This window comes from Erinaceus europaeus, chromosome 12 (genome assembly GCF_950295315.1).
Source record: "Erinaceus europaeus chromosome 12, mEriEur2.1, whole genome shotgun sequence".
NCBI lineage: Eukaryota > Metazoa > Chordata > Mammalia > Eulipotyphla > Erinaceidae > Erinaceus > Erinaceus europaeus.
This window is the reverse complement of record NC_080173.1, coordinates 97,511,625-97,633,520: the sequence shown is the minus strand read 5'-3', so window position 1 is coordinate 97,633,520 and position 121,896 is coordinate 97,511,625. Positions and strand designations below refer to the sequence as shown.

The 121,896-nt window shown below is 47.1% G+C and overlaps 6 protein-coding genes and 1 non-coding gene across 9 annotated transcripts in view; 3 read left to right on the top strand and 4 right to left on the bottom strand.

The window, feature by feature from the left end:
• Positions 1 to 17,486: 17,486 nt before the first annotated feature.
• Positions 17,487 to 18,529, bottom strand: GPX1 (glutathione peroxidase 1). Its single transcript, XM_060204747.1, has 2 exons — positions 18,251 to 18,529; positions 17,487 to 18,003 (listed from the first exon to the last, which is right to left on the bottom strand). The coding sequence occupies exons 1-2, from the start codon at positions 18,476 to 18,478 to the stop codon at positions 17,644 to 17,646; spliced, it is 588 nt and encodes a 195-aa protein (XP_060060730.1). The 5' UTR covers positions 18,479 to 18,529; the 3' UTR covers positions 17,487 to 17,643.
• A 1,083-nt stretch (positions 18,530 to 19,612) lies between these two features.
• On the bottom strand, positions 19,613 to 59,945 carry RHOA (ras homolog family member A). Of its 2 annotated transcripts, XM_060204748.1 has the most exons (6): positions 59,632 to 59,940; positions 46,502 to 46,579; positions 27,701 to 27,858; positions 24,420 to 24,540; positions 21,453 to 21,583; positions 19,613 to 20,877 (listed from the first exon to the last, which is right to left on the bottom strand). In XM_060204748.1, the coding sequence occupies exons 3-6, from the start codon at positions 27,854 to 27,856 to the stop codon at positions 20,704 to 20,706; spliced, it is 582 nt and encodes a 193-aa protein (XP_060060731.1). In that variant the 5' UTR covers positions 27,857 to 27,858; positions 46,502 to 46,579; positions 59,632 to 59,940; the 3' UTR covers positions 19,613 to 20,703. The 2 variants fall into 2 exon arrangements, with proteins under 2 accessions (XP_060060731.1, XP_060060732.1); XM_060204749.1 differs by lacking the exon at positions 46,502 to 46,579 and having other exon boundaries at positions 59,632 to 59,945.
• Positions 59,946 to 60,164: 219 nt separating this feature from the next.
• Positions 60,165 to 62,473, top strand: TCTA (T cell leukemia translocation altered). Its single transcript, XM_007533556.3, has 3 exons — positions 60,165 to 60,459; positions 60,751 to 60,805; positions 62,230 to 62,473. The coding sequence occupies exons 1-3, from the start codon at positions 60,237 to 60,239 to the stop codon at positions 62,270 to 62,272; spliced, it is 321 nt and encodes a 106-aa protein (XP_007533618.1). The 5' UTR covers positions 60,165 to 60,236; the 3' UTR covers positions 62,273 to 62,473.
• Positions 62,474 to 65,690: 3,217 nt separating this feature from the next.
• Positions 65,691 to 75,586, bottom strand: AMT (aminomethyltransferase). 2 transcript variants are annotated; one of them, XM_016192741.2, is made up of 9 exons: positions 75,338 to 75,586; positions 75,079 to 75,246; positions 74,508 to 74,588; positions 71,231 to 71,362; positions 70,423 to 70,501; positions 67,275 to 67,432; positions 67,022 to 67,202; positions 66,534 to 66,689; positions 65,691 to 66,446 (listed from the first exon to the last, which is right to left on the bottom strand). In XM_016192741.2, exons 1-9 carry the CDS (start codon positions 75,425 to 75,427, stop codon positions 66,268 to 66,270), a joined length of 1,224 nt encoding a protein of 407 aa, XP_016048227.1. In that variant the 5' UTR covers positions 75,428 to 75,586; the 3' UTR covers positions 65,691 to 66,267. The 2 variants fall into 2 exon arrangements, with proteins under 2 accessions (XP_016048227.1, XP_007533615.1); XM_007533553.3 differs by having other exon boundaries at positions 65,693 to 66,446; positions 67,287 to 67,432; positions 75,338 to 75,570.
• Positions 75,587 to 79,249: 3,663 nt separating this feature from the next.
• NICN1 (nicolin 1, tubulin polyglutamylase complex subunit) lies at positions 79,250 to 87,796 on the bottom strand. Its single transcript, XM_007533552.3, has 6 exons — positions 87,557 to 87,796; positions 82,416 to 82,592; positions 82,056 to 82,169; positions 80,268 to 80,339; positions 79,854 to 79,958; positions 79,250 to 79,777 (listed from the first exon to the last, which is right to left on the bottom strand). The coding sequence occupies exons 1-6, from the start codon at positions 87,686 to 87,688 to the stop codon at positions 79,736 to 79,738; spliced, it is 642 nt and encodes a 213-aa protein (XP_007533614.1). The 5' UTR covers positions 87,689 to 87,796; the 3' UTR covers positions 79,250 to 79,735.
• A 1,049-nt stretch (positions 87,797 to 88,845) lies between these two features.
• LOC132542143 (U1 spliceosomal RNA) lies at positions 88,846 to 89,009 on the top strand. Its single transcript, XR_009553271.1, has one exon. It is a non-coding gene; the product is annotated as a U1 spliceosomal RNA (small nuclear RNA).
• Positions 89,010 to 119,419: 30,410 nt separating this feature from the next.
• DAG1 (dystroglycan 1) overlaps positions 119,420 to 121,896 on the top strand; it is a 61,596-nt gene continuing 59,119 nt past the window's right edge. The window contains exon 1 of the mRNA XM_060204727.1: positions 119,420 to 119,438. The gene's annotated coding sequence lies outside the window, so the exon portion shown is untranslated. The remainder of the gene's footprint in view (positions 119,439 to 121,896) is intronic.

The window sequence follows — 121,896 nt, the reverse complement described above, 5'->3', positions numbered from 1 at the left end:
AGAATTAGTAACACTGCCAAAATGTGGAAGCTCAACAGTACACTTCTTAACAACTTCTGGGTCAAAGAGGAAATCAAGGAAGAAATCAAAATGTTTTGAGAGTTCAATGAAAATGAAGACACAAGCTATCAAAATATTTGGGACACAACTAATGCAGTCCTAAGAGGGAAGTTCATAGCTATACAAGCACACATTAGGAAACAAGAAAAAGCACAAATAAACAGCCTGATTGCACATCTTAAAGACCTAGAAGAACAACAACAAAGGAACCCTAAAGCAATGAGAAGGTCAGAAATCACTAAAGTTAGGGCAGAAATAAATAACATTGAGAATAGAAGAACCATACAAAAGATCAACGAAAGTAAATGTTGGTTCTTCGAAAGAGTAAACAAAATCGACAAACCTTTAGCCAGACTCATAAAACAAAAAAGGGAGAAGACCCAAATAAATCGGATAGTAAATGAAAGAGGAGATATCACAACAGACACTGCAGAAATCCAACATATCATGCGAGGCTTCTATGAACAACTATATGCCACCAAGCTAGAGAACCTGGAAGAAATGGACGATTTCCTAGATACCTACCAACTTCCAAAACTAAGTAAAGAGGAAGTGGATAACATGAACAGGCCCATCACAGCTAATGAAATTGAAACAGTTATCAAAAACCTTCCCATGAAATAAGTCAGAAACAGAAGGATGAATATGTGATGATCTCACTCTCAGGCCGAAGTTGAAAAACAAGATTAGAAAAGAAAATACAAGTTGAACCTGAAATGGAACTGGAGTATTACACCAAAGTAAAAGACTCTGGGGTGGGTGGGTGGGGAGAATACAGGTCCATGAAGGATGATAAATGACATAGTCGGGGTTGTATTGTTAAATGGGAATCTGGGGAATGTTATGCATGTACAAACTATTGTATTTACTGTTGAATGTAAAACATTAAATCCCCAATAAAGAAATAAATTATTTATAAAAAAAAAAAAAGCGCCCCCTCTCCCTTACACAGGGGCATATTTGAAAGTGACATTATGAAAGTGGAGGGAAGGCCGGTCAGCATAGATGGACAAAAAAAAAAAACCTTCCCAAAAATCAAAGTCCTGGACCAGATGGTTTTACAAATGAATTCTACAAAACCTTCAAAGAAGAACTAATACCTCTACTTTTAAAAGTCTTCCAGAAGATTGTAGACACTGGAATACTCCCTGCCAGCTTCTATGAAGCCAACATCACCCTGATACCAAAAGCAGACAGGGACACAACCAAAAAAGAAAACTACAGACCAATATCTCTGATGAACATAGATGCGAAAATATTGAACAAAATTCTAGCCAACCGGATACAGCAGTATATCAAAAAGATTGTTCATCATGACCAAGTGGGGCTTATCCCAGGCATGCAAGGTTGGTTTAATATACGTAAATCAATCAATGTGATCCACCACATCAACAAAAGCAAGACCAAAAACCACATGGTCATATCAATAGATGCAGAGAAAGCCTTTGACAAAATACAACATCCCTTTACGATCAAAACACTACAAAAAATGGGAATAGATGGAAAATTCCTGAAGATAGTGGAGTCTATATATAGCAGACCTACAGCCAACATCATACTCAATGGTGAAAAACTGGAAGCATTTACCCTCAGATCAGGTACTAGACAGGGCTGCCCACTGTCACCATTACTATTCAACATAGTGTTGGAAGTTCTTGCCATAGCAATCAGGCAGGAGCAAGGAATTAAAGGCATACAGATTGGAAGAGAAGAAGTCAAACTCTCCTTATTTGCAGATGACATGATAGTATACATGGAAAATCCTAAGGAATCCAGCAAGAAGCTTTTGGAAATCATCAGGCAATACAGTAAGGTGTCAGGCTATAAAATTAACATTCAAAAGTCAGTGGCATTCCTCTATGCAAACACTAAGTTAGAAGAAATTGAAATCCAGAAATCAATTCCTTTTACTACAGCAACAAAAACAATAAAATATCTAGGAGTAAATCTAACCAAGGAAGTGAAAAACTTGTATACTGAAAATTATGAGTCACTACTCAAAGAAATTGAAAAAGACACAAAGAAGTGGAAAGATATTCCATGTTCATGGGCTGGAAGAATTAACATCATCAAAATGAATGTATTACCCAGAGCCATCTACAAATTTAATGCTATCCGCATCAAGATCCCAAGCACATTTTTTAGGAGAATAGATAAAATGCTACAAATGTTTATCTGGAACCAGAAAAGACCTAGAATTGCCAAAACAATCTTGAGAAGAAAGAACAGAACCGGAGGCATCACACTCCCAGATCTCAAACTGTATTATAGGGCCATTGTCATCAAAACTGCTTGGTACTGGAACATGAACAGGCACACTGACCAGTGGAATAGAATTGAGAGCCCAGAAATGAGGCCCCACATGTATGGACATCTAATCTTTGACAAAGGGGCCCAGACTATTACATGGGGAAAGCAGAGTCTCTTCAACAAATGGTGTTGGAAACAATGGGTTGAAACATGCAGAAGAATGAAACTGAATCACTGTGTTTCACCAAATACAAAAGTAAATTCCAAGTGGATCAAGGACTTGGATGTTAGACCAGAAACTATCAAATACTTAGAGGAAAATATTGGCAGAACTCTTTTCCGCATAAATTTTAAAGACATTTTCAATGAAACGAATCCAATTACAAGGAAGACTAAGGCAAGTATAAACCTATGGGACTACATCAAATTAAAAAGCTTCTTCACAGCAAAAGAAACCACTACCCAAACCAAGAGACCCCTCACAGAATGGGAGAAGACCTTTACATGCCATACATCAGATAAGAGTTTAATAACCAACATATATAAAGAGCTTGCCAGACTCAACAACAAGACAACAAATAACCCCATCCAAAAATGGGGGGAGGATTTGGACAGAATATTCACCACAGAAGAGATCCAAAAGGCCAAGAAACACATGAAAAAATGCTCCAAGTCTCTGACTGTCAGAGAAATGCAAATCAAGACAACAATGAGATATCACTTCACTCCTGTGAGAATGTCATACATCAGAAAAGGTAACAGCAGCAAATGCTGGAGAGGGTGTGGGGTGAAAGGAACCCTCCTGCACTGCTGGTGGGAATGTCAATTGGTCCAACCTCTGTGGAGAACAGTCTGGAGAACTCTCAGAAGGCTAGAAATGGACCTACCTTATGACCCTGCAATTCCCCTCCTGGGGTTATATCCTAAGGAACCCAACATATCCATCTAAAAAGATCTGTGTACACATATGTTCTTAGCAGCACAATTTGTAATAGCCAAAACCTGGAAGCAACCCAGGTGTCCAACAACAGATGAGTGGCTGAGCAAGTTGTGGTCTATATACACAATGGAATACTACTCAGCTGTAAAAAATGGTGACTTCACTGTTTTCAGCCGATCTTGGATGGACCTTGAAAAAATCATGTTGGGAGTCGGGCTGTAGCGCAGCGGGTTAAGTGCAGGTGGCGCAAAGCACAAGGACTGGCATAAGGATCCTGGTTCGAACCCCGGCTCCCCACCTGCAGGGGAGTCGCTTCACAGGCGGTGAAGCAGGTCTGCAGGTGTCTATCTTTCTCTTCCCCTCTCTGTCTTCCCCTCCTCTCTCCATTTCTCTCTGTCCTATCCAACAACGACGACAACAACAATAATAACTACAACAATAAAACAAGGGCAACAAAAGGGAATAAATAAATAAAATAAAATATAAAAGAAAAAAAAAGAAAAAATCATGTTGAGTGAAATAAGTTAGAAACAGAAGGATGAATATGGGATGATCTCACTCTCAGGCCGAAGTTGAAAAACAAGATTAGAAAAGAAAATACAAGTCGAACCTGAAATGGAATTGGAGTATTACACCAAAGTAAAAGACTCTGGGGTGGGTGGGTGGGTGGGGAGAATACAGGTCCATGAAAAATGATGAATGACATAGTGGGGGTTGTATTGTAAATGGGAATCTGGGGAATGTTATACATGTACAAACTATTGTATTTACTGTTGAATGTAAAACATTAATTCCCCAATAAAGAAATAAATTATAAATAAAAAAGAAAAAAGAAAAAAATAAATAAAAATAAAAAATAATAATTTAGAGCTAAATAAAATAATTTAAAGCTTTGCATGTGTGAGGTCCTAGACTCGAGTGCCAGTACTCCCCTCAAAATTTCTGAAGCCTGCTCTGTGAACATGGCAACGAGTGCGGCTCCCTCTCCAGCTCTCTACCCAAATGTTTTGAACCAAGCTTGTGTGCTGAATATCCTCAGGGTTGTGGTTATGACCCAAAAATTTAGGAGGAAATTTTTGCTGAGAGTGATTCAGCTCGAGACACCCAGGCCCCAGAGCTGAAGGCTCAGTTGAGTCATTTTACCTGATGGAGTGGGTAAGATTTGGGCCCAGTTGGACACACCCTCATTCCAGTAAACAAACCCTCAAACTGAATAAGCCATCCACCACTGACAGAGGGCTGGAGGGAAATCACAAAGAAAAGGAGCTAGAGGGAGCCAAGCCTGAGTGAGTGAGTGAGTGAGTGAGTGAGTGTAGTGAGTGAGTGAGTGAGTGAGTGAGTGTAGTGAGTGAGTGAGTGAGTGAGTGCACACACTGAATTGTGATGAGGGTCTGTAATGTCTGAATGTGCAAAGTAAGTTTGAGTTAATTCCCCATAATCAAGGTCTTGCCCCCTTGCTCTGTACCTGACTGGATTTAGCTCATGCAGGTGACCCTGGGTCTGAGCCTTGGCCTGCAGTCAGAGAACATATCACAGTGTTCACAAACAGTAGAGGTGACAGCTGAGAAGGAGAAAAAATTTAAATAGCTATTTAAGGAGAGGCAGAGGTAATAAATAAATAAAAGTGATATTCAATAATATTTGGGGTCAGGTGGTGGCACACCTAGTTAAACGCACACAATACAGTGCATAAGGACCTGGGTTCAAGCCCCTTATCCCCCCCTGCAGGGAGAAAGCTTCCCAAGTGGTGAAGCAGGGCAGCAGGTGTCTCTCTCCCTCTCTGTCTCCCCCTCCTCAATTTCTGTCTCTGTCAAATAATAAATAAATAAAACAAAGTGATACAAGAGAGGCAGAGACAGAGAGAGGGAAAGAAACCAGAAGCTTCCAACTGGGCAAAGGCTGGGCTCTAATCTGGGCTGTGCACATGGCAAAGCGGTACACTAACCAACTAAGTTATGCTGCCAGCCAAAAGATTTACTTAAAGATTTTATTATTAATAAGAAAGATAAGAGGAGAGAGAGAACCAGGCATCACTCTGGTACATGTGCTACCAGGGATTGACCTTGGGACCTCGTGGTTGAGAGTTCAGCGCTTTACCCACTGCGCCACTTCCAGGACCACAGATATACTTTATTTATGACATGTGAGAGAGTTCCACCCGAGGGAGAGAAGTCAGAGCACCACTCAGGCGCGTGCGGTGCTGGAGACAGAACAGGTCGCCTTGGCCTTTCTCTTATGTCCCCTTCCTTCTCCATGTCTCTGTCTCGACCTAGTAGATCAATTAATTTTTAAAAGATTTACTCACAAAAAAAAAAAAAAAAAAAAAAAAAAAAGATTTACTCACTTCATGTGAATGGCTAGGGCATGGCTATGGCATATGAAGTGGCAAAGACCGAACCCAGCATCTGGCTCCAGCAAGTCTCGTGCGCTACACTCTGGGACATCTCCTTACCACAGAGCAAAGGCTTTCATATCTTTCTCTTAATCGGCCCAGGGGACTGCGGAAAAGTAGAAGGGTTGAGGAGGGCATCTTAGAGCGATCAAATATCATTCCTGGGAGTCGGCAGTAGCGCAGAGGGTTAAGCGCAAGTGGCGCAAGGCGTAAGGGCCCCGGTTCCAGGCCCCGGCTCCCCACCTGCAGGGGAGTCGCTTCACAGGCGGTGAAGCAGGTCTGCAGGTGTCTGTCTTTCTCTCTCCCCTCTCTGTCTTCCTCTCCTCTCGATTTCTCTCTGTCCTATCCAATAACAGCAACAACAATACTAATAACCACAACAATGATAAAACAACAAGGACAACAAAAAAGGGGGGGGGATGTCTCCAGGAGCAGTGGATTCGTGGTGCAGGCACCAAGCCCCCGCAATAACCCTGGAGGCCAATATATATATATATATATATATATATATATATATATATATGTATCATTCCTATTAGAATCTGTCATGTCAGATATTAAATTAGCTGAGGAAGAGGACAGGAGCAAAAACCATGAAAGAACCTCAAAGAGGAAGTGGGATCACTTTCCTTATGTTGGAATCTAGCTGGCAGGTTCTGTTCCTGTTAGGGCATTGTCAGTGGCCGACCCTGATTGCTAGGTAAGGTGTGGCCTTCTTTTACTTCTCTTAATTCTTTCTTTCTTTCTTTATTCCCTTTTGTTGTCCTTGTTTTATTTTTGTAGTTATTATTGATATCATTGTTGTTGGATAAGACAGAGAGAAATGGAGAGAGGAGGGGAAGACAGAGAGGGGGAGAGAAAGACAGACACCTGCAGACCTGCTTCACTGCCCGTGAATCGACTCCTCTGCAGGTGGGGAGCCGGGGGCTCGGGGGATCCTTACTCCAGTCCTTGTGCTTTGCACCATGAGTGCTTAACCCGCTGTGCTACCACCCGACTCCCACTTCTCTTAATTCTATCATCATCAAAGTCTTAACCATAAATAAGTATATTTATTTATTTTTCTATCTGGGTTACTGATGGGGCTTTCCCTCTCTCACTTCTTCCTGCCTGAAAAAAGTCAGCCAAGAGCAGTGAAGTCCCACCAATGACAAATAAAAATTAAAAAAACAAGTAGTGGTCCGGGAGGTGGCGCAGTGGATAAAGCATTGGATTCTCAGTCATGAGGTCCCCGGCAGCACATGAACCAGAGTAATGTCTGGTTCTTTCTCTCCTCCAATCTCTCTCATGAATGAATAAATAAATAAATTCTTTAGGAAAAAAAACCAAGCTTATTCTCCTTACTTGAATTCTTACTTTAATTCTAATTTATATGTTGTGTGTTTATTCTGAGTACCACTCAGCTCTGCATATGCAGTGTTGAGTGGAGGCCAAATCTGGGTCCTTGGACAAGGAAGCCCCATGCTCTGCTATGGAAATATCCACCCTGCTCCACAAGTGGTGAGACAGGTCTGCAGGTGTGTCTGTCTTTCTCTCCCCCTCTCTGTCTTCCCCTCCTCTCTCCATTTCTCTCTGTCTTACCCAACAACAACAACAACAAGGGCAACAAAATGGGAAAAATGGCCTCCAGGAGCAGTAGATTAGTAGTGCAGGCACTGAGCCCCAGTGATAACCCTGGAGGCAAAAATAAATAAATAAATTTTTCAAGGTTGGGTTGTGTCACAACAGTAGGACCCACACATTCTCAGACTTAAGGATCTGGGTTCAAGCCCCTGGACCCAACGAGCGGGGAGGAGCTTCATGAGCGGTGGGGCAGCACTGTAGGTGTCATGTTGCTTATAGGAGAATGGTCATTGTTGTGGTTATTGACGTCATTGGATGGGACAGGGAGAAATGGCGAGAGGAGGGGAAGACAGGGGGAGAGAAAGACAGACACCCGCAGACCTGCTTCACCGCCTGTGAAGCGACTCCCCTGCAGGTGGGGAGCCGGGGGCTCGAACCGGGAACCAGGATCCTTCTGCCGGTCCTTGTGCTTTGCGCCACATGCGCTTAACCCGCTGCGCTACCGCCCAACTCCCCTCTCTCCCTCTTTCTATCAGAATAAAAGTAAAGAAAACATAACAACAATGGCCATAGGGAGTCTTCTTGAAGGCACCAAGATCCCCCCCAAAAAATTATGGGGGTCAAGTACTGCACCCAGTAGAGCACACACATTACCTTATATGTGCCGCGCTAACCGACTGCGCCACTGCAGCTCCAAGCACACACGGTTCCCATGCATGAGGACCCGGATCCTTGACCTTTTCCCTCTGCAGGTGGGGACGCGGGCTTGAACCCAGGTCCTTATGCATCGTAACATGTGAGCTCACCTGGCCCTCCCTCTCCTCTCTTCTTCTTTTTTTTATACTTTTATTTGTTATTGGATAGAAGAGACAGAAAGAAATTGAGAGGAGTGGGAGATAGAGAGAGGGAGAGGAAGACAGAGAGACCCCTGCAGCCCTACTTCACCACTTGTGAAGCTTTCCCCCTACAGGCGGGGAACAGGGGCTTGAACCTGGGACCTTGTGCACAGTAATGTTTGTGCTTAACCAGATGCGCCACTGCCTGGCCCCCCCCTCTTTTTCTATCTCTGCCTTACCTCTCAACTTCTGTCTCTATCCAAAATAAATATATAAAATACAAAAATTATTTTTATTTAAATTTTTTTTGAATATTTATTTTCCCTTTAGTTGCACTTGTTGTTTAACATTGTTGTTGTTATTGATGTCGTTGTTGTTGGATAGGACAGAGAGAAATGGAAAGAGGAGGGGAAGACAGAGAGGGGGAGAGAAAGACAGACACCTGCAGACCTGCTTCACCACTTGTGAAGTGACTCCCCTGCAGGTGGGGAGCGGGGGGGGGGGGGGGGGGGGGAGGGGGGGGGGGCTGGAACCGGGATCCTTAAGCCAGTCCTTGCGCTTTGCACCATGTGTGCTTAACGGCTGCGCCACCGCCGCACTCCCAACTTTTTTTATTTTTTACTGCTACCAGGATTATCATTGGAGATTGGGCCTGCATAACAAATCTACCTTTCCTGGTAACCATTACATTTGTTTTCTTTTTTAAAAATATTTTTTATTAATTTATTATTGCATCGAGACAGACAGAAGTTGAGAGGGGAGGGGGAGAAGAGAGGGAGAGCGACGCCAGCAGCCCTGCTTCCCCACTCATGAAGCCTTCCCCCTGCAGATGGGGACCAGGGGCTCGAACCTGGCTCCTTGCGCGCTGTGATGTGTGCGCTTAACCAGGTGCATCACCGCCCGGCCCCTACATTTGTTTTCTTTCTTTCTTCCTTTCTCCCTTTCTTCCTTTCTCTCTCCTTCCCTCCCTCCCTTCCTTTCTTCCTTTTTGTCTAGAGAAAGAAATCAAGACAGAAGGGAGAGAGTGACACCTACTCCCAGGTGTCTGTCTTTCTCTCCCCCTCTCTGTCTTCCCCTCCTCTCTCCATTTCTCTCTGTCCTATCCAACAACGATGACAACAATAATAACTACAACAATAAAGCAACAAGGGCAACAAAAGAGAATAAATAAATAAATATATAAAAAAGAAATTTAAAAAAAGAAAGAAAGAGGGAGAGAGAGAGAAGAGGAGAGGGAGAAAGAGGGAGAGGGCGGGATTACCTGCAGCACTGCTCCACCAATTCTGAAACCTCCCTTGGGCCAATTGTTTCATTATTTCAGAGAGAAAGAGAGAGGCATAAAAGCACTCACTGTCCACCGTGCTGCCACGCGCTGCCAAGGGCTCCAGTGTAGGTCTGTGTGTGAGGTGAAGCGAGCTATCTGCTGCCTATCTCCTATGTTGCTTATAGAAGAACATTCAGGGCTGGAGAAGCAGCACAAGGAATTCTGCAAATGATTTTCATGCCTGAGGCTCTGGTGTCCCAGGTTCAATCCCAGTACCACCATAAACCAGAGCTGAGCAGATCTTTGTTGAAATAAAAATAAAAATAAAAATAAAAAAATAAAAAATAAATAAAAAATAAAATAAAAATAAAAATAAATAAGGCCATCATTTCTCTGAGAGGTCTACATGCCTACATGACTTGTATTTTATTTTATTTATTATTGGCTAGAGACAGAAACTGAGAGAGGAGGGGGAGAGAGGGAGAGATAGAGACACCTGCAGCTCTACTTCACCACTTGTGAAGCTTTCCTCCTGCAGGTGGCGCCCAGGGGCTTGAACCCGGGTCCTTGCACACGACTTGTATTTTCTTCTCCATTTATTTTAATTTCTTTCTTTTTTTTTAATGGGGGATTAATGTTTTACAGTCGACAGTAAATACAATAGTTTGTACATGCATAACATTTCTCAGTTTCCACATAACACAGCCCCCACTAGGTCCTCTGTCATCCTTTCCCAGGACCTGTATTCTTCCCTTCCCCCCCACCTCAGAGTTTTCTTCTTTTCTGTCCTTTCTCCCAATAAATGTTCATCCGCTCCCTGAAAAAAAATAAAATAAAATGAAGAAGAAAAACTCTCAGAATAAGGAAGTCTTCTGATTCGGGCTAATTGTAGGAGAGGTGCCTGACGTACTTTTTCAGCTTTTTCTCCCGCATGGAAAGAAGCATGGTGAGTGAACAAAGCATACATCATTGTGTCTTCATTTTTTTTTTTTTAAATTTATTTCTTTATTGGGGAATTAATGTTTTACATTCAACAGTAAATACAATAGTTTGTACATGCATAACATTCCCCAGTTTCCCATTTAACAATACAACTCATTGTGTCTTCATATAGGTGTACATAATCTTTTAAAGATTTTATTTTTTTATTTATTAATGAGAAAGATAGGAGGAGAGAGAGAAAGAACCAGCCATCACTCTGGCACGTATACTGTGGGGTATCAAACTCAAACTCAGGACCTCATGGTTGAGAATCCAATGCTTTATCCATTGCACCACCTCCCAGACCATGGGTATACATACTTTTATCAGATATGTTTGGAAAAGGCAAACAAGAAAAAACCCTTTCTGCTACAGTGGAAGCTGCTGAGTCTGGTTGAGTAAGAGCAGGGCCACACCCTTTCTCAGAAGCTGTGTGGCCTAAATACCATTGCCTGTTCAGATGAAGCAACGTCTTGCGGCCACTCCTACCAAGCCTTAGGCCTTTGAGTAGGCACAAGGATGACTTGGCTTTTGTTTGCTCATCTGAACTGCTGACTCACCGTGGGGTGCGGTTGGTGCAGGTCAGAGCCAGTCAGGGGTCCCTGGCAGAATGGAGCAGGTTCCAGCTGCCACAAAGGACTGCCCCAGGGGCAGCGCTTCCTTCCCGACACCACCTTGTGATGGAGCCGAACAGTGCACTGGCCTTCTGCCGGCTCCATAATCAATACAGCTTTCAGAAAGAATCTGGGGAGTGGGCGGTAGCGCAGCGGGTTAAGCGCACGTGGCGCCAAGCGCAAGGACCGGCATTAGGGTCCCGGTTCGAGCCCCCGGCTCCCCACCTGCAGGGGAGTCGCTTCACAGGCGGTGAAGCAGGTCTGCAGGTGTCTGTCTTTCTCTCCCCCTCTCTGTCTTCCCCTCCTCTCTCCATTTCTCTCTGTCCGATCTAACAACGACGGCATCAACAACAACAACAATAATAACTACAACAACAGTAAAAAAACAAGGGCAACAAAAGGGAAAATAAATAAATATAAAAAAATTTTTAAAAAGAATCGGAGGGGGGGGGTGGTCCTGTAGGTGGCATGTAACATTGGACTCTCAAGCTTGAGGTCCTGAGTTCAATTCCCAGCAGCACATGTACCAGAGTGATGTCTGGTTCTTTCTCTCTCTCCTATCTTTCTCATAAATTAAAAAAAAAAAAAAAAAATCTTGGGAGTATGGTGGTAATGCAGTGGGTTAAACGCACGCACGTGGCGCGAAGCGCAAGGACTGGCATAAGGAGCAGGTCTGCAAGTGTCTGTCTTTCTCTCCCCTCCTCTCTCCATTTCTCTCTGTCCTACCCAACAACGACGACATCAATAATAACTTCAACAATAATAACTACAACAACAATAAAAAACAAAGGCAACAAAAGGGAAAAAATATATATCTTTAAAAAGTGGTCCGGGAGGTGGCACAGTGGATAAAAGCATCGGACTCTCAAGCATGAGGTTGTGAGTTCAAGCCCCTGGTAGCACATGTACCAGAGTGATGGCTGGTTCTCTCTCCTACCTTTCTCATTAATAAATAAATAAAATCGTTTAAAAAATATTTGCACTATTTTTTAATTTAATTTAATTTATTGGATAGAGACAGATATCAAGAGGGAGGGGTAATAGAGAGGGAGAGAGACAGAGAGACACCTGCAGTCCTGCTTCACCACTCGTAAAGCTTTCCCCCTGCAGGTGGGGCCAAGGGCACTCGAACCCAGGTCCTTGCGCATTGTAATACATGTGCTCGACCAGGTGCTCCACCACCCAGCCCCTATAAATAAAATCTTAAAAAAAAAAAAGAAGAAGAAGAAGAAGAAAGAATGGGGAGGATCAGGCGGTAGCGCAGCGGGTTAAGCGCAGGTGGCGCAAAGCGCAAGGACCAACTTAAGGATCCCGGTTCGAGCCCCCCGCTCCCCACCTGCAGGGGAGTCGCTTCACAGGCGGTGAAGCAGGTCTGCAGGTGTCTGTCTGTCTCTCCCCCCTCTGTCTTCTCCTCCTCTCTTGATTTCCCTCTTATCCAACAAGAACAGCAGCAATGACAACAACAATAATAACAACAGCAAAGGTAACAAGGGCAACAAAATGGGAAAAACGGCCTTTAGGAGCAGTGGAAACCTACTGCGGCTACCAAGCATCAGTGATAAGCCCAGAGGCAAAAAGAAAAGAAAAAAAAAGAATCTGCATGTACTGACCTGGGCGTGGTACAATTAATAGCACTGGACTTCCAAGCATAAGGTCCCAAGTTCAAGCCCAAACAGAACCAGTGATGCTGTGTTGGTTTTCTGTCTGTCTCACTAATAACAGATGTTTTCTTAAGTGTGTATGCTGCTTGGGGAGAAGAATAATTATCATGTAAAAAGACTTCTATGCCTGAATCTCTAAGGTCCCTGGTTCAATCCCCAGCACACCACAAGCCAGAGCTGAACAGTACTCTGGTTAAAATAAAAGATATATATATGAAGTGGGGGTAGATAGCATAATGGTTATGCAAACAGACTCCTATCTGAGGCTATGAAATCCCAGCTTCAGTCCCCCATAGCACCATAAGCCAGAGCTAAGCAGTGTTCTTGTAAAATAATAAGAAGAAGTGTGGGGAAATACCTATACGTTTGTATGTGTTATGGGAAAATGGCTAGTTTGGGGGTATAAAGAGGAAATGTCCATTCAGTTTATTCTGAGACTTCCTGAAGAAGAGCCAACTGGAAAGGACTTTGTGTCCAGGGGTCAGGCAGCGCAGAGTCTGAAGGAATACTTACTCACAGCTGGGGTCAGCCGCATCCGGCAGCTCAGAAGTCCCCACTCTGGGGCCATAAACTCAAAATCTGGAGGCTTGAGTCACCAGGAAGTGAGGCGGGGAGAGGAAATAAGTTCACAAAACCCTGCATCTCACCCATTAGTGTAGTCTGGGATGCACTGGCCTGACCCTCTGCATGCCCTAGGCGACATGTCCAGTGGAGAAGCAATTACAGAAGCCAGACCTCCTGCCTTGAGTGCCCTATAGAGAGAGATCTTTGGTCCATACTCCCAGAGGGATAAAGAATAGGGAGGCTTCCTGGAACATCATGGCAGAGGAGGACCTAGCAGGGGTTGAATTATTCTGTGGAAAACTGGGAAATGTTCCACATGTACAAACTATTCTATTTTACTGTCAGCTATAAACCACTAATGCCCCAATAAAGACATTAAAAAAAATAGGGAAGCTTCCAATGGAGAGGATAGGATATGACACCCTGCTGCTGGGAATTGTATAAATCGTACCCCTCTTATCCCACAATCTTGTCAACCATGATTAAGACACTAATAAAAAAAAAAGTTGAAAAATAAACACAGGGAGTCCAGCGGTAGCACAGTGGGTTAAGTGCATGTGGTGCAAAGCACAAGGACAGGCCGAAGGACCCCAGTTCGAGCCCCTGGCTCCCCACCTGCAGGGGAGTCACTTCACAGGCAGTGAAGCAGGTCTGCAGGTGTCTTTCTCTCCCCCTCTCTGTCTTCCCCTCCTCTCTCCATTTCTCTCTGTCCTATCCAACAACACAACAACAATAAAAACAAGGGCAACAAAAAGGAAATAAATATTTTTTAAAAATCTTTAAAAAAAATAAAGAACAACCATTATAACAACTTACACATGTAAAGACACAGGAACTAACATACAAAGACTTCAGGAGAGCTGAGAGGTCTCCCCCCCCAAGCCGGAGTGCCAAAAGTGGCCCCATCGCCTGGGAGAGAGAGACCCTGAATCTTGAAACTTGTGTCGTTTTATAATGGTCAGGAACAAGATGGTCACTCTTATCCTGAGGGGCAGAGAGGCAAAGGGGCGTTTTAATTAAATTATTTTGTGAGTTGTGTACTCTCACTCTTTGTAAACAGTTGCCCTTGGGGAGTTCAGCAGGAAGGAGTCTCTCACTATCTGAAGTGCCAGTTGGCCTTGGGTGTTCAGCAAGAGGGAGTTTCCCAATATCTGAGGAGCCAGGTGGCCTCTGTCTGGCCGCCTGAGAAAATGGAGAACTTCTAAATGAGAGAGCTCGGTGAAAAGCCTCTGGGTAAACTCGCTTTCTCACACTTTCTCCTCTGTCTTGAAAAGTTGACTCAGAGCAGTGGAGCTCCAGCAACAAAGGGACATCTCTCTTCATGAATTCACCTGGTGCGTCACTGAGTAGAACTCTAGTGGATAAACTTTATAATTTTAAATTTATTTTAATGAGAAAGCCCACTGTTCAGCTCTGGTTTATGGCGGTGCTGGGGATTGAACCTGGGATTTTGGGGCCTCAGGCATGAAACTTGTTTGTTGTCTCCAGGGTCATCTGTGGGGCTCGGTGCCAGCACCACCAGTCCTCTGCTCCTGGTGGCCTTCCCCCCCCCCCCCAAATTGGCTAGGACAGAGAAATTGAGAGGGGAGGGGGAGATAGAGAAGGGGAGAGGAAGATAGACACCTGCAGACCTGCTTCACCGCGCGGGTCCTTGCACTTTGTACTATGTGTGCCACCACCCAGCCCCCACATGAATGTTGTTTCTTTTTATTTTTTTCCCCTCCAGGGTTATTGCTGGGCTCAGTGCCTGCACCATGAATCCACCGCTCCTGGAGGCCATTTTTTCCCCCTTTTTGTTGCCCTTGTTGTTGTAGCCTCGTTGTGATTATTATTATTGCCATTGTTGATGTTGTTCGTTGTTGGATAGGACAGAGCGAAACGGAGAGAGGAGGGGAAGACAGAGGGGGAGAGAGAAAGACAGACACCTGCAGACCTGCTTCACCGCCTGTGAAGCGACTCCCCTGCAGGTGGGGAGCCGGGGTTCGAACCGGGATCCTTACGCCGGTCCCTGCGCTTTGCGTCACGTGCGCTTAACCCGCTGCGCCACCGCCCGACCCCCGTTGTTTCTTTCTTTTTTAAAAATTTATTATCTTTATTTATTTATTGGATAGAAACAGACATCGAGAGGAAAGGGATAGAGTGAGAGACAGAGAGACACCTGCAGCACTGCTTCACCACTTGTGAAGCTTTCCCCCTGCAGGTGGGGACTAGGGGCTGGAACCCAGGTCCTTGCGCATTGTAACCCGGCACCAGTTATTATTTTTTTAAATCACTTTTTAAAAAAGATTTAAAAAAATATTATATTTATTTACTCATTGGATAGAGACAGCTAGAAATTGAGAGGGAGAGAGAGAAGATACCTGCAACATCTCTTATGAAGCTTTCTCTCTGCAGGTGGGGACCCGGACTGGGAGTTTGAACCCAGGTCCTTGTGCATTGTACCATGTGCGCTCAACCAGATACTACACCACCTGTCCCCCTACCCTTTAAAATTTTTTAAAGAAAAATGTTTATTTATTCCCTTTTGTTGCCTTTGTTTTATTGTTGTTGTTTTAAAATTTTTTTCTAATATTTTTCCTTTTGTTGACCTTATTTTTTTATTGTTGTTAATTATTGTCATTGATGTCGTTGTTGATAGGACAGAGAAATGGAGAGAGGAGGGGAGACAGAGAGGGGGAGAGACAGACACCTGCAGACCTGCTTCCCCGCCTGTGAAGCGACACCCCCGCAGGTGCGGAGCCGGGGGCTCCAACAGCGTGTCCTATGTCGGCCATTGCGCTTTGCGGCGCCATGCGTGGTTAACCCGCTGCGCTACATATGCCCTGACTCCCAGTCTTCCTCTTTATTTTTACTTATTGCTTCCAGGGTTACCACTGGGGCTTGGTGCAGGCACTATGAATCTACTGTTCCTGGTGGCCACTTTTCCCATCTTAATAAGACAAAGAAATTGAGAGGGGAGACAGAGGGATAAAGAAACCTGTAGACCCGCTTTACCACTCAGGAAGCGCCCTGGCTGCAGTGGGGAGATGGGGCTCAAACCCAGGTCCTTGTGCATAGTACTGTGTGCAATTAAGCAGTTATTCACTCACCAGCCCCTTTATTATTTTAAATGAGATACAGAGACTAGGGCAGGGGTAGATAGCATAATGGTTATGCAGAGAGATTTTCATGCCTGAGGCTTTGAGGTCCCAGGTTCGATCCCTTGCACCACCAAAAGTCAGCTGATTATTGCTCTGGTTAAAAAAAAAAAAAAAGAGAGAGAAGGGAGTCGGGCGGTAGCACAGCGGGTTAATCGCAGGTGGTGCAAAGCGCAAGGACCAGCATAAATATGGATTCCCCGGCTCCCCACCTGCAGGGGAGACACTTCACAGGCGGTGAAGAGGGTCTGCAGGTGTCTTCCCCTCCTCTCTTTACTTCTCTCTGTCCTATCCAACGATGACATCAATAACAACAATAAAACAACAATGGCAACAAAAGGGAATAAATAAATACTAAAAAAAAAAAAAAAATCTAAAAAATAAGAGACCAGAGCTTTGCTCAGCTCTGGCTTACGGTGGTACAGGGCAGAGCCTCAGCCATGAAAGTCTTTTGTTTACCTATTGTGCTGTTTCCCCAGCATCTTTGTGAGGTTATCTCCTACCCAGTGAATACTCTCAGCAAGGAAAATGTCTACTACTGGGTTAAACACTCAGCCCTCGGTTGTCGGGCTGTAGCGCAGCGGGTAAAGCGCTAGGGCGGGTGTTAGGATCCCGGTTCGAGCCCCCGGCTCCCCACCTGCAGGGGAAGTCGCTTCACAAGCGGTGAAGCAGGTCTGCAGGTGTCTGTCTTTTTCTCCCTGTCTTCCCCTCCTCTCTCCATGTCTCTCTGTCCTATCCAATGACAACAATAATAAAACAAGGGCAACAAAAGGAAATAAATACTAAAAAGAAAACAGTCAGCCTTTCTATGGGAAACTGGAGAATGTTCTGCATGTACAAACTATTGTATTTACTGTTGAATGTAAAACATTAACTCCCCAATAAAGAAATAAAGAAATAAATAAATATAAAAACAGCCCTTGCCTGGCCTTCCTCTTTTTGGAGTGTGCACTTAGGTAACTCGGGGACGGCCCTACCGCACGTCCCGGCCACGCGAGTGCCGGGGCAGCAGCCAGACCTCGGCCCCGGGCGAGCCCAGACTCCGCAGTCGGAAGCGCCGGGCGCTCGGCCTTGGCTAGAGGAAACGCGAGGAGTGCCCGGGTTCAATCCCCCGGGCCTCCTGGAGCCATTTAGGGTTTCCAAACCCAGTGACGGCGAGTCGGCGGGTGTTCCCGGCCGATAGAGACACAGGACACACACACACACACACACACACACACACACTTCGGATGACACCTGGCACTTTATTGAGCCTCGGCCCGGAGGGAGGCCGGTGCAGGCACGGCACCCGCTGGGGGCTCTCGCGGCTATCGGGCGCTCCTTCCTGCTCGCAGGTTTGAAGGCGGCGCCGTCATGGATGAGATGCCCAGCGGGCGGCGCCCTACGCGCGGCCGGGCCCCTGGGCCAGCAGGGCCTCGATGTCGGCCTCGATGTCGGCGGTGGGGAAGCGGCGGCTGTACCTGCGCACCGGCACGCCGTCGCGGCCCACCAGGAACTTCTCGAAGTTCCAGGAGACGTCGTTGCGGCACACGGGCGACCAGGTGATGAGCTTGGGGTCGGTCATGAGCGAGACGGCGTCGTCGCTGGGGACGGGCAGGGCCTCCCGCAGGAAGGCGAAGAGCGGGTGCGCCTGCGCGCCGTTCACGTCGCACTTCTCGAACAGCATGAAGTTGGGCTCGAACCCGCCGCCGGGTCGGACATACTTGAGGGAATTCAAGATCTCTTCATTCTTGCCGTTCTCCTGCAGGGGAGGAAGAGCAGCTCAGAGCGGGCGCCGCGGTCGTTTCTCCGCGAGTCACGAGGCTGCTGCCCTTCTTGCACGACGCGGGGCGGACCCCGAGCCGAGGCGGGACGGGCGCCGGCGGGGGGCGATGCCGCTGCCGCCCCAGCAGCCCGGGGTTTCGCCGCCCCGCCGCCGCCGCCGCCCCCGGCCCCGCCGCCGCCCCCGGCCCCGCCGCCGCCCCCGCCCCCGCCGCCGCCCCGCGCACCTGATGCCCGAACTGGTTGCAGGGGAAGCCGAGCACGACCAGGCCCCGAGGCCCCAAGCGCCGGTGCAGGTCATTCATCTGGGTGTAGTCCCGGACCGTCGTCCCTCAGAGCGAGGCCACATTTTCAATGAGCAGCACCTTGCCCCGCAGGGAGCCCAGGTCCAGGGCGTCCCCGCCGGACAGCGGGCGCGCGGTGAAGGCGTGCACGGAGCGCACAGCGGCACACATGGCGGCGGCTCGCGGGCGGAACCTCCTCGCCGAGTCGAGGGCGGGCGCGCGCCGCGCTTTTTAATGCGTCCGCGCGGTCACGTGGTGCAGACCCCTTCCGGCCGCCCCGCCCCATCCGGTCCCGCCCCCCGCCCCCGAGAAGGAAGGGTGCGGCTCGGCCGGATGTGGGCGCCGCCCTGCCGTGCACGGGAGGGCCCGAGTGCGCTTCCTTCGTTTCGGGCCAGGGCTGCTTTTTGCTTTTCCTTTTATCAGAGCCCTGTTCAGCTCTGGCCGCCGGTGTGCGGGGGGCTGACTGAGCCTGGGCCTTCGGAGCCTCAGTCTGCGCAGCCGTTATGCTGTGGACCCCCGCCCTAGGGCTGCTTTCTCAAGCTTCCGCCTTTAGGGGCACACGGCCCTCCCGCAGGTGCACAGGACAAGCTGCGACTCGGAAGATGCTGTTGCTAAGGGCATCAAGGCGGCGTTCTCTCTGGGATGAAGACTGGAGGAGCGTGGGCATGACTGAGGTCCCCAACTTGGGGGCTGCCCCGAATGTACTCGTGCCCAGACCCCCAGTCTCTCCTCCTACATCGTCTGCAAGGCACTCAGGGTTTCCGGAGCCCAAGACTCAATTCCCAACCATTCTCCCTTGGACCAGTATCACTCTGGTACACACGCTGCCCGAGACTGAACCCGGGACCGCAGGCTCGAAGAGTCCAGCGCTTTATCCACCGCACCGCCCGCCAGACACCGCCCTTTACCCCAGTCAACTTCATTTGGTTCAGGTGGAAATAAAACACATTGTATGTAGACTGAGTAGAGTGTCACACTTAAAAAAAACTTTTATTAGATAGGACAGAGAAACTGAGAAAGGGCGGGGAGAGAGAGAGAGGGAAAGACACCAGCGGGGGAGGCGGGGCTGAAGCGGAGTCACTGCCTGGCGTGTCCCTGTCTCGCAGCAAGCGGCAGCCCCACTTCACCATCACCCTGAACTTGACACGCAACACAGGGTAGCCGAGCTCACCTCAGAAGGAGCCAGGTTAGTTCCTTTGAGTGCGTACCTTGCACCTGAGACAACTTTCCAAGGTGAGCTGGGCTAAGTCCATCCTCCCACCCCCAGTCCTGGAGACAGCAACACAAACGCCAGAATACAGGAAGTTTAGAAAACTGCCTTTATTCTATTAGTAGTTGGAAAAATTAACTGGTACAGAAAAAAAAGCTGAGTCAGCTGGAGAAGAGAGAAAGAGTACCACCCAAGAGCACTGGCGGCTCCTCTGAGGGAACCTGGACACAGCTGAGCGCAGCGAGGGGAAGCGCCTGACCTTGAGCCAGCTGCAGTCCAGGTGAGACAGGTTACGCCACTTCTGAAGTGTCTTAAGTGCCTCAGGCATGAAACCAAATTCCTATTCATTTAGCCCAGCTCTGGGAAGAGGGTATGGGGATAAGGGGGCCGGGGGTAGGGCAAGGTATGGGTGATATGGCCATCTTTTATCAGAGAAAACTGACAAAATGGGAATTTTAAAAATGAATTTTCCATCTGACTTTATTTTCAAATACACTTTCTTTTTTAAAAAACCAATACACTTTCTGTGGGGATGACAAATATCAGTATTAGGAAATCCAATTATACAAAAAATACTACATCTAGTCTGCAGTAGATATATTTATTTTTGGTAACATACATCAAGTGGCACTAATTACACAGTAACTAAAAGGTAACTAACATGAAACCACAGGACTGTAACTTTGCCACAACTGCAGAACTTGGGGCTTCTGGCAGAGCACGTTTTCAAAAACCTGGATGTGCACCTCAGAGCTGTGTCAATGAAAGAAAACCACTAAGGAGGAAAGCTCTGGAGGGCGTCTCACCAGAGCACCCTGCAGCTGACAAGATAGGTAGGGTATGTTAGTTATAAAGTAGTTACAGCCTAATTCACAAAAGTTACCAACTGTTTTTCTTTCTAGAAAGAAGCGAGAAGTTAAGAAATTCCTTGAATTAGCGCCTGGTGTGTCAGGTGGGAGTGCAGAGGAGGGCTGTTAGAGCAGTGTCAGAGGGACCCTGGTGGGTCAGGCAGGTTGAGTATCATTAATAATCATGGTTGGCTTCTAAATACTGGTAGCAAGATGACTTCCGATTTGTAATCTTAGGTAAATTAATAGATAAATGAAAAAGGCCAGTAATCATACACTAAGATGAATAAACAGCACTTGGAAATTAACCGCGTAAGGGCTGTGCTTGCAGCAGGGTTTCACAAGACAAGACACCCTGATTTTTTCTTCCCACGCCTGGCTTGCAGAGCAGCTCTCGTGGCCATTTCAAACACCTCCCTCACACCATCTTTGGTCTTGGCTGAACACTCCATGTACCCAAAAGCACCAATCCTGTTTGCCATGTCTCTGCCTTCTTCTGGTTTGACGGGCTCCTGGCAAAGAGAGAGAGCGCTTCAGTTAGCAGTGTTACGTTACGTACAGGGAGTCGGGCGGTAGCGGCGGACTAAGTGCACGTGGTGCACAGTGCAAGGCCCACGTAAGGATCCCGGTTTGAGCACCCAGGGAGGGAAATAGTTCTTGATCTCAACATTGCAGACAGATACCTCAGTGGGAGAACCTGGGCGGGCGATGTTGAGGCACTCTTAACACCTTTATAAAGGTGTATGAATGGGCCTCTGTGTGGACTGCCTACCCCCCAATTCCCGCTCCTCCAGTGTTTCAAGTGTTTCTTCAGCCTCACATACACCCAGAGAATAACCAGAAAGCGAAAACCCAGAGGCTGCCAAAGTCCCTGCACTAACTGCTGCTGTGATGGTGCTTTCAGTCAGGCAGGCGATCCTGCGGGCACAGCACCACCCTCCACTTCACAGGAGGCTGGGTTGCCTCAGATGACCAGGGAGTCTTAAGGACCCTGTGCAGGCCCAAGTGAACAAGGAGCAGGTGGGGAGAGAAGCCCCCCGGGTGGGGCCTCTGAGGCCCAGCGGACAGAGTGCCGCCCCAACCGTGCCTGCTTCATCTTGGCGAGCTCCCGTCGTGTGTGCTCATCGTTCCGAAGATCCTTCTTGTTCCCAACCAGGATGATGGGCACATTGGGACAGAAATGCTTGACTTCTGGAGTCCATTTCTCTGGGATGTTTTCTGAAACAATGAAAACATACCTATCAGACAATTTTATCTTTTCTTTTTTCATTTTTTTTTTCCTCCAGGGTTATTGCTGGGCTCGGTGCCTGCACCATGAATCCACCGCTCCTGGAGGCCATTTCCCCCCCTTTTTGTTGCCCTAGTTGTTGCAGCCTCGTTGCGGTTATTATTGCCATTGTTGACGCTGCTTTGTTGTTGGATAGGACAGAGAGAAATGGAGAGAGGAGGGGAAGACAGAGAGAGAGGGGAGAGAAAGACAGACACCTGCAGACCTTCTTCACCGCCCGTGAAGCGACTCCCCTGCAGGTGGGGAGCCGGGGGCTCGAACCGGGGTCCTTACGCCGGTCCCTGCGCTTTGCGCCACGTGCGCTTAACCCACTGCGCCACCGCCCGACTCCCTTCTTTTTTCATTTTTAAGGTTTTGCTTATTTATTCATGAGAAAGATAGGAGAGATAAAGAACTAGATTATCACCCTGGTACATGTGCTGCCAAGAATTGGACTCGGGACCTCATGCTTGAGAATCCAATGCTTTAACCACTGCGCCGCCTTGCGGACCACTTGAATTTCTAGTTAAACAGCAAAGAAACTACTTCAGAAGTCTGCTGGTCATTTAATGAAAGCACAGAAAAGGCAAGACCTAGCCTGTGTCCCTTTCCTTGAAACATAGGATCACCAATTTTCCTCAGTCTCATCACAGTTTAGCTCCTGGAGATGAGATCGGGTAAAGGCCACAGAGGGAGTTCTATATAGGACATTCCTATCATATCTGGCAGCTAATTCTGACCTAAACATACAAAAGTGTTTGAAGTGGGCCCAGGGTCCACATTCTGCATGCTCTCTATGCTTTGCACAACACATTTTGCTTTGTTTTTGTTTTTTACTGCCACCAGTTACTGCTTGGGTTCAGTGCTGGCACTACAAATCTGTTGCTCCCGGTGGCTTTATTTTTTTCTTCCCCTTTCCATTTTATCTCACAGGACAGAGAGTAATTGAGAGAGAAGCAGAGCTAGAAAGAGGAGACAGAAAGACAGACACCTGTAGACCTGCTTCACCACTCATACTGTACCTCCTGCAGGTGGAGAGTGGGGGCTTGAACCTGGGTCCTTGTGCATGGTGATATGTACATTTAACCAAGTATATCACCCTGCCCCACCCCCATGTCTTGTTAGTTACTGTCATTTGAAATGGTTGAAGTGTGACTTCTGTGAGTGACTGATAAAATAGCTGTAGCTGAGTGTCAATACTACACTAATTTAGATGGTCCAGGAGGTGGCACAGTGGTTAAAGTGTTGGGGTCTCAGGCAGGAGGTTCAACCCCCTGGCAGCCAATGTGCCAGAATGATGTCTGGTTCTTCTTCTCTCTCTTCTATTACCCCTCTCGTTAATGAATGACAATTAGTACACCATTACAAACAGCCTGGTTTCTACCTAGCTGGGTCATCTAAATACAGGAGTGATTTTTATAAAACAGGGGTAACAGTAATGCCTACTGTGTATGTCAGCTATTCTGAGTCAATAACACAAGTATGAGTGGTCAGGGAGGTGGCTCAGTGGATAAAGCACTGGACTCTCAAGCATGAGGTCCCGAGTTCAACCTCTGGCAGCACATGTACTGCCAGAGTGATGTCTGGTTCTTTCTCCTCCTTTTTCATTAATAAAAAAAAAATCTTTAAAAAAACAAGTAGCCATTTAAATGGTACTAATCAAAATTTGAGACTAAAAAGAAAAGAAGGGAAAAAGAAAAGTGAGATCACATCCTTCTCTCTCTAGATAAGAGAGCGAGTAGAGGACAGGTAGTGGCGCCTGGCTGAGCGCACACACCGCAGAGCTCAAGGACCCAGGTTTAAGCTCCTGGTTCCCACTTGGGAAAAGCTTCACAAGTGGTGAAGCAGGCGCCTCTCTGTCTCTTTCCATCTCTATCTCCCTCTCCCTGCTCAATTTCTCTCTATCCAATAAATAAAATTTTTTTATTATCTTTATTTATTTATTGGAGACAGCCAGAAATTGAGAGGGAATAGGGTGATAGGGAGAGAGACAGAGATATACCTGGCAGTCCTGCTTCACCACTCACAAAGCTGTCCCCCTGCAGGTGGGGACCTGGGCTCAAACCTGGGTCCTTGTGCACTGTAATGTGTGCGCTGAACCAGGTGTGCCACCATCTGGCCCCAATAAATAAAACTTTAAAAGTCTTTTTTCCTGAAGGAAGTAGCTTCTGAAATATGAATACCAGAGGAGGGAAAATGCTCAAATCCACGAGTCTCTTCTTTAAGACAATTAACAACCTGGGAGATGGTGCAGTGTTCGACTCTCAGCACTGCATGAGGCACAGTGAGCCACCAATGCTAAGTGGTTCTCAATGTTTTTTTTTTTTTTTTCTTCCAGGGTGATTGCTGGGCTCGGTGGTAGCACTATGAATCCACTGCTCCTGGAGGCCATTTTTCCATTTTGTTGCCCTTGTTATGGTTGTTATTATTTGGAATCCATGTCTCCATGACAACAACGAGAAAAGTAAGCTGTAAAGGAACTCAGAGTCTAACATCTGCAGCCCCAATATTTTAGCACTTTGCTCAGTGGAGTTCCTTTCTCTCAAGTTTATGCCTTCTTTTTTTCGCCAGAGCACTGCTGCTCCTCTCTGGCTTATGGTGGTGCCGGGGATTGAACCTGGAACCTTGGGAGTTTCGTGCCTGAGTGTCCCTTTGCATAACCATTATGCTAGCTACCCCTGCCCTAGTTCATATCTTCTTTTCAGCCACTTTCAGATCAAAAAGAGAGATACCAGGCATGTAAGCGTGTGTGTGTGTGTGGGGGGATCAAGCTTCAAGGCTACTCACCTAAACTATCAGGGCTGTCAATGGAGAAACACATCAGTATAACATCAGTGTCTGGGTAGGAAAGTGGTCTCAAGCGATCATAATCTTCCTGCCCAGCAGTGTCCCACAAAGCCAACTCTACCTGTGAGCGGAGGAAAAAGCATACAAGTACACAATTAATCCCATTACTTTCAGTATTGTCGCTGTGTTTAGTATTGTGACATAGTACATTCAAATCGAAGACTGTCCCAAACAGTAAAACTCAGGAGTGTTCAGTCATAAATTAAACAAAAGCTAACCAATTTTTTATTTATAAGAGATAGAAATTGAGAGGGAAGAGGGATATAGGAAAGGAGAGAAAAAAAGACACCTGTAGCAGCACTGCTTTACTGCTTGTGAAGTTTTCCTTACACAGGTGGGGACCAGGGCCTTGGACCTGAGTCCTTACACATGTAACATGCTCACTCAACGGAGTGGGCCAATGTCCCACCTCAAGTATTTTACTGCCACAGGGTGAGCAGTAGGGTTCCATGCCTAAATGCTTCTAGTGTCTTTTTTTTTTTTTTTTCCTCCTTCTTTCTGTCTTCCTTCATATTCTCTCTCTTGGATACACAGAGAAATTGTGTGTTGGGGGGAGGGAAAGAGAGACACCTGTTGCACTGCTTTACCACTCATGAAGCTTGCCCCCATAGAGCAGAGGCTTGAGTTCCTATCCTTAAGCATGGAAATGTGTATGTTCTGCCAGGTGTGCCATCCTGGAGTGTTCACCTAAAAACAAATGTATGTACCGATAGAGACAGAAAATGATAGGGATGGGGCAGACAAGGGGAAAGAAAGACACCTGCAATGGCCCAGCAGAGAGAAGCTTCATAGACAGTGAAATAGTACTGCAGGTGCTTTTTTTTTAAAAAGAATGTATTTATTCATGAGAAATGATAGGAGAGAAAGAACCAGACTTCACCCTGGTAGATGTTCAATCCCCAGTAGCACATGTACCAGGTGATGTCTGTCTATGAAGCTTCTCTCTGCTTGTAGGTACCAGGAGCTTAAATCTGGGTCCTTGTGCAGTGGGGAATGCTACCGCCTGGCCCCAGGAGTGTTCACTTTTAGTAGGATCAAACCTGAAGGTGGAAAAGTACATTCACATTGCTTTCAGATGAACTGCTCAAAATTGAAGACTATAAACAAATACTAGAAGTGAGTAAAATGCACAGTTCAGATGTGAAGCCCACAATGACTTTGTAGCTTACAAGACTTAAACGTTTTATTTTTATTACCTTTGAGCTTCACATCAGGCAGAAGAGAGAGAAAGACAAAGCGGAGCATCACTCCAGCACGTGTGGCTGGACTGAGTCTCTCGGCCCTCAGAGCCCCATGGTCTACTACTTATGCCACTGCCCCAACTGCATAAGACGTTTTAAAATTATATATATTTGAGAGAGACAACTAGAAATCAAGAGGGAAGGGGTAATAGAGAGGGTGAGAGACACAGAGACACCTGCAGCACTGATTCACCACGTGTGAAGCTTTCCCCCTGCAGGTGAGGATCGGGGGCTTGAACCCTGGTCCTTGTGTGTTATAACATGTGTGTTCAACTAGGCATGCCATCACCTGGCTCCCAATTCTTCCCCCCTTTTTTGTCTTTTTTTTTCGTTTCTTTTTTTTTTAATTTCTTTATTGGAGAATTACTGTTTTACATTCAACAGTAAATACAATAGTTTGTACATGCATAACATTCCCCAGTTTCCCATATAACAATACAACCCCCACTAGGTCCTCTGTCATCATTCCAATTCTTCCCTTCTTTATTGCCACCAGGGTTATTGCTGGGGCTCGGTGCCTGCACCATGAATCCATTACTCCTGGAGACCATTTTTCCCATTTTGTTGCCCTTGTTGTTATCGTTATTAGTATTGTTGTTATTGCTGTTGTTGAGAGAAATCGAGGAGGGGAAACGGGAAAAGAAAGACAAGACACCTGCAGACCTGCTCTACCACCTGTGAAGCGACCTCCCTGCAGGTTGAGAAGCCGGGGGTTTGAATGGGAATCCTTTGCACCAGGTGCATTTAACCTGCTGCGCTATTGCCCAACCACCCCACCCCCTGCCTGCCTTTCTATTTTACTGGTTAGGACAGAAAGAAATTTAGAGAAGGGAAGACAAAAAGGGAAAGAGAAAGATAAAGATACCTGTAGACCTGCTTCATCGCTTGTGAAGGATCATACCCCCTGCAGGTGGGGAATGGGAGCTCGAACCCAGGTCCTTGTGCAAGGCAGTATGTGTGCTTATTAACTGGTGTACCATCATGCCAAAACCCCCTCCTTTTTATTCATTCATTCATACATTCATTCATTCATTCATTCCCTTTTGTTGCCCTTGTTGTTTTCTTGTTGTAATTATTATTGATTTTGTTATTGATGTCGAGGTTGTTGGATAGGACAGAGAGAAATGGAGAGAGGAGGGGAAGACAGAGAAGGGGAGAGAAAGACACCTGCAGACCTGCTTCACCACCTGTGAAGTGACTCCTCTGCAGGTAGGAAGCCGGGGGCTCGAACCGGGATCCTTGCTCTTCGCGCCGCGTGCTTAACCCGTTTCAGTATTGCCCGATTCCCTTCCCCCCCTTAATATGTTTTTTAAAACCAGAACACTGCTCAGCTTCTGGTTTATGATGGCAATAGGACTGAACCAGCCTCAGTCATGAAAGTCTACTGTGTAAACTGCTGTCTCCCCAACCCGCTTTAAAAGGCTTATAAAGAGGTTTTTGTGGGGGGCTGGGTGGTGGTGTACCCAGTTAAGCACACATGTTGCCAGGTTCAAGGACCCGGGTTAGAAAATTCAGATGACAGCACAGACCAAGGGGAGGGAAAAATCAAGAGGGTGTGGAAGGGCCTTGGGATACTGATGTGGCTGTATGCCTAGAGCTGTACTGCAAACCACGGAGACCCTAGTAAAGTACAGACCCAACACAGTCCACTCCCTGCTTCATGGAGCTCCTAACACATGGTGGCGGGGCTTGAACCTAGGGCCTGGTGCACGGGGAGGCACATGCTCTAATGAGAGACCAAATAACTGCTGGGTTCGAGCTTAGGATGATGCTGGGACTGAACCTGGAACCTTTGGGCTTTCAGGCATTAAAATCTGGCACACAAACGGCACTGTTAGCGGCCCACAACCCAGTATTCTAAAAACTGTCCTAGTGTGTACTGAACAGAGGCCCCCAGCCTCCCGCCAAAGCGTGATTCTCTACAAGCTGTGTGAGCAAGACAGGGGGTCAAACCGCGCCGGCTACTGGGACGGGGCTCACCTGCTTCCCATCAACCTCGATATCTGCCACGTAGTTTTCAAACACTGTGGGCACATACACCTCCGGGAACTGGTCCTTGCTGAAGACGATAAGCAGGCAAGTCTTGCCACAGGCTCCGTCACCAACAATCACCAGTTTCTTCCGGATCGCAGCCATTGCTGAAATAGAAAGCCAAGTGATTAGTATTACACAGAAACCAGAGGCCAGACATCTGGGTTGGTAGAAAAGTATGAGGGGGCCAGGCAGTGACTCACCTGGTTAAGCACACCAAGCGCAACGACCCAGGTTTCAAGCCCCTGGTCCCCACCTGCAGGAGGACACTTCACACGTGGTGAAGCAGGGCTGCCAGCATCTCTCCATCTCTCTCCCCCACCCCTCTCAATTCCTCTCTGTCTCTATGCAATAAAAAATAAAAATTAAAGAAAGAACATGAGGGGGTCAGGTGGTGGGCGGCACACCTGGCTGAGCGCACATTACAATGTTCAAGGACCCAGGTTCAAGTCCCCAGTCCCCACCTTTAAGGGGAAATCTTTCCAAGTAGTAGAGCAGGGCTGCAGGTGTCTCTGTCTTTCTTCGTCCCTCCCACCCTTCCCCTCTTGATTTCTGGCTGTCTCTATCCAATAAATGAATAAAAGATGAGAGAGAGAAAGAGAGACGGAGAGAGAGGGAGAGAAATCAGGGTTTTCAGAGTCTCAGTACACCGCTTCCCCCGTCAAGGTACATATGCCATATATACTTGTCTTCAGAGGTTTGTATAGGGGAAGAATGTACCAAGTAGATCAGGGCCAGCTTTGTCCTTTTATTTACAGACCAAGAAAACCCCATGGATACTATCAGTATCAGTGGTTGCTGCAACCTTTCAAAATCAACTAGAATAAAAATGAAAAAAGATCACACTCCCAGAGGGATATATCATTAGGGGAAGATGACCAGAGGGCTCTGAACACCAATTCCATCAGGTGGACATGACACGACACCACGACAATAGTCAGAAGTTACAGGTGTGACTCAGAAGGGGGAACAGCTGGAGCAAGAGGTGGCGCACTTGATTAAGGTCTCGCATTACAGGATGCAAAGACCCAGGTTCAAGCCCCTGGCTGGTCCCCACCTGCATGGGGAAAGCTTTACGAGTGGTGAAGCAGGGCTGCACGTGTCTCTCTCCTGCTCTCCTCTCAATTTCTGTGTCTATCCGATAATAAATAAATATATATATATATATGTGTGTGTGTGTGTGTGTGTGTGTGTGTGGAGTCAGGTGGTAGCGCAGCGGGTTAAGCGCACGTGGCGCAAAGCACAAGAACCAGCGTAAGGATCCCGGTTCGAGCTCCCAGATCCCCACCTGCTATGGGTCGCTTCACAAGCGGTGAAGCAGGTCTGCAGGTGTCTCTTTCTCTCCCCCGTCTTCCCCTCTTCTCTCCATTTCTCTCTGTCCAACAATAATAACTACAACAATTAAAAAGGGCCACAAAAGGGAATAATAAATATTTAAAAATATATATAAAAAGGAAGAAAAGGCAAAGCCATTGAAAAATGGGCAAATATGTATAAATATGGATGGTTATAAAAATAATAGTCAACCCGCATCTATGATCTTAGGAGAACTAATAGTTTCCTATGGAGGGAATAGGGACACAGAATTCTGGTGGTGGGAAAGGTGTGGGATTATACTCATGTTACCTTATAATTCTGTAAATCAGTATTAAATCACTACTAAAAATGAAAAGTAAATAAAGAATGTAGCCCCAACTCGGAAGACATTGCCTTGCCCCTGGCGCCTTGCTTTGCTAACAGCCAGCCACCACACTGCACGTGCAACGTGGAAGTCCCTAGTCAACAGGGTTTGCTCAGTCATGCCGTATGGGTGCTCTCAGGATAGTATTCAATGTGGTGGTTAATGCATAAAGTAGTTTTTAAAAAAAAAAAAACAAACACCATTGCTTGCCACCTGTGGCTTCTATTACAAAAACAAACACAGAAATCAGTGCGTATGGTCATCTCGGTGGAAACCCCTGCCCTCCTCCCCTCCCGCTGGAGGAAGCCAAGGTTGCCTGCACATCAACGCCCCCCGAACAGCAGCAGAAACAAGACTATGAAAGGTCTTCCAGATTCAGCGGCGCCACTGCTTTTAACCAGAACATTTGTTTTAGCAGTGAAACGACTGGGTAATTCTGTTTTCTTTTTAAAGAACTGACAAAATGTTTTCCACAACAGCCAGCCAATTTTATTGGGTTTTCAGAAAAGTCATGAGGTAGTTTCCTGTTAAGCTTTTCTCTCCCGTCTGACTGCATTTATGCATGGCATCCAGAAGAGGACATACAGGGACTCGGTTTCTGGTTTTCCATGCCAAAATGCTTCATGACTTTTCTGCTAGCCCACCAGCACTGTGCCTTCCATTACTGTGCATCCTGGCCAACAACTGCTACTCCCCCTTTATTAGCATTAGGCATAAACCCAGGACACCCCCACACATATGAAGCGTGAGTTCTATCACAGAGCTACTTATTCCCTTGGCCCATTATTTTATTTTCTATTTTAGAGAATAATCAGGGAGCTGGCGCAGAGGGTTAAGTGTACAAGGCGCAAAGTCCAAGGGCTGGCGTAAGGATCCCGGTTTGAGCCCCCGGCTCCCCACCTGCAGGGGAGTCACTTCACAAGTGGTGAAGCAGGTCTGCAGGTGTCTGTCTTTCTCTCCTCTCTGTCTTTCCCATCTCTCGATTTTTCTTTGTCCTACCCAAATGACAACAATAACTACAAGGGCAACAAAATGGGAAAGATGGCCTCCAGGAGCAGTGGATTCATAGTGCAGGCACCGAGCTTCAGCAATAACCCTGGAGGCAAAACAAAACAAAACAAAACAAAACAAAACAAACAAGGCATACCTGAAGCTCTGGGGTCCCAGGCTAAACCCCCAGCTCTACCAGAAGTCAGAACGACACAGCACTCTGGTTCTAATTAGTTTGTTAGTTCGGGCTGGGTGGCAGCACCCGGGATGAGAGCACACAGTGCCACAGTTCTTTCAGTATCCTGCCTTCTCTGCCCACCAGGCAACTTTATAACACCGAGACCTCAGAGTGATCCGTTACGCTGAAATCTATCTGACTTGGCTGTTTGAGTTTGTAATGTGATTTGATCAAAAGTTCCTCAGTGGCTCAGGAGGTGGAGGGAGAAGGAGAGAGAATAGTGTTTTAAGTTGGATCCCTGCTGCCACACATGCCAGAGTGATGATCTGGTTCTCTCTCATATAAATAAATATTTTATTTCTCAAAAATATTTTCCTAAAGTTTTTGTGTTTTTAAATGCTATTTTTATTTCACATTTTCCCAGTTTGTTGTCCAGTCTGAAGGTGGAAAGAGAGGTTCCCGTGCTGTAGGAAGTTATACTCCAGTAACCCTGACCAGTGGTGGTCAGCCTTTTCCAGTTTCTTTTCCACAATCTAACTATCCCCTGTGCTAACTACAACCATCAGCATTTACTTTCTACCCTGTCTTGCTTCTCTCACTACATGGCGTGGGACTGGTCTGTGCATCAGAAATTTCTCAGCTATCTAAAAATTTCTATTATTTTCATTTATTTTAGATAGAGACAGCCAGAAGTTGAGAGGGAAGGGGGTAATAGGGAGAGAGACAGAGAGACACCTGCAACACTGCTTCACCATTCGCAAAGATTTCCCCCTGCAGGTGGGACCAAGGGCTCGAGCCCCGGTCCTTGTGCACTCGGCAAGTGCGCCACCAGGCACCCCTCAGCTGTTAGTGACTGCTTATTGTGCTCTGGCAGGCCAACCACAACACTGCCGTGCATCCAGTCAGCCCTCTCCACTTCACGTAGAAGTCCTCCTGTCAACCTGATCACAGGAGCTTCCTGGTGTTCACTGAAGTTGCTCTCTGCCCGAGGTGCAGCATTCTAGTCTTTCTTGATTACACTGAACTGCAAATTAAAAACTACCAGTTGGACTAAAAATAAACACTGTAAGGCACCTATGTTTGAGTCATCTATTTTAATGCTGTGAGCATCGGTTCCCGACTAACAAAACAATCCTTTTTTGCTTCCAGGGTTATTGCTGGGGTCCAGTGTCTGCATCATGAATCTACCGCTCCTGGAGGCATTTTTTTTCTCCTTTTGTTGCCCTTGTTGTTGTAGCCTTGATGTGGTTCTTGTTGATGTCGTTCATTGTTGGATAGGACAGAGAGAAATGGAGAGAGGATGGTAAGACAGAGAGGGGGAAAGAAAGACAGACACCTGCAGATCTGCATCACCACCTGTGAAGCGACTCCCCTACAGGTGGGGAGCCGGGGGCTCGAACCAGGGATTCTACGCTGGTCCTTACGCTTTGTGCCACGTGCGCCTAACTCGCTGTGCTACAACCCGACCCCCAACAATCCTCTTAAGACAAATATCTAGCCGTGACACCGCCCAGCTGTTTCCTTGAGAAGCTCTATTTGACCCCCCCAGTGGTATTATATTCTCCTAACAACTTGAAGGAAAAGAAAACTGGTTTTTGTTTCTTTCTGAAAATGCTGCGCCCGATGCAGGTGCATGCATGTTAATGCGAGTGCGTTGTGGACAGAAGAGGGGCACAATCCAGGCAAGGCGGAGGCAGGGCTCTACGCCGCATCTTTCCGGCCCCATGCACATTTCCCCAGCCTGCAGGGACTGCTTAGTACCTAGGAAGGCCTCGGTGATGAGAACAGCACAACCCTAAGTGCCAGGAGGGAGAAGAGCTGCGGAGATTCGTGACTGTCATGAGAAGCAATGCTGAAAGAAAGCAAGAGAAGGGTCGACATTCTACGGCCAAGCAGCAAAACTAAACACAACACACAACCTGAAGGTGGCAACCACAAGGACTTTGTGCTCAGGGGCACATTGAGCAGCGGAGTAAGATCGACTGAGGAGAGGTCCAAGATGCCAGCAAGTGGTGCAGAAGCCAGGAGATACATGCGCGGATAAGGCAGGCCTAGAAGAGGAATCACTAAGGGACTGGGCGGACATGTTACAGTGCTCGAGGATCCGGGTTTGAGCCCCCGGCCCCCACCTGCAGAGGGAAAGCTTTGCAAGTGGTGAAGCAGGGCTGCAGGTGTCTCTCTCCGTCTTTCCCTATCTCCCCTACCCTCTCGATTTCTGGCTGTCTCTATCCAATAAATAAAGATAATTAAAAAAATATTAAAAAAAAAAAAAAGAAGAGCAATCACTACATCATGCCATCCATGTGAGATCAGACCATGCACAACAGCAACAGCCGGGCTAAGGGAATCCAGAGACAGGACAGGTGGGAGCCAGCTTGGCTGGGGGCTAGAAGACGACAGGTGAAGGGTACAGAAACTTCTTCCTGGCAGGCTGGAAATGTGAGAAAGTTTGTTGTGGCACTGAATAGAATAAAATGAAAGCACACTGGATCACATATTTAGTTTTACTAAGGTCTTATTTATTGGGGCCAGGCAACGGCACACCTGGTCGCACACATTACAATGAGCAACAACCTGGGCTTAAGCCCCCGATGCCCACCTCAGGGAAAGCTTCACGAGCAGTGAAGCAGGGCTACAGAAGTCTTGTGCCCTTACCCCCTTCTTGATTTCTGTCCCTATCCAAGGGAGTCGGCGGTAGCGCAGCAAGTTAATAAGCGCAGGTGGCGCCAAGCGGGGGAGTCACTTCACAGGTGGTGAAGCAGGTCTGCAGGTGTCTGTCTTTCTCTCCCCCTCCTCTCTCCATTTCTCTGTCCTATCCAATAATGACAACATCAAGAACAATAATAATAACTATAACAACAAAACAAGGGCAACAAAAAGGAAAATAAATATTTTTTAAAAATTAAAAAAAAAAGATGTATTAATCCCCCACACCACCATAAGCCAGAGCCGAACAGTGCTCTGGTTTAAAAAGAAAAAAAATTAATGAGACTGGAGGAGAGAATGAGAGAATCAGAGCATCATTCTGGTACATGTGTTGCTTGGGATCAAACTCAGACCCTCATGCTGCACAAGGAACAAGGTTCAACCCTCCACCCCACCTGCAGGGGAAGCTTCTTGAGTGTTGAGGCAGAGCTGCAGGTGTCTCTCTGTCTCTTTCTGATCCCTCTAGACTTCTTTCTCTATCCAAAAAATAAGTTAAATAACAAAAAGGGCAAATACATATATAAATATAGTTAAAGAAATAAAAGTCAACCCCTATCTGTGGCCTTTCGAGTACTCCTACAGATTCCAATGGGGGGGATGAGGACACGAAACTCTGGTGGCGGGAATGGCGCAGAATTTTACGTTACACTTTCATAAATCAATATTAAATCTAATAAAATATTAAAAAGGGGGGCCAGGTGGTAGTGCACCTGGTTGAGCGCACACATTCTAGTACACAAGGACCCAGGTACAAGGTGAAGCAAACCCAGGTTTGCAAGTGATGAAGCAGGGCTGCAGGTGTCTCTTTCTCTCTATCTCCCCTACTCTCATTTTTTAAAAATATTTAATTTATTTAATAATGAGAAGGATAGGAGAGAGAGAAAGGACCAGACATCACTCTGGTACATGTGCTGCCGGGGATTGAACTCAGCACCTCATGCTTGAGAGACCCACGTTTTATCCACTGTGCCACCTCCCGGACCACACTCTCTCAATTTTTTAAAATATATTTTCTTTTTTTAAAATGTATTTATTTATTTATTCATTCATGAGAAAGATAAGAAGAAAGAACCAGACATCACTCTGGTACATGTGCTGCCAGAGATTGAACTCAGGACCTCATGCTTGAGAGTCAGTGCTTTATCCACTGCGCCACCTCCCGGACCACGGGAATTCATTTACTATTTCATCAGAAGGAAAGAACCAGAGCGGTGCTCTGGCACGTGTAGCACTAGGATGTCAAGTCAGGACCTCGTGCTTGCAGCCTGGCACTCTACCCACTGTGCCACCTGCTGAGGTCTATACCCCTCAGCATGGGGGAACCAAGAGGGAAAGGCAGTCAGGAGAAAGACGCCACAAAAACAAGGAGTTCTCTTTGGCGCTTGCCATGGTGCGCCCATGGGGTGGTGAGCATCCCACCAGGGTCCTAGCAGCAGTAAGATATGTATTACACCTACTGAGCCAGCCCCAGCCCTACCACAGTACGCTTTAAAAAGTTGATTTTATTTCTCTCATAGGAGTCATAGGAGATAGGAGTTTCACATGAGAGAGATCCCAAGTCCTGGTCCAGTACATTGAGCTTCCTGCTGCTAACTGAACATGAGTCGCACTTTCCCAGCTAACCTATCTGACCACTGCCAGGATACACTTATATGGGGGGGAAGCACATCAAGGCCTTGTATAGTTCTCCCAAGCTGATTTTTCATTCCTTTTAAGGTCTTAGATAGAGGCAAGAAGAGAGATACAGAAGGAGAAGACGCCACTGGAGCATAACACTGCCATCTACAGAGCTCATGGTGGGTTGCCACGTACATAACCATTACGCTGCCTCCCCCAGTCCAGGGGTGTGTGTGTGTTGGGGGGGTGTGGCTTCTAGAGCAGTGGACTGGTGCTGTGGTGTGTCCTCTCTCCTTTCTGTCAACAATCCTGTATGGGGAAAGAAATGGCTGCCAGGAGGGAGCAGTGGAGCCAAGCACTGAGGCCCTGCAATACCACTGGTGATAACAAAAAAGCAAAAAACAGAAAACACCTCAATTTTCTAACTATTTTTAAAGGGAACTTTCAAAAGCTCGAGTTACTAAGATTAGACACTAACCTTCAAACTGACTTCCTTTAAGATACTTCCCTTTTCTGATTTGGTCTTGGGTTTCATTCTTGAAGTAGGAAGTTACTCGTCACCTCCCTGGTCTCAGGAAGCACTGACCCTGAAGTTTCTTTCTTTTTCCTTTCCGAGAGCTGCAAGCAACTAACAGTCCTTTAGCCACGAGGCTGCACAGTTGCAGAGTGCGACACTGGCAGGCACGGGATCCATGCGCACAGCACAGCGATGCTCTGGTTCTCTCTCTTGTTAATAAATGAACAAATAAACACACTTTAAAACTTACCAGTCCTGCAGTCCAACAAGTGTACAAGCATGAGGTACAGAGTGATGTTCTGGTTCTCTCTGTCCCTCTCTCATTAATAGATAATAAAATAAAGCTTCGTTTTTAATTGCCACCAGCGTTAGGTTGACTTTGGTAACATGCTCAACCAGGTGCAGCACCACCTCCTGTCCCCCATAAGATAAACAGAAAGGAAGAGGCAGAGAGAGAGAAGAGGGGAAGGAAAGGTAGAGAGGGAGGAGGGAGGAGAGAAGGGAAAAGGGAAGGCAGGCAGAGAGAGAAGGAAGGAAGGAAGGAAGGAAGGAAGGAAGGAAGGAAGGAAGGAAGGAAGGAAGGAAGGGGCCTAGTTGAATGCACAGGTTATCATGTGCAAGAGACCAGGTTCAAGCCCCTGCTCTCCATCTGGAGGGGGGACGCTTCACAAAGCCTGAAGCAGGTTTGCAAGTGTTCTGTCTTTCTCTCTCCCTCAATTTTCCCTGTCCTGTCAAATAACTGAAGAAGAAAAAGGAACGGGAGTCGGGCTGTAGCGCAGCGGGGTAAGCGCAGGTGGCGCTAAGCACAAGGACCGGCATAAGGATCCCGGTTCGAACCCCGGCTCCCCACCTGCAGGGGAGTCGCTTCACAGGCGGTGCAGCAGGTCTGCAGGTGTCTGTCTTTCTCTCCCCCTCTCTGTCTTCCCCTCCTCTCTCCATTTCTCTCTGTCCTATCCAACAACGACGACATCAATAGCAACAATAATAACTACAACAATAAAACAAGGGCAACAAAAGGGAATAAATAAAGTATTAAGATTGTAAATTTATGGGAGTCAGGTGTTAGCACAGCGGGTTAAACACAGGTGGTGCAAAGTGCAAGGACCAGCATAAGGATCCCAGTTCGAGCCCCCGGCTCCCCACCTTCAGCAGAGTCACCTCATAAGCGGTGAAGCAGGTCTGCAAGTATCTATCTTTCTCTCCTCGTCTTCCCCTCCTCTGTCCATTTCTTTCTGTCCTATCCAACAACGACAACATCAGTAACAACAACAATAGCTACAACAATAAAACAACAAGGGCAACAAAAGGGAATAATTAATTAATTAAAAAAAAAAAAGATTGTAAATTCACACCCATAAACTAGATCAGAAAAGGAGTTGGGTGGTAGCGCAGCGGGCTAAGCATAGGTGGCGCAGAGCAAGAACCAGCGTAAGGATCCTGGTTCGAGCCCCCGGCTACCCACCTGCAAGGGAGTCGCTTCACAGGCGGCGAAGCAGGTCTGCAGGTGTCTTTCTCTCCCCGTCTTCCCCTCCTTTCTCCATTTCTCTCTGTCCTATCCAACAACGACATCAATAATAACTACAACAATTAAAAAAAACTAAAGCAGAAAAATGACACTGAATAGTGGAAGCTTTCCCCAGTCTATGTATAAATCCGTACCCTTATTTGGAGATACTGGAAGAGACCAGTCAATCTGTTTTCATTCCCCTCCTAAATGCTACCACTATCCACAAACATACAATTCAATAAAATCAGAACTACTGCTCAGGGGCAACGGCAGAATGGTTATGCAAGAAGACTTCTGTGCCTATGGCTCCAAAGCCCCAGGTTCAATCCCCCTCACCATAAGCCCAGAGCTGAGGAAGATGGGTCCTGCAACTGGGGCAGCTTGGAACATTCCTACTCACGACCACAGAATGTGAGCTCAGATCTACAGGGATGCAGAGGTCACATAGGCTCCTAAGCTGAATATGGGCCCCAGATCAGATCAAATCAATGGGGTTTACAGTCAACAATATTTATAACCCTTTCCCATTTTCAGGAGCTCCTCTCTCCCCTGATCCAGCTTTCTGGTCCTTTTTTCAGCCATGACATCATCTCCCCAGACAATAACTTGGATCCACCTGCATATCAGATGTCAGGCTCAGAAAACAAACAAAACAAAAAACTAGTATAGACATGGGCCCTTTAGAATATTAACTAAAATATGCCTACTAGCTATCTACAAGATGGAAGGACTCCCCCCACCCCCCAACTCTTCATCTGAACTATTCCATTCCAGCCTTTAGGTTCATGATTAGTCAACAATTTATTTTTTTAATTTTTATTTATAAAAAGGAAACACTGACAAAAATCATAGGATAAGAGGGATACAACTCCACACAATTCCCACTCCCAGAACTTATTTGGCTTTATATGTTAACTCTCTTTTCAGGCACCAGGTTCCAGATACTAACATGATGCCAACCAGACTTCCCTGGGCAGATGACCCCACCAATGTGTCCTGGAGCCCTGCCCCACTAGAGAAAGACAAAGACAGGCTGGGAGTATGGACCAATCTGTTAATGCCCATGTTCAGCGCGGAGGCAATTACAGAAGCCAGACCTTCCACCATCTGCATCCCACAATGACCCTAGGTCCATACTCCCAATAGATATAAAGAACAGGAAAGCTATCAGGGGAGGGGATGAGATACGGAGTTCTGGTGGTGGGAATTGTGTGGAGTTGTACCCCTCTTATCCTATGGTTTTTGTCAGTGTTTCCTTTTTATAAGTAAAAATAAAAAAGACTAAATAGGTTATCACACAAAAATTTTAAATATTTATTTTGCATAAAGAGAAGGGCGGGGGGGGCTCGGGCGGTAGCGCAGTGGGTTAAGCACACATGGCACAAAGCACAAGGACCGGCACAGGGTTCCTGCTTTGAGCTGCCGGCTCCCCACCTGCAGGAAGTCACTTCACAAGTGGTGGAGCAGGTCTGTCTGTCTCTCCCCCCCTCTGCCTTCCCCATCTCTCTCCATTTCTCTGTTCTATCCAACGACGACGGCCACAACAACAATGATGACAACAACGGCCACAAAGGGGAAAAAATAAGTGGGAGGGAGGAAGGAGAGGAGGGGAGAGAGCGACCCTACATCGCGCCTCCACCGCGTGAAGCTTCCCTGTGCAGGTCTTCGCACACTGTAATGGGTATGCTACCAGGTGCACTACCACCCAGGCCACACGAAGAGTTTAGAACAGGAAATATTCAGTATATATAGCATTACTACTTAGGGCTTTTCTAAAAGATGGATTTATTAGAGGGGGGGGGAGAGAGCATAAAGGAGAAATATCTGCAACATTGTTCCACTGATCATGAAACTTCCCCCTTCAGGTGGGGACTTGAGTTTCTTTAAAGAAACAAAAGTGGGAGTTCAGGCGGTGGCCCAGCGGGTTAAGCACAGGTGGCGTGAAGTATAAGGACCAATTTATAAGGCTCCCGGTTCGAGCCCCTGGCTCCCCACCTGCAGGGAGTCGCTTGACAAGCGGTCAAGCAGGTCTGCAGGTGTCTGTCTTTCTCTTCCCCTCTCTGTCTTCCCTTCCTCTCTCCATTTCTCTCTGTCCTATGCAACAACAATGACATCAATAACCACAATAATGTTAAATAACAAGGGCGACAAAAGGGAAAATAAACAAATAAATAGATATTTAAAAAATTTTTTAAAAAGAAACAAAAGTAAAAATAATGTGACCAAGACTGGGTGGTGGCACACTGTTGAACGTACCTGTTCAAGGACCCAGGTCAAGCCCCCATCCCCACTTGCAGGGAAGCGGGGCTATAAGTGTCCCTTGTCTCTCCATGTTCCCCCTCCCCTCTCAATTTCTGGCTATCTCTAATAAATAAAGCTAATAAAAAATGTTAAACAAGCATAAATTTCCATGCTTCAGTTAATAATTCTACCTCATAACTTTTCAAAGGAACTAATTATGCAAAAGAAACTGCAAACCCTGGGGCCAGGTGGTGGCGCACCTGGCTGAGCTCATGTTGTTACAATGCACAAGGCATCTGCCTCCCCCTGCAGGGGGAAGTTCACAAGTGGTGAAGCAATGCTACAGGTGTCTGTCTCTCACCCTTTCTATCACCCCTTCCCTCTTGACTTCTGGCTGTATCGATCCAATAAATAAGCAAAAAGATACTAATAATAAAAAACCTGCAAACCTTTATCATTTCTCAACTATTCAAAAGACAAACTTAATACAGAATAGTTTTAGACATGACTGAGTTACCTTAACTACATTCAATACTTTAAAAACATAAAAATCGGGAGTCAGGCGGTGGCACAGTGGGTTAAGACCACTTGTGAAGAGACCCCCCTGTAGGTGGGGAGCCAGAGGCTCAAACCGGGATCCTTACGCGTGCTATGAGGGCCCAGGTTTGGTCCCAAACACTATCACACAGTAGAGGTGAGCAGAGCTGTGCTTTCAATCTGTCTCTTTCAGGAGACAGCTCACCTAAAAATACACTCGGAAAAGCTTCAGTGCTGTAGATTCTTTCATTCATTTCCGGGTGGAGGAGGAAGTCAGAGCACTTCTCTGGCACGTGCACTGGGGAAGCTCCGTGGATGATGGAGCAGTGCTAAGGTATGTCTCCTGTTTCCCTTACCTTTCCCCATCCAAGAAATAAAACTTTTTAAAATTGGATCAAAGATAAGCGCAGATGGAGCAAAGCGCAAGGACCAGTGTAAGGATCCCGGTTTGAGCCCCGACTCTCCACCTGCAGGGGGGGAAGGTCACTTCACAGGCGGTGAAGCAGGTTTGCAGGTGTCTGTCTTTCTCTCCCCCTCCCCTCTCCATTTCTCTCTGTCCTATCCAACAATAACAATGACAACCACAACAAGGACAACAAAATGGGGAAAAAATAGCCTCCAGGAGCAGCGGATTCATAGTGCACACACTGAGCCCCAGCAATAAGCCTGGAGGCAAAAAAAAAAAAAGGATGAAAGAAAGAGGGAGAGTTAATGGTTATACAAAAAAGGATCATGTAAGAGGCTGTAAGTCCCAGGCTCAATTTCCACATCACTGTATGTCAGGTAAGTAGTGCTCTATATTCATTCATGAAATAGAACCAGAGCTTTATCCTTTGGCATGTGTCAAATTCAGAACCTCATAATTGAGGGTCTAATGCTTTATCCACTGTACTACCTCTGAGACTGCTAAGTTGCTCTTTTTAGTTGAGCTGAAATTTACGTAATATAAAATTAACCCCTCAAAAGTAAGCAACCTAGTGGACATTTAGTGCATTTTCAATATTAGACAACCACCAAGCTCCACATATTTTCAGCATCCCCAAAGAAATCAACATTCCAGAGTCAGGCGGTAGCATAGCGGGTTAAGCATAAATGGCACAAAGCACAAGGACCATTGTAAGGATCCCGGTTCAAGCCCCCGGCTCTTCACCTGCAGGAGAGTCGCTTCCCAGGCGGTGAAGCAGGTCTGCATGTGTCTCTCTTTCTCTCCCCCTCTCTGTCTTCCCCTCCTCTCTCCATTTCTCTCTGTCTGCATTATTACCCGTTTTAGGAATTGCATAAGAAGACTCACAGGGAGTTGGGCGGCAGTGCAGCAGGCTAAGCGCAGGTGGTGCAAAGTGCAAGGACTGATGTAAGGATCCCAGTTCGAGGCCCCAGAGCCCCATCTGCAGGGGAGTCGCTTCACAAATGGTGAAGCAGGTCTGCAGGTCTCTTTCTCTCCCCCTCAGCCTTCCCCTCCTCTCTCCATTTCTCTCTGTCCTATCCAACAACAATAGCTACAACAATAAAACAAGAGCAACAAAAAGGAATGAATACATAAATATTAAAAAAAAAAAGAGGACTCGTATGCGGGTGGCCTTTTGCATATGGTGCTTTCACTTAGTCTAATGCTTCCCAGGTTTGCATAAAGCATCTATGAGTTCATGCGCTTTTCATTCTGGTTTTGTTGTTGTTGTTTTTATCAGAACACTGCTCAGCTCTGGTTTATGGTGATGCCAGGTATTGAACTTCTGAGATCTCAGAACCCCAGGTTTAAAAGTCATTTGTATAATTATTAGGCTATCTCCACAGCCCAGTTCTTCATGTTTTAATGGTAAAATATGTTTTACATTGTTGATACATTCATCTGCTGATGGACAGATGGACTGTTTTCCATGTTCTGGCTATTTGAAACAGCGCTGTTACAACCATTTGACTATCTGTTCCCTCCCATCTTTTGTAGAGAAAAAAAATTAATGTAGTTTATTTATTTTACCAGAGCATTGGCTCAGCTCTGGCTTATGGTGCTGCGGGGATTGAATCTAGGACTTTGCCAGCCTCAGGCAAGAGTGTCTCTGTGCAACTATGCTATCTCCCCCTGCCCAAAGGTTTCTGAGCATCACTCTGGCACGTGTGACGATGAGGATCAAACTCAGGAAGCCACGTCAGAGAGCTCAACGCTTTAGCCACTGTGCTATCTCCTAGGCAGCCCTTCTGTAACTGCCTGGGCTTAACTATATGAAGAAGTGTCAAATGTGGGGTAGGCAGGAAAACTTTTTTTTTTTTTTTTTTTAGTTTAAGGCAGATATATGTATTTCTAAATATATTTTTATTGTTGTAGTTATTGTTATTGGATAGGACAGAGAGAAATAGAGAGAGGAGGGGAAGAGAGAGCAGGAAAGACAGACACCTGCAGCCCTACTTCACCACTCGTGAAGCTTTCCCCCGTAGGTGGAGGGGACCAGGGGCTTGAACCCGGGTCCTTGTGCACTGTAATGTGTGTGCTTAACCAGGTGCGCCACCGCCTGGCCCCATCATGACACTTTTTTTTTTTGCCTCCAGGGTTATCACTAGGGCTCAGTGCCTGCACTACAAATCCATTGCTCCTGGAGGCTGTCATGACACTTTTCTGTACAAAAATTCATCATGACTTTTCTGACAACCCACTGCATTCCACGACGTGGCCTCACACGTGTGCAATGTCTCCACTTGCAGGTCAACTCACATTTACTTCCGGTAGGAAGCTTACCCCGTGCTGCTGCACTCTATGGTGCCAGAGCTGGAACCCGCCCACATGCATGGTTGGCAACACCCCACCAGGTAAGCTAGGTATCGGCCCCCATGATGTATATACCTTCAAAGATCTGGCTGAACTATCTGTTAAGGGGGAAAGAGATAGGTAGCAGAGGTTTGCAAGTATATAGACATAAAAAGGGCAACACCACATATAGTATGTACAGACAGACAGATAGTCCTGCCTCCAGGGCTATCGCTGAATCCACTGCTCCTGACCCTGAATCCACTGCTCCTGACCCTGAATCCACTGTTCCTGGCCACCAGTTTTCCCATTTTGTTGTCCTTGTTATTCTTGCTGCTGTTGGATAGAACAAACCTGAGAAATCAAGAGAGGAGGGGAAGACAGAGAGGAGGAGAGAAAGATAGACACCTGCAGACCTGTTTCACCGCTTGTGAAGCGACTCCCCTGCACACGGGGAGGGGCAGGGCCTTGAACTGGGATCCTTACTCAGTCCTTGTGCTTAGTACTATGTGCGCTTAACCCGCCGCGCTACCTCCCAGCCCCCAATGAAGTGGTTTTGTCTGAAGCAAGGACCTTGGGAAACTGAAATGGGGGGGGAGAACAAACCTTACTTTACATACTTTGCTCCCTTCTGCATTGTTAAAACATGTCTTATCATCCCACTCACTCCAAATATTTTAAGGCCCCAAAGGAAATAATACAATGGAAGGAGGCGGCAGTGGGAAGAATGTGGTCTTTTTGTAGCCAGGGCCTCAAATGTGCATTCTCACCACTCTGGGAGACTTTTGCACTCAGAGATAGAGAGAGAGAGAGGGAGAGACACAACCCAGCACCAGAGTACTCCTTGCCCCACCGAAACAGATACCTATTTCAAATTAGACTGAAATTTTTGGATTACTAAGTTCCACAAACTAACTTAAGTCGTGAAAGCTGAAGAGCTAGCTGTATGACTGGTGCTGGGCCTAAATACTGCTCACTCAGTGTTACAGCATTCTGCAGCCTACCCCTTCTGCAGAAGAGGAAACTGAGGTACAAAGGAGTCATAAAAGCTACCAGGAGTAGGAGTTGCTTCTTGCTCTCAGTCTCACTTCCAGAGCCCACACTGTAACAGACCGTCTACTGTCACGGTGGGTTTCAAGCATGAGGTTTAGCTCCCTGACATCACATGTGCCAGAGTGACGCTCTCTAGTTCTCTCTTCCACCATCACCAATGCCTCAAGCTTTTTTTCTTTCTTTTTTCTTTTCTTTTTTTTTTTTTAGAAAAAGGGGATGGGATGGGATAGATAGCATAATGGTTATACAAAGAGACTCTCATGCCTGAGGTTTTGAAATCCCAGGTTCAAGTCCCTGCACCACCATGGCTGGAGCTGAACAGTGCTCTGGTGGGGGTGGGGGGGAGGTGTGTGTGTGTGTGTGTGTGTGTGTGTGTGTGTGTGTGTGTGTGTGTGTGTCAGGGGTGGGGGTGGAGCTGGGGGTGGGGGTGGGGGAAGCCTGGGAAATAGAGCAACAGAGAAAGCGCTGAGCTTTAAGCCTAAGGGCCGGGGTGAGATGTCACTGCAGCAGGTCCTTGCACTTTGCGCCACATGCATTTAACCCACTGTGCTACCGCTCGACTCCCTCTTTCTCTATTCTTAATTAAATATACCACAGCCCAGACAGTAAACTGTGAGATAACCAAGCTACACAACTGGGAAAATAAAAACAAAGATAAACAGTAACCTGGGAGGTTGTGCAGAATATAGAAAATCAGACTTGCAGGTATGAGCTCTTGAATTTGATCTTATACATACATAAGAGTGATGCTCTGGTCCTCTCTTCACCCTCTGACCCTAGTAATAAATCTTAAAGGGGGGGGGGGGAGTCGAGGGGTAGCGCAGCGGGTTAAGCACATGTGGCACAAAGCACAAGGACCAGAATCCCGTCTTCTCACCACCAATGTGTCCTGGAGCTCAGCTTCCCCAGAGACCCATCCTACTAGGGAAAGAGAGAGGCAGACTGGGAGTATGGACCGACCAGTCAACGCCCATGTTCAGCGAGGAAGCAATTACAGAAGCCAGACCTTCTACCTTCTGCAACTCTCAATGACCCTGGGTCCATGCTCCCAGAGGGATAGAGAATGGGAAAGCTATCGGGGGAGGGGGTGGGATATGGAGATTGGGCGGTGGGAATTGTGTGGAGTTGTACCCCTCCTACCCTATGGTTTTGTTAATTAATCCTTTCTTAAATAAAATAAAAAAAAAAAAAAGAAATACAATTGGCTTTGTAGATAATACAGAATAAACTTGCACAACAGCAAAAAAAAAAAAGAATCCCGTCTTCCCCTCCTCTCTCCATTTCTGTCCTATCCAACAACAATGACATCAATAACAACAATAAGTACAACAATAAAAAAACAAGGACAACAAAAGGGAAAATAAATATGAAAAAAAAATTTTTAATCCAGAAGATACTTTTTTTAAAGGTTGAATTATTTATTGATTTAATTCATTTTTGTTGCCCTTGTTTTATTGTTGCAGTTGATGTCATTGTTGGATTGGACAGAGAGAAATGGAGAGAGGAGGGGAAGACAGAAAGGGGGAGAGAAAGATAGACATCTGTAGCAGACCTGCTTCACCGCTTGTGAAGCAACTCTCCTGCAGGTGGGGAGCTGGGGGCTCGAACCCGGATCCTTATGTTGGTCCTTGCAATTTGCGCTTAACCCGCTGTGCTATCGCCTTCTCCCCAGAAGATACTTATGTACAGTATACAAGTTTGTCTCTTTAAAAAATAAGAAGGAAGTTAGGAAACACATTTTCGTCTAAGGAAGAAATATCACTTAGAACGGATAAGAAAAAAGGAAGTTAGGACTACCTCAGAGAAGCAGGAAAATAGCGGCTGGGGTGATGGTTCAACCAGGAGAGTATCAGACTCGAATGTCTGGCACTGCATGTGCCACGGTGGTTCTCTGGCTTCTGCGCCTTATGTAAAACTCTCATAATAAAAAAAAATTTTTTTTTTTGGGATAGATAGCCTAATGGTTATGTAAAGAGACTGCCATGCCTGAGGCTCCAAAGTCCCAGGTTTAATCCCCTGCACCAGCATAAAAGCCAGAGCTGAGCAGGGCTCTGGTTTAAAAAATAACAATAAAATATTTTCAAAACAAGTAGGAGAATAGGTGGGGGAGACAGCATAATGTTTACGCAAAAAGATTCAAGCCTGAGGCTCTGAGGTCCCAGACTCAACTCCCTGCACCACCATAAATAAGCCCAGAGCACTGTTCTAGGGGAAATTAAATAAATAAATAAGGTAGGAAAATAAAGTCAGAGAGCTTGCCAGAGCACTGCTCAGCTCTGGCTTCCGATGGTGTTGTGGACTGAACCTAGGACTGCAGAGGAACAGGCATGAAAGGCTTTTTGCACAACCATTATACTGTCTCCCCAGCACTCCTGGATTCCCCTACCTAGTAATTACTTTTTTTTTTTTTTTTGGCCTCCAGGTTTATCTCTGGGGCCCTGTGCCTGCACTATAAATCCACTGCTGCTAGAAGGCCATTTTTCCATTTTGTTGCCCTTGTAGCTGTTACTGTTGTTATAGCTGCTGCAGTTTTGCTGGATAGGACAGAGAGAAATGGAGAGAGGAGAGGAAGACAGAGAGGAGGAAAGATAAGATACCTGCAGACCTGCTTCACCTCTTGTGAAGCGACCCCCCTGCAGGTGGGGAGCTGGGGCTCAAACCGGGATCCTTAGGCCGGTCCTTGCGCTCTGCGCCACGTGCGCTTAACACATTGCGCTACCGCCCAGTCCCAGTAATTACTTTTAAAAAAGAAAATCACTACTAATGCAACATGCAGAAGTGGACCGTCGTCAATCCTTGGCACCGCATGTCAGAGAGAGATTCTGGTGTTCTCCCCACTGCCCCTCTCTGTCAGTAATAAATCATAAATCTTAGAAAAAAAACTACTGGTGTACCCCTATTTTTCTAGAACTTACATTAATATAGAAAATGCATTAATTATTTTCCATGTGGAAAGGAAATTTTTAAAAAGCTTCTGTTTACATACCTTACAAATGCTCTGCAAGACCTATGGCCTGTGTGGCAGGAGTCCTAGAAAACCCCTTAAGCGTCCAGACGAAAGGCGCTATAAAACAGAAAATATACCAAGAATTATGCCTGTTCATTTTACAAGGAAAACAGCAAACCACGTGATATAAATGGACTTGTTTCAAGGAACAACTTAGAGTAAGAAAGTGTAGAAAAAGTATGAGTAAGAAAGTATGTGATTTAATTTTTTTTTTTTTTTTTTTTACCAGAGCACTGCTCAGCTCTGGCTTATGGTGGTGCAGAGGATTGAACCTGGGACTTCAGAGCCTCAGGCATGACAGTCTCTTTGCATAACCACTATGCTGTCTCCCCCAATTTAATTCTTAATTGACATTATAAAATTTATCTTTTAATTAATTAATTAATTTTACCACAGCACTACTCAGCTCTGGCTTATGGTGGTACAGGGAATTGAAGCTGGGACTTTTGTAGCTTCAGCCATGAAAGTCTATTTATTCATTTGTCTCCGAGGTTATTGGTGCCATCACCACAAATTCACTGCACCTGGAGGCTATTTTTCCCCCTTTTGTTGCCCTTGTTGTTTTTTATTGTAGTTACTGTTGTTGTTATTGATGTCATTGTTGTTAGATAGGACAGAGAGAAATGGAGAGAGGAGGGGAAGACAGAGAGCGGGGAGAGACAGACACCTGCAGACCTGGCTTCACTGTCTGTGAAGCGACCCCTGTGCAGGTGGGGTGTCGGGGGCTCAAACCGGGATCCTCACAACGGTCCCTGTGCTTTGCGCCACCTGCGCTAAACCCTCTGTGCTTCCGCCCGACTCTCAAGATTATTTATCAATGAGAGAGATAAGAGAGGAAAGGGAGCAGAGTTCACTCTGGTACATGCACAGCCGGGAGACTGAACTCGGGACCACATGCTTGAGAACCCAATACTTTATCCACTACACCAACTCCCAGACTGAACGATACTATTTTTCATTATTATTTTACCAGAGCACTGCTCAGTTGGATCTGTATTACATGAGGTCCAGAGCACAAACCATGTCATGGAGCACACCAGTGATGCTTTGGTTCTTCCTCATTAATAAGTAAATCTTAAAAAAAAAAAAAAAAAAAAAACACAATAGATACTATCAGAAGGAGATAAGAAACTGTATTTGTGTGACAAGAAATGTCTTATAAATCCTTACTCCCTCCCCCTTTAAAGTGATTTGAAAAGATATGTTCACAAATATGCGGAAACATTAACACTACCCACCCAACCCTCCAAAAAACGTAAAATCAAGTTCAACTGGTGGTTTAGATTGACTGCAAGTTAAATTTTTTAATATTTATTTATTTTCCCTTTTTGTTTTCGATTTTCTTTTTAAAACAGAATCACCACAGCACCAACGCTTCCTTCTATGCAGTGAGGGGGACGGACAGACGGACGGAGACAGTCACACACAGCAAAAGCAGCACCTTGTCCAAGTGCGCTCTTTCATCAGCTGACTTAAATTTAAGATGCCTTAATTTAGCCCATATTTTGTGGCCATTATGAAGCATAAAAATAGCTTCAGAATCACCTGAAGGAAGGCCCAGTAATCTCTGAACGACACCCACAACAACCAGCTTCAATGCCTAGCTGATTTCAGTCACAGGGCCCCGTAATTATGAGTCTACAGAGCCTCCCTTACTACAGCACCACGGATTAAAAGTGAGTCACCTGAAGTAGGAATTCTACAGTAATTACTAACCTGAAATCGTCTTGGAAATTTTAATGTATTAATCTTACAAGTAACAGTGGGCATGTCCCCAAAGAGAAGAATATAGATAGTAAGATGCATGAATGAGTACTACCAAGTGTCAATTTTAGTTACATTTATGAGTTGCAGACAACTTGAAACTCACTGCTCTCATGCAGATATAAATGGGTAACCTAGGGAGTCGGGGCGGTAGCACAGCGGGTTAAGCACAAGGACCGGCGTAAGGATCCTGGTTCCAGCCCTCGGATCCCCACCTGCAGGGGAGTCGCTTCACAAGTGGTGAAGCAGGTCTGCAGGTGTTTATCTTTCTCTCCCCCTGTGTCTTCCCCTCCTCTCTCCATTTCTCTCTGTCCTACTCAACAACGACATCAATAACAACATCAATAATAACTACAGCAATAAAACAATGGCAACAAAAGGGAATAAACAAATATTTTTTTTAAAATGGGTAACCTAGAGGGTCCAGGCGGTGGTGCACCAAAGTGAGTGCACACATTACCAGGTACAAGGGACCAAGTTCACTCCTCCAGCCCCCAGCCACGAGGTGGGCGGGGGAGCTTTGTAACTGGAGTGCCAGGTGTCTCCCTATTCCCTCTTCCCCTCAATTTCTGGCTGTCTCTATCCAATAAACACAGAAATAATGGGTGGGGGGAGATAGCATAATGGTTATACAAAGAGACTCATGTCTGAGGCTCCGAAGTCCCAGGTTCAATCCCCCACACCACCATACAACATAGCTGAGCAGTGCTCTGGTAAAAACAAATACATAAACAATTTTTAAAAAATTAAAAGGGGGGCAGTAGGCACACCTGTGGCCCCACTTCACCACTCATGAAGTGTTCCCCCTTCGGGTGGGCTTGAACCTGGGTCCCTCACACTGCCATATGGGTGCTCCACCATGTGTGCCCCTCAATCTACAAATAGGCGACCCAGAAGTGTCAGCAGTAAACAGATGCCGGCCTCTCAAGCATGAGCTTCTGCATCCAACCCCATGCATTATCCCATGTGCTCCAGTGAGCGCTCTGGTTCTGTCTCTCCCCCACTCTCATGAGTAAATCCTGCTTTCAGTTGCCACCAGGGTTATCCTTGGGGGTTCAGTGTCTGCAAGACAAACCCACCACTCCTGGCAGACACCATCTTTACTTTCCTTGTTTTTTTTTTTTAAATAACCAATATCTTTTTTTTTAATTTTTATTTATTCCCTCTTGTTGCCCTTGTTTTATTGTTGTACTTATTATTGTTATTGCTGTCATCGGTGGATAGGACAGAGAGAAATGGAGTGAGATGGGGAGACAGAGAGGAGAGAAAGACAGACACCTGCCGACCTGCTCCACCACCTGTGAAGAGACCCCCCTGCAAGTGGGGAGCCGGAGGCTCGAACTGGGATCCTTACGCAGGTACTTGCGCTTTGTGCCACCTGCACTTGACACGCTGCGCTACCCACCCGACTACCAATGCTTTCATTTTTTTAATAAGAGACAGAGAGAAACTGAGAGGGAAAGAGGAGCTAGAGAGGGAGAGACAATCACAGGTGTATAGTAAAGAGAGACCTGCGGCACTGCTTCACTATTAGTGAAGCGGCCCCCAACACACACACACACACACACACACACACACACACACACACACACACACACACACACACGGAACAGGGGATTGAACCCAGGTCCTTGTGTAGAGTGTGCCGTCATCTAGCCCTCTTAAAAAAGCTAAGTTAGTTGGGAGTCCGGCGGTAGCGCAGTGGGCAGGTTAAAACGCAAGTGGCGCAACGCACAAGGACCAGTGTAAGGATCCCGGTTTGAGCCCCCGGCTCCCCACCTGCAGGGGAGTCGCTTCACAGGCGGTGAAGCAGATCTGCAGGTGTCTGTCTTTCTCTCCCCTCTCTGTCTTCCCCATCTCTCTCCATTTCTCTCTGTCCTATCCAACAACAATGATAACTACAATAAAACCAACAAGGGCAACAAAAGGGAATGAATGAATGAATGAATAAATAAATAAATAAATAAAAGCTAAGGTGGAACAGTGGATAAGTGTTGGACATGAAGCACAAAGTCCTGATTTTCATCCCTGGCACTGCAAACGCCAGAGTGATGCTCTGGCTCCTTCTACCTCTCGTGACCCTATTTAAAAACAAATCCAGTGTCCCACACCTATGGACATCTAATCTTTGACAAAGGGGCCCAGACTATTACATGGGGAAAGCAGAGTCTCTTCAACAAATGGTGTTGGAAACAATGGGTTGAAACATGCAGAAGAATGAAAGTGAACCACTGTATTTCACCAAATACAAAAGTAAATTCCAAGTGGATCAAGGACTTGGATGTTAGACCGCAAACTATCAGATACTTAGAGGAAAATATTGGCAGAACTCTTTTCCGCATACATTTTAAAGACATTTTCAATGAAACGAATCCAATTACAAAGAAGACTAAGGCAAGTATAAACCTATGGGACTACATCAAATTAAAAAGCTTCTGCATAGCAAAAGAAACCACTACTCAAACCAAGAGACCCTTCACAGAACGGGAGAAGACCTTTACATGCCATACATCAGATAAGAGTTTAATAACCAAAAAAAAAACTTAAAAAAAAATAAAAATAAAAAAAAAGTTTAATAACCAACATATATAAAGAGCTTGCCAGACTCAACAACAAGACAACAAATAACCCCATCCAAAAATGGGGGGAGGATTTGGACAGAATATTCACCACAGAAGAGATCCAAAAGGCTGAGAAACACATGAAAAAATGCTCCAAGTCTCTGATTGTCAGAGAAAATGCAAATCAAGACAACAATGAGATATCACTTCACTCCTGTGAGAATGTCATACATCAGAAAAGATAACAGCAGCAAATGCTGGAGAGGGTGTGGGGTCAAAGGAACCCTCCTACACTGCTGGTGGGAATGTCAATTGGTCCAACCTCTGTGGAGAACAGTCTGGAGAACTCTCAGAAGGCTAGAAATGGACCTACCCTATGACCCTGCAATTCCTCTCCTGGGGATAGATCCTAAGGAACCCAACACACCCATCCAAAAAGATCTGTGTACACATATGTTCTTGGCAGCACAATTTGTAATAGCCAAAACCTGGAAGCAACCCAGGTGTCCAACAACAGATGAGTGGCTGAGCAAGTTGTGGTCTAGCTACACAATGGAATACTACTCAGCTATTTAAAATGGTGACTTCACTGTTTTCAGCCGATCTTGGATGGACCTTGAAAAAATCATGTTGAGTGAAATAAGTCAGAAACAGAAGGATGAATATGGGATGATCTCACTCTCAGGCAGAAGTTGAAAAACATGACCAGAAAAGAAAACACAAGTAGAACCTGAAATGGCATTGGCGTATCGCACCCAAGTAAAAGACTCTGGGGTGGGTGGGTGGGTGGGGAGAATACAGGTCCATGAAGGATGATAAATGACATAGTGGGGGTTGTATTGTTAAATGGGAATCTGGGGAATGTTATGCATGTACAAACTGTTGTATTTACTGTTGAATGTAAAACATTAATTCCCCAATAAAGAAATAAATTAAAAACAACAAATCCAGGACTTCCAGAGGCGGGGCTACGGAGCAGCAGCAGCTGTTTCTCTCCTCTCCTGGGTCAACTAGGAATCCCAAAGGAGACCACTTGGGACCACAAGGCAGGCAGCACTAGAACGACTTAAGGAACCCACCTAACCACCGCCAACAGGTTCCAGATGCTACATGATGCCTACTGGAATTCCCTGGACAGATGACCACACCAATGTGTCCTGGAGCCCTGCTTTCCCAGAGCCCCGCCACACTAGGGAAAGAGACAGGCTGGGAGTATGGGTCAACCTGCCAATGCTCAGGTTCAGCGGGGAAGCAATTACAGAAGCCAAACCTTCCACCTTCTAACTCCATAATGACCCTGGGTCCATACTCCCATGGGGTTAAAGAAAAGTTATTAGGGGAGGGAATAGGATACAGAGCTCTGGTGGTGGGAATTGTACCTCTCTTATCCTATGGTCTTGTCAGTGTTGCACTTTTATAAATAAATACATTAAAATAAAAATTAAAATAAATCTATGGGCAAGCAGGGGAGATAATGCAAAGAGACTCTCATGCCTGAGGCTCCAATGTCCCAGGTTCCATCACCAGCACCACCACAAGCCAGAGCTGATAAAATGAATTAACTAGATAAATCTATGGGCTATGGAGACAGACTAGTGGTTATATAAAAAGACTCATGGTTGAAGTTCTGAGGTTCAAGTTCAATTCCTAGCACCACCCAATGCCAGAACCACACTACTCTGGTGTCTATCTTCCTGTCCGACTCTCTTTCATAAATAAATAAATCTACAGGGCTGGGCAGCAGGACAATGGTTATACAAATGACAAAATACAGAAGCCTATGGCTCTGAGCACCCAGGTTCAATCCCCAGCGGCACCATAAAACAGCTGAGTGGGAGTCGGCGGTAGTGCAGCGAGTTAAGTGCAGGTGGTGCAAAGCACAAGGACAGGATCCCGATTCAAGCCCCCGGCTCCCCACCTGCAGGGGAGTCGCTTCACAAGCGGTGAAGCAGGTCTGCAGGTGTCTATCTTTCTCTCCCCCTCTCTGTCTTCCCCTCCTCTCTCCATTTCTCTCTGTCCTACCCAACAACAACGACATCAATAACAACAATAATAACCATAGCAATGATAAAAACAACAAGGGCAACAAAGGGGAAAAAACAGCCTTCAGGAGCAGTGGATTCATGGTGCAGGCAACAAGCCCCAGCAATAACCCAAGAGGGGAAAAAAAAAAAAAAAAAGCTGAGCATTGCTCTGGTAATAAAAAAAAATATGCAAATACGGGTCAAGAGAGATCTCACCTGGGCGGGGCAAACTGTTTAATGGTTATCCAAAGAGACTCTCATGCCTGCGGCTACACAGTCCCAGATGAAATCCACTGCACCACCATCAGCCAAAGCTGAGCAGTGCTCTGGTTAAAGAGAGACAGACAGACACATCTCATCCAGTAAAGCATAACATTATTATTATTATTATTATTATTAATGAGAGGGATAGGAGGAGAGAAAGAACCAGGCATCACTCTGGCACCCGTGCTGCCGGGAGTTGAACTCAGGATGCTTGAGAGTCCAACACTTTTTGCACTGCGCCACCTCCCAGACCACAGCACAACACACTTTTACCACACTCAAGGACCAGGGTTCAAATCCCCAACCCCACACATGGGATCATCATGCACTGCATCAGGGATGCTCCACACAGTGGATGTACTGCAGGGCCCCTGCGCACTGTTTCTAGCTATATGGAATTAAAGAGAAAAAAAGAGCGGGGGTAGATAGCATCATGGTTATGCAAAGAGACTCTTATGCCTGAAGCTCCAAAGTCCTAGGTTCAATCCCCGCACCACCAAAAGCCAGAACTGAACAGAGCTCTGGTAAAAAAAAAAAAAAAAAAGTCTGCTGAGAGCAACGGACTTCAAAGCCCCTACAGACAAAACCATTTCAAAAATCTACAAATACATTACCAATTTTAAAATCCAGTGGCGTACCATGCAATTAAGCCCAAAGTACTATAGAACCCCATTAAAAAGGGGCGGATGGTGGCGCACCTGGTTAAGCACACACATTACAGTGCGCAAGACCCAGGTTCAAGCCTTACAGGGGGAAGTTTCACGAGTGGTGAAGCAGGGCTGCAGGTGTCTCTCTGTCTCTCTCCCTCTCTCTCACCCCCTTCCCTCTTGATTTCTGGCTGTCTCTATCCAGTATATAAATAAATAAATAAATAAATAAATAGAAACAAGTTTAAAAAAAGATGAAATGCAAAGAGAAAGAGGCCAGCTGGGAACACCTGGTTGAGCACACGTTAACAGTGCACAAGGGGGAGTTGGGCAGTGGCACAAAGCACAAGGACGGGCGTGAGGATCTTGGTCCGAGTCCCCGACTCCCCACCTGCAGGGGAGTCACTTCACAGGTGGTGAAGCAGGTCTGCAGGTGTTTGTCTTTCTCTCCCCTCTGTCTTCCCAACCTCTCTCCATTTCTCTCTGTCCTATCCAACAACAACGACATCGTTAACAACAACAATGAAAAACAAGGGCAACAAAAAAGGGAAAATAAAACATAAAAAATTAAAACAAAAAACAAATAAACAAAAAACTGCACAATGAGCCAGGTTCAAGATTCTGGTCCCCGCACGCAAGGGGAAAGCTTCACAAGTGGTGAAGCAGGGCTGCGGGTGTCTCCCTCCCTCTATTTCCTCCTCCCCATCTCAACTTCTGCCTCTACCTAATACATAAGTACAACTAACATGACTGCAAAAACGCAATAAAGCCACCACGACGACACAGAAATGCCTAAGAGCTGTTACTGGACTTGGCATAAGCAGTTTCTCCCTCCCCTACCTCAAAGCAACAATAAAAAGAGCCCACAGAGCACAGAGAACATCTTAGCCTGACCTAATAATGCTGGATTTGAGGAGAGGGGTAGGGGTAACTGACTGGATCTCCCTCCGAAACAAACTGGCCACCCAGCTGAGTGTATTTGTAACCATGCTCAAGGTCCCAGGCCCAAATCCCCACCTGCGTGGAGGGGGGCGCCTTTATGAGCTGTGAAGATGAGCTGCAGGGGTGTCTCTTTCTCCCGCCCTCTCTCTCCTCCCCATCTCAATTTTTGTCTCTAACCAATAAAGAAAAGCCTAACTGGCAGGGATGGATAGCATAATGGTTCTGCAAAGAGACTCATGCCTGAGGCTCCAAAGTCCCAGGCTCAATCCCCCGCACCACCATCAACCAGAGCTGAGCAGTGCTTTGGTAAAGCAGGAAGGAAGGAAGGGAGGGAGGAAAGTCTAACTAAGGGGCCAGGTGGTGGTGGTGCACCTGGTTAAGAGCACACACACTACAGTGTGCAAGGACCCAGGTTCAATCCCCTGGTCCCCACCCATGGGGGGATAGCTTCATGAGTGCTGAAAGCGGGACTGTGGTGTCTGTCTCTTTATCTCCCCTTTCCTGTCAATTTCTGACTGTATCCAAAAAATAAAAATAAAGATTAGGTCAGGAAGAGTCCCTGTATAGTCCTCTGTCTTCCATCAACTGCCCCAGGACCATCTCATCAGAAGGAAATGACAGCTGTCCAGGCGTATACAGAGAATACCTCACGAAAACAGTTCTGATTTGTACCATACTAGGCAGATTATGACTGCAAGTCTCTGAACTCAAGTTTCCTCATCTGCAAATGGGACTGAACCACAAGTGGTAAAGAGTCCTCTTAGGTCTAAGATTCAGGATCTATAAAAAAGTTAGCAGATGATTCAAGCCCCCAGCTCCCACCTGCAGGGGAGTCGCTTCACACGCGGTGAAGCAGGTCTGTAGGTGTTTCTCTCCACCTCTGTCTTCCCCTCTTCTCTCCATTTCTCTGTCCTATCCAACAACGATGACAATAACTACAACAATAAAACAAGGGCGGGGAGTCGGGTGGTAGCACTGTGGGTCAAGCACACGTGGCACAAAGCGCAAGGACCAGTGTAAGAATCACGGTTTGGTTTGAGCCCTCGGCGCCCCGCCTGCAGGGGAGTCGCTTCACAGGCGGTGAAGCAGGTCTGCAGGTGTCTGTCTTTCTCTCCCCCTCTCTGTCTTCCCCTCCTCTCTCCATTTCTCTCTGTCCTATCCAACAACGACATCAATAATAACTACAACAATAAAACAAGGCAACAAAAGGGAATAAATACTAAAAAAAAAAAAAAAAAAAGCGCAACAAAAGGGAATTAAAAAAAAAAAAAAGCGGGAGTGGTCCGGGAGGTGGCACAGTGGATAAAGCACTGGATTCTCAACCACGAGGTCCCGAGTTCGATCCCCGGCAGCACACGTACGAGTGATGTCTACTTCTTTCTCTCCTCCTATCTTTCTCATGAATAAATAAATAAATAAATATATATATATATATATATATATATTTTTTTTTTTTTAAGCTGAGAGTCAGGCAGTAGCGCAGCGGCACAAAGCGCAAGGACAGGCGTAAGAATCCCAGTTCGAGCCCCAGGCTCCCCACCTGCAGGGGAGTCGCTTCACAAGTGGTGAAGCAGGTCTGCAGGTGTCTGTCTTTCTCTCCCCCTCTGTCTTCCCTTCCACTCTGTCCTATCCAACAACATCAATAACAACAATAATAACTACGATAATGAAACAAGGGCAACAAAAGGGAAAATAAATATTTTTTAAAAAATTTATCAGATGGTCTAGCAGGTGGCTGCACAGGCAGGACCCCAGACCTGTGTATATACCAGAGGGAGTCTGAGTCTCTCCTCTCTCTTATGTTAATACATACATTTTTTTTTTTTTTGCCTCCAAGGTTATTGCTGGGCTCGGTGGCTGCACTACGAATCCACTGCTCCTGGAGGCCATTTCCCCTCCCCCCCTTTTTAGTTGCCCCCGTTGTTGGATAGGACAGAGAGAAATGGAGAGAGGAGGGGAAGACAGAGAGGTCTGCAGGTGTCTGGGGGGGGGGGGCTATATTTATTTATATTTATGACAGAAGATAAACTACAGCAGTATTAAACTCTGTAATATATCCTTGCCAGGGGCTGAACCTAGGGGCTTAGGCTGGTTAAGTCTTGTGCACTAATTCTGAGTTAGTCCCCAGTACTTCTAAGACAAGACTTATGAGAACAGAGGCCGGAGGCCAGGTAGTGGTGCATCTGGTTAAGCGCACATGTTATAATGCCTAAGGACCAGGGTTCAAGCCCCCAAGCCTTGTGAGTGAAGTAGTCTGCAGGTATCTCCCCCCCATCTCCTTGACTCTCTTGATTTCTAGCTGTCTCTATCCAATAAAGATTAAAAAAAAAAGGGAGTCGGGCAGTAGCGCAGCAGGTTAAGCACACGTGGTGCAAAGCGCAAGGACCGGCATAAGGATCCCGGTTCCCCACCTGCAGGGGAGTCGCTTTACAAGCGGTGAAGCAGGTTTGCAGGTGTCTTTCCTCCTCTCTCCATTTCTCTGTCCTATCCAACGACGACGAAACAATAACTACAACAATAAAACAAGGGCAAGAAAAGGGAATAAATAAAGCATAAGGCTGTAAGCCTAAAACTAAACCTTGACTCAAAGAATTCCATCGTATTTACCTATTTACATTGTCCAAGGAGTCTCCACAAAAAAGAGCCACTACTAAGACAATTTACCGAAAGAGCCTTCAATAAGCTAGCCTTTACAATTTAAGAGCTAATCTCGGGAGGCAAGTAGTGGCACGCCCCGTAGAATGCGCAGGTCACCATGCTCCAGGACACCGGTTCAAGCCCCAGGTCCCCACCCCGGGGAACACGTGATGAGCAGAGCAACAGTCCTACGCCATGTCTCTCTTTCTTCCTATCTATCCCCTTCTCCTTTACTCTCTCTATAAAAGGGGAGGAGAGTCTGGGTGGTGGCGCATTGGTGGAGCACACACATTACAGTACACAAGGACCTGGGTTCAAGCCCCCAGTCCTCCACTGCAGGGAGAAAGTTTTACAAGTTGTGAAGCAGTGCTGCAAGTGTCTCTCTCCCTCAGTACTCCCTCTCAATTTCTGTGTCTAACAACAACAAACAAAAACACACTTGTAGGGTGGGGAGAAAACTCAACTGTTAGAGCATATTTGCAAGTTCCCCGTTCAATCCTCATCGCTGCATTTGTCAGTGTTAGTCTAGCTTGCGTGCCTGTCTATTGTAGTCTCAAAAAAGCCAAAAACAAACAAACAAAAAAAACCCACAGGGACAGAACAGGATCACTATCAATTCAGTCAAGTGTAAGGTGAAAATCATGTACACAAAGAAAAACGTAATGACGGGGCCGGGCCAGGGCACAACGGGTTAAGCCCAAGTGGTGCAGCGTGAGGATCCCGGTTCGAGCCCCCGGCTCCCCGCCTGCAGGGGAGTCGCTTCACAGGCGGTGAAGCAGGTCTGCCGGTGTCTGTCTGTCTTTCTCTCCCCCTCTCTGTCTCCCCCTCCTCTCTCCATGTCTCTCTGTCCTACCCAACAAGAGCAATGGCAACAATAACAAGGGCAACAAAATGGGAAAAAACGGCCTCCAGGAGCAGTGGATTCGTGGTGCAGGCACCGAGCCCCAGCGATAACCCTGGAGACAAGAAAAAAAGAAAAAGAAATAGATACTGACACCTGGGGGGTAAAGCATTCAGCCCTCAACCAGTAGGTCCCAAGGTCGGTCCCCAGCATCGCACCTGCCAGCGTGGTGCCTGGTTCTCCTCTTTTGTTGAGTAGGTAAGTGGTGCGGGAGGTGGCGCAGTGGGCAAAGCGCCCGACTCTCAAGCGTCAGGTCTGAGTTCGAACCCCCCATCCCCCCCACCCCCCCACCCCCGCCGCAGCACATGTACCAGAGTGATGTCTGGTTCTCTCTCCCTCCCCCTCTCATTTCTCACGAGTGAATACGACTTAAGAAAACAGACATATTGACACACTTGGATGCGTGCCACCAAGCGGTAGGAAAATCCTCACCTTTCACATTTTCAGTGACTTTTTTTTTTTTTTTTTAAATATTGCACACCCCGGGTCTGGCAAGGGCTAGAAATGAGTCTCTGCGTGGTCCGGGAGGTGGCGCAGTGGATAAAGCACTGGACTCTCAAGCATGAGGTCCTGAGTTCGATCCCCGGCAGCACACGTACCAGCGTGATATCTGGGTCTCTCTCTCTCTCTCTCCCCTCCTAGCTTTCTCATGAGTAAATAAATAAATTTTTTTAAAAAGTGAGTCCCCGCGTACACACCTGCAAGTCAACATTGCCCTCCCAAGAGCGTCTCGGACACAGGAGGAAAGTGAACAAAGTCAAAAGTTGTAAGTCGCGAGCAGCATCGGGAACACAGAGCAACGGGAGGGAGCCTCGGGCCGGGAGGACGTCAGTCCCCCACTCCGGTGTCTGCCCGACTGCACCGAGGGCGCCCGCGCCCGCGCCGGCGGCTCTGAGCCCGCGACTTCGGCCCGGAGGCCGCCGCCCCGCCGCCGCCCCGAGCTCGCGCCCCGCGAGCGGCTCCTCCGCCGGCCCCGGTTCTCCCCAGGCTCCCGGCGGCGCTCCGACGCGCGGCGGCCCGGGCGAGGCGGCAGACGGAGTTGGGAAGTTTCCCCGCCGCCCGGCCGGCGAGGCGGAGAGGAAGCGCCGGCACCGGGGGCGGGCGGGCGGCCGGGCGCCCACAGGCCGCGGGCGGGGGAAGGGGCGCGGAGGCCGCGGCGCGCTTCCGGGGCCGGGGCGGCGGGGTCGGCGCGGGCGGGCGGGCGGCGGCCGGGAGTCGGGAGTCGGGGGCGGCGGCGGGACGGGGGCGGCCGCCGGGAGCAGCAGGTGGGGCGCGGCCGCAGCGGGGCCGCGGGAGGACGGCCGACCGGCCGGAAGAGTGCCGGGCGGGCCGGGGCGCTCCGGCGCCTCCAGGGAAGCCTCTCGCTCACCTCAGGCGACGAGTCCGAGTCCGCCCTCACCGCGAGTCTCAGGCTCGGAGATTCGAGCGGGTGGCTGAGGACCTGGCGACGGACTAAGCCAGAGAACCGACCGAAGGCGGCGGGCGGCGGGCGGCGGGCGGCGGGCGGGGAGCTCGAGCGACGGCGGGCGGCGGCGGGAGGGCGGGGAGTGACGTGCGCGCTCCCGTGCCCCAGGCGGGCTCGAGCCGGCCACAGTCGCGTGCTCGCGTGCGCGCGCGCCAGCCGCTCAGCCACGATTGCTCCGGAGCGCGTCCACGCCCTACCAGTAAGGCTATGAACCAATCGTTGCAGCCGCGCGAAGCATCACGGGAACTCTGGGGCTATAAAAGAGCTGGTTGCTATTTTGTACTCCTTGAGTAACCCCCCTCCGTTGGTCCTCGGGCGAGTGGGGTGGGGCTAGTCGCGCGTGCGTGGTCTTTACTCTCCTCCCTAAACTGCCAACGCTTCGCGCATGCGAAGTAAGGGCGTCCTGGCTGATTTTACGCATGCGCACTAACGGGCCTAGCCCCGGAAGACCAGACGCCTGCGCAGTGAGGTCTAAGGTGACAGGCCCCAGGGTGGGGCGCGAAGCAGTCATGGCGGAGTCTTGGTCAGGGCAATCATTGCAGGCTTTGCCGGCCACGTTCCTGGGGGCGCTGGGCGCTCTGGGCAGCGAGTTCCTACGGGAGTGGGAGGCGCAAGACATGCGTGTCACCCTCTTCAAGTCGCTGGTGCTGTGGTTAGTGTTAAGTCTCCTGGGCATCCAGCTGGCGTGGGGCTTCTACGGGAGCACGGTGACCGGGCTGTATCACCGCCCAGGTGAGGCTCCTCACCGTCCTCCGTGGCCTGCCGCCCCCGCTCCCACCCCAGGCTACCACTGCAGCCCAGGACCCTCCTCACCACAACCCAGGCCAATAAACCACTTTACCACGCCAGAAACCTCGCCGACCACTTAAGTTTTCTTCCAGACCCCCGCCACACAGTGCCCCCGGGCTGCTGGGCCCCCGCCACGCCCGGCCAGAAGTGCCCGGGCCTCTGCCCCGAGCTCGGGGTGGGTGATGCCCGCTCTGACCCTCCCCCCTGCAGCCACGAATGTGTTCCTGCCCTCAGGTCTGGGCGGCCAGAATGGATCCACACCTGATGGCTCCACGCATTTCCCTTCATGGTGAGTAAGCCTCTCCCCAGCTCAGCCCAGGCCTGGCAGGCAGAAGACATGACCCCGGGGAGCGGGGAGCGACAGACAGGGGCGGGGGAGGGCTTCCCGCAGGAGAACCCCGCAGTCCAGTGGTCTGGGCTCCCAGATCTTCAAGAACTCCAGACTTCCAAGTGCCAGCGCTTCTCGGCAGACTGTGAGATGGATGCTGTCACTGTCACAGTGAAGGAGAAATGAAGTGGCATTCCACGTGACTGCAAGTTGGACAGGCAGGAGCCTCTGCTCTTAGTGCCCTATCTGCCATCGTTAGTGTCAGCCATCTCATCTGTAAAACATGAACTGACAGTCCTTCCATTCATCTTTGAACCTTAACTACAAAGCAGGGGCCACCCGAAGTCCAGACAAGAACAACTGCTGGGGGTAGGAGAGGGCAGCGTTGGAAGGCCTGAGGTTCCCAGTTTGATCCCCAGGGCTGCATATAATCTAGTGGCGCTCTGACTTCTCAGTGACCGTGAAACTATTTCATATGGAATAGCTTTTTTAAAGGTCGTACTGTGGGTGGGGGAAGGAAGATAGCATAATGGTTATGCAAACAGATTCTCATGTTTTGAGGTCCATTCCCTCCACCACCATAAGCCAGAGCTGAGCAGTGCTCTGAAAGGAAAAAGGAAAAAGGAAAAAAAAAAAAAAAAAAAAAAAAAAGCAGTAGTGTGGGGGTCAGATGGTGGCGCACCTGGTTGAGTGCACATGTTACAGTGCACAAGGACCCAGGTTCAAGCCCCTGGTCCCCACCTGCAGGGGGGGAAGCTTTGCGAGTGGAGAAGCAGGGCTGCAGGTGTCTCTCTCTCTCTCTCTCTTCCTACCACCCCCTTCCCTCTCGATTTCTGGCTGTCTCTATCCAATAAATAAATAAAGATTAAAAATATTTTTTTAAAAAAAGCAGTAATGTATGATTATTGAATATAGCCAGAAACATTTCCTGACAAGACAGACAAGTAAACTTAGGGTAAAGGCCAGAAAGTGGTAAGTGTAGACAGAGAATGGATAAAATAAAGCTCAGAGATAAGAACAAGGATGATGTAATGGAAGGAGAGGTAAGGCTGTTTCCAGAGACCATAGACTATCCAGCTCAGGCCCAGATCTCAGGTAGCTACTGCACGACTCAAAGCTATGTTCTGATCTGATTTGCATTTATAACTCATGACTCGGGGCAAATAGCTAATGGGGTCCAGTAGAGAGGGCAAGAGAAGGCACCTGGGGGACCTGCCACTGCCCAGGTTTGTCTGGGAAACTGAGTAAGGCTGGGAGCATCATCATAAGGTAGGAGGAAGTCTGTGGGGGAAGGAAGGAAGCATGGTGTCCCCCACCCCATGTAAACTGCCTAGATTGGTGAGCTGACTAGGGAATAACCACTTTTCCTTTTCTCTCACTTGTAGGGAAGCAGCAGCCAATGAACCTCTCAAAACCCACAGAGAATGAGGGAAGGCAGCAGCAGAGGGGACTCCAGGGATGTCGTCTGCTGGCTCCCACACTAGGTCTTGCTGCTACCCAGACCCCAGGGACAACTGCAGGGGTACTGGGACTGGAGCACAGAATACCCAGTGCTTGCAGGGGTGTTGCCCCTCTCTCCCCCCCCACATCACCTCAGATAACCCCAGGCACTGGGCAAGTAAAGAGTTTGTCTCTACCCTGATCTGGATGCTGTAAGAAGAGAATGCATGTTCCTTCTCTCCCGGGGGTTAGGTCAGAGGCACCAACATCCATTCTGCCGTGCCTTTTTCCTGTCTCTATATGGATTTGTCCCTTGGAGAAGAAACCTTAAAGGTGATCAGTTTAAGATTTGCAAGGGGGACCAGGCGGTGGCGCACCTGATTAAGCGCTCATGTTACAGTGCACAAGGACGAAGGTTCAAGCCCGTGGTCCATGTTACAGTGCACAAGTTACGAAGGTTCAAGCCCCTGGTCCCCGCCTGCAGGGGGAAAGCTTCATGAGTGGTGAAGCAATGCTGCAGGTGTCTCTCTGTCTCTCTCCCTATCTTCCCCCTCTCAATTTCTCGCTATCTCTAGCTAGTAAATAAATAATAATAATAATAAAAGATTTGCAAGGCAAGTCTGCTTTCCCCTAAGCCTCAAGTTTTCTAAATTTCCTTGGCTTTGTTTTATTGACAAAGAGCCAGGGAATCCTGGCCTGGATACACCCTTATATTCATCTAGTTATTCAACAGTATAAGGCAGAGGGCAGCTGGCTGCATCCAGATATGGAGACAGCAGACATCCACCTCCTTAGCCCATCAAGATTTCTTCAGGGAAGTCAGTTGGTAGCACAGTGGGTTAAGCACAAGTGGCGCAGAGTGCAAGGACCGGCATAAGGATCTCAGTTCGAGCCCCTGGATCCCCACCTGCAGGGAAGTCACTTCACAAGTGGTAAAGCAGGTCTGCAAATGTCTGTCTTTCTCTTCCCGTCTTCCCTTCCTCTCTCCATTTCTCTCTGTCCTATCCAACGACAACATCAGTAACAACAACAATAACTACAACAACAATAAAAAACAAGAGCAACAAAAGGCAAAATAAATTTTAAAAAGTCCAGATGTGAACCAAACTATGGGAATTGCCTTTCCACAAACATCACAATCATATTCCTGAGTCCTTGGAGGGAAGTTGGGAACCTGTAAGCGGCCGAGTCCGAGTCCCAGGACTGACCTCCCACTACTCAAGTAACTCACGAGGTTCTGAATCCTTACCCTTTGACATGGAGGCACTGAACAGTGCAGAGTGGGCCCAGACACACAACAGCCTCATCAGTTCCTTGTTTGACCAGAGTGCTTCTCAACTCTGGTTTATGGTGGTACTGGGAGTTGAACCTGGGAGCTTAGAACCTCAGGCTTATAGAGCTGTTAGCATAATTACCTAGCCTTTTTTTTCTTTTACCATATATATACACATATATGAAAGGGGAAGATAGATTGAGACACCTGCAGCATTGTTTTCACCACTAGTGAAGCTCCCTATCTGCAAGTGGGGACCTATGGCTTGAACCCAGACCTTTGCTCATGGCGGTGTGTATTCAACTGGGTGTACCACTGCCCAGCCTGGAGACATACCATTTTTTTTATCAGAGCATGGATCAGCTCTGGTTTATGGTGGTGCAAGGGATTGAACCTGGAACTTCGAAGCCTCAGGCATGACAGTCTGATTGCATAACCATTATGTTATCTACCCCTAAAGTGAGCACATTTCAATGTGCTAGGACCTGGGTTTTTTGTTGTTGTTTGTTTGTTTTGTTTTGTTTGTTTTTATCAGAACACTGTTCAGTTCTGGCTTATGGTGGTACGGGGGATTGAACCTGGGGTGTTGGAGCCTCAGACATAAGAGTCTGTTTGCATAACCATTATGCTATCTACCATCTGCCCTCCATTTTCTATCTTCTATCTTGACCTGGAATCACAGGCTCACTCTAAAAGCCTACAAGCTCAGCTCCTAACCTCTAGAAGAATCACAAGCCAGGCTGGCCCACTACAATGGATATGGGGAGCTTCCCAAAGTGTGGATGGCAAAGATGGGTTCCTGAAAGCTGTGTGACATTGTACCTGCCTTCTTTGATGGTGATATTCTGTCTACTTGTGCAAAGGTGCCAGCTACCTCAGCATCCTGCCTGCTTCCTCTATTAGCCGTCACATTTAGCCTTGACCTGGGCTCTGTGACGGGAATACTGAGAGTAAGGGCTGACACTGAGCTCACATGTCTACTTTAGGGGGTTCCTGAGGGATAATGGTTCCCAGCTCCATATCTACCCACTGACACCACCGCATACAAAACCAGGGCCTACCATTTCGACCTACATCAACTGAAGACATGGTGTATCGAACAGGGAAGTGCGTCTATTGTATGGTTACTCAAACAGGACACCGGTATGCTTGCATGGGGAAGCTGAAAAGGGGGTGCTGTGGAGGCTGCGACTCCTTGGTACTCGGAATGCGTGATTCACAGAAGTGGAGAGGTGATACTTGGTGCCCATCTGGGGTAGTACCCTCATCAGGAGGAGCCCACTCAGTCTGTGTCAGAGCCCAGGAAGACAGGCATTGACCTGGCACCCCAGGGAGTACATGGACATCGAAACGAGACAATAACAAACGAAAAGGAACCTTGTTTAATGTGTGTTTTTTTTTTAAGCAGTCAGTGGAGTTAGTAATGGGCTCCAGGGATGAAGGCCAGTGCAGGGTAAGGGAGGTCTAAGAGCAGGCACAGTCTGGACCACAGCAGCTCTGGGGCTCAGAGAGACGGGGAGCCTGGCACACTTTCCCTCTGGGCAGCAGGATGGGCTGACATGGGAATTTAAAGAGTTAAGTTTGTGCCCCGCCCCGTCAGCCATCCCTGCATCTACACACAGGCACAGTAGCACTACTGGGCCAACCCACTGTGAGTCCGGAATCATTCCTGCCTAGGGAGAGGCACTAGTTTGCATCCAGAAAGGTAACTGGAGGAGATGACCAGCACTGCTCAGTATGACAAGCCCTAGAGAAGTAAGCTGAGCAGACTTAATAAGGCCCCTAAAAGTAAGCTATTGTTTGACAGCCTGTAACTGATAGGTTGGAAGATATGTTAGGAGTAGGGCTGGGGAGATAGCATAGTGGTTATGCAAAAACCACTGAGGATCTAAGGTCCCAGGTTCAATCCCCCATGCCACCATAAGCCAAAACTAAGCAGTACTTTAGTAAAAATAAAAACATTGGAACTGTGGTCCGGGAGGTGGCACAGTGAAAAAGCTTCAGGCTCTCAAGCAGGAGGTCCTGAGTTCGATCTCCGGCAGCACATGTGCCAGAGTGATAATCTGTTCTTTCTCTCTCCTCCTATCTTTCTCATAAATAAATAAATAAAATCTTAAAAAACAAAACAAACAAAAAAAAAAAACATTGGGACTAATGTTTCTCAAGTTCTCCAGCAGGCAAAAATGACATTGGCAAGAGCACAGATTGAAAGAATGGGTGAACTGGTCCACTGCTCAGAAATGGGCTCTTGAAGTTGGAGGGGGCCAAGTGGTGGCACACTGGGTGAAATACACAAGGACCAGTGCAAAGATCCCGGTTCGAGCCCCCAGCTCCCCACCTGCAGGAGTGTCACTTCACAAGTGGTGAAGCAGGTCTGCAGGTGTCTTTCTCCCTTTCTATTTCCTCTCCCTTCTCAATGTCTCTCTGTCCTATGCAATAAAATGGAGAAAAATGGCCGCCAGGAGCAGTGGATTCGATAGTGCCAGCACTGAGCCCCAGCGATAACCCTGGAGGCAGAAAGTCAGATTGAAGTTAGAGTAGCACTGGGTAAGGGGGCAGAGATGATGTCGGTCTTTCAAGCAAATCAACAGAGACGGCCTCTACTTTAGTCAACTACCCTAGTGTGTTCTGTATCCGGGACCCAACTAAGCCCGTGTAGGAAGCTCTCCAGAGCAAGGCTCCTGGAGGGGAGGGCCGCGCTCAGCCACCTTCACTTGAGGGTATAGTAGTTTGTGGGTACAAAGGGCATCTTGCTGACCACAGCCGCTTGCTGCTTCCGCCGCACCTCTACCAGCAGCTGGGTACCTGGCTTGCTATACTCATGGGGCACATACCCCATTGCTACATTCTTCTTCAGGCAGGGTGAAGGGCATCCACTGGTCACAGTACCTGCCCAGGGAGAGGGCACATGTCAGTACCACCTTTGACAGCCAAGTACCCCCACCTTCCTGGTCCCAGCTTCCCTGGTTGACCTACCAATCACAGCACCCTCCATACTCAGGATGGGGCTGTGTGTCCGCACAGGGGCCCCCTCACACATCAATCCCACACGCTTCCGCTGCGGTTTGCCCTTCAGCTGGGGGATGATGACTGTGGCTCCAGGGAAGTCCATGGCCACTCGGCGACGTTTTCCTGAGACATGAAACACCAGACTTAAGCCACAATCCATAGGACTGCTGGGCACGGGGCTCCTAGCTGTAAGGACCCAAACTGCCATCCCTCCAGTGTCAAGAGCCCTTCACGCGGTTTCCCTGGCCCCACTGCTCCCAACGCCCTGCTGCACCCCATGAAGGTCCTCAGCTCCTAATGGGCAGAGCCACACCGGCACCTTCAAGGAACAGAGGTTCTGAGAGGTTGAGTCACTTGTTCTAGGCTGCACAACTCTGGGGGCATATACGCTGGCTAGTCTTGTCAAGGGATAGTCCAACTTTCAGGGCTCTCCCCTGGATGCCAGACCAGCTCACCTAATGTCCAACTGAGGCTGCCCTCCACGGGGGTGGTGTGCTCGTTAATGTCATTCCCATACAGGCAGAGACCCGCCTCCAGACGCAGGCTGTCCCGAGCAGCCAAGCCTGCCAGTTTCACCTCTGGGTTTTCCAGCAGAGCTGTCGCTAAGTGGACTGCCCTTGTTGCTGGCACTGATATCTGCACAGGATACCACAGAGCAGGTCGGCAGCCGGCCCCAGAGTTGTGGACCCCGCACCAGCCTGCACCTACTTGTTGACACACCTCCACACCATCCTCTCCTGTGTAGCCACAGCGGGTCACACGGCAACCAGGCACGCCGAATACCTCCATCCCAGCACTGGTCATGAAGGGCAGGTTCCTCAGGTCATCTGCCACGCCGGCCTGGAGCACCTGGGCTGCAGTGGGGCCTGCGCCAAGGGAGTCAGTGACCAAGAGGCCAGGTCCCACTGCCCTTCCAAGCTGAACCACAGTCCGCAGGCTGGACTCCGGGAGAGTCCTGAGCAAGGCTTACTGTGCAAGCCGCTCTTCCAGCCCGCACAGCTTTCTTTATGAGGCAAGTGCAAGGGAAACACACACCAAGCTTAACAACTACAGTACGTATAGCCTCGGAGGCGGCACAGTAGATACAGTGCTCAACTCTTCAGCATACAGTCCACAGTGTAAGGGCTAGATAGCTTAGTGGTTATGCAAATAGACTATCATGCCTGAGGCTCCAAAGTCCCAGGTTCAATCCCCTGCATGATCATGAGCCAGAGTGAACAGTGCTCTGTTTAAAAAAAAAAAAAAAAAAAAGGGGAGTCGGGCTGTAGTGCAGCAGGTTAAGCGCAGGTGGCGCAAAGCACAAGGACCAGCATAAGGATCCCCACCTGCAGGGGAGTCGCTTAACAGGTGGTGAAGCAGGTCTGCAGGTGTCTATCTTTCTCTCCTCCTCTCTGTCTTCCCCTCCTCTCTCCATTTCTCTCTGTCCTATCCAACAACGACGAGATCAATAACAACAATAATAACTACAACAATAAAACAACAAGGGCAACAAAAGGGAATAAATAAATAAATAATAAAAAAGAAAAAAAAATTTTTTTTTAAATGCGGTCTGGGAGGTGGTGCAGTGATAAAGCTTTGGACTCTCAAGCATGAGGTCCCGAGTTCAATCCCCGGCAGCACATGTGCCAGAGTGACGTCTAGTTCTTTCTCTCTCCTCCTATCTTTCTCATAAATAAATAAAATCCTAAAAAAAAAAAAAAAAGGTCCCAAGTGTAATTCCCTGTATGGCATGTGCTAGAGTGATACTCTGGTTCTCTCTCTACTTTGTGTGTGCTCTCTGTTTCTCTCTCTCCTTGTTAATAAATGAATAAATATTTTCTTTTTTTAAATTATCTTAAAAACTTATCTTTTATTTGTTGGATAGAGACACTCAGAAATTGAGAGGGGAGAGGGAGAGATACAGAGAGACAACTGCAGTCCTGCTTCACCACTCGCAAAGCTTTCCCCCTGCAGGTGGGGACTGGGGCTTGAACCTGGGTCCTATAAATTTTTTTTAAATATTTATTTTATTAGGGGTCAGGCAGTGGCACACCTGGTTAAGAGCATACACGTTACAATGTACAAGGACCCAGGATCAAGCCCCCAGTTCCCACCTGCAGGGGAAAAGCTTTGCGAGTGGTAATGCAGGGCTGCAGGTAGCTGTCTCTCTCTCTCTCTTCCACTCTATCTCCCCTTCCCCTCTCAATCTCTGCCTCTATCCAATAATGAATAAAAATATCTTTTGCAATATTTCTCTTATTGGGGCTAGGCAGTGGGATATCTGATTGAGTGTACACAGTACCATATGCAAGGAGCCAGGTTCAATCTTCCGGCTCTCACCTGCAGGGGGAGACTTTACTGGCAGCGAAGCAGGTCTATAGGTCTCTTTCTCCATTCTTTTCCCCTTTGTTGCCCTTGTTTATTCTTGTTGTTTTTATTATTGTTGTTGTTGTCATTGCTGCTATTGTTCGATTAGGACAGAGAGAAATGGAGAGAGGAGGGGAAGACAGGGGGAGAGAAAGACAGACACCTGCAGACCTGCTTCACCGCCTGTGAGGATACCCCCTGCAGGTGGAGAGCTGGGGCTCCAACTGGAATCCGTAAGCTGGTCTGTGTGCTTTCCACCATGTGCCCTTAACCCGCTGTGCTACCATCTGACCCCTCCCTGACATTTTTTTTAATGGTGAGAGAGTGGTGGGGGATGGGGGAGAGTGAGACAGTAGATAAAGCATCTGGATCTTCCAAGCAGGAGGTCCCAGGTTCAATCTCCAACACCACATGTGTCAGTGATACTCTTGTTCTCTTTGCTTCTTTCTCTCAAATCTTAAAAACCAAAATAAATACAATAATAGTCATGCAAAAAAATTTCATAGTTCGTGTGGTCTGGAAGGTAGCGCAGTGGATAAAGCGTTGGGACTCTCAAGCATGAGGTCCTGAGTTCAATCCCCGGCAGCACATGTACCAGAGTGATGTCTGGTTCTTTGTCTCTCCCCTTCTACTTTCTCATTAATAAATAAATAAAATCTTTATTTACTTATTTTCCCTTTTGGTACCCTTGTTGTTTTTTATTGTTGTAGTGATTATTGCTATTGTTGTTATCATTGTTGGATAGGACAAAGAGAGATGGGGAAGACAGAGAGGGAGAGAGAAAGACACCTGCAGACCTGCTTCACCACCTGTGAAGCGACTCCCCTTGCTGGTGGGGAGCCGGGGCTCAGACCCGGTCCATGCGCTTCGCGCCACGTGTGCTTAACCCGCTGCGCTACCGCCCGACTCCCAATAAATAAAAGCTTTAAAAAAGGGAGTCGGGCGGTAGCTCAGTGGGTTAAGCGCAGGTGACACAAAGCGCACAGACCAGTGTAAGGATCCCGGTTCGGGCCCCCGGCTCACTTCAAGGGAGTCACTTCACAGGCGGTGAAGCAGGTCTGCAGGTGTCTGTCTTTCTCTCCCCTTCTCTGTCTTCCCCTCCTCTCTCCAGTTCTCTCTGTCCTATCCAACAACGACGGCAACAATAATAACTACATCAATAAAACAACAAGGGCAACAAAAGGGAGTAAGTAAATATTTTCAAAAAAATATTTTTAAAAAATTTCATAGTTCAATCCTTGGTACCATCTAAGCCAGAACGGAGTGGTCCTCTGGTAAAAAATAATAATAATAAAATAAAAGACAAACTGCTCTGGTACTGATATTTTCTCTTTCTCACCCTCTTTTATTAGAAGTAAAATCTTAAAAAACAATTATTGGTTAAAAAACAAAAATGGCATACAAATACCATGTCAGCCACAACTTCCTCCTACAGTCCCTGCAGAGCAGCCAAGGGAAGAAGAAAGGCAGAGGTAAGCGGGAGCACGGGGCACGGGGCTGGCCCACTCACCTTGCAGGGCCAGCAGGGCATTCTCTACCACCTCCAAGCCCACGTCACAGCCTGTCTTCTGGAACTCACTGACTTTGTCCTGATAGCAGAGACAGAAACGCCACGTTAGTATCTAGGACCGCTGAGCACCTGCTATGTGCCAGACCTTGCAGAGCCGGATAGAAGAGGCTGGTTTCCATCTTGCAAAACCATGTAACTATTACTAGGAATGACCCAAGCCCAGGTCTGTCATCTCTGACCAGCCTCTAGCCCTAGAACTTTTGTTGTTTTTTTTTGTTTTTGCCCCCAGGATTATCGCTGGGACGCAGTGCCTGCACTACAAATCCACTGCTCCTGGAGGCTAACTTTTCCCTTTTGTCGTTTATCATTGTTGTTACTGCGGTGGTTGTTGTTGGATAAGACAGAGAGCAATGGAGAGAGGAGGGGAAGACAGAGAGGGGGAGAGAAAGATGAGACACCTGCAGACCTGCTTCACCACCTGTGAAGCGACTCCCCGGCAGGTGGGGAGTTCAAACTAGGATCCTTACAGTGGTCTTTGCGCTTTGCGCCATGCATGCTTAACCCACTGCACCGCCCAGCCCTCTCCCTAGAATTTAAAGGACACACTTTTAGGGATCGGAGTCAGCTTCACCTCTCCTATCACACACACACTGGAACCTGTCATGTTCCTGGAAGGGCCAACTCTGACCAGCTCTTCATTTCACTCAAAGAACCATTGTGTGACCTTCTTGTCCATGCCAGGATTGTCCTGGACAAGGATGCTACTCTGAGCAAGGAGACCAGGAACCTAGAACTAAAAGCAGCATACCTGCATGAGAGCCAAGTCCTTGTCCCTGCAGCCAGCGTTGGAAACCACGTACAGGTACCCCTCGGAGGTGTTGGTCACAATCAAGTCATCCAAAATGCCTCCAGCTTCATTGGTAAATAGTGACAGTGTCCCCTAGCACCAAAATGAAATGCTTTTGCCTCCAGATTCAGGAGACCAAGACCAAGTATGAGACAGATGCATGGGCTCATTCAGCCACCACATACGTTTGATCCCTGACAAAGGGGTATGGGGGTGTACAAGGTGCAAGGCTGGGGCAGCATAATGTTTGGTTGGTTGGCTGAACCAGAGCACTGCGCAGCTCTGGCTTAGAGCCTCACCGTCAGTATAACTTTGTTTCTATTATTTATTATTATTATTATTTTTGCCTGCAGGGTTATCGCTGGGGTTCAGATGAATCCACTGCTCTTGAAGGCTATTTTCCCCCTTTTGTTGTCCTTGTTATTTATTGTTGTTATTATTATTATTTTTTTAAATAATTTATTTCTTTATTGGGGAATTAATGCTTTACATTCAACAGTAAATACAATAGTTTGTACATGCATAACATTCCCCAGTTTCCCATTTAACAATACAACCCCCACTATGTCATTCATCATCTTTCATGGACCTGTATTCTCCCCACCCACCCACCCACCCCAGAGTCTTTTACTTTGGTGCAATACGCCAACTCCAGTTCAGGTTCGACTTGTGTTTTCTTTTCTAATCTTGTTTTTCAACTTCGGCCTGAGAGTGAGATCATCCCATGTTGTTATTATTATTGTTGTTGTTATTCTTATTGCTGTCATTGTTGTTGGATAGGACAGAGGGAAATCGAGAGAGGAGGGGAAGACAGAGGGGGAGAGAGAGATACCTGCAGACCTGCTTCATCACTAGTGAAGTGACCCCCCCCCACAGGTGGGGGTCTGGGGGGTTGAACTAGGGTCCTTACCCTGTATGCTCAACCTGCTGTACTACTGCCCGGCCACATCTCTATATTTTAATATTTATTTTTTTATTTATTTGCCTCCTAGGTTATCACTGGGGCTAGGTGCCTGCACTACGAATCCACTGCTCCTGGAGGCTATTTTTTTTTCCATTTTTGTTGCCCTTGTTATTATTGTTGTTGCTATTGTTATTGCTGTTGGATAGGATGGAGAGAAATGGAGAGGAGGGGAAGACAAAGAGGGAGAGAGAAATACAGACACCTGCAGACCTGCTTCACCACTTGTGAAGTGACTCCCCTGCAGGTGGGGAGCTGGGGGTTCGAACCAGGATCCTTACACCGGTCCTTGCGCTTTGCATCATGTGCGCTTAACTTGCTGCACTACCGCCCAGCCCCCAAGCACACATTACAGTGTTCAAGGATCTGGGTATAAGCCCCTGGTCCCCACCTTCAGGGAAGAAGCTTTGTAAGTGGTGAAGCAGTGCTGCAGGTATCTGTCTTTTTTTAAATATATATTTATTTATTAATTGAATAGGGACAGCCAGAAATCAAAGGAAGGGGAGATAGAGAGGGAGAGAGACAGAGAGACACCTGCAGCACTGCTTCACCACTCGTGAAGCTTTCCCCCTGCAGGTGGGGACCAGGGGCTCAACTCGGGTCCTTGCACATCATAACATGTGCGCTCAACCAGGTGCACCACCACTCATCCCCTCTGTCTCTCTAACTCCCCCTTCCCTCTTGATTTCTGGCTGTCTCTATCAAATAAATAAATATAATTAAAATTAAAAAATAAATTAAGGGAGTCAAAAAATAAATTAATTAATTAATTAATTAAGGGAGTCAGGCTGTAGCTCAGCGGGTTAAGCGCAGGTGGCACAAAACACAAGGATGGCATAAGGATCCCAGTTCGAGCCCCCAGCTCCCCACCTGCAGGGGAGTCGCTTCACAGACGGTGAAGCAGGTCTGCAGGTGTCTGTCTTTCTCTCCCCCTCTCTGTCTCCCCTCCTTTCTCCATGTCTCTCTGTCCTATCCAACAACGACAACATCAATAACTACAACAATAAAGACAACAAAAAGGAATAAATAAATTTAAAAAATTTAAATTGCCTCTAGCTAACATAGTATAGAGAATATTAAAAGACAGAGAGAGAGGGTGGGAGACAGCATAATGGTTATGAAAAAGACTCATGCCGGGGGTCAGGTGGTGGTGCACTTGGTTAAGCGTGCACATTACAGTGAGCAAGGATTCAGGTTCAAGCCCCTGGTGCCCACCTGCAGGGGGAAAGCGTCACGAGTGGTGAAGCAGGGCTGCAAGTGTCTCTCTTTCTATCTTCCCCTCTCAATTTCTGCCTCTAGACAATAATAAATAAAACATTAAAAACATTTAAAAAAAAACTCTCATGCCAGGGCCAGGTGATAGAGCACCTGATTAAGTGCGTGTATTATCATGCACAAGGACCCAGGTTCAAGCCCCTGGCTCCCACCTGCAGGTGGAAAGTTTCACAAGCGGTGAAGCAGGGCTGCAGGTGTCTGTCTGTCTCTCTCTCTCTCTCTCTCCCTCCCTTTCCAGCTCCTCTCCCTCTCAATTTTTCTCTGTTCTATCAAATTCAATAAATAAAGTTTAAATTAAAAAAATACTAAAAGACTCATGCCTGAGGTTCCCAGGTTCTGTTCTCCACACCACCACAAACCAGAGCTGAACAGTGTCTCATAAGAGAAAAACAAAATAGTGTTCCAGGAGGTGGTGCAGTGGTAAAGCTTTGGACTCTCAAGCATGAGGTCCCGAGTTCGATCCCCAGCAGCACATGTGCCAGAGTGATGTCTGGTTCTTTCTCTCCTCCTATCTCTCTCATAAATAAAATCTTAAAAAAAGAAAAAAGAAAGAAAAAAGAAGAGAAAGATCCTACAAGATGAAGGGGCTGAGGCGGGGGTAAATAGCATAATGGTTACTCAAAGAGACTCTCATGCCTGAAGCTCCAAAGTCCCAGGTTCAAGCCCCCGCACCACCATTAAGCCAGAGCTGAGCAGTGCTCTGGTGAAAAAGAAAAAGAAAAAGAAAAAAAGACGAAGGGGCTGGTTTAGGGACTACACTTGGCAAAGGATGAGGCAACATGGAAGGTTTCAGAACAGACCTGGGCTTCTGGTCTCTCAGTAGGGGTTGGTGAGGACAGCTAAGGAACTCTGTCTCCTAGGACTATAGTCCTGACGAGCTGTGTCTGATCAGCTGTGTCTGATGCATCTCTGTGGCCATAAGTTGGAATCCAGCTCATTTGCTGGTTCATGATTAATAACACCCAGTGAGTAAAAATGGGTGTGTGTGGGGGGAGTACTTACCTGGTTTGGTTTTAGCTCTGCAATATCTCCAACCACTAGACTTTCCATCAGCTTCACTCGATCACAACCAAATATCTTGGTCTAGGAAAATTAAAAGTCTCAAGCTACTGCCATCTAAAATGCCACTGGGCAAAGGAATCCTCCAGTAAGCCACAGGACTGCTTCTGCAGGCGGCCTCCAGTGTCCACTTTCCCCAGCCACAGGACTGCCTCTGCAGGCGGCCTCCAATGTCCACTTTCCCCAGCCACAGGACTGCTTCTGCAGGCGGCCTCCAGTGTCCACTTTCCCCATATTTACCAGCACAAGAGGGAGCACAAAGAGGAAGTTAAGGCACTTTCAAGGCTCCAGCATCTTTCTGAAACACCTCTTCTCCAAACCATAGCCAAGGCTGTGGCTAAGAATGGGAACCAGCCCTGGAAAATCTAGGCCATTAAGATATGCCACTAACTGGAGCAGCTAGACAGGAGAGTGGGAACACAGTGCACTAGGGAACATCCCGAGACCTCCTTGGAGTCCGATCCCAGCAAAGACAAGAGCTGCAGAGCTACAGGTGGGGAAGGCCCGGGCTCACCTGCAGCATGTGGGACACATCAAAGAGTGAGCAGTGGCGGCGAGTATGCAGGTGGGAGTCTATGTGGCTGTCCCGGTGCTGCACGGGCAGACTCCAGCCTGCGAACGTGACCATCTTCCCGCCGTGAGCCAGGTGGAAGTCATAGAGTGGTGTCTGGTGGAGCCTGTCCTGTGGGTGGCTAGGCTCAGCACCACTGAGGCCTCCAAGCCTCCTGCTCCCCACCCCCCACCCCCAGGACTCTCGCCATACTCTGTCCCACCTGTGAGTAACTGATGGAACGGCCTAGGGCCGAGGTGAATGCCTGAAGGCGATGGCCCAGGCGGGACGCCATGCTCACAGCAGGCTGCATTGTTGTTTGCTCTGGTGTAGCCGGCACACACCTACCACTCTGCCAGGCACGCTGGGAGATGTAGTCCAGGCCCTTGGAAGGCTGATCTCTCTCTCTAGCAAGGGATGGTGCGGGTGGGCAGCCCTGAGGGTAGGCAGCCCCAAAGGCAGGCGGGGCTTGAGAGCAGTTTAGGCAAACAGCCCTAGGCACTTCCAGCAGAGCAGGGCTGAAGCAGCCAGTTAGGTTGCTCGGAATCTGAGCTGGGGGCTAGACCTCCCCCTGCTGACTGCACAGCCTCCAAAAGATCAAAGTTCTTTGAAGGACTGAAAGGTCAGTATCCCGCTCTCAGGACTTTAGGTCAAATGGGGGAAGGGGAGAAGTGAAGCGGATAAAAGGAGGGTGGAGCCAGCCAACCCGAGGGTCTACCTCTCCCACTGGGCAGACACAAGACAACCAGCACAGTCATACATTTCACAGAGTATTTATTCATCTTGATGTGCACTAGGCGTTGTGCCCGGCACTAGTGACGGCTGTAAAAGTAGCAGTGCGCCCGGCCCCCCTAGGGACCTCCCCCCCTCGCACACAGGACTTTGGTCACTGTTCTCAGCAAACCCAAATGGAGTTAAGTAAATCACCAAGCAGGCAAAAATACCACCTGCCAGAACTCCTGGGTGAAAACACAGGGCTATCACCAGAAGCAATTGACTTGCCTCCAGAAAGCTGTTGAGTCACGCAAAGGTCCAGTGTTCCAGGTCCGACACATGTGGCAGGATTGCTCCACACTTCCCAGGGGTACAGTCAAGGGGGAAAAAAAAGAAACACTGGATTCTTATCATAAGGAAGAGAAACCTGCCTTACTCAGTAGCTAGCTGGCCTGGGGTTGTAATGAAACTAAGCCTCATAAAGATGACAAGGAAAACTCCCACGTGGACCCACTAAGGTTGATTCCCCCAATTTTTTTTTCTTGCCTCCAGGGTTATCACTGGGGCTCGGTGCCTGCACTATGGAATCCACTGCTCCTAGAGGCTATTTTTTTTTTTAACTTTTGTTGCCCTTGTTGTTTATTGTTGGATAGGGCAGAGAAAAAGAGAGAGAGGAGGGGAAAACAGAGAGGGGGAGAGACACCTGCAGACTTGCTTCACCATTTGTGAGGTGACCCCTCCCCTGCAGGTGGGGAGCCGGGGGCTCAAACCAGGATCCTTGAGTTGATCCTTTCACTTCGCACCATTTGTGCTTAACACAGCGCTACCACCCGGCCCCCGATTCCTCAAAATCTTATGATTCTTGAAAGGAAGCAGTTGGAGAAGGTACTTTGGGTTGTGTCAGATGTAGGCAGATCTCAGAGATCATTAGGCCTCTTCCGTGCCAGAAGCACCTGCCAAGATCCCAGTAGGCAGACCCATTTAAACTTACACATCCAGGAGGACGGCCAGCTCAGGGTTCAGGAAAACTGACTACCCAAATCCCCCACTCTGCTTCCTCAGCAGACAGAAGAGTTTAAACGAGGAAGTTCATTTTGTGGGCTAAAGACTGGGGACTGGTGGCAGTGCGCCCTGTTGAGTGCATGTTACCCGGCACAAGGATCTGGATTCAAGCCGCTTGGCTCCATCCGCAGAGACGAAGTTTCACGAGCAGTGAAGCAGTGCTACAGGTATCGCCTTTTCTCTCCTAATCTTCCCCTTCTCCCTTGGTTTCTGCCTCTATCCAATGCGTAAAATAAGGTAAAATAGGGGGTTGGGTGGTAGCGCAGTGGGTTAACTGCAGGTGGTATGTTGTTTTCATCGGGCTGGCTTCACGGGCGGGTAACAGACGACCAGGGACTCATGGTTGAGCTGTAGGCAGTATCTCTTTATTCACGCAGGACAGGACGCAGCACAATCTATACCAAGCTAAGCTAAACTAAAAAACTACAAACAATCTTGTCCTTATAAATATACTAGCCCAGTAGGGTGGGAACAGGAAGCGACGCAGAAAGGGTGGAGAGAAAAGTGATGGGTAATATCAGGGTGTGACAAGGAGAGGATCAGGGTGTGACAAGGAGAGGGGGCGGAGCAGGTGAGAATTTTACCACTAAACCACTAATGCCCTGGAGGGAGTGTGGTGCTTGTTAACAGTGGTTATGTAAATAGAATACAATGGTTATGTAAATAAAACAGTGTTAAGCAGGGGAGATTAAACTAATGAAACAGAAGGGGTTTTTAGAAGCATACCAACAGTGGTGCAAAGTGCAAGGACCAGCATAAGGATCCTGGTTCGAGCCCCCGGCTCCCCACCTGCAGGGGAGTCGCTTCGCAAGTGGTGAAGCAGGTCTGCAGGTGTCTGTCTTTCTCTCCCCCCTCTGTCTTTCCCTCCCCTTTCCATTTCTGTCTTATCCAACAATGACGACATCAACAATGATAACTACAACAACAATAAAAAACAAGGGCAACAAAAGGGAAAATAAATAAATAAAAACTATTTTTAAAATAATAAGGTAAAATAAAGACAGAGAAAAGGGCTGCGGAGACAGCATAATGGTTCTGCAAAAGCCTTTTAAGCCTGAGGCTCTGAGGTCACAGGTTCAATCCCCAGCCCCACCATAAGACAGAAGTGAGCAGTGTTCTGGTTTCTCTCTCTCTCTCTCTCCCTCTGTATCTACACTTTCTCATTAAAATAATAAACTAAACAAAATATTTAAAAAAAAGAGAGAGAGAGAAATGGCAGGGGCAGGTAACAGAAAGGTTATGCAAAGAGACTCTCACATCTGAGACTCCAAAGTTCCAGCTTCAGAGCCGAGCGGTGCTCTAGTAACAAAGAAGGGAGGGGAGTCGGGCGTAGCACAGCGGATTAAGTGCAGGTGGCGCAAAGCACAAGCGCCGGCGTAAGGATCCCGGTTCGAACCCCGGCTCCCCACCTGCAGGGGAGTCGCTTCACAAAGCGGTGAAGCAGGTCTGCAGGTGTCTGTCTTTCTCTCCCCTTCTCTGTCTTCCCCTCCCCATTTCTCTCCATCCTATCCAACAACAACGACATCAATAATAACTACCACAATGAAAACAACAAGGGCAACAAAAAGGAAAAATGAATAAATAAATTTTTTTTTTTTTTTCCTCCTCCAGGGTTATTGCTGGGCTCGGTGCCTGCACCATGAATCCACCGCTCCTGGAGGCCTTTTTTTTTCCCCCTTTTGTTGCCCTTGTTGCAGCTTCGCCGTGGTTATTATTATTGCCCTTGTTGACGCAATTCGTTGTTGGATAGGACAGAGAGAAATGGAGAGAGGAGGGGAAGACAGAGAAGGGGAGAGAAAGATAGACACCTGCAGACCTGCTTCACCGCCTGTGAAGGGACCCCCCTGCAGGTGGGGAGCCGGGGGCTCGAACCGGGATCCTTACACCGGTCCCTGCGCTTTGCGCCACATGCGCTTAACCCACTGCGCCACCGCCCGACCCCCAATAAATATTTTTTTAAAAAAGTATTAGAAAAGAAAAAAGTGAAGGGTGTGGTCCAGGAGATGGCGCAGTGGATAAAGCATTGGTCTCTCAAGCAGAAGGTCGTGAGTTCAGTCCCCAGTAGTACATGTACCAGAGTCATGTCTGGTTCTTTCTCTCCATCTCTCTCACCAATAAATAAAATATTGGGAGTCAGGTGGTAGCACATCAGGTTAAACACATATGGTGCAAATGACAAGGATTGGTGTAAGGATCCCGGTTCGAGCCCCTGGCTCCCCACCTGCAGGGGAGTCACTTCACAAGCGGTGAAGCAGGTCTGCAGGTGTCTGTCTTTCTCTCCCCCTCTCTGTCTTCCCCTCCTCTCTCGAGTTCTCTCTGTCCTATCCAGCAACAATGACAATAATCCTGGAGGCAAAAAGAAAAAAAAAAAAGACATTTGATTTCATTAGAAAAAAAAGAAGTAGTAGTACAGGATGAGGAAGATGAGACTCTAGTGTCTCCCTCCATTTCTAGATGCAGATCGCCTCCCGAGGCTGGACAGAGCAGGTGCTAGTAGGCGTCCGCAGTCTTGTGTACGCACAGCAAGCTGAAGAATGTGCACATGTCGGCAGGAGGAGCGGAAGACACTGGGGAATATCGTAGTAAGTAGAGCTGAGAACATTTTAAGGGAGGAGGAGGAGGAGGCGTTGAAGTGCAGTTGGGCAAGGACCACCACGTACCCCCTTGGGAAGTCCTGCTGAGGTAACATAGTGAGACCTTAAGAATCTTGAGTCTGTGATACACCCCAGACAGCCCGGAGATACATGCAACATTCAGAAGACACAGGGAAACACATCAGCATTTGGTAGTCCAAACCAGGTCTGGGTGAGCACAGAAGTTCAGGGTCTTGGCTAAGAGGCACAGTTCAAGTGTAGGAGAGTAAGTTGAGGTCATAACAGCCGTCCACCTGCAATGCAAACGAGCGTCAGGTCTGACCTGCTCAGAGCAAAGAGCCAAGCAGAGGGCATGACGCAATCACTTACATCAAAGCGGCCGATTCTTGTGGAGGTGTGACTAGCCCGGACAATCTCTGTCAGTGCCCACATCTGCTGCACCTCAGAGGATATCTTGCTGGGGTCCGGGAGACCCTGCTCCAAAAGGAAGAGTCAGTGGCCAAGGGTCTCTTCCCACCAGTCACCTTAGAGCTCAAGAGAGGCCAAGTTGGGCTATGGGACCCTCCAGTTGAGGACAGTACCACTCCCAACTGGCTGGTGAAACAAGAGGTTAGGGCCTGCTGTACACTCGGCAGCCTAGTCCCGCAGGCCCCATGGCACACCCAGAAGGAAGTGGGCCAAGAGTGAACCAAGGGGCCTGGGTCCAGCCCTGGACTCTTAAGAACAGCTGCACTGGCCATCAGAGCTGTCCAAACGTCGTTCTTACCTACACTGAAGTCTTACCTCAAGGAGGGGAGCCGGTTGCTCAAAAGGTACTGGGTGAGACAGCCACTTGGGGAAGGTCATTGAGGGGCTCTACAAAGCAAAGATAAGTTTCCCTTAGGGAGGCAGAGTAGCAAGGGTCTCAGAACAAAAAGAAGGAATTGTTTTAAATATTTATTTATTTATTCCCTTTTGTTGCCCTTGCTGTTTTATTGTTGTAGTTATTGTTGTTACTGATTTCGTTCTTGGATAAGACAGAGAGAAGGAGAGAAAGACAGACACCTGCAGACCTGCTTCACAGCCTGTGAAGCAATCCCCCTGCAGGTGGGGAGCCGGGGGCTCGAACCGGGATCCTTATGCTGGTCCTTGTACTTTGTGCCACTTGCACTTAACCCGCTGCGCTACCGCCCGACTCCCGAAAGAAGGAATTCTTTTTTTTTTAAAGATTTTATTTATTTTTTAAACTTATTTTTTCAATTTTCTTTTTTTTATTATTTATTCATTCCTTTTTGTTGCCCTTGTTTTACTGTTGTAATTATTATTGCTGTTGTTATTGATGTCGCCATTGTTGGATAGGGCAGAGAGAAATGGAGAGAGGAGGGGAAGACAGAGAGGGGGAGAGAAAGATAGACACCTGTAGACCTGCTTCACCACCTGTGAAGTGACTCCCCTGCAGGTGTGGAGCCAGGGGCTGGATCCGGGATCCTTAAGCCAGTCCTTGTGCTTTGTGCTACCTGCGCTTAACCTGCTGCGCTACTGCCTGACTCCCAAGATTTTATTAATGAGGAAGATAGGAGGAAAGAGAAAGAACCAGACATCACTCTGGCACATGTGCTGCCGGGGATAGAACTCAGGACATCATGCTTGAGAGTCCAAAGCTTTATCACTGCGCCACCTCCCAGGCCACGAAATAAGAAATTCTAAGCCTTAGACACAAATGAAATCCTGTCTAGAAATCCACAGAGGTCTACGGGGCAGACTCCTTAAGATTTTGTGCTATACAGGAGGCCCAGGGAGATAAGGCAGAGAAATTTCCTGGCACCTGAAGGTCTAGCTCTGAAAGAGGTGGTGGTCCTAAAAACAAGAGGAAACAGCCTCACGTCTCATCACAAACTCCTAGCAGTCCAATTCAGTTACTTTTCTTTTTGTTTTATTTTGTTTACCAGAGTACTGCTCAGCTCTGGTTTATGATGGTACTGGGGACTGGACCTGGGACCTTTGGTGTCTCAGGCATGAAAGTATTTTGCATAATCATTATGCTGTCTCCCCAGCCAAAATTTGGCTAATTTTCAAGAGACTTCTTTTGAGTCTCACCATTCTTTTTTCAATCTTTCTTTTCTTTTCTTTTTTTATTTATTAGAGACATCCAGAAATAGAGAGAGCAGGGGGAGATAGAGAGGGAGAGAAACAATGGTCCAGGAGGTGGTGCAGTGGGTAAAGTGCTGGTCTCTCAGGCATGAGGTCCTGAGTTCAATCCCCGGCAGCACTTGTACCAGAGTGATATCTGGTTCTTTCTCTCTCTCCTATCCCTCTCATTAATAAATAAATACTTACAAAAAAGACAGAGGGAGAGGGACAGAGACACCTGCAGCCCTGTTTCACCACTCACAAAGCTTTCCCCCTGCAGGAGGGGACCAGAGGCTCAAACTCGGGTCCTTGCACCATATAACACAAGCGCTAAACCAGCTGTGCCACCACCACCAAGCAGCCCCAAGTCTCATTATCCCAACCACTCCTAACTCCAAACCAAACTCTCCTTGTCATAGACAGGAAAGGGCCAATCAAGAGCTCTTCATACTAGCCACGTACCTTCGGTCCTTGCTGGTAGATCTGAAGCTCCTCCACTGTGAAAGACAGCCACAGCGGTGACGGCTGTCGAAGGATCAGGCGCAGCTCTGTCACACTCGCCATGTCACAAAGCATCTGGTTGCACACAAGGCCCCAGCAAGGCCCCAGCTCACTGCCCGGGAGCTTCCCAAGCAGTGATGAGCCAAGGTTGCCTCCCCAGCCCCGTAGAAAGGAAAGAACAGTCGTGCCTCCAAGGCACTTGGCAGGGACTCATAGCCCCAGCCGGCCCGGATTACCACCACCCCCTTGGCTGCGAGCCGCGCCCAGCTGTCAGACCTCCACATCGGGCCGCTCAGGGGTCGTGCCGGGTCCCACTCTGACCTGGCTCTTGGTTAGTGACACATACTCCTGGGCTCCCTCCTCACTGTGTGGGTCAGGCATCAGGCAGTAGTCGCGCAGACAGGTCACCCACTCGGCCGGCGTGTGTGCTGAAGTATGCTGGCGAACGCGGATGCTCAGAAAGGCTGTGTAGTAATTCTTAAACATGATCTCCTGCAACTACAATACAGAGAAACTGCTGTGACACATCAGGCTCAGGCGGCTGGGGACACAGCATAATGCCTATACAAAAAATTTACGGGGAGTCGGGCGGTAGCACAGCGGTTAAGCGCAGGTGGCGCAAAGCGCAAGGACAGGAGGAAAGATCCTGGTTCGAGCCCCCGGCTCCCCACTTGAAGGGGAGTCTCTTCACAGGCGGTGAAGCAGGTCTGCAGGTGTCTTTCTCTCCTGTCTTCCCCTCCTCTCTCCATTTCTCTCTGTCCTATCCAACAACAACATCAACAATAATAAGTACAACTACAATAAAACAAGGGCAACAAAAAGGGAATAAATAAATTTTAAAAAAAAGTATTACGGGGTGGTCCGGGAGGTGGCACAGTGGATGAAGCACTGGATTTTCAATGAGGTCCTGGGTTCAATCCCCAGCAGCACATGTACCAGAGTGATATCTGGTTCTTTCTCTCCTCCTATCTTTCTCATGAATAAATAAATTCTTTAAAAGAAAAATGTATTACTGGGGGGCAGGGCGGTATAGTGCAGCGGGTTAATAGCACATAGTGCAAAGTGCAAGGACCCATTCAAAGATGCTGATTCCAGGCCCCAACTCCCTACCTGCAGGAGGGTCACTTTACAAGAAGTGAAATGTAGGTGTCTTATCTTTCTCTCCCACCTCTCAACTTCTGTCTGTCCTATCCAACAATAACAGCAACAAGGGCAACAAAAAGGGGGGAAAAATGGCCTCCAGGGGCAGTGGATGCACAGTGCAGGCACGAGCCCCAGCGATGACTCTGGAGGGAAAAAAAAAAAGCACTACTGCTATTACACTGCTAATACTTCAACAACTATTAGCATTCATTTTACCTCCAGCATGACAGTTACTCGCATGACCACTATACCTGGTCCTCTTTTATTAAAAAAAAAAAAAAGATGAGAGAGGGAGAGATGGGGCCGGGCAGTGGTGCACCTGGTTAAGCACACACAGAACTTGTGCATCGTAATGTGTGCGCTCAGCCAGGTGCGCCACCAGCTGGCCCCTTAGCACCCAGGGTACGAAGCTAGTCAGAGAGAACCCTTGGGCTCCCCTGTAGACTCAATGGGCCTAGGCCTCTAATAGGTCCATCGCTCCGCCATCACTGGTCACTTCCATCAGCAAAGCCACTATCGGCCCTCTTGTGAGCCACTTCAGGACTGTACCCTCACTATGAACTACCAGTGCTAGGGAGGTGGGGTCACCCTACTCTGCCACTCAAGGAAAACTGGTACTAAAATGAGCTTAGTCTAGAATGTTCCCAGCTGTGACCATGGACTGTGAGCTCAGACTGACAGGGACTTGGAGGTTATCCAGGCTCCTGTGCTAAATAGCAATATTCATGGGCCCTGGGTCAGATCAACATGGTAAATAATTAATTGTACTTACATATTTTCTCCAAGTTTGGGAGCTACTCTGCCATGATTCAGCCTTCTAGTCCTATTTTCAACTCTGACACCATCTTCCCAGGCAATATTTTTAGTCCACCTGCAGGTCATCTATCAAGCTCCAGCAAAAATCACCAGTCATGGGCCCCTAGGGACTTAGCTAAAACGGACTTCTAGACTTCTATCCACCCTAAAATCCCTGTTCCCCTTTGCTCTATTCCTACTCTTTGGTTCCTGTTAATTAAAGATTTTGTCCTATAGGCGGGGGGGGGGGGGGGGATAAATAGCATAATGGTTATGCAAACACTCTCAAGCCTGAGGCTCCATCTAGTCCCAGGTTCAATCCCCCGCACCACCATAAGCCACCATAAGCACTGCTCTGATAAAAATAAAATATTAAGATTTTTTTTTAATCATAAAGATTTTGTCCTGCTTTATATCTTATTGCATTTCAGCTACCAAGTTGCGGATGCTACTAAGATTCCATCCTGAGGTCCCTGGGCAGACAGCCTTATCAATGTGTCCCAGCACCTCACCTCCCCAGAGCCCTACCCTACTAGGGAAAGATAACAACAGGCTGGGGTTTTGGATCCACCTGCCAAAAGCCCACATCCAGCAAAAAAAGCAACTACAGAAGCCAGAACTTCCACCTTCTACACCCCATAAAGAATTTTGGTCCATACGCCCAGAAGGGTAAATGTTAAGGGAAGATGACCAGAGGACTCTGAGCTCCAATTTCATCAGGACCCAGAGAGAGAAGAGGAGAGGGGGAAAAAAGTACACTCTGAAGTAATAGGTAGGACTTAAAAAGGAAGAGAAGGCAGGAGCATATAAAAAAAATGGGCAAATATGGGAGTCAGGTGGTAGCGCAGCGGGTTAAGCGCAGGTGGCGCTAAGCGCCAAGGACTGACATAAGGATCCCGGTTCGAGCCCCCGGCTCCCCACCTGCAGGGGAGTCGCTTCACAAGCGGAGAAGCAGGTCTGCAGGTGTCTGTCTTTCTCTCCCCCTCTCTGTCTTCCCTCCCTCCATTTCTCTTTGTCCTATCCAACAACAACAACAACAACATCAATAATAACTACAACAATAAAACAAGGGCAACAAAAGGAAATAAAAAAAGGGCAAATATCGATCTTGGATGGACCTTGAAAAAATCATGTTGAGTGAAATAAGTCAGAAACAGAAGGATGAATATGGGATGATCTCACTCTCAGGCCGAAGTTGAAAAACAAGATCAGAAAAGAAAACACAAGTAGAACCTGAAATGGAATTGGCATATTGCACCAAAGTAAAATACAGGTCCATGAAGGATGATAAATGACATAGTGGGGGTTGTATTGTTAAATGGGAAACTGGGGAATGTTCTGCATGTACAAACTATTGCATTTACTGTTGAATGTAAAACATTAACTCCCCAATAAAGAAAAAAAAAACAGGGAAAAAAAAGGGCAAATATATATGAATATAAACAGTTACAGAAACAAGTCAACCCATATCTGTGATCTTGGGAGAACTAATACAATCTCCAATAGGGGAATGGGGATACGGAACTCTGGTGGTGGGGAAGGTGTGGAATATCCCTGCTATCTTATAATTTTGTAAGTCAATATTAAATCACTAATTTAAAAAGGCGAGCCTGAGTGAGAGAACATGGCATACACCTGAAACAGCAGATGTCAGCCTAGCTAAAGCAGTTTTCAAACACCAGACATACATCAGAATCATTCAAAGAAGTTTCAGCTTATTAATTCATCGATCTTAATAGAGACAAAGAAAGGGGCCGGCAGTGGTGCACCTGGTCGAGCACACATGCTACCATGTGCAAGGACCCAGGTGTAAGGCCCCACTCCCCACCTGCAGGGCAAAGTGTCACAGCAGTATAGCAGTGCTGCGTGTATCTTTCTTTTCTCTCTCCCACTTCCTCCTCAATTTCTCAAATAAATAAATGAAATTTATTTGAATTAATTAAAGTTTAAAAAAGAAAAACATAGTCCGAGGCTCCAAAGTCCCAGGTTCAATCTCCCACACCACCGTCGGCCAGAGCTAAACAGTGCTCTGGTGAAAGAAAAAAAAAAAAAAAGAAAGAAAGAAAAATGGCTACCAGGAGCAGTGGATTTGTCATGCTGGCACCGAATCCAAGAGATGACCCTGGTGGAAATAAAAGAGTAATTCACGGAGACTCAGAGAAGGCAGAGTGACAGAGACCACAGCACCAGCTTCCTTCGCACGGTGCAGTGGAGGCTGCCTCGATCATGGTCACACGCTTGGCAAAGCAGCACATCATCGAAGTGAGCTACTCTGTCCAGCCCTTATTGACTTATTTTGCCGCCGCCAGGGTTACTGCTGGGGCTCAGCGACTGCACGATGATTCCACTGCTCGCTCCGGATGGTCAACCCCAAGCCCCGCACTTTTTAAAATATTTATTTATTTTCCCTTTTGTTGCCCTTGCTTTTTTAACAATGTTGTGGTTATTGATGTCGTTGTTGTTGGATAGGACAGAGAGAAAATGGAGAGAGGAGGGGAAGACAGAGACGGGGAGAGAAAGACAGACACCTGCAGACCTGCTTCACCGCCTGGGAAGCGACTCCCCTGCAGGTGGGGAGCCGGGGGGCTCGAACCAGGATCCTCACGCCGGTTCCTGCGCTTCGCGCCACCTGCGCTTAACCCGCTGCGCTACCGCCCGACTCCCTGTTTGTTTGTTGTTGTTCTTTTTTGTTAGATGGTGAGAGAGAGACATGGGAGGAGAGAAACCTGCAGTTCCTCTACTACATGTGAAGTTTCCCTCCTGCGGGTGGCAACTGGAGTTTGAACCCGGGTCTTCACACGCGGCAAAATGCATGCTCCAGTGGGTGTGCCACCACCACCCCGTCGTCTCTCTCTAACTCTTTGCTCATCGGAAAGCGGTCGCTTGGGAAATAACCACAGAGCACAAGACAAAATGCACGGGCTACGAGGCGGGCATCGTGGACCGGGAGGTGGCGCAGCGGCTAAGGCTCTGGGCTCTCAGGCATGAGGTCCTGAGTTCAATGCCCGGCAGCACATGTGCCAGAGTGACGTCTGGTTCTTTCTCTCTCTCCTCCTCCTCCTATCTTTCTCAGGAATGAATAAATTAAAATATTTTAAAAGAAGAAGAAGGAGAAGCGGCAGCCGCAGCCACCGCAGGACACGGCAGTGCCGCGGGTGTCCGTGGGCTTTGTTGCGTGTCGCTTGATGCCACTGGAGACCCGCAAGTGGAGCCGCGGATCTGAAGACCCGAGATGAGCCCCAGTCAGGGGGTCAGGGCCAAAGTGAGCTCGCACTTTTATTTGTCTTCCAGCTGTGTTTCTAGCACCTAGTCTACCATCTTGGCACGTCGGGGCCAGTGCTGTCCTGCGGCGAGACACTGACGAGAGCAGGGCTGGAAGCCGCATCCTAATAGAAAGGCATTAACTCAAAGCATGGGTGGCGAGCCGCTCCGCAAGGCTGAGGGGGAGGCTGAGGCTCCCGGTACAAGCTCGCTCGCCCAGGACACGCCCGAGCTGCTAGGTCGCGCCCACCGGGCTTTCTCACCTCGAAGGGCGCGACGCTGGGGAAGGTGACATCAATGACCAGCACGCCAGGCCGGCCTTGCGAGGTCCGCACGTCGCCCACCTGCAAGGCCACGGTGCCTTTCACGTGGCAGGGCACGGATACGCGGGACATGGTGCCGGCAACCGCCACCAGGCACAACCGCTGCTTCCCGACCTCACACTACGGAGCCTTTCCGCGACCCCCAACGAAGCCCCTCGAACTACAATTCCCAGGAGGCTCCGCGCCGGTCGAGTCCAACCAATAAACAATGCTGGGGGGGGCTGGGCCGGACTGGGAGTGCTTCCGGGATAATTCCTTTAGCCAATCATTTCCATGGCTTTTGAGAGTGACTGGCGGAAGTACTTCTTCAGCCAATCACCTTTCGAGCGCTTGAGTTCTCTTGTGGGCTCTTCGCCTAACGAAGCTGAGTTTTCAGCTTGTTTTTCAAGCTTTTAGTTTGTCTTGTCCAGATGAGTGATTCCCCTTCTGCTGGAGGTCCCCAGTTACGGTATCTCAAACTTTCAGTACAGAAGGATATTTGAGTGGTCCGGGAGGTCGCCCGTGGATGAAGTCCTTGACTCCCTAGCATGTTCAATCTCCGGCACATGTGTACCAGAGTAATGTCTGGTTCTTTCTCTCTATTTTTCATTAGTAAATAAAACCTTCAAAAAAAAAAAATGTTTTAAAGGTGGAGGGGCAGACGGATGGTGGCGCATCTGGTTAAGTGCTCTTGTCACAATGCGCAAGGACCAGGGTTCGAGGCCCCAGTCTCCACCTGCAGGGGGAAGCTTCACGACTGGTGAAGAAGGCCTGCAGCTGTCTCTCTGTCTCTCAAGACCTTCTCTTTCTCCCCATTCCCTCTCGATCTCTGGCTGTCTCTGTTAAATTTAAATAGTGGTAAAATTATTTACGGCGGGGGAGATAGCATAATGGTTATCCAAAGAGACTCATGCATGAGGCTCCGAAGACCCAGGTTCAGTCCCCGGCACCACCGTAAACCAGAGCTGAGCAGTGCTCTAGTGTAATAAGTAAATAAATAAATATATGATACACCTCTATAGATAGATATGTATATATGATGTATATAACACATCTGTAGATATATATGTATATATATAATTTTTAAAGAAACATTGGAGAACTGGGGAGATAACATAATAGAGGCCCCAAGTGCTATATTTAAAATGAAATCACGAATTTGTCCATTTAACAGCAATAGTAAAACAAAGTAACAAAGATTAAAGCACTAAAAATTAGCACAACTGGCTTTAGTTACAAAATATTAATGCATACTTACCTGGCAGGGGAGATACCATGATCACGAAGGTGGTTTTCCCAGGGCGAGGCTTATCCATTGCACTCTGGATGTGCTGACCCCTGCGATTTCCCCAAATGTGGGAAACTCGACTGCATGATTTGTGGTAGTGGGGGACTGCGTTCGCGCTCTCCCCTGTTAATAAAAAATAAATAAATAAATAAATAAATAACAAAATATTAATGCTTTGTCCTTTTGTAATTTGAATTAACTTACATAAATGAGTAGATAAAAGAAGTTGAGTGGGCCTATGAAAAAGATATTAAGAGTGGGGAGTTGGGCATCTTTTTAAAAATATTTATTTATTTTTTTAAAAGATTTTATTTATTTATTAATGAGAAAGATAGGAGAGAGAAAGAACCAGACATCACTCTGGTACACGTGCTGCCGGGGATCAAACTCAGGACCTCATGCTTGAGAGTCCAAAGCCTTATCACTGCGCCACCTCTCGGACCACTTAATATTTATATTCCCTTTTGTTGCCCTTGTTTTATTGCTTTAGTTATTATTGTTGTTGTTGATGTCGTTGTTGGATAGGACAGAGAGAAATGGAGAGAGGAGGGGAAGACGGGGAGAAAAAGACAGACACCTGCAGACCTGCTTCACCGCCTGTGAAGCGACTCCCCTGCAGGTGGGGAGCCAGCCAGCCAGGGGTTTGAACCCGAATCCTTATGCTGGTTCTTGCGCTAGGTGCCACATGCGCTTAACCCACCCGACTCCCCTTTCTTCTTCATTTTTTATTTATTTTCCCTTTTGTTGCCCTTATTGTTTTTTTATTGTAGTTATTATTATTGTCATTGCTGTCATTGTTGGATAGGACAGAGAGAAATGGAGAGAGGAGGGGAAGACAGCGAGAGGGAGAGAAAGACAGACACCTGCAGACCTGCTTCACCGCTTGTGAAGTAGGTGGGGAGCCAGAGGCTGGAACCAGGATCCTTATGCCGGTCCTTGCGCTTTGCGCCCCATGTACTTAACCCACTGCACCACCACCCAATGCCCCCCTTCTCTTCCTTGCCTCTCAACTTTTCCCTATCTCTCTCCAAAATAAATAAATTTAAAAATTTTTAATTAAAATAAAGGTAAATAAAGTTAAAATTTAGGGGGATAGGGTTACGTGCACATAGTACAGAGCACAAGGACCCATGTAAGAACCCAGGTTCGAGCCCTGGCTCTCCACCTATGGGGGGGGGTCACCTCACGAGCGGCGAAGCAGGTCTGCAGGTGTCTATCTCTCTTCCCCTTTCATCCCCCCCCCCCAACTTGAACCTAGGTTGCACATATGGCAAAGCAGTGCACTACCCTAGTGAGCTATTCCACTGGCTAGCCAGACACATTTCAAAGGTTAATATAGTATTTAACAGTCCAGCTGTAAAATGTAAAACTTCAGGATGGGTGGTGGTGCACCTGGTTGAGTGCATATGTTATAATGTGTAAGAACCGGGTTCAAGTCCCTGACCCCCACTAGCAGGGGGAAAGCTTCACAAGTGGTGAAGCAGTGCTGCAGGTGTCTCTCTCTCTCTCTCTCTCTCCATCTCTGCCTCCCCCTTCGCTCTCAATTTCTGGCTGGTTCTATCCAATTAATAAATAAAGATTAAAAAAAAAATTGGAGGACCGGATGGTGGCACACCTGGTTGAGCTCATATGTTACAATGCTCAAGGACCCAGGTTCAAGCCCCACTCCCCACCTGCAGGGGAAAAACATCAGGATCTGGTGAAGCAGTACTGCAAGTGTCTCTCTGTCCTCTCTCTTTTTTAAAAAAAAGTGATTTATTTTGGGGGTCGGGTGGTAATGCAGTGGGTTAAGCTCACGTGGCGCAGAGCACAAGGACCGGGTAAGGATCCCAGTTAGAGCCCCTGGCATCCCAGCTGCAGGGGAGTCGCTTCACAGGCAGTGAAGCAGGTCTGCAGGTGTCTGTCTTTCTCTCCCCCTCTCTTTCTTCCCCTCCTCTCTCCATTTCTCTCTGTCCTATCCAACAACGAACGACATCAACAACAACTATAGTAACCACAACAAGGCTACAACACAAGAGCAACAAAAGGGGGGGGGAAATGGCCTCCAGGAGCAGTGGATTCATGGTGCAGGCACTGAGCCTCAGAAATAACCCTGGAGGCAAAAAAAAAAAGTGATTTATTTTTATTTTTCCCCTTTGTTGCCCTTGGTTTTAAAAAATTTTTTTAAATTAATTTTATTTTTGAAAGAGAGACACACACACAGAAACACCAGAGCACTGCTCAGCTCTGGCTTATGGTGGTGTGGGGGATTGAACCTGGGACTTAGGAGCCTCAAGGGATGAGAGTCTGTTTGCATAACCATTATGCTGTCTACCCCGCCCACCCTTGTTGTTTTTCATTATTGTTATTGATGTCATTGTTGCTGGATAGGACAGAGAGAAATGGAGAGAGGAGGGGAAGACAGAGAGAGGGAGAGAAAGACAGACACCTGCAGACCTGCTTCACCGCCTGTGAAGCGACTCCCCTGCAGGTGGGGTGCTAGGGGCTCAGGATCCTTAATGCCAGTCTTTGCACTTTGCGCTACATGCACTTAACCCACTGTGCTACCGCCGGACCCTCCTTTCTTTTTAAAATTATCTTTATTTATTTATTGGATAGAGACGGTGAGAAAATAAGAGGGAAAGGGGAGATAGAGTGAGAAAGTTACAGAGACACCTGCAGCCCTGCTTTACCACTCGTGAAACTTTCCTCCTGCAGGTGGGGACCATGGGCTTGAACCTGAGTCCTTGTGCGCTGTAATGTGCGCTCAATCAGATGCGCTACCACCTGCCCCCCTTCTACTAACCTCCTTCCCTTCAATTTCTGGCGGTCTCTATCCAGTAAATTAAGTTAATAAAACATTTTTAGGGTCGGGGTAGATAGCATAATGGTTATGCAAACAGACTCTCATGCCTGATGCTCTGAAGTCCCAGGTTCAATCAATCACCTGCACCACCATAAACCAGAGCTGAGCATTGCTCTTGTTAAAAGAAAAAAGAAAAAAAAAATTTTTTTTTCCCTCCAGGGTTATTGCTGGGCTCGGTGCCTACACCATGAATCCACCACTCCTGGAGGCCATTTTTTCCCCCTTTTGTTGCCCTTGTTGTAGCCTCGTTGTGGTTATTATTGTTGTTGATGTTGTTCGTTGTTGGTTAGGACAGAGAGACATGGAGAGAGGAGGGGAAGACAGAGAGGGGGGAGAGAAAGACAGACACCTGCAGACCTGCTTCACCGCCTGTGAAGCGACTCCCCTGCAGCTGGGATGCCGGGGGCTCGAACCGGGATCCTTACCCGGTCCTTGTGCTCTGTGCCATGTGAGCTTAACCCACTGCGCCACCGCCCGACCCCCCAAAAAATTATTTTTAATGTAAAACTTGTAAGTGTAGAACTTGGTCTTGTCCCCGACCAAATCCCCATCACCTAGGAAGCGGGACTACACAAAGTTGTTTATTATTTTTTTATTATTGCCTTTATTTATTTAATGGATAGATCTAGCCAGAAGTTGAGAGAAAGGGCGAGATAGATAGGGAGAGATACAGAGAAACACCTGAAGTTCTACTTCACCACTTGCAAAGCTTTCCCCCTGCATGTGGGGGCCGAGGCTCAACCCAGGACCTTGCCCATTGTAACATGTGCGCCACCACCCAGCTCCTTTTTTTTTTTTTTTTTTTTTTTTGTACCAGAGCGCTGTTCAGCTCTGGTTTATGGTGATGCGAGGGATTGAACCTGGGACTTTGGAGTCTTAAGCATGAAAGTATTTTTGCATAACCATAATGGTATCTACCCTCCAACCTGTCCCTGTTAATTGAATTTGTGAATAACTTTTCACTCCTTAGCACCCTCTAAGGAACTTGTTTCCTAGCTGGAAACCTTCAACCGTAGTCATATCTGCAGCGCCACCTGCTGGAAAGTATGGTGTCACCCACGTGAGAGACACCGCCTCCCACACCCAAGGTTGGTGAGGTCCTCTTGGGTGGGAGGTGGGTTCTGAGCACTTAGAATTAATTAGCTTACCTGAGCTTCGGTTCTGCAAGTCTTTCCCGAACCTTCGGTCCTAGTATTACCATGGCAATTATCATAGAGAATTTGGGGCCTGGGCAGGGGTAGATAACATTAATGGTTATGCAAAGAGACTCATATCTGCGGCTCTCAAGTCCCAGGTTCAATCCCCAGCACCATCATCAGCCAGAGCTGAGCAGTGCTCTGGTCTTTCTCTGTTGTGTGCTAACCTTTCTCATTAAAATAAATAAAATATATAAAAATAAAAACAATTTAAATGCTATATAATCAGAAGGAAGACTGGGTATTTAGCAAGTAATATGAAAAAATTAGGTAGGGTCTCTGAGAAACTTTTGTGTGACTTGCACTAGGGAAATTACTTTAATAAAAAAAAATTAAAATGTCATGCCTCAGGCTTCTATGCCCCTTGTTCATTCCGAGCACCACTATACGCAGACTTGAGCAGTGCTCTGGTCACCCCCAAATAAATAAATAAATAAATAAATAGAAGGAAAAAAAACTAATAAGTAAAGCTGTAGCGGCCTGAGAGGCGGCACAGTAAATAAAGTGCTGGGCCTGCATGTGTAGGGTCCCAAGGTCTAGCCTCAGCGTCACGGATGGTTTGAGAGTCCTGTGCTTTATCCAGTGTGCCACCTCCCGGACCACCCAGCATCACACAGAGTTCTCGCTGTGTCTCATTAATAAACAAACTTTTTTTTTTTTTTTTTTCACCAGAGCACTAATCAGCTCTGGCTTCTGGTGGTTCGGGGGACTGAACTTGTGACTTCGTAGTCTCAGGCATGACAGTCTGTTTGCATAACCATTATGCTATCTACCCCCGCCCAATAAACAAACTTTAAAAAATATATATGTAATAATGAACTGGGGAGAAACATAATGGTCATGTAAAAGTCTTTCATGACTGAGGCTCTTTTTTTTTTAACTTTAAAAAAAAATTTATTTTATTTTTGAGAGAGATACAGAGAGAGAGACACACACACAGAGAAATACCAGAGCACTGCTCAGCTTTGGCTTATGGTGGTGTGGGCGGTTGAACCTGGGACTTAGGAGCCTCAGAAATGAGAGTCTGTTTGCATAACCATTATGCTGTCTCCCCCCGCCCCCTGTTTGCATAACCATTATGCTATCTCCCCTGCTCTTCTCTCTGTATTTTTCATTAAAATAAAATAAATTTTAAAATATAATAAATTTAAAAAAATGTAATAAATAGGGAGTCGGGCAGTAGTGCAGCTGGATAGCTGGATAAGCGCAGGTGGTACAAAGCACAAGGACCAGCGTTAAGAGTCCCGGTCCAAGTGGTCCAGGAGGTGGCGCAGTGGCCAAGGCACTAGACTCTCAAGCATGAGGTCCTGAGTTCAGTCCCCGGCAGCACATGTACCAGAGTGATGTCTGGTTCTTTCTCTCTCTCTCCCCTATCTTTCTCATTAATAAATAAATAAAATCTTTAAAAAAAAAAATCCCGGTTCAAGCCCCTGGCTCCCCACTCTCTGGCAGGGGAGTCACTTCACAAGTGGTGAAGCAGGTCTGCAGGTGTCTATCTTTCTCTTCCCCTCTCTGTCTTCCCCTCCTCTCTCCATTTCTCTCTGTCCTATCCAACGACGACAACATCAATAACAATAATAACTACAACAATAAAACAACAAGGGCAACAAAAGGGAATAAAGAAATTTTTTTAAAAAAATGTAATAAATAGGGGGCCAGGTGGTAGAGCAACGGGTTAAGCACATGACCAGCATAAGGATCCTGCTTCGAGCCCCCGGCTCCCCACCTGCAGGGGAGTCGCTTCACAGGAGGTGAAGCAGGTCTGCAGGTGTCTGTCTTTCTCTCCTCCTCTCTGTTTTCTCCTCTTCTCTGCATTTCTGTCGTATTCAAAACGATGACATCAATTACAACAACAATAATAACTACAACAATAAAACAAGGGTAACAAAAGGGAAAATATTTTTTTAATTAAAAAAATGTAATAACTAAACAATATTTCAGAATATTTATTCATGAGAGAGATGCAATCAAAGCATCACTCTGGTGCCTGCAATGCCAAGGGTCAAGTTCAGATCTCATGCTTGCAAACTCAACAGTTCATCCACTATGCCACCACCCGACTGCTGCATAAATAAAACTGAATTATTTATTTGTTTTATACCAACACTGCTCAGCCTGGGACCTTGGCATGTATGGGACCTCAGGCATGAAAATCTGTTTGCATGACCATTATGCTATCTCTCCAACTCCTTTTTACATTTTCCCCTTTTCTTTTATTCTTGACAGGACAGAGAGAAATTGAGAGGGGAGGGGAGCAAGAGAGGGAGAGAGAAGGAGAGACACCTGCAGACCTGCTTTACCACTTCTGAAGCGCCCACCCTGGGTGGGGAGTGGGGGCTCGAACCAGGATTCTTACATTGGTCTTTGCACTCTGTGCCACCTGTGCTTAACCTGCTGCGCTACCACCTGACTCCCAATTATGTTATTTTTTTAAAAAGGCTTATTTATGAGAGAAGAGAGAGAGAGAGAGAAACAGAGTGCCCTTCCAGCACATACCATGCAGGGATAAAGCTCAGGACTTCAGGCTTAAGTGTCCAAAACTATCTGCTACAACCAGTTCCTGGGCCACTGCTCTATTTTTATTTATTTATTTATTTATTTTTGCCTCCAGGGTTATCACTGGGGCTCAGTGCCTGCACTGTGAATCCACTGCTCCTGGAGGCCATTTTTCCCATTTTGTGTCCCTTGTTGTCATTATTATTATGTTGTCATAGCTGTTGTTGTTGTTGGATAGGACAGAGAGAAATGGAGAGAGGAGGGGAAGACAGAGAAGAGCAGGGAAAGACAGACACCTGCAGACGTGCTCCACTGCTTGCAAAGCAACCCCCTGCAGGTGGGGAGCCAGGGGCTCAAACTGGGATCCTTGCCCCAATCCTTGCACTTTGTGCCATGTGCGCTTAACCCGCTGCACTACCACCCAGCTCCTTTTTTTCCTTTTTAGAGAAAGACACCAGCACACTGCTCTACTGTCATAGAGCTCCATGGTGCTGTCCATAGTGCTCCCATGTGATCCCAAGGGTCCCACTCAGGGTCTCAGCATGATAACCTATGAAGGAAAGATTGGAGCACTGCACAACTCTGGCTTATGATGGCACGGGGGATTGAACTGGAGGATGTCTGGAGCCTCAGATAGGCAAATCCTGTGCTCTAACAGGTCAGCCAATCTCCGTGGTCCTTTCTCTCAACCACCCCCACCATGCTTTAAGATTCACTGACCCTCTGGGAAGACAGCGTAACAGTCATGCAAACAGCTTTCATGGTTGAGTTCTCAGATCTCAAATTCAATCTGTAGCACCGCTGTAAGCCAGAGCAGTGCAGTGCTGTGGTGGAAAAAATAAATAAATAAAAATTGTATATATATAAACTTTTATTTATTTATTTATTCCCTTTTGCTGCCCTTGTTGCTTTATTGTTGTAGTTATTATTGATGTCATTGTTGGACAGGATAGAGAAATCGAGAGAGAAGAGGGGGAGAGAAAGACAGACACCTGCAGACCTGCTTCACTGCGTGAAGTGAATCCCCTGCAGGTGGGGAGCCGGGGGCTCGAACCAGGATCCTTACAACGTTCCTTAGTTTTTCTTTTTTCATTTACTGGAGGTCCAGGAGGCAGCAGAAAGCATGAGGTCATGAATTCAACTCCTGACACCATATGTGCCATAGTGACGTTCTAGTTTTATCTTTCCCTTTTTCTTTCTTTTCCTTCCTTCCTTCCTTCCTTCCCTCCCTCCCTCCCTCCCTCCCTCCCTTCCTTCCTTCCTTCCTTCCTTCCTTCCTTCCTTCCTTCCTTCCTTCCTTCCTTCCTTCCTTTCTTTTTTTCTTGCCGGTCTAGCTTCGCGGGCAGGAGACAGACGACCAGGGACTCATGGCTGAGCTGGGAATGCAGTTCAGTCTTTATTGTCGAGCGGGAATGCAGTTCAGCAATCTAATCTCTTCTAATCTCTCTTCATTAGAAAGCCCTGTCTCTTATGTCTCCTGAGGCGGAAGTGTCAGGAAGAGGAAGTACGTAGGATAGGGGGTGGGGAGAAGGAAGCTAGCATGCAAACCAGTGGGGATTAAACCAGTGAAAACAAGGATTATGTAAATAGACTACAAGCAAGAAGAGGTCTTAGAAGCAGAATTTAGAAGCAGACCGACACTTTCTTTCTTTCTTTCTTTTTTTTTTGCCAGAGCACTGCTCAGCTCTGGCTTATGGTAGTGCAGGGGATAGAACCTGGGACTTGGGAGCCTCAGGCATGAGAATTTCTTTGCATAACCATTATGCTATCTACCCCTGCCCCCCCCCCCTTTTAATGTTTTAAAGTAACCTTCATTTATTTATTGGACAGAGACACCCAGAAATGGAGAGGGAAAGAGGAGGTAGAGAAGGAGGAGGTAGAAAGGGAGAGACAAAGAGATACCTGTAGCCCTGCTTCACCTCTCACAAAATTTCCCCACTGCAGATGGGGACTGGGGGGCTTGAACCTGAACCTGGGTCTGTGTACGTTATCACACGTCCAACATGTACACTCCGCCAGGTGCACCACCACCTGGCCCCCTTCTGAAAAATACATCATTTAGGCTAGGTAGAGGCAGAGATTGCACAGCTTTCTCCTCCTCCTTCTTCTTCCCCTTCCCCTTTCCCTTCCCCTTCCCCGCCCCTTCCCCTTCTTCTTCCTCTTCCTCTTCTTCTTCTTCCTCTTCCTCTTCCTCTTCTTCCTCTTCCTCTTCTTCTTCTTCTTCTTCCTCTTCCTCTTCTTCCTCTTCCTCTTCTTCTTCTTCTCCTTCTCCTTCTTCTCCTCCTTCCTCTCCTTCTCCTTCTCCTCCTTCTCCTTCTCCTTCTCCTTCTCCTTCTCCTTCTCCTTCTCCTTCTCCTCCTCCTCCTCCTCCTCCTCCTCCTTCTTCTCCTTCTCCTTCTCCTTCTCCTTCTCCTTCTCCTTCTTCTTCTTCTTTTTGCCTCCAGGGCTATCACTGGGGCTCAATGCCAAATCCACTGCTCCTGGAGGCTATTTTTCCCATTTTATTGCCCTTGTTGTGGTTGTTATAGCTGTTGTTGTTGGGTAGGACAGAGAGAAATTGAGAGAGGAGGAGAGAAAGAAGACACCTGCAGACCTGCTTCACCGCCTGTGAAGCGACTCCCCTATAGGTGGGGAGCTGGGGGCTCAAAGCGGGATGCTTAAGCAGGTCCTTGCACTTTGTGCCATGTGTGCTTAACCTGCTGCACTATGGTCCAGCTCCTGCAGTTTTTTATACCATTATGCTATCTCTCTGTCCATGCAATTTTTTTTTTTAGATTTTTTTTTTAAATTTTCCCTTTTGTTGCCCTTGTTGTTTAACATTGTTGTCGTTGTTGGATAGGACAGAGAGTAATGGAGAGAGGAGGGGAAGACAGAGAGGGGGAGAGAAAGACAGACACCTGCAGACCTGCTTCACCACCTGTGAAGCGACTCCCCTGCAGGTGGGGAGCTGGGGGCTCGGGCTCGAACTGGGATCCTTACGCCAGTTCTTGTGCTTTGCACCACATGCACTTAACCCGCTGTGCTACCGCCCGACTCCCTCCATGCAATTTTTAAAAATATTTATTTCCTTTTGTTGCCCTTGTTGTTTTATTGTTGTAGTTATTGTTGTTGATGTCGTTGTTGGATAGGATTGAGAGAAATGGAGAGAGGAGGGGAGGACAGAGAGGATGAGAGAAAGATAGACACCTGCAGACCTGCTTCACCGCCTGTGAAGTGACTCCCCTGCAGGTGGAGAACTGGGGGCTCGAACCGGTATCCATATGCCTGCTGGTCCTCTCGCTTTGCACCAAGTGTGCTTAACCTACTGCGCTACCGCCTGACTCCCACAATTTTTTTTTTATATAATTCATTTATTATTGGAAATCTGGTAGGCCTAGTGTAAACGGGGCTTGATAAGAGCACGTCTAGCTTTCTGCAGGGCTTGCCTTTGTGGTCAGCCATCTAACTCCATTAGAGGGCAGAGCATGTGAGCTCCCCGACATTCTCCAAGCCCAGCCCCTCAGGCTCTAGAGGGCAGTGCAAGTCAAGGTGGCGAGGAACTGGACCAAAATTCGAAGTCAGGCCAGAATTTCAGATTGGAATGTCTGTGACCTTAAGCACACTGTAGGTGTTCCCTCCCTGTAGGAGAGCTGGCGGGATGTTGAAAGACTCTTTTAGAGTACAGAAATATTGAAGTGCATAGGGAGTGTTTTCCTGGGAATATCGTCAATAACTTTTTCAGGTTACAAAGGTTAGGGAGGGGTTCAGGTGGTAGCCCAACCGGGTTGAGTGAACACATTACCATGTGCAAAGACCTGGGTTCAAGCCCTACATCCTCACCTGCAGGGGGGAATTTTCATAAGCAGTGAAGAAGTGTTGCAGCTGTCTTGTCTCTCTTTCTCTCTGTCTCCCCCTTCTCTCTCAATTTCACTTTGTCTCTATCCAAAGGAAAGGAATAAATAAGAAAAGAAAGAAAGAAAGAAAGAAAGAAAGAAAGAAAGAAAGAAAGAAAGAAAGAAAGAAAGAAAGAGAAAGAAAGAAAGAGAGGAAGAAAAGTTGGGGATCCCGGCACAGAATGCGAAACCTCTGGCATGGTACCTCCCTTCCCAAGCTTGGTGTCCAGGTAGGCCCTCGCCTGCTTTCCCCAGTGTCTGCTGGCAGTGCCCCAGGGGCCACCCCGCTCAGTACTCTGTGTCCAGTCGAGGGCATAGCAGGAAACAAGATGACCTCCTATGTGAAGGGATGTTGGGCACAGTTGAGAACTTGGAGCAGTTTCCTGCAGCTGCTGGGGACAAGGAGCCAAGGAATGCCTGAGCTTTCCTGCTTTCCTGCGACCCTCTGTCCTGCCGCATGAGTCCACCAGACTCTCCGCTGGGCCTCCCATTGGTTCATGTTAAGCTATTATGAAAGGGATCTGGAATGAGATGATTAGTGTTGGGTAATGCAGGACCCACAGGAGGCTGCCCAGCTGGCTCTCTTGTCCTGACTGTTCCCCTGTCTTCTTCCCAGTGCTCCCCCCCGCTTGGCTTCTGCTCCAGCATTCTGCTCAGAATCAGGCAAGTTGCAGCAGAGTCTAGGCTGCCGCACTGGGGTGTGAGGAAGCAGTCACCTCTGCCCTGCTCCTGTCCATCTGGCGGCCAGACCTGGACAAGCTCTGTTACTGCTCAGCTCCTCCTGGGAATTCAAACCAGCAGGGAAGTCAGCTGCTTCCCTCCCCAAAGCCAGCTGCCTGACTCCTCCTCCAGGTGGTCTTCTCAGATGGGGTAGACTGCTTACTTCCTCTCCAGATACCTCCTTGCTTCCTATCTACAATTTTGCTTGGCTTTCCCCACCTTTTTTCTCTTTCTTTCTTTTTAAAATTTGATTTGGGAGCCAGGCGGTAGCACAGCGGGTTAAGCGCATGTGGTGCGAAGTGCACAGAAGGTTTAAGGATCCCGGTTCAAGCCCCCTGTGGGGGAGTCCCTTCACAAGCAGTGAAGCAGGTCTGCAGGTGTCTACCTTTCTCTCCTCCTCTGTACCTTCTCCTCCTCTCTCCATTTCTCTCTGTTCTATCTAGACATATATAGGGAGAGATACCAGAGCACTATTAAGCTCTGGGTTATGGTGGTGCCAGGAATTAAATTTGGGACTGCAGAGCCTCAGGCATGAAATGTTTTTTGCATAACCACTATGCTATTTCCCCAGCCCCCCACTAAAAATATTTTATTTATTTTGGATAAAGATACAGAGAAGGGAGTTGGGTGGTAGCGCAGCAGGTTAGGTGCACGTGGGGCAAAGCGCAGGGACCCGCGTTAAGGATCCTGGTTCAAGCCTCCGACTCTCCACCTGCAGGGCAGTTGCTTCACAGGCGGTGAAGGCGGTGAAGCAGGTCTGCAGGTGTCTCTCTTACTCTCCCCCTGTCTGCCTTCCCTTCCTCTCTCTATTTCTCTCTGTCTGTCCAACAACGACGACATAAATAACAGCAACTACGACAACAATAAAAACAAGGGCAACAAAAGGGAAAATAAATTTAAAAAAATTAAAAAGATACAGAGGAATTGAGAAGCAAGGGGAAGATAGAGAGGTAGAGAGAGAGAGAAAGATACCGACCATCACCCAAAATCAAACTTGGGACTTTATGTTCTTAGGTACAAAGCTTTGGCTACTGTGACACTCCTTGAGCCATTGTTGTGTTCTTTTGCAAGAATACCTATCAGTTCTGGCCTATGCTGGTACTGTGGACTGAGTCTCGGACCTCTGGGACCGCAGGCATGAATAAATGTCTGGGATGCTCTCGAGCTGGCCCTACTTTTTCTTTCTCACTGAGATCATCAGAGCCAAGATTCCGCCAAAGTGAGGCCAAGGTGATCACTGGTCATATGCACGAGAGAAGAGGGAGACAGAGACCCTGTTTCTTCCCACTCTGGAAATTCCTTTCATGAGTCCTTGACTCCAGTAATTGGTACCTCCAGGTGGTTTACACAACTATGTCTATTTTCTTAGTCATTCAGCAAACATCAACAGAGGTCCTTTTTTTAAAAATATTTATTTATGTATTCCCATTTGTTGCCCTTGTTTTATTGTTGTAGTTACTGTTGTTGTTATTGATATCATCATTGTTGGATAGGACAGAGAGAAATGGAGAGAAGAGGGGGAGACCCAGAGGGGGAGAGAAAGACAGACACCTGCAGACCTGCTTCACCACCTGTGAAGCGACTCCCCTGCAGGTGGGGAGCTGGGGGCTCGAACCGGGATCCTTATGCCGGTCCTTGTGCTTTGCACCATGTATGTTTAACCCGTTGAGCTACTGCCCAACTCCCCAGAGGCCCTTTTTTTTTTTAAAGATAGAATTTTTTAAAAAATATTTATTTTATTTATTTATTCCCTTTTGTTGCCCTTATTGTTTTATTGTTGTAGTTATTATTGTTGTTGTCGTTGTTGGATAGGACAGAGAGAAATGGAGAGAGGAGGGGAAGACAGAGAGGAGGACAGAAAGACAGACACCTGCAGACCTGCTTCACCGCCTGTGAAGGGACTCCCCTGCAGGTGGGGAGCCGGGGTTCGAACCGGGATCCTTATGCCGGTCCTTGTGCTTTGCGCCACCTGCGCTTAACCCGCTGCGCTACAGCCCGACTCCCCAGAGGTCCTTTTTTTTTTTTTTAAAAAAAAAAAAAGTTATTTCAGTGAGAAAGAGAGGAGAGAGACAGAGCACTGCTCAGGTCTGGCTCATGGTGGAGCTGGTATTGAGCCTGGGACCCTGGAGCCTCAGTCATGAGAATCTTTTTGTTATTTCCCCTGCCCCTCAGTGGAGCTCCTTACTCTGGGCTAGGCCCAGTGAGGGTTAGGAAGATGAACACACTCCTACAAGTTGATCACATACTAGCTAAATGATCGCTGGTATGTTACTTAACCCTTGGGCTTCAGTTTCCCCATCCAAAACATGGCCAATACTATTGACTTCCTCAAGGGGCTGTTTAGAGGCGTGGTGTAGGGTGGGGCTTAAATGTATTCTACGGGGAGCCCAGCCGTGGCGCAGCGGGTTAAGCGCACATGGCACAAAGCACAAGGACCAGGGTAGGGATCCGGGTTCAAGCCCCCGGCTCCCCACCTGCAGGGGGGTCGCTTCACAAGCGGTAAAACAGGTCTGCAGGTGTCTGTCTGTCTCTTTCCCTCTCTGTCTTCCCTCCTCTCTCCATTTCTCTCTGTCTATCCAACAACAATGGCAATAACAACAACAACGATGATAAACAACAAGGGCAACAAAAGGGGAAAATATATATATATATAATTTATACTACAGGTGGCTGGAAGTTCCCGAAAGTATATTGACTTACGGGGTTTGGACTCCAAAATGTCAATTACACATCTGGAGGAAATAGTCACAGACTTTTTTGAGTCTACCCTAGAGATACACTTTAATTTTATTCTGTTTTTTCTTTGCCATCCTTTTAAAATATTTTTTAAATTTATTTATTGGACAGAGACAGGCAGAAATTGAGACGAGGAGGAGGAGAGAGAGAGACAGAGAGACACCTGCTTCACCACTTGTGAAGCTTTCCCCCTGCAGGTGGGGGCCGGGGTCTTGAACCTGGGTCCTTGCGCAGTGTAACGTGCACTTAACCAGGTCTGCCGCCACCCAGCGGCCTTTCCTTCTTTTTTATTTTTTTATTATTATTTTTTAATTATTATTATTATTTTTACCAGAACACTGTTCAGTTCTGGCTTATGGGGTGTGGGGGATTGAACCTGGGACGTTTAAAATATTTTTTATGTTTATTTACTTATTGTCCTTTTTGTTGCCCTTCTTTATTGTTTATATTTATTTATTTATTGCCTCCAGTTTTATTGCTGGGGCCCGGCGCCTGCACTACGAATCCACTACTCCTGGAGGCCATTTTTTCCCTTTTGTTGCCCTTGTTGTCTATTGTTGTTGTCGTTGTTGTTGGATAGGACAGAGAGAAACTGAGGAGGGGGAGACAGAGGGAGAGAGAAAGACAGACACCTGCACACCTGCTTCACTGCCTGTGAAGTGACTCCCCTGCAGGTGGGGAGCCCGGGGCTAGAACCAGGATTCTCATGCAGGTCCTTGCGCTTCCTGCCACTTGTGCTTAACCCACTACGCTACTGCCAGACTCCTTATTTTATTTTATTTTATTTTAAAAAAATATTTATTTATTCCCTTTTGTTGCCCTTGTTGTTCATTGTTGTTGTTACTGGTGTCGTTGTTGTTGGATAGGACAGCGAGAAATCAAGAGAGGAGGGGAAGACAGAGAGGGGGAGAGAAAGACAGACCCCTGCAGACCTGCTTCGAAGCCTGTGAAGCGACTCCCCTGCAGGTGGGGAGCCAGGGGCTCGAACCGGGATCCTTAAGCTGGTCCTTGTGCTTTGCGCCACGTGCGCTTAACCCACTGCTCTACCACCCAACTCCCTTTAGTTTATTTTAATGAGAGATACAAAGAAAGACCACAACACTGCTCAGCTCTGGTTTATGGTGGTGCTGGGGATTAAACCTGGACTCTCAGAGTCTCAGGCCTGAAAGTCTTTTGCAGAACCACTATTTTGTCTCTGAGGTTAACTTTATTATTTATTTATTTATTTATTTATTTGTATTTTAATTTATTAATTAATTTTTGCCTCCAGGGTTATGGCTGGGGTTCAGTGACTGCACTATAAATCTACTGCTCCTAGAGGCCATCTCTTTTTTTCCATTGTTGTTATTTTTGTCACAGTTGTTGTTCTTGGATGGGACAGAGAGATATCAAGAGAGGAGGGGAAGACAGAGAGGGGGAGGGAAAGATACCTGCAGACCTGCTTCACTGCTTGTGGAGCGACCCTCCATGCAGGTGGGGAGTAGGGGTTCAAACCAGGATCTTTCTGCTGGTCCTTGCACTTCATATCACGTGTGCTTAATCTGGTACACCACTGCCCCCCCCCATATTTTAATTTAATTAATTTTTATTTTTTTTTACCAGTGCACTGCTCAGCTCTGGTTTGTAGCACTGCAGGGGATTGAACCTGGGACTGTGGAGCCTCTGGCATGACAGTCTCTTTGCAGAACCAGTATGTTATCTATCCCCACTCTTATTTATTTATTTATTTATTTATTTATTTATTTATTTATATTCTTCTGAGGGAGAGAGAGAAGCCATAGCACCAAAGCTTCCTTCACTGTGGTGGCACCAGGCCCTGACTTGAGTTACACACTTGATGAAGCAGCGCACTAGCCTAGTGAGCTATTGCACAACCCTAGAGAGAGTTTTAAAAAATTTATTTATATATTTTTTAAAAATATTTTTATTTATTTCCTTTTTGTTGCTCTTGTTTCCATTGTTGTTGATGTCCTTGTTGGATAGGACAGAGAGAAATGGAGAGAGGAGGGGAAGACAGAGAGGGGGAGAGAAAGACAGACACCTGCAGACCTGCTTCACCGCCTGTGAAGCGACTCCCCTGCAGGAGGGGAGCAGGGGCTCAAACTGGGATCCTTACACAGGTCCTTGGGCATCGTACCACGTGTGCTTAACCCACTGCGCTACCGCCCGACCCCCATACATTTTATTTTATTTTATTTTTTTAATATTTTATTTAAGGAGTCAGGCAGTGGTTAAGCATACACTCTGTAGTGCACAGGGACCCAGGTTCAAGCCCATGATCTCCAAGTGCAGAGAGAAACCATCATGAGTAGTGAAGCAAGGCTGCAGGTCTTTCTTTTCTTTTCTTTTCTTTTTTTTTTTAAAGATTTTAGAGGGGGGTGGGCGGTAATGCAGCGGGTTCAGTGTACATGGCGTAAAGTGCAAGGACCAACGTAAGGGTCCCGGTTTGAGCACCCACCACACACTTGCATGGGGGTCTCTTCACAAGCGGTGAAACAAGTCTGCATGTGTCTTTCTTTCTCTCTTTGTCTTTCCCTCTCTCTCTATTTCTCCGTCCTAACCAAAAACAACAACAGCAATAATAATAATAACAATAAACAACTAGGACAACAAAAGGGGAAAAAATAGCCTCCAGGAGCAGTGGATTTGTAGTGCAGGCACAAGACCCAGCAATAACCCTGGAGGCACAAAAAAAAAAAGAGAGATTTTATTTATTTTTTAATGAGAAAGATAGGAAGAGATATAGAAAGAACCAAACATCACTCTGGTACATACGCTACCAGGGACTGAAATCGGGTGGGACCTCAGGGTTGAGAATCCAATGTTTTATCCACTGCGCCACCTCCCAAGCCATGCTGTAGGTGTTTTTCTGTCTCCCTTTCCTTCTACCTCCCCCCTCCTCTCAAGTTCTCTCTGTCTATACCCAATAATAAATAAATATATATATATTAAATGCCAGGCCAGGCTAGCTTCGCGGGTGGGAGAGAGCCGACCAGGGACTCATGGCTGAGCTGGGAACGCAGTTCAATCTTTATTGAGGAGCGGGGATGCAGTGCAAGCTAGCTATCTCTAATCACAATCCTGTCATATATATATATCTCCTGAGGCAGAAGTGTCAGGAAGAGGAAGTAGTAGGATAGGGGGTCGGGAGAAGGAAAAAGGGCTGAAACCAGTGGGGATTAAACCAATAAAACAATGATTATGTAAACAGACCACAGAATTAAGCAATGCAACAGAAGGGGTCTTAGAAGCAGAATTTAGAAGCAGACCAACAATTAAAGATTTTATTAATTTATTAATGCGAAAGATAGGAGAGAGAGGAAGAACCAGACATCACTCTGGTACATGTGCTGCTGGGGATTGAACTCCAGATCGATCTCCTGCTTGAGAGTTCAATGCTTTATCCACTGTGCCATCTCCCAGACCACAATAAATAAATATTTTAAAAATTAAAAATTAAAAATTAAAAAATGGGAGTCAGGCGGTAGCACCGCGGGTTAAGAGCACGTGGCACAAAGCACAAGGACCAGCGTAAGGATCCGGGTTTGAGACCCCGGCTCCTCACCTGCATGGGAGTCACTTCACAAGTGGTGAGGCAGGTCTGCAGGTGTCTGTCTCCATTTCTTTCTGTCCTATCCAACAATGAGGACATCAATAACAAGAACAATAGTAATTACAACAATAAAACAATAAGGGCAACAAAAGGGAATAAATACTAAAAAATGAAAATAAAATAAATATTTTAATTTTTTTTAAATAATTTATTTCTTTATTGGGGAATTAATGTTTTACATTCAACAGTAAATACAGTAGTTTGTACATGCACAACATTCCCCAGATTCCCATTTAAGAATACAACCCCCACTATGTCCTTCATCATCTTTCATGGACCTGTATTCTCCCCACCCACCCCAGAGTCTTTTACTTTGGTGCAATACGCCAATTACAGTTCAGGTTCGACTTGTGTTTTCTTTTCTAATCTTGTTTTTCAACTTCGGGCTGAGAGTGAGATCATCCCATATTCATCCTTCTGTTTCTGACTTATTTCACTCAACATGATTTTTTCAAGGTCCATCCAAGATCGGCTGAAAACGGTGAAGTCACCATTTTTTACAGCTGAGTAGTATTCCATTGTGTATATACACCACAACTTGCTCAGCCACTCATCTGTTGTTGGACACCTGGGTTGCTTCCAGGTTTTGGCTATTACAAATTGTGCTGCCAAGAACATATGTGTACACAGATCTTTTTGGATGGATGTGTTGGGTTCCTTAGGATATATCCCCAGGAGAGGAATTGCAGGGTCATAGGGTAGGTCCATTTCTAGCCTTCTGAGAGTTCTCCAGACTGTTCTCCACAGAGGTTGGACCAATTGACATTCCCACCAGCAGTGCAGGAGGGTTCCTTTGACCCCACAACCTCTCCAGCATTTGCTGCTGTTACCTTTTCTGATGTATGACATTCTCACAGGAGTGAAGTGATATCTCATTGTTGTCTTGATTTGCATTTCTCTGACAATCAGAGACTTGGAGCATTTTTTCATGTGTTTCTTGGCCTTTTGGATCTCTTCTGTGGTGAATATTCTGTCCAAGTCCTCCCCCCATTTTTGGATGGGGTTATTTGTTGTCTTGTTGTTGAGTCTGGCAAGCTCTTTATATATGTTGGTTATTAAACTCTTATCTGATGTATGGCATGTAAAGATCTTCTCCCATTCTGTGAGCGGTCTCTTGGTTTGGGTAGTGGTTTCTTTTGCTGTGGAGAAGCTTTTAAATTTGATGTAGTCCCATAGGTTTATACTTGCCTTAGTCTTCCTTGTAATTGGATTTGTTTCATTGAAAATGTCTTTAAAATTTATGCGGAAAAAAGTTCTGCCAATATTTTCCTCTAAGTATCTGATAGTTTCTGGTCTAACATCCAAGTCCTTGATCCACTTGGAATTTACTTTTGTATTTGGTGAAATACAGTGATTCAGTTTCATTCTTCTGCATGTTTCAACCCATTGTTTCCAACACCATTTGTTGAAGAGACTCTGCTTTCCCCATGTAATAGTCTGGGCCCCTTTGTCAAAGATTAGATGTCCATAGGTATGGGGCCTCATTTCTGGGCTCTCAATTCTATTCCACTTGTCAGTGTGTCTATTCATGTTCCAGTACCAAGCAGTTTTGATGACAATGGCCCTATAATACAGTTTGAAATCTGGGAGTGTGATGCCTCTGGTTCTGTTCTTTTTTCTCAAGATTGTTTTGGCAATTCTAGGTCTTTTCTGGTTCCAGATAAACATTTGTAGCATTTTTTCTATTCTCCTAAAAAATGTGCTTGGGATCTTGATGGGGATAGCATTAAATTTGTAGATGGCTCTGGGTAATATATTCATTTTGATGATGTTAATTCTACCAACCCATGAACATGGAATATCTTTCCACTTCTTTGTGTCTTTTTCAATTTCTTTGAGTAGTGACTCATAATTTTCAGTATACAAGTCTTTCACTTCTTTGGTTAGGTTTACTCCTAGATATTTTATTGTTTTTGTTGCTATAGAAAAAGGAATTGATTTCTGGATTTCAATTTCTTCTAACTTAGTGTTTGCATAGAGGGATGCCACTGACTTGTGAATGTTAATTTTATAGCCTGACACATTACTGTATTGCCTGATGATTTCCAAAAGCTTCTTGCTGGATTCCTTAGGTTTTTCCATGTATACTATCATGTCATCTGCAAATAAGGAGAGTTTGACTTCTTCTCTTCCAATCTGTATGCCTTTAATTCCTTGCTCCTGCCTGATTGCTATGGCAAGAACTTCCAACACTATGTTGAATAGTAATGGTGATAGTGGGCAGCCCTGTCTAGTACCTGATCTGAGGGGAAATGCTTCCAGTTTTTCACCATTGAGTATGATGTTGGCTGTAGGTTTGCTATATATAGACTCCACTATCTTCAGGAATTTCCCATCTATTCCCATTTTCTGTAGTGTTTTAATCATAAAGGGATGTTGGATTTTGTCAAAGGCTTTCTCTGCATCTATTGATATGACCATGTGGTTTTTAGTCTTGCTTTTGTTGATGTGGTGGATCACATTGATTGACTTACGTATATTAAACCAATCTTGCATGCCTGGGATAAACCCCACTTGGTCATGATGAACAATCTTTTTGATATACTGCTGTATCCGGTTGGCCAGAATTTTGTTCAATATTTTCGCATCTATGTTCATCAGAGATATTGGTCTGTAGTTTTCTTTTTTGGTTGTGTCCCTGTCTGCTTTTGGTATCAGGGTGATGTTGGCTTCATAGAAGCTGGTAGGGAGTATTCCAGTGTCTTCAATCTTCTGGAAGACTTTTAAAAGTAGAGGTATTAGTTCTTTGAAAGTTTTGTAGAATTCATTTGTAAAACCATCTGGTCCAGGACTTTTATTTTTGGGAAGATTTTTGATAACTGTTTCAATTTCATTAGCTGTGATGGGCCTGTTCATGTTATCCACTTCCTCTTTACTTAGTTTTGGAAGTTGGTAGGTATCTAGGAAATCGTCCATTTCTTCCAGGTTCTCTAGCTTGGTGGCATATAGTTGTTCATAGAAGCCTCACATGATATGTTGAATTTCTGCAATGTCTGTTGTGATATCTCCTCTTTCATTTACTATCCGATTTATTAGGGTCTTCTCCCTTTTTTGTTTTGTGAGTCTGGCTACAGGTTTGTCGATTTTGTTTACTCTTTCGAAGAACCAACATTTACTTTCACTGATCTTTTGTATGGTTTTCCTATTCTCAATGTTATTTATTTCTGCCCTAACTTTAGTGATTTCTGTCCTTCTGGTTGCTTTAGGATTCCTTTGTTGTTCTTCTTCTAGGTCTTTAAGATGTGCAATCAGGCTGTTTATTTGTGCCTTTTCTTGTTTCCTAATGTGTGCTTGTATAGCTATGAACTTCCCTCTTAGGACTGCTTTAGCTGTGTCCCAAATATTTTGATAGCTTGTGTCTTCATTTTCATTGAACTCTCGAAACATTTTGATTTCTTCCTTGATTTCCTCTTTGACCCAGAAGTTGTTAAGAAGTGTACTGTTGAGCTTCCACATTTTGGGACTGTTACTAATCTTTTGTTGATTGTCAAGTGTTAGTTTAATTCCACTGTGGTCTGAGAAGATGCTTGGGATGACTTCAGTGCTCTTGAATTGGCTGATGCTGTCTTTGTGGCCTAACATATGGTCTATCCTTGAGAATGATCCATGTGGATTTGAATAAAATGTGTATTCCAGTTTCTTGGGATGAATGACTCTGAAAATGTCCAATAGTTCTAGTTTATCTAGCTCGTCATTTAGCTCCCTTATGTCTTTACTGATTTTCTTCCTGGATGATCTGTCAAGTTGAGATAGTGGGGTGTTGAAGTCCCCTACTATGATTGTGTTACTGTTAATATATTGCTGTAGCTCTTTCAGTAGACGTTTGATGTATTTAGATGGCTTCTCATTGGGTGCATAGATATTAATAATTGTTAAGTTCTCTTGATTGACTGATCCTCTGAGCATTAAGTAGTGTCCATTCCTATCTTTTTTAATCTTATCTATTTTAAAGTCTATCATGTCAGATATGAGAATAGATGTTCCTGCCCTTTTTTGTGGGCCATTGGCTTGTATGATAGTTTTCCATCCTTTCACTTTAAGTCTGTGTTTGTCTTGTTGAGTTAGGTGGGTTTCCTGTAGACAGCATATTGTTGGGTTGTGTTTTCTGATCCATCTTCCTACTCTGTGTCTTTTAATAAGTGAATTCAGGCCATTGACATTTATTGATATCAAAGATTGAAGATATTTTAACGCCATTCTTGACGAGTTTTAGAGTGTTTTGATATATGTCCTATTTGTGGTGGTCTGGTTGTTTATAGGAGACCTTTCAGAACTTCTTTCAGGGCAGGCTTGGTGATGGTTGCTTCCTTCAACTGTTGCTTGTCTGAGAAGGTTTTGATGCCTCCATCTAGTCTGAATGACAGTCTAGCAGGATATAGTATTCTTGGCTGAAAGCCTTTCTCATTGAGCACTCGATAGATATCTTGCCATTCTCTTCTGGCCTGTAGCGTTTGTATGGAGAAGTCTGCTGCTAATCTTATGGGTTTTCCTTTGTAGGTGACTCTTTGTTTTTCTCTTGCAGCCTTCAGGATCCTTTCTTTATCCTTATTCCTTTCCATTCTAAGTATGATATGTCTTGGTGTCTTTAGATCTGGGTTAATTCTGTTTGGGACCCTCTGGGCTTCTTGAATCTTTATGTCTTTGATGTTGTCTAGACTAGAGAAGTTTTCAGTTATTATGGCCTGGAAAACGCTTTCTTCCTCTCCTTCTCTTTCTTCCTCTGGTATGCCAATAATGCATATATTGTTTCTTTTGAAGTCATCCCATAGGACTCTGTTGTTGTTTTCAGCATCTATTAATCTCTTTTTGAGATCTCTTACTTCTTTTTTAGTTGTCTGTAATTCATCCTCAATCTTGCTAATTCTGTCTTCAGCCTCATAGATTCTATTCTCTCTGCCCTCTACTGTTTTCTGGAGTTCATCTATTTTGTTGCCCTGCTCTGATACTGTTTTAGCTGTTCAGCTAGTTGCATTCTTAGCTCAGCAATTTCAGCTTTCAGCTCTCTAATAACCATGAGATAATTAGTATTTTCTTCCATATTCTCATTTGTTGTTCCTGTATTTCTGATTATAATTTTTTCAAATTCTTTACTCACTCCTGTTATTATTTCCTTAGCTAATGTTTGGATGTTGAACTCGTTGTTTTGTGCTTCACCCTCTGGAGGACTTTTAGCTGGACTCTTGTCCTGGTTCGAGTCTCCAATATTTTTTCTTGTTGTTTTAACCATTTTATATATTATGTTATGAGTTCCCTTTATCAGTACTTTTCAAATTATTGATCACTATTGCCTGGATTGACTTGTGTCAAAGTAATTTAAAGGGTTTACCGTGGTGGATGTTAACAGTTTTTTCAATCCCTGAGTTCTAGCTCAGTGGTGTAAAAACCTCTTTTTTTTTTTTCTTCCCTGTAGGCTATGGGAGCCTGAGGGCTTTTAAACTGTCAATAGGCTTCTTAGCTTTATCACTGACTCCTGACCAAGAGATAAAGCAGGGTGTGGCAGAGATAATCCAGTGGTTATGCAAAGAGACTTTCACAGCCCCTCAGCTATGCCACCGAGGTATAGGTCTTCTCCTGAGTTTCCTGGTTAGATCTCTGTCCCCTGGTGTCCCTCCCTGTTGCTGCTCCAGATTCTGAGGGTAGTAGCAATGGAGACTCAGAATTGCACTTGGTGAGTCTCTGGGGAGTCCTCTCCTCCCTTCAGCTGTCCCCTTGTTGTGGAGCAGACTGGAGGTGGTGTCTCCACTGATAAACTGTTGAACTGTTAGCAGTCACTTAATCTCTCCTTAGGCCCCTCTCTCCTCTCTGTCACCAGCCACGCGTGTTTGTACTCACGGGTGATTTACTGGGTTCCTGTGGTCATTGTCCTAGTCCTGTCTTGTTTCGGTCCGGGTGGTCTCCTTTGCTATTCCTAGTTGATCCGGGAGAGGAGAGGAGAGGAGAGAAAGCGATCTGCTGCTCCTATTTTAATTATTTTTAATGAAAGAGATATAGAGAAAAAGATATACACAGAGAGCTACCAGAGCACTGCTCAGTTCTGGCTTATGGTGGGGCTGGGAATTGAACTTGGGACTTGAACTTGCGACATTAGAGCCACAGGCATGAAAAGTCTTCATTATAACCATTATGCTGTCTCTCCCCCCCCACCCCCCACACCCAGCCCATCTGAGATATACTTTAAATAAGACTTAACAATATAGTGAGCTAAACAGGAGTCCAGAGCACGGACTCTGCCCAGACTGGAGCTGAGCAGCAGTGAGGTAGGAAATGGGAGGGTTCTGTGGGCAGAGGTGTCGCTTGCTGAGAAGGCCTGAGGGGAAGGGGGGCAGATAGATACCTGGCCTGTTTGTGGGAACTTACCCAGGCAGCCCGTGTACACAAAGAGAAAGTGGGGGAAAGAGGTGTGTGTAGGTATCCAGAGAAATGAGATGGAGATCCAGACTAAGGAGTGGAGGGTGCAGAGGTGAAGTGAATGGAGAAGCACCAATCTGGGCAGGTGAAGGTGAAGTGAGGAGGCCTCATGCAGGGCAGGGTCACAGGAAGACTTTGCGTTGAAAGTCAGTGCTTTTGAGTTGGGCGGTAGCGCAGCGGGTTAAGCGCAAGTGGCGAAAAGTGCAAGGACCGGCAGAAGGATCCAGGTAGAACCCCGCCCCCCCATCTACAGGGGAGTCGCGTCACAGGCAGTGAAGCAGGTCTGCAGGTGTCTCTATTTCTCTCCCCCTCTCTGTCTTCCCCTCCTCTCTCCATTTCTCTCTGTTCTATCCAACAACGACAACAACAATAATAACTACAACAATAAAACAACAAGGGCAACAAAAAGGAATAAATGAATATTATTTAAAAAAAAAAAAGTCAGTGCTGGTGGTCCAGGAGGTGTCGCAGTGGATAAAACACGGGACTCTCAAGCATGAGGTTCTGAGTTCAATCCCCAGCAGCACATATACCAGAGTGATGTCTGGTTCTTTCTCATAAATAAATAAGGAGCGGGGTGGTGGTGCAGCGGGGTTAAGCATGTGGCTTGAAGCACAAGGACCGGTGTAAGGATCCCAGTTCAAGCCCCGGCTCCCTACCTACAGGGGAGTCACTTCACAGTGGTGAAGCAGGTCTGCAAGTGTCTTTCACTCCCCCTCACTGTCTTCCCCTCCTCTCTGGATTTCTCTCTGTCCTATCCAACAACAATGACGATAAACAAAGGCAACGAAAGGGAAAATAAATAAATAAAATCTTTAAAAAAAAGAAAGAAAGAAAGTTAATGCTGGAAGCTGCTACATGCATGGAAACTGGGTCTGCAGACAGTCGTGGCAGAGGATGGCGCCCATGGCTTCTCCTCCCTGGCCACAGTTCTCCGGGCGAAGAGTAAAGGGGTGTGTGTGTGCACAGGGCCTCAGGGCAGGCTGGGAGCAGCAGCAGCTGTGCCTCCTGAGGGCACAGGCAGCCCGCAGCTATGGCAGGTCTCCAGGATTTGGGGTCAAGGACATCAGAAAGGCAGAGCTGTGGGTGGGCTGGTCGTGCCATCAGGGCAGAGGAGGAGGAGGCAGTGTCCTAGCCCGGCGCAGCTGTCCAGAACAGCTGCTGACCTAGAGGAGGGGAAGGAGACTGGGCAGCAGCAGGTGAGGAAGCTTTCTGGCTGCAGAGCGTGGGAAAGGAGGTCTGGAGCTAGGGCTGAGGCAGGGCGCCTGGGGGTGTTAGGACAGGCCTGTGGGAGAGGAAGCATTGACTGCTAGGCTGGCTCCTGGGATTCTGAAGCAAATGGAGTTCCTCAGGGTAGGAACAGCAGGGGTGGAGGGCTGGCCTGGGGAGAGATTGGTGCTCTCCTCTCCCTTCCAGTCCTTCTCCCAGACTGTCCTCCAGGACTGCACTGCTTCCCGCAGGACTCTTCTAGAACCTTACCCCAGTTCCCAGTTTTTGTCGTGCACCCCCCCCCCCCTTTCAGTGCTTTATCTGCACCTGTGTCTTGGCCTTTTTTCCTAAGAAAGAGAGTAAACAACTCTGGGCCTTTGGGAAGCTCTGACCCAGTGGGTGAGAAAGAGCTTGGAGAAGATTTTCCCAAGGTCCTCGGCAGTCAGCAGCAGGCACAAAGACCCCTGCTGTGTGCGCCCCGCTCTCAGTCTCAACCATTAGTACCCACACGTGAAGGAGTACTCCAAGTGAGGCTGGTTGGTCCTAGTGACTGTAGATGCTGTAAGGCCTGTGGGTGCCCACCTCTCTGTCCACCTGGGTGCCACCGACAGTGCTGTTGAGTGAGCAGAGGCAAATTTCAGTCAGAGGGGGAGTCGGGCGGGCGGTAGCGCAGCAGGTTAAGCGCATGTGGCGCAAAGCGCAAGGACCTGCATAAGGATCCCGGTTCGAGCCCCCGGCTCCCCACCTGCAGGGGAGTCACCTCACAAGCAGTGAAGCAGGTCTGCAGGTGTCTGTCTTTCTCTCCCCCTCTCTATCTTCCCCTCCTCTCTCCATTTCTTTCTGTCCTATCCAACAATGATGACAACAATAATAACTAAGACAATAAAACAACAAGGGCAACAAAATGGAATTAAAAAAAAAAACATTTCAGGCAGATGGAGAGGAGGGTTCAGCGTCTGCCCGCCTCCCTGGGCCTCTCTAACGCGGGATGGGCAGCTGCTGGGCACCGGCTCTGAGGCCCAGGCTTGACCATAACTTTCCTCCATCCCTGTCAGCTGTGACTTTGTCTCATGTACCCGGGAGCACTGAGAGGGGGAAATCCACAGATGATGAATGTGTCTCTGTATGGCACCTAGGCCTTGTCAGTGCCTCTGCAGAGAGATGCCATACCGTTGTGCTTACAGTCAGCCATGCCCAGCCCAGAGGCCCAGAGCTCTGGCTTCAAGCTGGGGTCTGTCTGTCTGTCTTAGCTCCAGAGTCAATCCTGAGCCCAGTTCTGTCCTTCCTACTCTAAGCCATCCTGGTCTCTGGCATCCCTTGTCAGGTTCGACCTATGGAGCCCGGTGGATGGAAATAGAACTTAATAGGCCCATCCACAGGGGATCCCAGTCAGGATCCACTGAGATCTCCAGCCCCTGGAGCAATGAGCAGGAGGATGGGTGAGATAGCTGACAAGCCCACAAGCCTGCAAGGTGACACTCAGCTGTCCTCAGGGCCTCTTGCATGTCTGTGTATAGGTTTGCCAGGAACCAGTCTTGGTGCAGGATGATCCCACCCTCCCCCACTCACTCCACCTCCACCTGTGCTGGGACTGTGCTAGGCCTTCTCTGCTGGGCCCTGCAGGCCTCTTTGAAGCCCTCACCTGCAGCAGGTCCCTTCCCCTCCCTTTCCCCTCCTATACCTGCTCCGTGGGTGGAAGGAGGGGTGTCTGCATTCCACCGTGGAGGAGGGAAACTGAGATGCTTGTTCAGACTTGACTGGTGTCCTGTGCCCTCCCCTACAAGACCCTCCATTTCAGTCTCCACCCTGGCCTATTCTCCCACCTCTCTTTCCTCACCAGCCAGGGGGAGGAGGGGCTCCAGGGCCCAGTACTGCCCCTATACTCCTCACCTTACCACATTCCTGCCTGGAGGCCTGAGGGTGCTTCCCTACTCTCCTCTCCTGCTCCTCTTCACTCCTCCCTTTGGTTGCCATGCCCCTCCATCCTGGCTCCGGAGACCCTATACCAGTAATTCCTAACCCAGTTAAACCCAGCCCCACAACCTACTCTCCTTGCTCACTGTCCCATCCACTGCTCAGACCCTGGCCATTCCCAGGGCTTCTGGGGTCTGCCTGCTGCCCACTTACGACCTTCTCTGCCTTTTCCTATTTTCTTCTGTTTCTCTCTAGAAAGCTTGAGGGTTTCTACCTTCATTTCCTGCAACCTCTACCTTCAAAGATAGGCTTTCCCTTATGAATTGTACCACACAGCAATTCCTGGGCCCTCTTTGACTGCCATATATATGTATATAACATATATAATTATATATATGTATATATGTAATATATATGTATTACATAGAATAATGTAATATACATATTACATTATTATATAATATTTTCTTTATTTTTTTTTTTCTCCTCCAGGGTTATTGCTGGGCTAGGTGGCTGCACCATGAATCCACCGCTCCTGGAGGCCATTTTTTCCCCCTTTTTGTTGCCCTAGTTGTTGCAGCCTCGTTGCGGTTATTATTGCCATTGTTGACGTTGCTTTGTTGTTGGATAGGACAGAGAGAAATGGAGAGAGGAGGGGAAAACAGAGAGAGGGGGAGAGAAAGACAGACACCTGCAGACCTGCTTCACCGCCCGTGAAGCGACTCCCCTGCAGGTGGGGAGCCGGGGGCTCGAACCGGGATCCTTACACCGGTCCCTGCGCTTTGCGCCACGTGCGCTTAACCCACTGCGCCACCGTCCGACCCCCTATATAATATTTTCTTATATATTAAATATATAACATATTCTTTTTTGCCCTTGTTGTGGTTATTATTGTTGTTGTCGTTCGTTGTTGGATAGGACAGAAAGAAATGGAGAGAGATGGGGAAGACAGAGAGGGGGAGAGAAAGACAGACACCCGCAGACCTGCTTCACCACTTGTGAGATGGCTCCCCACAGCCGTGGGCTGGAACCAGGATCCTTCCGCGGGTCCTTGTGCTTCCTGCCACATGCACTTAACCTGCTCCGCTACTGCCCCACCTCCATAAAAAGTTTTTTAAAAGGCAGGGGAAAAAAAAAAAAAAAAAAGGCAGGGGGAAGTGGTGGCACAGCTGGTTGAGCACACATGTTACAATGCACAAGAACCCGGGTTTGAGGCGCTCTTCCCACCCCAGCCCCTGTAGTCCACACCTGCAGGGGGAAGCTTTGTGGTGGTGAAGCTGTACTGCTGCTATCTGTCTTGTTTACTCTCTATCTCCCCCTTTCATCTCCATTTCTGACTGTCTCTATCCAATAAATAAATAAAGATAATAAGAATTTAACAGAATTCTTAACAAAAGACAAAAGGGGAACAAAAGGCTTCCCGGAGCAGTGGATTCTTAGTGCAGGCACTGAGCCCCATCGATAATCCTGGAGGCAAAAAGATGTTTTAATATAATTTTTTAAATCTTTATTTATTTATTTTTTATTTATAAAAAGGAAACATTGACTAAACTATAGGATAAGAGGCGTACAACTTCACACCATTCCCACCACCAGAACTCCCTATCCTATCCCCTCCCCTGATAGCATTCCTATTCTTTAACCCTCTGGGAATATGGACCCAAGGTCACTGTGGGATGCAGAAGGTGGAAGGTCTGGCTTCTGTGATTGCTTCCCCGCTGAACATGGGCGTTGACAGGTTGACCTATACTCTCAGCCTGTCTCTCTCTTTCCCTAGTGGGGCAGGGCTATGGGGAAGCAGAGCTCCAGGACACATTGGTGGGGTTTTCTGTCCAGGGAAGTCTGGTCGGCATCATGCTAGTATCTGGAACGCTATCCAAAGAATCCCTGGTCACAAGCTTTTTGGAGCTTTTTGGAGCTCACTCTAGCTGTTGCTTCCAAGTCATCATATTGGCTCTGCCCCCTATTTTATTTTATTTTTAAAGATTTTATTTATTAGAAAGACAGGAGGAGGGAGGGAGTCGGGCAGTAGTGCAGTGGGTTAAGCGTATGTGACACAAAGCCCTAGGACCAGCCTAAGGATCCTGGTTTGAGCCCTGGGCTCCCCACCTGGAGGGGAGTCCCTTCATAGGCGGTGAAGCAGGTCTACAGGTGTCTTTCTCTCCCCCTCTCTGTCTTCCCCATCTCTCTCCATTTCTCTCTCTAAAAAAAGAAAGAAAGATAGGAGGAGAGAGAGAAAGAACCAGACATCACTCTGGTACATGTGCTGCTGGGGCTTGAACTCAGGACCTCATGCTTGAGAGCCCAGTGGTTATCTACTGCACCACCTCCCGGACCACATATAACTTTTTGTTTATTTTAATGAGAAAGACCAAAGCACTGCTCAGCTCTGGCTAATGGTGGTGCTGAGGACTGAACCTGGGACTTCAGAGCCTCAGACATGAGTCTTTTGCATAAACATTATTCTGTCTTCCCAGCCCCCCTCCTTTTTTTTTTTTGCCTCCAGGTTTATCAGTGCCTGCATTATGAATTCACTGATCCTGGAGGCCATTTTTTCCCACTTTGTTGCCCTTGTTGTTGTGATTTTGCCATTGCTGTTGTTGTTGGATAGGACACAGAGAAATCAAGAGAGGAGGGGAAGACAGAGGGAGAGAGAAAGACACCTGCAGGTGACCTCCCCCCCCCAGCAGGTGGGGAGCTGAGGGTTTGAAGTGAGATTCTTTTTAATTTTTTTATGTTTTTATTTACTTTTAAAATTTTTAAAAAAGATTTTATTTATTATTAATTAATTAATTTATTTATTTATTAATGAGAAAGATAGGAGGAGAGAGAAAGAACCAGATATCCCTCTGACACATGTGCTGCCGGTGGTCAAACTCAGGACCTCATGCTTGAGAGTCCAAAGCTTTATCACTGTGCCACCTCCCGGACCACTATTTACTTATTATTGAATAGAGATAGAGAGGAATTAAGATGGGTGGCAGAGAGACACTTGTAGCCTTGCTCCACCGCTTGTGAAGTTTCTCTCCTGCAGGTGAGGACCAGGGGCTTGAACCTGCAACCTTGTACACTGCAAGGTGTGTGCTTAACTAGGTGCTCCACTACCTGGCCCCTGAACTGGCACTCTTACACTAATCCTTGGTTTTTGTGCTATGTGCATTTAACTCACTGCGCTACCGCCCCACCCACCCACCCCCCTTTTTTTTTTGTAACTATTATGAGCACTGCTCAGCTCTGTTTTTTTTTAATATTTATTTATTTATTCCCTTTTTTTGTTGCCCTTGTTTTATTGTTGTAGTTATTATTGATGTCATCGTTGTTAGATAGGACAGAAAGAAATGGAGAGAGGAGGGAAGACAGAGAGGGGACCTCTCTGTCTTCCTGCAGACCTGCTTTGCTGCTAGTGAAGTGACTCCCCTGCAGGTGGGGAGGGGGGCGCTGGAACTGGGATCCTTACTCCTGCCCTTGGCTTTGTGCGACCTGCGCTTAACTCAGCTCTGGTTTATGGTGGTGCCAGGGATTGAACCTGGGACCTCAGAGCCTCAGGCATGAGAGTCTTTTTGTGTACCGTGATGCTGTCTCCCCTACCTCTGCCCCATCCCCTTTGTAACCCCATGTGATGATTCTCTCTTGCCCTCTCCCTTTCTTCCTAATGTGCAACATTATTCTATGTCTTTGGAATGCAGAGAGTTGAAGCCTCTCCTTTCAGCCCCAGCTGAGGAATGAGGGAGGAAGGGGACATCCCTGTGTTGTGAGGACTGACTCCTCTGTTCTTGGAGCTCTGGTGCAGGTGAGGGCTTCAGAGAGGCCTGCAGGGCCTAGCAGAGAGGGCCTAAAACCAATCTCTGGGAAAGGTGGAGGTGGGGAGTGAGTGGGAGGGTGGAGGTACAGGCCCACCCTAGGACTGGTTTCAGGACAAGCCCCTTCAGCATAGTAAATTATTTTACCAGAGTTTGGGCTCCACATGAACAGTACTTGTTCCCTCTATCCCGCCTCGTGGCCCCAGCATTTATAGTTGCAGTAAATATCTGGAGTTGTCCCACTTGTCTCACTCAGGACCCAGGTTTCTAGCTAATCTTTCTGGATTTGTTCCTGGAATAAGAGCTCTGAGTTAAGGACCAACTGGGGAGACAGCATAATGGTTAAGCAAAAAGACCTTCCTGCCTGAGGCTTTGAAATCCCAGGTTGAATCCTGGCACCACCTTAAACCAGAACTGAGCTGTGCTCTGGTAAGACAAAACAAAACAAACTCCAAGACAGGACAGTCATGTGAGCAAGTGACCTTTGTCCCCGTTTTCACCACTGTCATTACCAGCCCTCATGGCCCTCATGCAGGCAGAGTAGGTATTTCCTGAGCCCCATTTTCCCTTTTGTTGGAAAATTAGCAAGTGCATTCCATTCCATTATTATTTAACAAATGTTGGGAGAAAGCAGCTCTGTTTCTCAGTGAACTCAGGAAAGAAGCCTTTTTTTAGAGCTTCCCATCTTCCCTTTGGACAAAGAATAGAACTTTCTGTGGTCTGGGAGGTAGGGCAGTGGATAAAGCACTGGACTCTCAAGCCTGAAATTGAAAGGGGAGGGGTTTTATTTATTGCACTCTGGGAAATGGCACAGTGAATAAGTGTTCGACTTGCAAACATGAGGTCTACGGTTCAATCCCTAGCCTTGTCAGAGCGATGCTCTAGTACTCATCTCTCCCCTCCTACCCCCATTAATAAAAATAAATGAATTGGGTGGCGGTAGATAGCATAATGGCTATGCAAAGAGACTCTCACGCCTGAGGCTCCAATGTCCCAGAGCTAAACAGTGCTCTGGTAAACTAATAATAATAGTAGTAGTAATAATAATAATAATAATAGTAAATCTTTAAAAATATTTATGAATGAGACAGGGCAGAGGAAAATAGACCATTATGGCGTATTGCACCCAAGTAAAAGACTCTGGGGTGGGTGGGTGCGGAGAATACAGGTCCATGAAGGATGATAAATGACATAGTGGGGGTTGTATTGTTAAATGGGAAACTGGGGAATGTTATGCATGTACAAACTATTGTATTTACTGTTGAATGTAAAACATTAATTCCCCAATAAAGAAATAAATTTAAAAAAAAAGAAAAATAGACCATTACTCTAGGGATCAAACTCGAGACATCATGCGTGAGAGTCCAAGGCTCTTTCCGCTGAGCCATCTCCTGGACCACATATCAATACTTTTTAAAAAAATATTTATTTATTCCCTTTTGTTGCCCTTGTTGTTTTACTGTTGTAATTACTATTGTTGTCATTGTTGTTGGATAGGACAGAGAGAAATGGAGAAAGGAGGGGAGCCAGAGAGGGGGAGAGAAAGACAGACACCTGCAGACCTGCTTTACCACTTGTGAAGCGACTATTTTTTTAATCTTTATTTATTAGATAGAGACAGCCAGAAATCGAGAGGGGATGGGGGTGACAGGAAGAGAGGCAGAGAGACACCTGCAGCCCTGCTTCACCACTCTCAAAGCTTTCCCCTTGCAGGTGGGGACCAGGGGCTTGAACCTGTGTCCTTGAGCACTGTAATATGTAAGCTCAACCAGGTGTGCCACCACCCAGCCCCTTTCTTTTCTGTATTTATTTATTTATTGCCTCCAGAGTTATCACTAGGGCTCAGTGCCTGCACTATGAATCCTCTGCTCCTGAATGCCATCTTTTTTCCATTGTTGTTATTCTTGTTGTTGTTGGATAGGATAGAGAGAAATCAAGAGAGAAGGAGAAGACAGTCGCTTATGAAGCGACCCCTCTGCAGGTGGGGAGCTTGGGGCTTGAACTGGGATCCTGTGCCAGTTCTTGTGCTTCGCACTATGTGCTCTTAACCCAGTGTGTTACTGCCTCCCCCATCTGATTTATTATATATGTGTATATAAGAGTTTATACATAAGACAGAGAGAGAGAGAGAGGTAAGTCATGGCACATGTAGTGCCAGTAATTGGTCCCAAGAATCTCAGGCATGCAAGATAAACGCTCTTCTA

Bases quoted from the DNA above. Each gene is read 5' to 3' on its own strand.
- NICN1 (XM_007533552.3), bottom strand. From the start codon at position 87,688: ATGTCCCGCGTATCCGTGCCCTGCCACGTGAAAGGCACCGTGGCCTTG. The intron at 82,593-87,556 runs GTGAGAAAGCCC...TCTGTATTGTAG, and splicing joins CCAGCGTCGCGCCCTTCGAG to TTGCAGGAGATCATGTTTAA. The intron at 79,959-80,267 runs GTAAGACTTCAG...CTTTTGGAGCAG, and splicing joins AACCGGCTCCCCTCCTTGAG to GGTCTCCCGGACCCCAGCAA.
- RHOA (XM_060204749.1), bottom strand. From the start codon at position 27,856: ATGGCTGCGATCCGGAAGAAACTGGTGATTGTTGGTGACGGAGCCTGT. The intron at 24,541-27,700 runs GTGAGCCCCGTC...CTCCGCTCACAG, and splicing joins TCGAGGTTGATGGGAAGCAG to GTAGAGTTGGCTTTGTGGGA. The intron at 21,584-24,419 runs GTGAGTAGCCTT...TCATTGTTTCAG, and splicing joins TGACAGCCCTGATAGTTTAG to AAAACATCCCAGAGAAATGG.
- AMT (XM_016192741.2), bottom strand. From the start codon at position 75,427: ATGCAGCCTGCTGTGAGCATGGCGTCCCGCCTGGGCCATCGCCTTCAG. The intron at 66,690-67,021 runs GTGAGCTGGTCT...TTCATGTCTCAG, and splicing joins CAGCCTCAGTTGGACATTAG to GAAAACGTCGCCGAGTGGCC. The intron at 66,447-66,533 runs GTAGGTCAACCA...CTCCCTGGGCAG, and splicing joins TATGGAGGGTGCTGTGATTG to GTACTGTGACCAGTGGATGC.
- TCTA (XM_007533556.3), top strand. From the start codon at position 60,237: ATGGCGGAGTCTTGGTCAGGGCAATCATTGCAGGCTTTGCCGGCCACG. The intron at 60,460-60,750 runs GTGAGGCTCCTC...TCCTGCCCTCAG, and splicing joins CGGGCTGTATCACCGCCCAG to GTCTGGGCGGCCAGAATGGA. The intron at 60,806-62,229 runs GTGAGTAAGCCT...TCTCACTTGTAG, and splicing joins TCCACGCATTTCCCTTCATG to GGAAGCAGCAGCCAATGAAC.